General features: G+C 39.0%; 4 protein-coding genes and 1 pseudogene across 5 annotated transcripts; 4 read left to right on the top strand and 1 right to left on the bottom strand.

Annotated features, from left to right (window-relative positions):
* Positions 1 to 51,383: 51,383 nt before the first annotated feature.
* LOC136677041 (protocadherin-8-like) lies at positions 51,384 to 55,487 on the top strand. Its single transcript, XM_066654403.1, has 4 exons — positions 51,384 to 53,747; positions 54,069 to 54,148; positions 54,364 to 54,497; positions 55,135 to 55,487. Exons 1-4 carry the CDS (start codon positions 51,384 to 51,386, stop codon positions 55,485 to 55,487), a joined length of 2,931 nt encoding a protein of 976 aa, XP_066510500.1.
* Positions 55,488 to 56,564: 1,077 nt separating this feature from the next.
* Positions 56,565 to 61,636, top strand: LOC136687270 (uncharacterized protein CXorf38 homolog). The gene is made up of 6 exons (XM_066661609.1): positions 56,565 to 56,945; positions 58,281 to 58,415; positions 58,742 to 58,864; positions 59,845 to 59,994; positions 60,660 to 60,824; positions 61,240 to 61,636. The coding sequence occupies exons 1-6, from the start codon at positions 56,736 to 56,738 to the stop codon at positions 61,372 to 61,374; spliced, it is 918 nt and encodes a 305-aa protein (XP_066517706.1). The 5' UTR covers positions 56,565 to 56,735; the 3' UTR covers positions 61,375 to 61,636.
* Positions 61,637 to 62,400: 764 nt separating this feature from the next.
* On the bottom strand, positions 62,401 to 67,347 carry LOC136677035 (inactive all-trans-retinol 13,14-reductase-like; annotated as a pseudogene).
* Positions 67,348 to 69,415: 2,068 nt separating this feature from the next.
* si:ch211-91p5.3 (uncharacterized) lies at positions 69,416 to 91,688 on the top strand. 2 transcript variants are annotated; one of them, XR_010800501.1, is made up of 18 exons: positions 69,416 to 69,701; positions 70,869 to 71,000; positions 71,111 to 71,236; positions 71,410 to 71,565; positions 72,700 to 72,855; positions 73,267 to 73,432; positions 73,651 to 73,758; positions 74,180 to 74,368; positions 75,757 to 75,894; positions 75,986 to 76,123; positions 78,226 to 78,447; positions 79,088 to 79,264; positions 82,084 to 82,296; positions 82,383 to 82,523; positions 83,150 to 83,455; positions 83,720 to 83,857; positions 86,793 to 90,843; positions 90,984 to 91,688. XR_010800501.1 is itself a non-coding variant. In XM_066662197.1 (17 exons), the coding sequence occupies exons 1-17, from the start codon at positions 69,525 to 69,527 to the stop codon at positions 86,870 to 86,872; spliced, it is 2,763 nt and encodes a 920-aa protein (XP_066518294.1). In that variant the 5' UTR covers positions 69,416 to 69,524; the 3' UTR covers positions 86,873 to 91,688. The 2 variants fall into 2 exon arrangements, 1 of the variants encoding a protein (XP_066518294.1); XM_066662197.1 differs by having other exon boundaries at positions 86,793 to 91,688.
* A 3,710-nt stretch (positions 91,689 to 95,398) lies between these two features.
* Positions 95,399 to 103,716, top strand: LOC136687429 (SH2 domain-containing protein 1A-like). Its single transcript, XM_066661830.1, has 4 exons — positions 95,399 to 95,587; positions 95,810 to 95,870; positions 98,481 to 98,625; positions 102,803 to 103,716. Exons 1-4 carry the CDS (start codon positions 95,454 to 95,456, stop codon positions 102,826 to 102,828), a joined length of 366 nt encoding a protein of 121 aa, XP_066517927.1. The 5' UTR covers positions 95,399 to 95,453; the 3' UTR covers positions 102,829 to 103,716.
* The last annotated feature ends 11,748 nt before the right edge of the window (positions 103,717 to 115,464 follow it).

Raw genomic sequence — 115,464 nt, 5'->3', positions numbered from 1 at the left:
AGTGTTGTCAAGCATGGCACAGAGCAAACTTTAAAAGTCATAAATGTTCATCAAATCTCTACCCTGCTAAATTTGTCTCAATTAACTTAATTAAATAAGCACTATAACTATAAAATGGAAGAGTCTAGGAACAACAAAAGCACAGCCATGACACATTAGATCACACACGCAGAGCGTTGCATCCTACAAAACACATAAAACCTTAAAGTCTCCTCTCATTCTCAGTGCTGCAATGACACTGACGTTGTGGTGGAGTGTTAGTTTGTGTTCTGCTGGTACTAGGTGAGCAGACACAGCAGTGCTGCAAGTTTTTCAACACTGTGTCCACTCACTGTTCACTGTTGTAGATTGTAGATGTAGCTCATGTGTTGCTACACAACTCATAAGTGGTCATCATATTCAGCACTGCTGTGTCTGATTTTGTATTTGTACTAGCGCAACACACACTAACACACCATCAGCATGACAGTATCACTGCAGCATTGAGAGTGATCCACCACTCAAATCTTACCTGCTATGTTGTGGTCCTGTAGGGATTTGTAGAACTCCAAAGTGCACCTGTATGGTCATTGGAGGTGATGGACAATGCATGCAGAATATATGCAGAGTGTGACTAGTGAGTGTATATCACCACAGACAGTAACAGAATTTTGTATTAATGCAGCAAGTTGTTAAGATGGTGGTGCTGTTAATTTAACTTGGCAAACATAGTCTAATGTTGAAGTGCTACACTGCCGGCTGGAAAGTAATTTGTGTGATTATAAAAATAAAATAGTTGTTCTTAATCATATTTCGCCACTGTTTCCATAAAAAGCAATAAAAACACACCATTACAGTAAAATCACCTTAACGCACAACCCTTTGTTTTGCTTAATCCTTAAGCATGAAGTACTGAAATACTGAAATTAAAGCTGGTAGAGGTCAACTGAAATCAAACACAATGTATTATACACTTAGAAAAACTGTTATAGTGGTGGTACTCTCAAGGGAACATATTGAGTCCCTTTCGTTAGGGAACATAATTGTATCATATTCTATATTAATTGTAGATTTTCAAACTGTGTTGATTTCCAGGAGTTATGTTCTTTTATTTCACACAGTTCTATAATGAAAGATTAAAAGAATTCACCTCTCCTTCTGGAGAAGAGAATGCATTGTACCTTTAGTGACTGCAACTGGGCTTTAAAAGCACTATTGTACTTTTAAAGGCACATTTACACTGTTTGTAACTTAATGAAACTCTTTTTCTGAGAGTGTATGGTGTGACAACTGGGCAGAAAGAAGACTGCTTTTTTTGCATCTCATTATTTCTACAGCTAGCTATGTCTAGACCCAGAACAATGCAATCAACTGATCATTATAAACTGCAGTTGTAGCACATCTGCTTAAAAGCAATAACCTTTAGGCATTACCATTTATTATACAGCTTGTGTGGGATGTTGCCAGTGTTCTGTGTATAGTAACATAATATAGGCTTTACACTAGATATCACATTATATTGTATTATAAAACATTGCTGTGAACATTTGATGACATTCAGCCACAAACCTGTCATCTCTGCCCAAAGAAAAACATGCATCTCCAAGTAGGTAATAGTAACTTTACAGGAGAAAATCTTCTTTACTTCCAGTGAAAGTCAATATAAAATATTTTGGAGCATTTCTGTTGGTGTATTCATCATGAAATTCTCGTAATGTGAAGGACAGCTGCTGTGTTCAAATGATGGAGTAAACTAAAAACCCACAAAAACGGAGATGCTTATTTTTCTTTGGACAGCGACGATGCACAAGTTCATGCAGTTAGTTTGATGTTTGATTAGTTTTTCATTACAAACCTAATAACTCCTCCCTAATGCAACGGAACTCCTCTCTAAAGTACTAGAGGGGGGTTCCACCAATCCAGAGAACAGTTCCAACACTCTATACACAACCCAATGCTAAAGGGTTTCACAGTCCTCTAGCCCACATTTGGTATTGGGAATAGTGACTGAAATGGTCAACGCCAACTTTGTGGCTTAGCTTGCATAGAGTTTTTCCAACGTCCATCAAAATTTGCCTCATTTCACCACTGTTGCTACTTAAGAACATATTGGTGGGTGGACCATGGACAGGTCAGTTACATGCGAACATCCTAGCAAAGCTTCAGGGAGCATTTGCTCACGCTCTAGCAAACCTTTAGGAATCTTTTTACCTCTCAATGAACAAATATTACCCTTTTCATCAATTTAATTAGGAGAAATCACCCATTTCCTCGGATTATAGTCATTACAGCATGAGCAATGGCATTAATTTTTACTGGAACACAAAGCGTGCCCTACTTTATGTTCAGAAGAAGAATATAAATTAGCTTAAAATGATTTTCCGAACGCCTGTCAAGATTTTAATTAGGAAAAGCTGCTGTGCGATAAAGTGGAGGGAGAGAGAGAAAAAGAGAGAGAGAGAGAGAAAGAAAGAAAGAAAGCAAGAAAGAAAGAGAGTCTGTATCTTAAAAGAGGTTATTCGTATTACCCTCGTTTTAAGTTGAGAGAGATTACTCTTTAAGTTAAAAAATACATGAAATACATAATTTAAACTAATGCCCACAAGCTTTTCTGAGGCTCTCCAAGACAAGAACCCACGTTCGATACCAAGTTTCTTCACTCTCGTGTTTTCGCAGGCAATTACCAGCCTGTGGCTTGGAGTATATTTTCTCTCTCTCTCTTTTTTTCTTCTTTTTGTGGTTGACATATTTCATTCAATATTTAATCATGTTTCTGTATGCTGGTCTGTCCTCTTGTCCTGAGCAGCTTTTGCATGGGTTTGATTTAGAGGTTGTGAAATTGCTTACAGCAAACAAGAATGCTAATTGTAGCTGCTGCATCCTCATATATACAGAGAGAGAGAGAGAGAGAGAGAGAGTGAGAGAAAGAGAGAGATGACTTCAGGCAAGCAGCACTAACAAGCACTTTTCTGCTCCCAGCAATAACTGTGATTTTCTGGTATTTTCATCAAAATTGACCGCCCAGGGATTTGCACTTTTCGCTGCACGGCTAATCTCCACATGTCTGTGTGGCACCTTATTTCATTTGATTTCTTAAAGGAACTTCCCACCGGGCGCCATGTCTCACTCCTGCCCTTTTCAACTGGAGGCTGGAACATGCAGCACCTGGCTGGAGCAAGGCAGTGGCCACTGGAAAAATAAAAAATAAAAATAGACCAGAGCTTTAGCATGTTACTATGTACATATCCTTTCAGATGACTGTGTTATCATGTGTATGAAATGTCTCTGGTCAAGGGTTGTGAATATTTAATGGGAGTTTCCCTTACTGTTCTACTAAATACAGCTGTTTGGTCAGGACCTAGAACATCACTAGAACTTATATAGGCTGAGTTCAGAACAGATTCTATAAGATATATATTATCCAGGTACACTTTAGAACCAAAAGATATAACTGGATCACCAAAGGTATCAATATATATATAAAGTCCTGCTCCGGGTGACTGTCTTTGAGGAGTTTGGTGTGTTCTCCCTGTGTCTGTGTGGGTTTCCTCCAGGTGCTCCATGTTGGTAGGTGGATTGGCGACTGAAAAGTGCCTGTAGGTGTGAGTGTGTATCACCCTGTGAAGGACTGGCGCCCCTTCAGGGTGTATACCTGCCTTGCGCCCAGTGATTCCAGGTAGGCTCCGGACCCACCGCGACCCTGAAAAGTGGTTACAGACAATGAATTAATGAGGAAAAAAAAAGAATATATATATATATATATATATATTCAAATATAATCAGAGAACATCTCCACTTGCTAGCTCTCCAGTTGTGTTATGTGCTGGAAAAAGCTCCAGTGTTTGTATTCAGCAGTGGCTCAGTTAATGGGGAAAAAAAAAGTTTTTTTTTTTTTTTTCAGAATTTCTCTCTGTGCGTCACTGGCTGAGCCACAGCAGACAAACAGCATCTGTAGGCATTTAGAAGGTGGAAAGACAAGGATGTTGCTCTATTTCTGCTCATTACGTGAGTAATATTGCCTTATTTTTGCTGTTACATTTACATTACTTAAGGTGGAACTGACTCCAAATTCAGAAGGTTGATAACTGCAGGAATTTAAACACAGACTGAAAGTGCTAAATAATAAAAAAAAACAGTTTTAGTTACAAATGGGTTTCTGCTACTAACAAGCTACAATCAGCTTCTTAAACATACAATTCTATCTTAAAAGATGCTGAGCTTCTGAATGAACACAAATGGGAGGGAGGTGTTTGTTTTGCTGTGGTGACAGTAGTTCCCCAGAATCGTCTTCAAATTGCCTTGAAAAGACGATTGTGAGCATTTGATGGCAATCACAAAAATGAGTAAGGTGAGCTAGTGATGTTGGAGGATTAGTTCTGGATCACATGATTCCAAGCAACCCAAACAACATTTGGCTTAAGGGGAAAACTGTGTCAATTTTATGATGAACTAGCGCTTTGAACCGCTCCAAATCATACGCCTCTTTGGCTATACACCTCAACGCCTTGCTGCAGTTCTCTGAGGTGGGCTTTCCCACCCACACAGAGGTCGCTTGACTGTAGTGTCAACCTGGTCGACACAGAAAAGCTCTCTGAGACCCCCACCTGTCAGTCCCCTGTCCCCCTTGACTCAACAGACCTGACAGGAAGCACATATCCACATCGTGTCCCGCTGACACAAATCCCTCCACACCGCCTCCCATTAGCATCAATATTTGAGAACGGCAAGGAGGCCACTGTCAGTCTTTGAGGGGACACCGAGCCCACCTCCATTCAGGGACTTCACGTCAGCCATGAATACTTAATGCCAGCCCCAGTGCTTATGTTTAATACGGATCCCCTGATGAGCTACGTCAGCGAGAAGGTTCTCCAGTGAGGATGGAGGCAGAGGACAAGGCTGAGGATGGTGGGATTGTTGCTAGGAATGTCTGGAAGTCTGAGCGTGGTGGCTAGCTGGAGCTACATCTTCAGGTTCCTCACTTGTTTGTCTAATGTGTGAAAGAAATCATGTCAGCAGCAGAGCAACGTGTTATAGTTAAAGGATTAAACAAATTTATGCAAACATAATCCACTTGATAATCCAGTGAAAAAACAGGATTTTCCAGAACTAGAGTTCCAAACGTGATATAGAGAAAATGGACGTCTTAAGACCTTTTAGGCCACAAAACTGCCACCATCAGATAAAAGCCTCTTAAAACTTGTGTCTTGAGAAGGAGTGGCACCAAGCCTCCAAAAGTGGTGGGGCAAAATGTATGCTACTGAAATTTAAGGTACTTAAAAGTGAATTCAATTTCTCCATATCTAAAACACAGGAAAAACTCAAAAGACACTGGTGGTTTTGGACAGTATATAAAATGGCTGTATTTATGTTGAATATATGGCGACTCCTGGTTCCTATCATCACAACTGTAGGGAAATTTGTGTCTGTTCACTCAGTGACAACATTCTGCAGATATTTGGAAAAATCAGTGGCTTTTACCTCTATAAAATATAGAACATGGACAGTCCGCCCCAGAGCTCAGACTTCAATATCAATGTGCCCCAAGCCCCTGAAGGTGGGACAGAATACACTTGCTAAAGCTTTGCCACTGCCCGTGCACCATCTCTCCAGTGAGGTAACAAACCAGGAGAGAAGCTAACACTTTGATCCGGGAGGTGGAGGACAGAGCCAAGCCACAAGCCACAGGAACCTAAGCTGGGATGCAGCCACATGATTCTCCTCTCCCATCACGGAGTCCCTATGGTCAAAAACCTGGCAAAGACCTGCCAATAGGTATAAAGGGCCGTGGTGAGTTGAGGAGAGGAAGAGGAATAAAAAGAAAGAGACTTGTTTTGTTTTTGTTCACATGACGCCAAAAGCCTGTGTTGTCTTTGTGTCTAAATAAATGGCCAGAAGGCAGAACCGCTTCTGCCTCCCACGTCCTCCTCCTCCTGGGAGTGGCAAACGGCTCACCAAAATCAATCAATGCGTTTGTGAGAACTTGGATCATGAAAACAAGTAGATTCAACCAAGTTCTAAGACTGAACTTTGGAAGGAATAAACAGGTGTCCTGAAAAGAAAGATCAAATGCTCATAAATATTAACCCTTGTGAAAAACAAAGCATGCTTAAATTGTGCTCATGTATTTAGTTTGGAATCATTCATTGTCTGTAACTGCTTATCCAGTTCAGGGTCGCGGTGGGTCCGGAGACTACCTGGAATCATTGGACACACCCTGGAGGGGGCACCAGGTCTCACACAAACACTCAAACCTATGGACACTTTTGAGTCACCAATCCACCTACCAACGTGTGTTTTTATTGGACTGTGGGAGGAAACCAGAGCATCCGGAGGAAACCCATGCGGACACAGGGAGAACACACCAAACTCCTCACAGTCACCCGGAGCGGGGCTTGAACCCACAACCTCCAGGTCCCTGGAGCTGTGTGACTACAACACTACCTGCTGTGCCACCGTAGAATCACTTTATTGGCCACTGTGTACAGTTCTCCGCATTTAACCCAATCCGTGCCGTGAAACACACATTTACACACACATTAGTGAACACTAAGGGGCAGTGAGCATACTCTATATTAAGTAAATTTTGAATGAGTCCAGCATCTCAGAGACATATACTTCAACTGTATTAGAAGAGTGGTGAAAATAACATGACTAGTATATAGTCGCTGTCCAATTAAAAACATATATCTACCCAAAATAGTAGCTTTACAAGAGAAGGAATGATTGGAATATTATTTCAGACAGCATAATAAATAATATGATATTGGTGATGCTTGGACCTGCCTAAATACCTTTGAGAAAGGGATTGGCTGCTATCTGAATATCAAACAAACATGATATGCTTTGTAATATTCGTATTGACTATGTCTGTTCTAATTCAGTACACAGTCCTCCTTTGCCTTTTTGATTCTCCTTCACTGTGACCTCTCAGTGGTTATGTATAAGCTGTGGTCATAGCTCTGTGCAAAGTACTACAACATAAATATCCATTTGGCCTCCTTTTGCTGTGTGGTGGTCAAAGCACATGATGTAGGGTGTAAGGGTGGACTTTAAAGGAGAAGAAAGATTTATGAAGGCCAGCCAAATAGGAGGGGTGGGGTGGGGTGGGGGACTACACTGACATTTCAGAACAGACAGAAAGGAACCTCTAGCTGCAGTTTCTCCCCCTCACACTGCTGGACTCTGAAAGGACTTTTTTTTCAGCCAAAGAAAGGACCACGTTGGCTTCACAATGGATCTCTGTGGAGGATAAAGGAGGCCCTGGATGCAGAGGAGGGAAAATCCATCACTTCTTCTCGGAAGGCTGGGGAGAAGAGTGTGGTGGTCACAGGTTTTGATTAGAGATTTTTTTTCTTTTGGTTTGCTCTACTCAAACTAGCTTCCCCCCTTCCCTCAGCCCCTTCGTCTTATTTTCCCTCTCAGTCTCTCTTTCTTTCTTCAAGTCCCTGAAGCCCTTTGAACTTCTGGAGGCAATTCTTACCAAACCAAAAACGAGCTCCGTTTTTTAGAAATTCTCTTAGAAAAGCTCTTCGACATCTATAACACTGAATATTTCAGCAGAACATGCTCCTTTGTTCAAAGTCATGTTCTTCTCGCCTTATCATTTGGACAGAGGAAAGAAGTTCTGAACCATAAATCATGAATTTACTTGTAATATGACAAACTAGCTTTCAGTATGCCAGGAAATGTAGATGATACTGCTTCCATTACCATATGCTCAGAGACATTTGTATTCTTTCAATTCCTGCCGTCTAGGTGAGCAGAGCGGCAGGCGAAAACAGAGAGAGGGAGTCTTAACGGACAGTGTGTCTTTATGAAGATAATGAGACAGAGGGGGGGAGAGAACAGAGGGAGAGAAAACAAAAACAACTCGAGCATATGATGGAGACACTCGCTAACATACCTCAGACCTCCTCCTGCCGTCTGCTGCTTTCCCAGCACTGGGAGGAACAGGCCCAATTAGGCATGCAAAGGGGCAACTAAACGGAAGGCTTTTGTAATGCGGTAGCATACGTGAGGCTTCGTAAATCTTTCATTGTGCCGCATGCTTACACCCCAGCTCGCAACGTCGAGCCCCTGCGAATACACTGGGCCAAAAACCCCCGCCCCCCCTTCACAACACACAAACTACAACCTCCATAAACCTCGCCGCCTGACAGCAAATGCACCTGACAGCTCTCCTAAATGCAAGGTCATGAAAGTATAATGGGATGAGGCGTTAGCATTATTGAGAACCCTGTCATGTGGCTAACTTTAGCTCACGACTCAAAGCAACAGCAACACCGCAGTCCTCCCCCCTCGTCCCAAATGTAGTTTATCTGCTAGATTCATATTTATGTGTTTACATGTTTGGTGTCTGAAGTTAGCTTCAAGTTTTGAGCTATAACTAATGTAGCAAATGTCCCAAGAAAGGAAAACAGAAGCCCACTGAATCCTGAGGCTAAGGTGTTCCTGCTTTATCAGTCCAGTAAGTGCTGAGCCTACACCTAGTGTACATACACAGGACCAAGCAAGCCTCCAAGCAACCAGGCCTCAATATGAATTCATAATAAATAATCAAATAAAATAATAAACAACGTGCCAAAAAGTTGGAATTGAATGGAATTTTATGTGTGCTAATGTAATAAAGATATATTTAAGTGATGACAATATTAGAACAAAAGGATAAGTTGGCTGCTGGACCAGCTCTAGCCTGGATAAAAGATGAGATACAGCTGGGCATGGAGGCATACAGGTTCCATACGGCAACCTGCAGCACATTTGCTCAAAGATGTTGCAGCTGGGCCTGTAGATCCTTCACACTCGCAGGTTGCCGAAGCTGGTGTCCCAGGTGGATTGGTAATAAATCTGGCAATTGGCGGGGCAATGAATTGTTGCTGTCTGGTGGAGACATTCCTGGGATATCTTTGCTGTGTGTGGGCAAATACATCCCTGCTGAAAAAAGCCAGATATGATCTAAGTCTCATGTGGTGCTTCTCCAGAGAGCACCCAATTCAATTCCTGGCTTTTTAATATGAGAATTAACACAGAATATGTGTTTCCAGACTAGGCCAGCACGGTGGTGCAGCAGGTAGTGTCGCAGTCACACAGCTCCAGGAAGCTGGAGGTTGCAGGTTCAAGTCCTGCTCCGGGTGACTGTCTGTGAGGAGTTTGGTGTGCTCTCCTTGTGTCCATGTGGGTTTCCTCCGGCTGCTCCGGTTTCTTCACACGGTCCAAAAACACATGTGGGTAAGTGGATTGGTGAAAAGTGTCCATAGCTGTGAGTGAATCTCTGTGAAGGACTGGCGCCCCCTCAGGGTGTGTTCCTGCCTTGTGCCCAGTGATTCCAGGTAGGCTCTGGACCCTCCGCGACCCTGAACTGAATAATCGGTTACAGATAATGAAAGAATGTTTTCAGACTTATGAAGCGTGTAAGTCTGTATTCCTACCTAAATCAACAGCCTAATTTTTATCCATATTTTGACCATTTCTAACCATAAAAATATCAGAGGCCGTAGAGTTTCAGAAACTACCGAAGCAAGTGCTCAGAGAACATTCAGGGCCAAGAAAAAAAAAACATTCACGGTAGCAATTCAACCTCTATAAACCCCAGTCTCGCAGCTAATGCACCTGACAATTTGCCTAAATGTAAGGTCATGAAAGTGTAATAGGAGCCATGATTGAGAGGGCTGTTTTTGCCCTGCATCATCATCATCACCTTCATCTTCCAGATCTTATGGTTAAGGCGATGGCATGGCATCTCAAATCACTCGGTTTCACGACAAGCTAGTGGGGAATTATGGCTGACTGGTGTGAAATGGTTCTGACACGTTAAAATGGGTGTCTTTAATAAGCGCATGTTTCATCGCAGGCCAATTTTTGAGGCACCGTCGCTAGAAGCATGTGACAATGCGAGTTTAACATTGCTGCTGGGGTAATTTTTTTTCTTTTGGAGATTTGTGATACCAATGCTGACAGTGTGAAAATGAGGCAGAAATGTGCAAGGAAATATGTGATGGCTTTATGGAAAAACTGAGATAGAGGAAGTGTTGGGTGAGAACACATCAACAGAGCGCTGGCATAACCGCTGTACACTGCGTCCTAAACGAAAGCTGCTTCTGCCTTGTAATAGCTTGATATTAAAACGATACAGATGGTGTTTGACTCATAACCACTGAAAACCCTGCAGAAATACTCCTCAAAATAAAGATGCCAAAAGGAATTATTTACTCTCTTGGTTCCTTAAACGACCTGTTAGTGGAGTGCAGAGTTGTAACTAGAATCCTTCTGGCCCCAGGTGAAGAAAAAGGACCTATAAATTAATGACTTTCAATGAATAAAATTGACAATGTAATTTGCCAATTTTATCGCTTTTATTATGACTTAAATAAATTGCCTTAAAGCCTGCCTCTCTGCCCACTAGCATCCAACCATCCCACCATCCCACCCCACCAAATTCAAACTCCCTGTCTAAGTAACCACCCAATACACCACCAATAAGAGTCCTTAGACAAAACTCCTAAAAAGACATTAGCCAACTACATTACAACTGAGACACTTGGCATAAGAGCATTGGCCAGAACTCTCTAAAGGTTTATATTAACTGTTTCATAAAAGGAAAGAGAACTAACAGGGAGGACTTTGAAGTTAGCAAATAATATTTAAAGGGGCCAAATTATGGGGAAAAAAGAATCACATTATCAGTGCATGTGCATATTAATTTGGGAATATGGTGCCTACCAGTCTACACATTGCAAAATAAGACTGGCCAGTCTAATTTTTATGGACTGCCAGAGTCCTTCTGATGCTGTATCGAGTGCAGACACTTTAGCATTTTCCTCACCCTGTCAAGTCTTAACAAATCCTCTTTTAAATGAGAGTGCAAAAAAAGAGCCAAGAGAAATTAGAGTACTGATTAAATGCGGTGAAAACAAGAACATGCAAGAGAGCGAATTAAGTGAAAATGCTTACCATCCAGAACTTCTGCTCCTCGCTCCTCACTCCTGGGCTCTCGTGCTGACCTGAGCTGTGGCTCATTCTCATTTAAAGGAACACATGCTGAAACCTGCCATTTATACAGTAAGGAGAGCAGTGCTGTGTTTTCTGGTCCATGTGATAGTTCGAATAAAGCATGTCCTAGATGTCTCATTAAGACCCCAGTGAAGTTAAATTCATGAGAAAGAGATATATCATGTCACTTGTAATAAAATGCACATGCAGTGTAAACAAGTGTAGTGTTAGGAATCTTACCCAAGAACTCATTGATGTAGACAGGGAACTGAACCCTGGTCTGCCATGTTGAAATCAGCAGTGCTTTTTTTTATGGTTTCATCTTCTTTTTTACCATTTGGGAGTGGACCTTTATGAGAATGCTTTATAATATACTGACTAAAGTGCCTGAATGTGGTTTTAGATGTAATTAACTGTCACATTTAGCAGTTTAAAGAGTCTCCACAAGGGGGAGTAATTAGTATGCAAGTCACTTCTGCATGTATTGTTTAATGCGACAAAACTGTTAGCAGGATCTCTGTAAAAATGTACACTAAATGTACGCTTTTACATCGGACCTACACTGTAAGCAATGTGTAAATCGTGTGTAGACTCCCTATGCCGTACCTTATGCCGTACCATGATGCACACCTCCCCAGAGTTGTGGCGACACAGACCACCATGACTGTGATTGCTTTGCCATCAGATAAACATGGATCAAGCTGAATTGAGGAAGTCCGGAAACTCCTCTTCTCCACACAACAGAGACTACAGACAGCAGCAAATTCATGGTGAAAGCTTTCCTCAGACATTGGTTTGGACATTTTAGGGAACACGTGCATTTATTTGTTGCTTTCCCTGGCACAGCATATAAACTAAGCTGTGATTTAATTATAAAATATATATAAAGATTATTAAACCAATGCTATTACACCTCTACATTTTGTACTACATAGGGTTGAGAATATATTTATGATTCAGCCCTAGTGGTTTGGTGGTGTCATTGCAAAGCAACACAGACACACTAAAATTGATTCAGTTGGCCTTAATGCTTTTGCAGGGGCAACATCAAAACAAGGACATTGACTTAGGTTATATAACTGTAATTACACGTAGGATAAGATGTAAAATATCCTTTGCCATGCCATTAGAGCTTCACATAGGGCCCAACTCACTACCTGCAACCATCTAATTTCTGCCATTATCTGTTATAGTCGTCATAGTGAGGGTTAATATTCAGATGTGTTTTTCAGAACAATAAGCTCATGGTTATTTTTACGATTTTTCACCCAGGCTGTGGCCACACTTCCTCAACAAGACTCGTGTTCTATTTCTGATTCCAGCTCTTCTAATTCATTTAAGCTGTGTAATATATGAAATGCTGGCTTGACAAAAAAAGAAGCTTGAGCAATACGTGTGAGGGGCTGCTGAGAAATAAACTCACTTTCTGTGGCTACGTCAGAGTGAGTATTTGTGAGATAAGCAATCTCACACTCGCACTCTCCCATGCTCATGCAGACATACTATGAATATAAAGTGAATGCCTATCTGTAACACAATCGCATATGAACATACACATGCACACACATACAACCGGGGAACCGCAACAAAAAAGGAAAGGGTCTGGAATAGGTAAAAAGGACCACATTTCTCAGGAAGGCGCCTCAGAATAGCCGTGAAATAAATGCAGGGGCACACACACACACCACCCAAACGGCCCCTCAATAATCATTGGAAAATCATTAGAAATCTGGCAGAATTGGGAGGCACAGATTGTGGGGTAGACCCAAGACAAACCCTGCATTCTGCTCGACACAAAGACAGCAATGAGCTGGAAGGGAAAGGGGAGTGTCTGTCCATTTCAAAAGCCTCTGACACACACACACACACACACACACACACACTTTACACACCCATCCTCGCATCCCTGCACACACTCTCACACACAGAAGAGAGGCTGGACCCGCCTTCCTGACATCTATCTGCGACTCTGTTTGGATGTGTTAGAATTTCATTGCACTGTGGTTAACTATTGTCCCAGCCTGGCAACATTTTATCTGTCTGACCCTCACCCTGGCCATATGTCGCCTTAAAGTCCCCAGCGCTCCACTCCCACCACTGTTCCTTCATTCCCAAATGAGGCAAACAGTCTGGAGCCCACAACTGTTCCTCCTTGCTCAATTGCTATTCATGAATAAGCTTGTACAGTGTAGTAAATTGTCGCCGACATTAATTGACGAAACGTGGCAAAACTTGGGCCTTGCGGCTTTTGTGCTGCCCACATGGTCCATTTAGGACACATCTCTTACAAAGAATCTATTTCTTTTTTTTTTCTTGCTTTGGTGGAACAGACCTTGGTCTGGCCATTGTGGGAATACACAAAGGAGAAAAGAAAATGCTGTGTTTGGATCTTTGGATACTGGGCATCATTAATTATGGTGTGGAAGCATATATTAGCTCTGTACCCCTGTGTTGTGCTTTGGATAGAAACAAGCATTGCTGGATTGGGTAGACGGTGCTATGCTTCTACCCAAATCCCAGTCTTAAATGTATAAGGACAATGCAAAGACTTGACATAGCTCAGCACAGTATAATTACTTTTACCAGACAAGTAGATGCTAAAAAAGAGTAAAGGAGAAAAGAAGAGAAAGAGGGATAAAAGAGAAGAAAGAGAGATAAAAGAGAAGAAAATGAGAAGAGGGAGAAGCAAGAAAGAAGAGGCAGCATAAAAGAGGAGAAAGTGAGAGAAAAGGAAGAAAAGAAGAATAGAGAATGAAAAGAGGGAGAATGAAAAGAGGGAGAAAGAAAGAAAGAAAGAAAGAAAGAAAGAAAGAAAGAAATGGAGATGATAGAGAGAAGAGGGAGAAAAGAAGAGAAAGGGAGAAGAGGGAAAAAAGTGAGAACGAAAGAGGAGATAGTAAGAGAGAAAGGGAGAAATAAAGAGAAACAGTGAGAAAAGAGGAGAATGGGAGAAAAGAGAAATAGAGCGAGAAAAGGGAGAAAATAGAATAAAGATTGGAAAAGCGAGAGAGGATATAGTGAGAGAGAAAGGGGTAAATGAAGAGAAAGAGTGAGAAAAGGGTGAAAAGAAAGAAAGAGGGGAAAAGTGAGAGAGGAGATAGAGAAAGAGAGAAAAGAAGAGAAATAGGGAGAAAAGAGAAAGAAAGAAAAATGTGAAAAGAGATGATAGTGAGAAAGAAGAGGGAGAAAAGAAGAAAAAGGGAGAAAAGAGAAAGAAAGAGGGGAAAAGTGAGAAGATGGAAGAAAAGAAGAGAAAGGGGGAAAAGAGAAGGGAGAAAAGAGAAAAAAGATAAAGGGGAAAGAGATGATAGTGAGAGAGAACAAGGTGAAAAGAAGAGGAAGAAAGAAGAGGGAGAAAAGAGAAATAGAGCGAGAAGAGGGAGAAAAGAGAAAGAAATGGGATAGTGAAAGAAGAGGGAGAAATAAAAACAAAGAGTGAGAAAAGAGAAGAGAATACAGTTAGAAGCGGGAGAAAATTTGAGAATGTGAGAAGAGGGGTATTCTTTCACTTTTCAAACCATAAGATGAATATAAGACTTGTGCCTAGTGATTCCGGTTAGTCCAGAGCCTACCAGTAACCACTGGGCACAAGTCTTATATTCATTTTGAATGGGATAGTGTCCCTTCCTGCCCAGAGGTTTAATGTGTTGTACATTGAAATCTTATTTAAAGTACATAAATGGATTTTAAGACCATTATTACATCATTAGGGGTACAATTACATTGTATGTACCATGATAAACATAAATTACTCAGCAGTATATTGTAGTATTCACTATCTGAAAATACAGGTTGACTCAAGCATATCCCATTGATGTATTTGAATATTACAAATGACAATGTTTTACAGAGTGTGACGCATATCCATTTGTGTTCATCGATCAATCTTATTAAGCCAATATCGCTGTCCATTAGTTGTCACATGTGTCCTAATCAGTGGAATCTACTGTGTGTTAATTCACAACAATTCTTCACCAATAAACCATTAATTAGCTTTAAATAAAACCGAACTGACCCTTAAGTGATGATTCCTATTGGGCTTTTTTGAACATGGGATCTGTATCTACTGTGCTTCTTGTGGAGGCCTTACAATTTGACCTCAAATTGGCGTAGTGAATCTCTACTGGATGACTTCATATTGTCTGTTAACCTTAAAAAAGTGCTCTAGAATTCTCCAGCCTGCACAAAGCAGTAATAAGTAGTCATTAACAGCAAATAAACAGCTACTGGTTGGTTAATGCTTAATAAAGGTTTTCTGGGGCCACGATTATGCCCTGCCCTATAAAGAAGTGTGAGCAGTTTTTCTTAGAACTCTATGACAGTAACCCTTTTTTTTTGAGACCGTAAGAGTGAGAGTGTAAGGATCATCTCCAGACAAGATTGAATGGTTTGATTGTTCTTTAAGACAACAACTCACACCACTAAACTAAGAGGTTCTATAGGGAACCAAAAGTAGTTCTTGTATGGCTTCACTACAAAGATCCACTTGCGCACCTTTATGTAGGCCTGTAGAGAAGCTTTTCGTTCCTTCCAATATTTGGGGTCGCGAGCTTCATCACAGAGAAGGTCGTCAGATTGAAAAGGGCTTTGGGATTCTTTTTGGAATACGCACAGTTGGGGATAATCTCGAGGACACCCTTGGTGTGCTTAAGTCTCCAGCCTCTGTCTCTGGGAGGAAGGGCAAGCTTTAGATCTTATTCCCTTTCATTTTTTTTTCTCTCGCCTATACAAAAGGACCAACTGAGTTATTTCGAGGAGAATATAGTGCACCACATTCTTAATCTGTTTGGTATGCTAGCAGTAAGCACAGGAAGGGGAGGGGACAAGAAGCCACATGCTTCTTCGTGGAATTTAGCCTTTCTCCACGGATGATTAGTTACTTGTGATATTTGCATCTTAATACTTTTTTGAAGCAATGACATCAAAATGTTTTGAATATGTATGGTATACTGTAGTCATCTGAGGTGGGTTGCAACTAGTAATATAAAAGTAAAAAAATATTCCATAATCATTTTCCATAGTTCTCCAGTCTTCCATATTCACAAAATACTTTTACAAAACAGGATTTGGGATTTCATATAGAATTATTAGTGCATTACATATTTCATCATAGATTTCTCATATAAAATTTCCATGGCCCTACTATCAATTGTTGGCATTGGGAATGGTGACCTTATGTTCAGGGGCTTTGGTATAAAACATGGTTTTATAATGGTGCTTTTCCATTTCATGGTACCTACTTAACCTACATTACCATTAGGCAGATTTGGTACCTCTTTCCTGGAACTGGTTACATTTTTTAGTACCTTCTCGTGATGCCAGGCAAGCCAAGTATGGACTAAACTAGATGTGTAAACCTCGCAGAGTGCTGATTCACCAGAGGGACCTGTCAACCATGACAAAATGCAGACATCAAAGCACAAACTAGCCTTCTGTAAAATCTCCAAGCAACAGTAGAGATCCAAGTAGAGCCAAGCAGTGGAAAAGCAGAGTGAAAGAGTTGTGATTCGGCAGCGTGAAATAATAGTAGCACTTGTAGTGATCTTTTACTGAAGAAGTCACTGTAAAACTGCAACTTGTAAATGTAAGTTATTATGACATCATGTTGATTAAAATGTCTCCACTTAAACCCAGAGTGTCATTTATGAGCTTACAATGTAACCATAAAAAGATTTAATGTGTGCATATACAATATATGTATTTAATATAAATGCGTAATAACAGTTTTTACCCAAAAACATGTTTATGTCTATGTCCACTGTAAGCACTATCATTCTACTAGACTCTCATGGCAGAAGAATTTGTGCACTATTATTTGTTTTAATCTTTATGGACTGAACTGAAGATCTAGCACTCTCCAGGTTCACTGCTGTTGATCAGTAATTACCTAATGAGGCTGTTTATTTGATCCTTGCTAGCTTTAATGCCCTGTGAGCCACATTAGAATTCTGAGTTAAAGTACTCCTTAATAGCTGCAGTCATCTTCCTCTGCTGCCTCTCCATTTGGTTCACAATGTGTTGTTAAAGAATGGCGCGACATATGGCCTGCTGACCTGATGATGAAGCAGTAGTTTTAGTATTGAAGTGAAGCATCTGTTTCCCCATGCTGTCGTACAGAGGAGAGATGATCTGGACCAATCTCCAGGGCCTAGAGACCTCAGTAATGGAGTGCACTAGTATTCAGAGCTGGATGTTCCTGCCAGAGAGCGGCGCTTGCTGTTGCTCTCATTATGACCTTTTACAAACCAATTATGCCTTTTTATCCACAGTGTAGAAATAGTTCCAGCAAGGCAGCACACTGTGCAGTAAGATTATTAACAGAGGAAGCTTAGAGGCGTCTTAAAGCTCCACAGTTCTACTTCTTGTGCTCATATGCTTCCTTTAAGCTGTGTACATCTTAAATTAAACTGCTTTTCTGGTGAGGGTGTCAAATGGTTCATCGTGATTAATCATGATTATTCAATTATGTCTGTGTAGTTAGTTGCAGTTAATCACATTGGCCTATGTTTGTACCTGAAGCAAAATCCTTTAAAGCCATATGAGCTGACTGACTGGGGCTCAGATTGTGTTTTGTTTGGCAGGAGGGATCCTCTGCTTTTAAATGATTCCATCCAAATGATTAATAAATGAGTCAAGAGAAATGATTCAAAGTTTCTCCTTTATCTCTCATTTAAATGTAAGAAAGTGTTTTGCCATCTCCTATAAAGTTATCAATTCAGAGGTCGGGTCAATGCTCTATCGTGATGTCAAATATTCTTCCGTTCCACAGGGGTGGCCCAAAGCATTCTCATTCTCTTCTCCAGATGTCATTTCCATTACTGGCCATATTTATTTCATCATATCCACTCTGGACCCTTAAAGGGGACATATTATACCTCTTTTCCCACATGTTAACAAAGTTCCCTGGGGTCTTACTGGAACATCTGTGACCTGCTTTGGTCAAAAATATTTATATACTATAAAATCGCAGCACTTTTCTTACCTTTTCTAAACAGCACTGTTTTCAAATCGGCCACTTTCAGAGCCTGTTAAAAATGAGCCTCTGCTTGTTCCAAATGTGAGGCACCAAGAAGTGAGCTGTTAGGGATAGAAAGTGTTAGGGACACTTTTTTTTTATCATTTTGACTCAGTTCTCCTTATCCGCTATCTTCAGATTCACCATAGGTAATCAGTACTCTAATTTCTTCATGCTCAATGTATATGTTTTACTCAGTTTAACCTCATCTTTGCACTCTCACACAAACGTGGGTCCAGCAATGTGATCGAGAGACACGATCGAGTGTGTTGCTGCTCTCCAGATCCCAAAATGAATGTGGTAACACACTTCAAATGTGATTAAATACACACAGAATCCAATCAACAAATGGATTTTATGGACAACTGTGAGGACAAATTACACATTTTGAAAGGGTAAGGGGTGGTGGGGGGTGCTATAGATATATTTCCAAAAACAGAAAGGACAAACCGGACTGTGCAATGTATAAAACTGTCATTCATTTTTGTTTTCTCCAATTTACAACTCAAATTTGGCTTCAAAGCTACAACAATCCACAGATGTTTCTGAAAACACTATGGGCCTGAAAGGATGTGCAAAACCAGGACACTGGCATTCTCAAACAATGGACTGGCCATTCCAGGGCCCAGACCTCAACCATCACTGAATGCCTTTATTACTTACTTGGAGTATAAGAAAGAGAGAATCCAACACATTTCTAAGATAGAACTTAAGCTGAAGTTTCTTTACAGAGTAGAGGATTTAATAAAAAATAAAGGTGGTCTGTATGTAGTCGCTGAGGATTCTGTTTGGTCCTCGTAATGCAAAAATGAATAACTTTGACTCCGTGCTTGTTTCAGCTCATAAATGAAAAGTAGTCTCTGATTTGTGCCTGTCCCTGTTATGCTTTATATATGTGAAAGTAAAATCAGCTTTTTTTATCTCGTCTCACAGGGAGATCCATTTTTGTTAAAAGTGTAAATGGAATCCAGCCAAAATGTATGATAAGATCCAGACTTTCAACATGTTACACAAGGTGTAAACAAGCTCTTACTATAGCTGAACCATGTGAGCCAAAGGGAGCGCACACAATCCTGTCTTCATTAGAGCCAATAAATACGACTCGATGTTCCTATTCATTGCTGAGTAGAGAGAGCCATCTCTACAGTGTAATACCCCCCCCCCACCCTTCACCTATATTGCTTTTTTTCTGACTGAAGCTTTTCTTAGAAGTATTGACCTCTGCCGGCCGCATCTTGTGAAGCTCTTTCGCCTTCCCACTCTCCAAACGTCAAAGAAATTCTGCCTCTTTCCATCAGTGCTGTGCTTCTGGGCCTTTATTCCTTACACTATGAGATGACCTCCAGTGTCACATCTGTCCTCGTTCATATTTTTGTGTCCGATGCAGACTTATCCAGGCCAAATGCTTTCCCAGTTTTGAAACACCGCAAACTCAAGTGTCATTTTGAAAGGCCTCATCTGTCAATAACAATTACGCCCAGGCGAAAGCAGCAGCAGCGCGCATATAATGTTTTGACAGAGACGGGGAGAGAGAAGACGGCCTGCGTTTGGAATCCAAATCAATGGCACGAATAGTTCAAGGATTACTGATTTCATGTTAATGGGTAAATGTTCAAATGTGAAGTAGCCAAATGGAGCTCAGCCCTGATGTTTTTTATTCAAGATTTTCTCTTTGTATTTTGCTCTTTCTCTCTTGCTTCAGTTAAATTCAAGATGGGGAGAGTAGCTAGAATACTCAGGTAAATGTATTACTAGGTACTAAAATTACAGGGCGGCACGGTGGCGCAGCAGTCACACAGCTCCAGGGACCTGGAGGTTGTGGGTTCGATTCCCGCTCGGGGTGACTGTCTGTGAGGGGTTTGGTGTGTTCTTCCTGTGTCCACGTGGGTTTCCTCCAGGTGCTCCGGTTTCCTCCCACAGTCAAAAAAAACACGTTGGTAGGTGGATTGGAGAGTCACGGATCTATGAACATACAATTAGTCCCTGCCTCTAATCTTCACTTCCCAATCCACCACTCATCAGTAGTTTGAAAGCCCAACCTGGTTATCTGAATCCACCCATTTAAACTGTTTTTGGAAAACTACAGTTTCAAATTGGACACGCTTAGCTGTGTTGTTGACTCCACATTTCTCGCATGATACGTCTTATAAAAAAAATCATGAACAAGGTAAACACTTTCTACTGGCAGGGGTTCTTAAAGTACTTTCAGTCACAGAACTGCAGCAGAGCTTCTGAATACATTCAGCATCAATCAGCATAGAAGCTGAACTCTGAATGACACTTCTTCTCATTTTGATGCACAATTTAGTCTAAAATCAGTCTAATAAACACCAGAATTCAGATTTGATCAATCACAAAGCAGCACACCAACAAAATAGAATGAAATTAATCTCATTAAAAGATATTAATAAGTAGAAGCAAAAGGTTTATGCAAATTATTAAGACATTACTCAGAGACACGTAACAGAGCATATACACACAAACTGACTTCAGATATGTGCAAGGACTCATACGGCCACAAATACATGTACTGTAAACACTTTCATTGCATGACTGACAGAACTGGGAGGCAGTTTAATCCTTACATCAGACACTAATTTAGATCTGTAGATTAGATTGATTAGATCTTTTTTTTTTGGTCCCTCTTTAGAAGCTGCTACCCCTAGAGCTAAAGCTAACCCTAGGTTTAAAGCACCGTATGTGGAATAAACAAGCTGGTTGTGCCCCTGTCCCTTGATGCTACCAAGATGGTGAGATGAGGCTGATGTGAGACTCATTCTTTTAATCAGCCCTCTACTGGCCCTTGTGTTGCTAGGCATCTCAACACACTCGGAGGAGAACATTCACTGTTCCACTCTCTATTCAGTGGTGACATATGTTTTATTTTAGAGAACCATTAAAGCTTTCAAATCTAGGTTTTAAGACTAACCCTTATAGACTGTACTGTGGTGCTGGGCGATATGAGCGCAAAGCAATATCATGATTATTAATTGTATATTTTACCATGATTATGATTAATGAATGATTATTTTGTTTTGTATTTATGACTCTCATAGTTCAGTGACGAGGCTTGTACTGTAAATATGCTCTAGTATTAAAGCTGGGATATTTTTTCTAAAGTCACTGGGAGCTTGTTCCTCTCTTGTTCTCTGAGCACTGTTTATATTTGGTGTGTGATTGTGCTTTGGCTGAAACAGTTTTTTCTCAGTGTTTACATCTGACTTTTGTTCAGTGTCATATTAATTATAGTCAAAACACAGCACGTCTACACCACAGATGCTGTGTTTTTCACACAAGCTGCTTGAGTCGCTCGGTGTGCTTTGGAGTTTAGGTTGCTTCCATGCGGCAGACGGGCAGAGTCACGTGACTACAGCTTGGTAGCGTGGTTTTAAAGTACATGACAGTACATGAACACACAGTGGGGACACAACAGAAAAAAATTATCGATATAATCAATATACACAAGATTATGTCGATTAGAAGTTCTGAATGTCAATTTCGATTAATTTTTCAATAATTAATTGCCCAGCCCTACTGTATCATTATGTAAAGAGTAACGTTTGGTTCCTTACTCTCACAAACACAAAGGCATTTAGTATAAGTATGTTTTTTAGAGAACCAAAAGTGGGTTTTCTGTGGCATTGCTCAAAGAACCTTTTGTGGCACCTCTATTTTTAAGAGAGAGAGTACTTGTTTATGTGTGTGTGTGTGTGTGTGTGTGCGAGTCAAATACTGACACAGACAAACACACAGTGAGACACGCACGCACATCGAATCCAACATCAGCTCGGACACGTATACACCCTCACACACATTTACTGACACCCCCCATACACATTCACACGCACTGTTAGAGACTCAGACACACATTCTCCCTCACTCACTCTCGCTTTCCCACTCTGTCTCTGTCTCACACGCACCCTACACTCTCACATACACACACACACACACACGGCATGTCCTTGACACAGGCACTGCAATTCCTGACAGCCTGCTATGGTGTGCGTGCATGTGTGTGTGTGTGTGTGGTCTTGACAGGAGCCTGCCTTTAGGTACCTAGAGCAGCAGAAGGCAGGTTTAAATATTAAAACCTAAACTTCAGCCTTGCACAAGACTTTAAGCAGCAGCTGCTGAAGCGTATACACACACACACACACACACACACACAAAGTATACCTGAAAAAAATGATGTATCCTCATCTAAAGTAGTATAAACTCTAACTAGCTCAGAGTTTGCATTAGACTAGCAATGTAACTAAAACAGTTTAAATATGCATACAGTTCTATAGTTCATTATTAGTTTGGAGTCCAAGTGAGTCGAATTGTCCTCACCTCTCTAACACATGACATGACTGAACAGTTAGTGTTCTCCTCCAAGCGTGTGGAGGTATCTAATGGCACTTTTCCACTGCATGGTTCCTACTCTACTCACTTTCTGATCCCTGGTACCGGTGATGTCACAAACACATCTCCAATGGCAGCCTGGGGCTTTAAGCTGTGTTTATTCTCCAGTTATTCGCATGTTGTTTTTGTTTTTTGGGACTGATTACGGCTCCATGTCTCAGTTGAGACAGATCAGCAGATTTTTTTCATTCCTCGTTTCTCTGTCCAGCTCTCACCAGAGTCCAAGGAGCGTAAGAACACGGTGTTATTTCACGAGCTATTATCTTTATTTCGTTATTTTACGAGCTGTTATCATTATCTTTATTGTAGCTTCGAGATTTTACAAGGCCTAGTTTGTGCTGGATGTCTGCATATCAAGCCTCACTGGCCAATCAGAGCCCTGCAAGGTTTACAGCTCATGTTTAGCTCCTACCTCAGCTCATTTGGGACAACAAGCAAGCCTTTGGGAAAAAAATTATCGGGTTCCAGGTACTAGATACCAGATTTGCCTAATGGAAAACAAAATAAATAAAGCAGAGTAGAGTCAAATCAGGCAGTGTAGGTACCAGAGCCGGAATAAAGTGGATGGTCGTGCCCTGGTAGATACACCTTAAAGCAGTCTCCCATTTTGTTCAATGATAGTGGGCTGACCTGGCAACAACTGCGGCCAACACTGAGCAAACTAAGTGTGACAGACATTTTAAAACATCTTTTTGTTTTGTTTTCAATTTGTAAAACGTCCTAACAAACAGTGAGGAAGAGTTTTATTGCCGTGTCTGTTTGGAATGGAGTTTTATATCAAGTTTAACATCTGTGATGAGAGCCAAACGTGTATCACTGCATTTTTAAATAAGCCTAGCTCTGAATATCCTAGTGCTTTCCTAGCGGGTAAACAGTGTAGATTTATTTCTGTATCATGTACACCTCTGGATCCAGGCAGTCTTTGCCTCTCCTTGCTGAAGAGTGGAGGGGTGGTGTTCCAGCCCACATGGCGTGGTGCACTCAGCAGTCTCTTCTTATAAATGATAGATACGAGAGGTAGCAGCCAGCCGGCTTTGCCCCGATGCTGGAGCTAGTCGAGAGACTGAAAGACGTGCTCGAGATGATCGCCTCCCTTTATTCTGAGTCTATTATTAGAGGTCTTGCTCGAGATATATATATACGAGCTGAAATGTGAGACTGAAGACTGTATGTAGCGATAGATTTTTAATGACCTTGGATCACAGTTGGAGGCATGTATCTTGCCTCTTGAGCGCTGTACTGAACGTGAACTCAGCGCTGCAGAGCCGGCAATTCTGTGGGCAGTTACTAAACCTATTGAGGTTATTACTTTTTAATTAATGCTGTCATTACTCATTAAATCAGCACTTCCCAATGCCTGTCCTTGGAACTCAATGCCTTTCACTCCTCCCTAATCGGACTTTCCTGATTCAAGTAATCAGATAATTATAAAGCCCTTTGTGTGCCAGGTCACCTATCTCAGCACAGGAGAGGCATAAAAATGGCTGGAAGGCAGCGTGGTGAGGTCTGGGAGTGGGAATTTCTTCTAAATGGAGCTCGTGCAAGTGCACTGAAAACCTTCTACTGCATTATTTTATTAAACGTATAAATCCCGTTGCCAGCCGTTCCCAGATGCTACATTGTATATGAGGATATTATCAATTTACTAAGAGACACAGGGCTGTTATAGTCTCGCTAGGCAGACAAAGCAACGCTGCAAAAGCGTATTCTTTAAACATTAATCAACCCAAATAAAAAAGTGTGTTTTTAATACATCTGCAATACCTCAAGCAGGGTTGCCAGATTAGGTGTTTTTATACCCTCCATCTAACAAGGCTTTTCTGGCTTTTGTTTTCGGTTGTGCTTGTTAGTTATGTGGCTAATAAAACATAAAAAAATGATACTCAGCACTAACTCTGGGGGATAAGTAATTTTATGATAAGTGTGTTGTAGCTGCAGATGTACTCATTTAAACTGTTTATTTTGTCCTAAAAGGCACATGATTGGTTGATATTCTGACTATAATACGGTATTACAGTACAACTGGTGGATTGTATTATGATTGTAAGCAGTGACACTACCTGCTGGGTCACTGTTATTAATATATATTTATTTCATTTAATTTTTATTAATATGGTTGCACATTGCACTCATTTATAATGTATTATTTTGGGCATGTGTTCTCCCTGTATCTGTGTGGGTTTCCTCCAGGTACTCCAGTTTCTGTCTAAAAACACACACTGGTAGGTGGACTGGCTACTCAAAAGTGTCCATAGGTGTGAGTGTGTGTTGCCCTGCAAAGGACTGGCGCCCCCTTCAGGGTGTGTTCCTGCCTTGTGGCCAGTGATTCTTAGTAAGCTCCAAATCCCACCACGACCCTGAAGTGGATAAGCATTCACAGACGATGAATGAATGAATAAATGAATGGAGGTTTTGAACAATTGTTGTTTGAAACCTTTAAAAGGAAACTTTAATTTAGCACCAGTGTTTCACAGTAACCGCAACCCTGAAATGGGCAAGTGGAAAAGAGAATGAAATGAAAAATGAAAAAATGTTTCACATTAACATTTCTGTATCTATTATAGCCATGGCTACTCGCCTCGTATAGAGGTGCAGCAGTTGTCTCTAAAGTAATATGTTTTTAAAAACCAAGGAAACTCTTTTCTGGTGATGTATTTGGCACTGGCTGGCTAACAGGCTAATTTTATTTCATTCCTGAATAATTTGGAATTAAGTTACTAATGCTAGCACCATAGATCATTTGATTTCAGAGCAGTGGCTAACAGTCAGCGTTGGATGACAGCCCAGGGCTTCTTGAAGGATAGGGGTATAGCAAGAGAACAAAACAATACATATTTCTGAACCCTGTCAAATTGATGGGACTGAGTGTTACTGGGTGCACTACAAAAAGCTACATAAAACAAATGCCATTAAAAAACTAGTTTGAGGTGGTAATGATTTTGACGCAATCTGGCAACCCCACTCTTAAATCAGAACACTTCCTTCTACAACTGCCTTGGTCAGCAGTGTGATATGTGCCGTGTATAGGACTTGTTAATTCGTTTTTCAGCACAGTTCTGGTCTCCTGCTTTGTATTTTTCCAGTTCAGTATCAAAACACGTCTTTCGTTCCCTCAGTGCTGCTCCTGACTCTCGCTCTGTGTTTTTGCCAGGTCACTATCAGTAGCCCAACCTTTGCTCGGACCTTTTTAGCGCCATTGTTAATGAACGTGCGTGCCTTGAATAAAACAAGGCCGTGTCTGGCTCGGACAGAATGACATGGGTTTGTGTATTTATGAGTCATTAGCACCCGGGTCTGTGTCTGTTTTTCCACCTTATTTATTCTGCTGAAGTCACATGCACTAATTAGTCCCTAGGAGGACCTTGGGGCGATTTCAACCTCCCACTGATTAAGAAAAAAAAATACACAACAAGTCTGCCTCCACTTTTCACTTTCACCCAGCATGTGTGAGCAGGACACATACACACAAACACACACCTACGTCCACACACCATCACACACAGAGGCACAAACCCATGTGACACACCCACACACCCTTACACAAGCAAGATAACACAAACTAATTGCCTACACACTCAGCCTGTCAGTCTGTCCTCTTTCTCTTTTTCACAAACACACACAGGCCCCCTCCCTACCCTTTCTCTCTTTTCTCTCTCTCTCATACACAAACAAAACACAGACTCCCAATCTTTCTTTCTCCTCTCTCTGTTTCTGCCTTTCCTCTTCTTTTCTTTTTCTGTACCTCTCTTTTTCCTCTCTCCTGACATTTCTTTTTCCCCTCTGCTTCTTTCTTTCTATCACACTTTTTCCTAAAAATGCAGTAATGGAGGCTCTTTTCTCATCTTTACTGCCTTCTATTGCCTTCTTCATCTCTCTCTCTCTCTCTCTCTCATTACCTTCTCTTCTTTCCACTCACCCTCCATCTATCTATCTCTCTCTCTCTTTCTCCTTTATCTCAAATATACATGCACACAGAAGTCAACCCCCCCAAACACACAAGCACACACACTTCAGTCTTCTGCTGCATAATGTTGACAGCCTGTGCCCCTGAGAGAGCAGAAGGCAAGAGCTCCTCCGGCTTTTCCAGCACACAGTACCTCCACCTTCACCCTCCACCCTCTGTTCTCTCCTCCTCTGTCCAGCCCTCTCTGTTTATCCTCCCCCTTTGTTAATCTCTCTCTCTCCTGTCCCCTTGGTTCATCTCTCATTTCTATCCCCTGTGTTCATCCCTCTATTTCTCCCCTCCGTGCAGCCCTCTCTCCATTCGGTGTATTCATCCCTCTCCTCCTTCCTCTCTGTTCATACTCTCACTTTTGTATAACTCTACCTCCTATCCCTATTTTTTCATCCCTCTCTCTTCCTCCTCTCTCTATTGCTCTCTCCTTTCCCCTTGGTTCATCTCTTATTCCTATTTCCTTTCACCATTCCTCTCCCCTCTCCATCTTTGTTTCTCTTTACCCAGGGGCATGCATAAAGTTTATCTACAAACCTAGTCACAGTGGTTAGGGAGAAGGCACACAGTCGAGCTCTTCCCTGTCAGAACTATGTCCAAATCAGTGTGCTATAAACCCATAACTGCTATGATTAAAAATAATTAAGAAATGATACCTTGCCAGTTTATTTGTACTTCACCTGATATTCAAATAAGTCCATATTAATTTAATAAAGTCCTTCTTTTCCTAATCACATTGACTATCAAGGTTCTAGCTAAGCAATAATCGGCAGTAATAGTCCCAGTGAATACCTTGTCTAAAAACATATCCAGGAACTTGATTTTTATTCTCCTATAATAAAATAAGGCTATCTGTCTGAATACAGTCAATACTGAAACAGTAGGATTGTTAAAATTATTAAATAGCGAGCAAATCATAACCAAGATTAGTTACCGAATTTACCAGTATACTCTGCTAGCACCTGACACCATAAGAACATAAGTGAGAATATGACATGTACATCCAGTAATAAAACTGAGCAATGTGTAGGACACCTAACACCCAGATGATGGGAGTTGTGCTGTGTCGGATTGTTAGCAAATACCCCTTGTCCTGCTTGCACCCAACAGTTGATGAAGTGGTGTTTACAAGTGGAAAACTCAGGACTCTTGAAGGTTACCAGATGTGAAATATACCACAGTATATTTCTTAATTCATTTTTTTAATCATTTATTTTTGTTGTTACACCCTTGTGCTTAAATGACTGTTAATGTACCTCCATGGTTTTTGTGCATAGTGAGGACTTGGCCTAGCCTAGATTTACCTTTCAGAAAATGCATTTTTGTGTGCTATTATTGTCTTTGTATTTTTTAACCTAAAGGTTTTAAAGTGTTATGAAATGAACAGGAACCTGTTTTGTAGATTACTGTAATAAAAACTGTTGGATTAGGGGCATCTTAATGTTTGATTAGGCTACTTTATGACATTTTTCCACAGTGTAAATCTTGCTGAGCACTGATTGGCCTGAAAAAACTGTCACTTACTATAAAATGGAGACGTCCAACACAAACTAGCCGTTTGTACTATTTCCACACTACAGTAGCTATATAGTGACTCAATAGCAGCTCATAAAAGTATGCTGTGGTATTCTAAAAAGTTTCAAACGCCAAACAAGTGAATACGATATGAATCACTGTCTACATTTGGGAGTAGGGTCATTTATTGAAACCAGTTAATGAACTGGGGAGCGAGTTGAGCCAAGCATAGTAGTTAGAGTTGAGCCAAGTAGATAACATGAGAGAGAGAGAGAGAGAGAGAGAGAGAGAGAGAGAGAGAGAGAGAGAGAGAGAGAGAGAGAGAGAGATTGGATTAACACAAAAGGTGTTAAGTGTGAATTCTCTTCGTTAAAGCAGTTAGTGAGTTTTCTTTTCTCTCTCCAAAAACGCCCTCGGAGCCGAATACTTCAAAAGCGAGCGCGCGAGGGAAATCTCCTCAGCACAAAGTGGCGGGTTTTTTTTTTTATTATTAAGCTCGAGTGAAAGCGGTTCATTTTGGGAGAGAGTTAAAGTCGTTTTCCGCCCCACCTCGAGTGCCCTTTCTTTCAGAGAATGGACGCCCTTCTCAACGTGACCAAGACCTAATTACATTACCAGCATAATCGCTGGTGTAGATTGAGTGGCTCCGGCGTTTACCATCAAGAGCTTTCTTTTCTGTCACCCTCGCCTTCTGAAAATCGCCCCAGTGGCGGGAGAGGCTCTCTCTCTCTCTCTCTCTCTCTCTCTCTCTCTCTCTCTCACACACACACACACAAAGGGAAAGAGGGCAAGACGGGGTTGGGTGAGGGGGGGTGGGTTGGGTGGACGAAAGCCACAAAGCTTTTCCAAGCCAGTGCTCCTCAACACTAATCTCTCGTCCTCTCTCTTGCCCATCTCTCTCTCTCTCTCTCTCTCTCTCTCTCTCTCTCACACACACGCAGTCTAAGCACGACATCATGTCTAGCCTCGTGAGAACACCTCTCAGCCTTACACACACACACACACACACATCTTAAAGGCTGCATAATGACAAGTCTGTCATATTTGCCACCCCCACAACTGGACTCTAGTCCAATTTCGGCACATTGTTCACTACACTGAGACCCTCAGTGATGGTTCCAAGCAGGGTTGATGTATTCTCTAAACTATTTGCATAAAGGACTATTCAGCATGTCAGTCTGGGAGGTCCTTCATTGCCATATTTGTATTCAGGACACCAAACAGCCATGTTCTGAATAGTCTGAGGCAGTTTCAAATACGGCGAATCACTCCTCGGCCAAGAAATGAGAGAAAGCAATAAATAAATAAATAAATAAATAAATAATCTCCCAAGCAAACGGTTATCTCTGGCCTTAGAATGAAAGAGGATCCAAGGACAGAGCCTCTGATCTTCAGCCTAACACAGCCCGAGGGCTTCAGGCCCGATCCAAAGCCTTAGTCCCCGATCAGAATCTCGGAGGAGATGCAAAACCTCGGCCGCTTTATTAGCCCTGGCTTAAAAAAAAAATGCCTCAAGATCACAGAGGAGTTGAATAGACATGTGTTCAGAGTGATAGTAGGTTAAAGATAATTCATGAAGGTGAATGCATGAAAGAGATTACAGGCCCTGTGATGTGAGCTGGAGTCGCACTCATTTAACTGGAGAAGTCTTTACATACACTAGAACCTACAGGCAAAAAGGTACCTTCATTGAAGTGCATGGCTTCGCCATCCATCCATTTGTAGAATTAAAGCTAAAAAAGTGAGGTAAACAAGAGTCAGGGGAGTGGGGGAAAGGGAGGGGAGTCTAAAGCTCATTTAGCGAACCATAATCCAGTTGTTTCAACCACAGTAAGCAATCTTTTACTTTCCCTAATTATGGATTGGAACATGTGGATGTAAGCTTTGCGCTAAGCTTTTGATGGTTCTGTCTGACCCCATTTAGTGCAGGACAAACCACGACCCTCTCCTGAGCCTTTTAGCGGGGTGACAATAGGATTTTTTCAATTAAATTATTTCCCTTGCTAATCCTTAATAATTCCTATTTGTTTTTTGGTTTGTTTTGTGTTTTTCATCCCCAAGGTTGATTTATTTAATTTGTAGATTAGCCATTACAGCACTTCATTATTTCAGATCAGGTTTTAAAAGCTGATTTAATTAAGGATTTTACTGTAACAAAATAAAAGCAAAGCAGCAGAATTTTCTCTGGATGAGATGTTTGTTCTGAAAAGTTAATTATCCAGCTGATGGATATGAAGGACAGTTGATGCTTTATTAAAGCTAAAGCTTACAAACCCATTACTTTGAATTAGGGAGCTTAGGCAGTGCACTACATTAGAGAAGCCTGTCTATTGTCGCTGTATATCATCTGTAATTCCAGGATTTCTGCATTACTGCTGTTGAAGGAATAACCGGAATACACTCAGCCATAGGAATGGACAGTAATACTGTAGTGTATCAATATTATTACTGTGGTAAATTACACATAGAGTCTATAGATAAAAGAACTGACCAACTGCATTTCATTAAAACAGAGCAGAGTTAGTCATGTTTAACTAGATTTAGGTCCAATGTGTAAAACACAGCACAAATCATGCATTTTCTATCAAAAATACGGTCTGATTGTTTTGTATTGTGAATATGTCTGTATTTTATTTTATACAACAATCTGTTCAGACTATGTGATCTGATTGGAGAAGTGACAGTCCATGAATGTCATCTAGATTAGAACTGTACAGAAACTTTTAACTCTCAATGTACCATTCCAATTTACAGTTGTGAAAGGGTGTGTTAAAGGGGAGCTCTACACTATCAGCAGCACTCTTGGGCTTTAGGCAGGTTTAAATTGTTAGACTGCTTTCAAATGTCAAAGAGGATCCTGCTCAAAATGCCATTATATTCTACATTCTACACGGATCCCACTGTCTCCACTCGTTCCGCCATGGAGCTAATATTTTTTGCACTGCAGAAAATCCCATAAACACCACCCATAATATCTGCTCAGCTCAGCTCCTTTTCCATGTGCAAAATTGGTCACAGGTGAATTGCTCATGGTTTTCACACCAATTTTTTGTGGAATCCTCTCTGTCATCGGAACCCACCCTTGTACAATTCAATATACACCAGATGAAATATCTAGTCTGCGGTAATAGAGATCTACATAAAGTGGCAAGCTGGTGTATAGGGGAAATATTTGTGTTGCTTGGCTACCATCCAGACCAGTCCAGTTGGTGTAGGTAGAGCCAAAAATAATTTTAAATTAAAACAACAACAAATTCATATCCTGCTTTATACTTAATGTTAACTTGGTGATCTGTTGTATAAAAACATAAAAACCTATGTGGTCATGCTGCTATACTGAATATTATTGTCATTTTCAGTAATCTGCCTTCATGAACTTCATAGGAGCGTTAGGAGCTGAGCTAGTGACCATGGTGAGCTGTTAGTGAGCAATGACATGTAAAAAATAAAACAATAAGACCCCCACCTTACACATATGTAGGCCTGTCACAATAGTCATTTTTAGTCATGGTCCATATATTGTACCAGAAATAACTGATCAATCATATTACTGCCATTTTAAGACCATTTTTTGCTACTAATATAAAAAATAATATTATAGCATAACAATGCAACACCCCTTTAAAGAGTAGGTCCTACAGAGTGAACATTGCCACAAATTAAAAATGTGACTGAGAGATGACTCTCTATGATGAAGGAAGATACTTTCTGATTTTAGATTTATAGACATGCGTTATAGTCATTTCAGAAAGCCAGTGTACATTCAGGCCATGCAGTGCCATCTCAAATGCTACTAATCCTGTTCTCCTGGTGTGCAGCGATGTGGTTTTAAGGTGAAAACACATGGTGTGAGGAAAATGTCAGCCCCACACCTTCCCCGGCACATGCTCAATGACATTCATGATGCAGCCTGCCAGCCCGGCTGTATCACTACTTCCACTGCTTCAAGAAGTCAGTTCTAGGCGTTAGAAACCACCCGCAGGCAATCTCTCTCTCTCTCTCTCTCTCCCTCTCTCTCTGGTATGTCTGAACCGTCTGTATCACCTCCAGCTGTCCAGGCCAGTTTTGCTATAGCTTTGTGATGGATTGATTTTTTTCTTGGTGTCTTGACACAGGTGTGAAAGTTGTAGTTCTCCCCACCAACAGAATGTGATTGTCTTGCAATACCACAGGCACAGGCGCTGGGGCAATGATTTGCTAAATCGCTGTTTTTATGGCATATGGAGGGAGTGCAATGCTATGTCATTTGCCACATTCTGCCTTCAATAGACTGCCCCGCTTTGTAACATCCACATCACTTTGTAAGTACCACACCTGCTGTGAAGACACTCCCTAGCACAGCATTCGCTCTCAGAACAGAAGGGTACTGAAGTGTCACTGGGATGGTTCCCTTAAGGTTCTTAGTGAGCTTACACTATGAGTTGGAATATAAGAATCTTCTGAAATGCAAGTTAGTTTTTTGCAGCGGTACACTTTCAGAAAAAACTGTCACCCTGAAGGGTACATCTTTAGTACTTTTATAGTGCTTTTCCACTTCATGTTACCTACCTGACTCCACTCTGCTGTTTTGCTTTTCCGTTAGGCATATCCGGGGCCTGTTACCTGGAACCGGCTACTTTCCTACTACCTGCTCGCTCATGGACCCAAGCGAGCCAAATAGGGATTAAACGGTAAGTGGAAAACTTGTTGACTTGAGTGTTTGTTGGCCAGGGACATTTATTTACTTGACAAAATGCAGACATCCAGCACAAACTAACCATTTGTTAAACCCCTTTTTTGTTTTTATCTGACTCAAATTACACCATGATCTTTTGAAGAGTTTCAAATGCTCCTTGGACTTTTGGCAAATGAAAGACTCCAGTGTGATCTTAAAGGTGCAACAAAGAACTAAAACTACATTGATCTGTCTGAACTCATATGTGGAGCAAAGGTCAGTCCAAAAAACACCATAAAACAACAACAACAACAACATGTGAATACACAATGAGTACAGATTGCGCAATGTTACCGGCAACATTTTTTTGTTTTACAAAAGCTAATGTTACTGTTAGAGACATTTTTTGCAACATCACTAGCTACAGTTCAGGAGAAGCCATTATAAAGGAAACCAGAGCAGGTACCAGGGAACAAAAAGCATGTAAAGTCAAGTAGAGAAGGTACAATGCAGTGCAAAACGCCATTAGTTAGGAAACCTAAGTGTGGTGAAATGAAATGGGATAAAACTAGGTAGACACACTAATAAACTATGTCATATTATGGCTTTTACAAACTTCATGTGTGGGCAGCCATCTTGTTTTCTGAACTCAGGGTTGCTTAGGCTCTCCCCAATTTCTGAGTAGGACTTATGGGGGGCGTTCCAGTTGATATTTCCTACATGGAACTCTCAAAGTCCAACATCTGAGTTCAAATGGAATGCAAGGTGAACCCCTTTAGCCCATGCTTGGCATTGGGCATGATTCAGCTGCTTTAGAGCATATATTATGATACAACATGTTTGAGCACCAGTGAACACTCTGGCAACAATGGGAGTGCTATAATGTTGCTGAATTCCCTAATTAACTAATGTACAAACCATACTGAAGTACACTGACTCTATTCACTTTAGGATTTCTATTTTAAAATTTAGGTTTCAGATATAAATGTGCTTGAAATGGTACAAATCTGATCCTCCCATTTGGGAAAAATTATATACACAACAAGCCCTCAAGACCAGGGTATGTTCATAGGGTTTAGTGAACAAAACCGTACCTGTGTGCTTCCCTTCTGACCATGTATCTTATCGGTAACACAATGCCAGCTCAAACCTCAGCTTCTCAACCAGCATCCAGCCCCAACCAGGGACCCTAGGAGAGCAGGTGAACAATGAAAGAACATTTCTGCTTCTCACGCACCACAACTCCAAGGCTGCCTGGAAACCCATGCACCGCTCTCCTTGGCCGTGCTACAAAGAGCCGGCAACAGCATCATCCATTGTTACAGCAGGAAGGGGGAGCCTCCAGGGACACTCGCAAGACTGAGTAGGTACCACAGGCCCACGGAGGGGATTTATACCACATTCCTCTGAGCACTATGTGCACAAGCAAGCAGCAAGCCGGGCAAGACAAACACAGCCCTCGGCCAAAGCTGGTGGCCAGTGTAGCCCTTGGGGGCAAGAGGGTATTAGGGCTGTGGACCACAAAGAGGAAAAAATAGGAACAGGAGAAAAGAGTAGAGTGTTCTTTTGTGTTAGGGGCTTATATTGACCAATAGAAATAAATGGTAAAAGGTTCATAAAAGTACACGACACTTCATAAAGAATAATAAACATTGTAAAGGTGCTTATATCATTATAATAGAAAACATAGCTAACAATTTACTGCAAGCACCATAAACATTTACAAACACATTCTAATAGACACTGGTAGTAGGTTCTTCCTTTGATTGAGGCGTCTAACATCGACTAGATGCCTCAAAGTGGGACAAACCCCCTACTGATGACTTTAATTTCAGAAGAAATATTGATTTTGACAGAACACACTTATAGAAAATGCATTTCTGTCTCTCCAACAAGTAGAATATGTGGAAAAAACCAAACATGATTCAGTAGGTTAGTCTTCCAACCCAAGGGACTAGAACCTGATGGAGATGGAGAGTTTGTTCTGAGAATGGGCATCAGCCATGTTGACCTAATACTGCAGTGCTATGGTTCCAACTGTCCATTTAAAGCAAAGGCATTTGACCCCAGGTTACACCAAGGGGAGTAAGACAACACAGCTCTCCTGAAAATAGATCAGGAACCCTACTGTGCATCACTGAAGTGGTAGAAACAGAGCTGGCTTATTTCCCGACTCGCCTTGAAAACTGTGTGGATGGTTTGGTGATTTTTATTGTATATGGTTTTAAAGCTAAAAAACTTCTAGAATCTTGTTACTGTCCAAAAATGTGTGTCTCCTTTTTATTGTTGTTTGCATTAGGTGAAAAGCTCATGTAAAAAAGTAGCACTTCACATTAAATTACAATAAACAATAAGCCACGAGAGGCCAGGCGTTACTGCCGGTTTGTCATAGAGAAGGGTGTTTTTGGAATGATGCCAAGCAGAGTGCATAAAATACACATTCTCGAGTGCTTTGTTGCTTTTATAAAATGGTGGTCAATGTAAAATATTGTAAAATAGATGTTTTTACATAGATGTTTTATTTCTATTGTAATAAAAATATCACAGTATGGGCCCCAGGAACAAAACACCAGTGATGTCAGGAGTCTTGCCCTAGGACTCCTGAGTAGTATAATGTGGTGTTCTTACCCAAGTGGGGAATCAAACCCTGGTCTACTGCCTTTTAGTTAGTGGTGTTATCCAATACACACCACAGATACAGGAGATAACACATCACAAATTGAACCCAGCCCTTGTTAGTGAAGCCCCCTGCTCTGCACATTTTTTTCAGCTCATTAACAACCCCTCACTGTAACATAGATGCAAACACTTGATTGCACGTAGCCAAAGGAGCACTAGTGAGGTCAGATACTGATGATGGATGATTAGTTCTGGATCACAGATTCCACTCTCGTCCCAGTGGGTATGGCTCCATCAATACAGAGTACGCAGTTCTGCTCAAAAAAATAAAAAATAAATTCTATGCACCCTTCCAGCTGAAATTGGGCACAGTGACCATTATGTTGGTCAGAACCTTTCTATAAAACTGAGCAGCATACCTGTGTCCAATACACTTTTGATAAGAATCAACATAGCATATATAGCAAATATTACTACTGGCCAGCATCCAGTCCATAACATAAGCTGGTTTTCCATTGAGAAGTCCTACATAAACTATTGGTCTCTACTAAGTAATTGCCATTACTGATTAGGACTTCAGGAGCTGAACCGAAAGTATTAAACACGCCCTCAGATGAAAGAAAAAGCTAACAACTAAAAAGTACTGTAATCAGCTAGTGCATTTCACTTAAGATAAGATAAATTAAATAAATAAATGAATATGAACAAGCATGATTGCATTGTTCTGCTGGTTTACGGTGGTTTGTTGCTCACCTAGCGGGGTCATGTTGGTTGCACATCATGCCTATGTTCAAATCAAATAATACTGCTTTTATTGGTGATCAGCATAAATTATTCTCTCAAAAACACTGTCACTGTGACTAAATGGGAGCTTTAAAGCAAACAGTATGATTAAATAGTGGTACATGATATATACACACACACACAAATTTTACCTTATAACACAATTTAAATGTTTGTTGTTATTGGAATGAATGAATGAATGAATGAATGAATGAATGAATGAACTGAGCAACTTGGAGATGCAAGGTTTAGTTTCAGACAGCGATGATAACCTGAATAGTGAACTGATGTCTCTGATTTTTTATTTATTTATTTTCTGCAGGGACCAAGTATTAATGCTAATGGTTATAATGTCTTTGTTGACTTCAGTGTGTGCTTCTCTGCCTTCGATGTGTATCACTCAATATATTCCAGCTATAAACAGGATTTGAAAATAAGCCTGCAGTGGCTGGACCTTCGTCTTTCACTACTCATTGCTTGCTACTGCCATCTAGGGGTCGCCTGCGGCTACACACTACATTTCCACAGGCTCGACCATGCTCATTAAACCGTCAGCGGACTAAAGCCTGACGACAAAAGCAGGAGTGTGTCCCGGTCGCCCTCCGTCCACACAGCGGTCGAAGGGTCGCTTGTTAATGAAATGTGTGTGCGAGTGCTACATCAGCGTTTAACGTCTTCGTGTCTGTTTTACGTTGAGAAAGTGTGACTCTGGTGGTCTGCAGTGGAGGTCGCCCCCCCTACTGGCCTGCTGATACTTTTCACCTTGAGAAATAAAGTGGACGGGATTGCATCCCGGAATGCAATCAACCCTCGCTCAAACAGGTTGAGATAAGAGGGAAAATACTGTAGAATTGAGCGGGACACAAGCGAATATAATTTGTTCTTTTGCTAAATAACTTTCTAAGTGTTTAAGAATGATCAATACTTTAATATATCAAAGCCACATCCTAATCTGTAAAAAAATAAATGTCCTGTGGTGGAGAACCCTCAGAACAAAAAAGACCAAAGAAAGCCTATAATTTCTGAGAAATAAATAATTAAAAACATTCCGCCATTTTAATTTAATATAATCATGTCTCAACAACACTGTTAAATTTAGGTGGGAAATAAATCATAAGAGTAAAAGTCTTGAAAAAAAAAGTCCTTAAAAAATAAAAATAAAATATAAAGTTTAGGAGCTGAACTGAAAGCCTTAAGCATGTAAGTAAAAAAAAAAAAAAAAAAATATATATATATATATATATATATATATATATATATATATATATATATATATATATATATATATATATATATATATATATATATATATATATATATATATATATATATATATATATATATATATATATATATATATATATATATATATATATATATATATATATATATATATATATATATATATATATATATATATATATATATATATATATATATATATATATATATATATATATAGGGCGGCACGGTGGCGCAGCAGGTAGTGTCGCAGTCACACAGCTCCAGGGGCCTGGAGGTTGGGGGTTCGATTCCCGCTCCGGGTGACTGTCTGTGAGGAGTTGGTGTGTTCTCCCCGTGTCAGCGTGGGTTTCCTCCGGGTGCTCCGGTTTCCTCCCACAGTCCAAAAACACACGTTGCAGGTGGATTGGCGACTCGAAAGTGTCCGTAGGTATGAGTGTGTGAGTGAATGTGTGTGTGTCTGTGTTGCCCTGTGAAGGACTGGCGCCCCCTCCAGGGTGTATTCCCGCCTTGCGCCCAATGATTCCAGGTAGGCTCTGGACCCCCCGCGACCCTAAAATTGGATAAGCGGTACAGATAATGGATGGATGGATATATATATATATTTCTGTTGTTACAAACAGAAAAAGCAGCTCCTCTGTCCCACGTCTCTTTACTGAAGGAGTGACTGTAAACCTGCATACACGGTAAATATTCTGTTAAATTACATTCTTAAAAAGTCAGCATTCCATCTATAACTGACAAAGCATTCATCTGGATGGTGAGTAGTTTTGTGCTAACAAGCTTCACACTCCACTCACTGATGCTTGTGATCAAGTGATTTTAGGATCATGTGGAGCTGCTCCAGCATGCCTCATTGTCTTGAATAATTCCTCTGAATATTACATATCCGAATCCCTGTGTCTGCACCTTAAACAGCTAACTTTAGGCTGTCCCGGTATGTTCTAGTTATGTAAAGGTAAAGTAGAGAGAGTGGGAGGGATGTGTGTATATGTGTGTGTGTTGGGAGGGGGGCACTGAAAAGATGCACACACGGTGGCTTGTCGCTCTAGGTTTCCATCACCTCCACCTTCAGGTGATGAAATGCAATATGTGCTGTGAAATTGGGTCAACACAACAGTGGAAGAGCTGCTGCATACGCTGTAGGAAGAGGACATTTGCATATTCATATGACCAGAGCAGGCCTTCAAAAGGACAGTTTTCAGAGCTCGGGTTTTTTTCACACCACGCCAGCTCCTCATAAAGGACAGGACCATCAAAAGCTGTTATCATGTCCAAGATTAAAATCGACACATGCAGTTTTGTCACTGTTTGGACAAAGTCTTATCCCAGAGTTTATTTGCTTTCCTTAATACATTCCAGAACAGAAAGCCACTCACTCTTCCCCTCGTAACTTGGCCTTGGGGGAATCCCTGTCTTCACGTTTAAAAGTGTTCTGATTCCCTAAAGGGGAGATTGCTCAGATTCGCTCTAGGTAAGGAGTCAGTAGAATGGCACACTTCACCCAGAGTCATATCCTACAATGCATTTTGACATTTTGTTATGTTTGACAGTGGTTGGGGGTGGTGTGGTCTTTCTTGTTGTGGTTGATGCCCTCCAAATGGCAAAGTAGTATTCACTAGTATCCGCTTCAGTATTCCTGTAACCCCAGTCCTTGAACAAGACTCCTAATGCTTCATTAGCCTTCCACTGTAAAATGGTTCAAATTCAGGACATTTTCGAAAATGGAACTTCTACATTTACAGCTTTTGGAAGCCACCGCAGATAAGTCTTTTTGCCAAAAACCGTCTATGTGAGATGTCCCCAGGGAAAAGGTGATTCTGGTTCTAATTGTGCCCTGCAGGGGTCACTGTTTTTTGCCTTTAGTGACTTTGTGACCTTTCTCCCAAGGGTCTCCACACAAAGCCAGCATAGCTGTGGAGGAACTGCAGTAGTGAAGTCTTTTAGTACTTTTGTGTTGTTGTGCTTGTGATATACAAAGTATCTTTAAATATATGAATTACTTGGATTAATATGGATTAATGTCTCCAATTATAATTAAACAATGTCTCAAGCATTAGACAGAGTGTAGCGGCACTCCGTATCTTGCCTTTTGTACCACTTTTGGCAGTGAGTCTAACAACAAGTATTTGAAAAACGCGAGTGAGACCGAATCTTCTTTTAAAGGTTTACTTATAAAACACAAACGTAGGTAATACACTGGACTCAATATGGCTCTGTCAAAAAACTTTGTTGCTTCCTTTATCTCTAACTGCCATCTGACCTTTTTTCACAAAAAAAAAAAAATATATATATATACACACACACTTTCTTTTAAAGTTTATACAGCATTAAATTTTGCATTTTTGAAAGCACAATCATTATGAATTCTTATTAAATTTAAACATTTGAACCTTTTTAACTAAATTATTACAACAAATGAATTAACCCTTACACAGAGTATTTGTTATCATATGAAACTCTTTAGAATTCTGGTTCTTTTAACCAACACTGAACGATTTCGACTGGAAATTTCTCAGGAATATATCAATCCTCAATAGTCACAGACCAAGGGCGTTTCTAGACTATTTGTTGTACTGGAACACAAAGTGCAAAAAATGCACAGCTGTACCCCTCTGTCTCCCTATCCATCACAGGGGCACCACCAGTAAAAGCCTGTTAAATAGATTCATTTATTTAAAACTAAAGTGGATGTTACTCAAATTGAATAACAAATTAACTTTAAAGAAATGTATTATTGCATTCATTATTGTTTGTGACCTATTTTGAAGAAGTAAAACAGTTTAAATCAAAGTTTGAGACTGTTATTAATGCTCCTTGTATGAGCTAGCATATATAAAGCCTATGATTATGTTACAGACGCATTTTTAAATGACTCCATGTTTTAAAAAACAAATAAATAAATAAACGGACTCTGACTGAAAGCAGGGGCGGCACGGTGGTGCAGCAGGTAGTGTCGCAGTCACACAGCTCCAGGGGCCTGGAGGTTGTGGGTTCGATTCCAGCTCCGGGTGACTGTCTGTGAGGAGTTGGTGTGTTCTCCCCGTGTCCGCGTGGGTTTCCTCCGGGTGCTCCGGTTTCCTCCCACAGTCGACTCGAAAGTGTCCGTAGGTGTGAGTGAATGTGTGTGTGTCTGTGAAGGACTGGCGTCCCCTCCAGGGTGTATTCCCGCCTTGCGCCCGATGATTCCAGGTAGGCTCTGGACCCCCCGCGACCCTAAATTGGATAAGCGGTTACAGATAATGGATGGATGGATGGATGGATGATTGAAAGCATTGTGATTTTACTGGGGGCACATGCCTCAGTGTATTGGGTCCCTGTCCTGTCTCACTGACTTTATTCACATATTAAACTTCACTTCACATGGAACTATTCAACACTGCATTGAACAAGAGTCTGATATCCATATTTTCACACATTTTGCCTAGCTATATTACTGCCTCTGTGTATCATTACTTTATTCTATGTTTATATTCAGTGCTCTATTAGATCTCTAATGCTATTAGATCTTCATTTTCTACCCTTATGTTGCACATTCACCATAATTAGAATATTGTCTCCTGTCTCTTATTGTATGATGAGTCATTTTCCTGCATCCAGTATTTTATTTTTTATTTTAATTTTTGTCTTTTGAGGAGTGTCTGTTCCAGAGTGAAATTCTAATGGTGTTTTGACCTGAGATCCTGCCCTCTGTACAATCACAGTGAAGTCTGAACAACCCAGGTTGCCAGGTATGACACACAATAGACATGGAGCCATGGAAACGAGCAAGCGGAGATTCTACCATACCTAAAAAGCCTCACTATCCTTCTGAAAATCACCAGAGACTGAGTAAAATGAGAGTAAATACTAGTGATTGGAAATGGAGATGGCTATAGCCCAGCAAGACCTACGATGGCTAATTTTCTCCTGAACAGGCAACGGCAAGTCATTTCTGAAGAACGATAAGTACAGATGCATGTGTGTGGATTAAAGGAGTAAACGCTGTGGTTTGTGTGATTTAAACAAAGAAATTGAGGAATAAGCGTTGTGTTTCAAATGACAATATTAACCTCGTAAAGTGACCCATATAAGGTGCAACTAAACGTTTGAATATGAAAAAGTGAATAAGAAGCAAATATTTTTCTACTGCATTGACAAATATGGTGTAAGGAAAAATTAATAAGGAATATCACAACAGATGTGTCTAGTGGCAACATTTAATGTGGAAAGGTTAAATATGAAGCTGGTGAATACAGGAATAACTCTGGCCGTTCACCATTTTGCCTTTTGCTAACGTACGTGTCTGGGGAAGAAACAGAGAGGGCATCTATATTATATTTCACATTTTAAATGCATGTTGTCATTATTACAGATTGCTCCTTTAATTCTTATTTTGAATCTCTATATTGGTTTTGTACCATAACACATCTTTTTTTTAATCTTTATATTATACACTATGTTATGTTGATTCTTTTTCATGGAAAGAGTAGTCACTAAAGACATTTCACTGCTAGTACTATGCATTACTGTGTATGTGATAAATAACCTTTGCTTTCATTTGAAATGTTGAAAAATCTGTGGAGAAAACTATGGATTTTCCCTTTAATGTAGCCTGGTGTTATCTCCTATTGGCTGAGAAGTTTTTCACTCCTCAGTTTTTTTTTCTAGCATTACATTTGCATTCTTTTAAAAATTACAGTTGGAATAAAAGAATAAGCAAGGTCATCATGCTCAGTGTTCGTTTATTCAGCCTCAGGGGGGAAAGGATTTGGGGATTTTGGTTTAAGCAACGGGTGTGTGTATATGTGTGTGTGTGTGTATTGGGGGGGGGGTGAGGGGAGGGGGCTGTGGAATTGTATGTGCTTCATTTCAGCATGCTAATGTTTCTTTTGATCTCCCCTCGCTTTCAAAAACAGTCTCGCTGTGATCACACGCTGAATTTATTGTGGTGTCCCTCTGAATTCCTTGTTAAGTTTTAGGGTCTTCAGAAGCACCGCACACACATTCGTGCGGACGCCTGTTTTAGCTTACATCAAATCCACAGGGAGCCAATTACAGAGATATTTATTTTGCTATGTGCATCCTAAAAGACTAATTAAAATTTCATGTAAAAAGTAAGAAATATTTGATATTTACAAACTGTCTCTTGCATTCATTTTAGTAATTGCTCTTTGTTGTACAAAACTCTCTCATTTTCTAACCTACAGTTCTATCTAATCACGTACACAGACCCTGCATTAATACAAATTCACTTTATACTTGGTGGAAACACTAGGACAGGACCTTTGCTCTGGAAAATCAGTGTACATTATCTACATTTTCCTTGTATGTGATTTGTAACAAGAACAGCCATACTTTTCACCCTCCTACTGTGATCATTTTAAAACCTCTCATTTTATTCCTTAGAATCAAAGAGGAGGTTCTATAAACAATCCAGGTGGAAACACCACGTATAACATTATGCATGGAGCTAAAATGTTGAAGGCTGAATCAGTGAATATAAAAAGCACTGTTTTCTACAAAATCCCAAACACAGTCAACTCAGTGGACTGGTGTTGCAGTTTAGTTTCCATTTTTGGACTGGCTGGACACTGACTGGAGAGTTAATGTTACATTCTGGAACTCTAATAGTGTTTGCCTAAAACAAACACACACAAAAAAATGGATCATGGAAAATTTACTGTGATTTCAGGCCCTTAGATTTAGCCCCAAACACATTTATTTATTTTTTACTCCTAACCACTGATTTTTAGTTATTGAGTTACAAGATGTAGTGGTTTAAATCTTCCCCCTGAAATGGGGCAACTTTTAAAATCAGAACACAAATAGAGAAGAGTGCATTACGAAACTACTAGCCATGCCCTGCAGGCATCTCTGCCAGTCTGCAGTGATATCATAGTAGCATTCAACAACTGTCTGTTATATGAAGCTGAATACAGCTTACCTGTGATTCTCAAAGCATTGGTAACACTCTGTTTGAAGTGACCCTCTGAAAAATACCCATTTCACTTCATCCTACCCCTCTGTTCCAACAAGAATTGAGACACCCTACTTCTAAGCAAAACACAGGGGTAGGACTAAGTGGTAGGGACAAAGGTTAAAATCTGAATTTGCCTTAGCCTTACTTAAGTTTATATAGGGTATTAAAAATAGCTTACAGACAAATTGACACACAACAGGCAACTTCCTTTTGCATTTCCTTATCCCAGTGGTTCCCAAACATTTACTGTGGTGCCCCCTTTTGTAGATAAGAATATTTTAGAGCACCCACCCCAACAGAGTGCTATCAGTACTCATACATTCCTTGTTCATTTGCCTTAGTTAGGCAATGTAAGCTGTCTCTGAAAGACATGAGATTTTGATGCTGAAAGAAGAGAAATCCACACCAAATTTCAACACAAATCCATTCATTCATTAACTGTAACCCTTATCCAATTCAGGGTAATGGTGGGTCCAAAGATTACCCAGAATCACGGGGTGCAAGGTGGGAACACACCCTGGAGGGGGCACCAATCCTTCACAGGGCGACATACATGCACAAATTCACTCACACGCTCACTTTTTTATACCAATGTGTGTTTTTGGACTGTGAGAGGAAACCGGATCACAAGGAGGAAACCAACATGGACACAGGGAGAACACACCAAACTCCTCACAGGCAGTCACTTGGAGCGGGACTAGAACTCACAACCTCCAGGTCCCTGGAGCTGTGTGACTGCGAAATCCAGGAATTACAAAATAAGAATAATGTAAAGTGACGAGACAAATAATGGTCTATGTTTTAGAATAATATGAACAACAGAATTTGCAAGAAAACAATTTACACATGGCAAATGGGTAATATAGGGCACGTTATATTTTCCCCCAATATTAAACACATCAAGAAACAGAAAGTGTCCTTCTTGCATTTTATTTATTTTAAGAGAAAGGATGAGTTGAGGCTTTGCAGGTTTACCAAAAATTGATTTAAAAAATTTTTTTTTGAATAATAATTCTTAAAGAGAAATAGCAAGAAACTTCGGAATTCACATTCTTCCTTTAAAACGTCAGGGATGTTTGTGTTCAAGCTCATTTAAAATGCACAGACACGTACAGAGTGGAAATGTGTATTGTGTTCTGACAACTCAACCTTTCAGACTGTTTCTGAAACCAACTCCCGTCCTGGTCCCTGGGCCAAAGAAGAAAAGGGTCGTACAGATCATTACTACTGTTCCATTCAAAAGCCAATGTCTGTTATGGTGTGGGTGTGTTTTACTTTGCATATCTATAAAGGCACCATTAGCAGAGAAACACAAAAACACATCACAGAGCAACATATCGTCCCAGTCCAATGAAAAACGTATATATCTCCATGTTTAGTACGTCATTTGAACACAGCTACGGTCCCTCATTATTTGTGGAAATTTCATGATGAATGGACGAATAGAAATGCTCTAAACTTACTTTTTACACTGACTTCAATTGAAAGTAAACGTAAGGTTTTATCTTCTTCTTTAAAGTTGCTACTTTGGAGATGTATGTTTTTAGATGTATTTAGATGACATCTTTGTCGTGGACATCAATGTTGATTTTAACATGACATCAACACGCCAAATTGTACACGATATACACTGGCATGTGTGTTTAATGAAAGAATGTGTGCTAGACTAGCCTTCCTACCATCTAGATCTGTTTCCTCATGAAAATATGCTGCCTTATAAAGCACAAAATATGACAACAATATTCTTGTGTCTCAGCTGAAGACATTTATAACGGAAAGAGCCCTTTCACCAATTTATCAATCGTCTTTCACTCCCAAAATGCTATGATCTGCCACTGTTACTCTTTCCCAAACCCCCAACACACACAGTGAAGGCTGAAGGTGTTAAGTCTGGGACTCCTGTCCTGGAGTAGCTGTGACATGCCATCCTTCCATCTGCTCCCCACACCAACACTCACACCCTCCCATTTGTCACTTTAGCCCTCTGCTAAAACTAATCCGGCTTTTCAGTTCAGTCCAAATGGCTCAAATTATGTGTCACCTAGTCCAAATTGCAACTGTCCCCATTCTACCCTTTAGGTGACATATATACCTCTGCTTAAAAAGCCACTTGAGGTTGGTAAGTGAAAAGTTTAAGGGTGCCTCTATGAATGAAGTTTACAGGAGCCATGGGGATATACTAAGTGACATTAAGGCAGGGACTATGTCTTCCCAAGCAGCCATTCTCTTTAAACAGGTCTAGAAAAAGAGCATCAGATACGGCAGCTTCTGTAACAACTGTGTATTTCACTAATTTTCCCAGTGTTTGCGTTATTCCAAGGTTAAAAGTTAAATGTGGAATAATGATGTTGGGGTTGGTCTACAATAACAAGTGAATCTACATAAATCTAACTCCAATAATTTGAAAACTGTTTCAGAAATACATTCGAGTAGATGATAAGTGTTTTTCTTTATCCTGTTAATTTGACTACTTTGGAGGCAAGTTTAAGTAACATCGAAAGTTGTCTACAGTTTCTGTCTCCATTTTGTGATCTACATTTACCTTTCTGTAGCAAATATATGTAAACACATTGTAGTTGTGAAGTTTCTCAGAGCTCAGAGCAAAGCAATGTCTCAGATCAGCCAGAATATTCACAGCTGTATTGTGAGGTTCTCTTAGACTATACCATAATAACTTTTCAGACATCTGGTTCTTATCATTGCTCTACAACACTAGTTTCACATCAGAACACTGAATTATTTTGAGACCTTAACCATAGAGTTAAGTACATTTTACATTGTTGATGGGTTTCTGTTTTAAGAATATTTGGCATTATTTACCTGATGCGAAGTTTTCTGATTAATATGCTTCTTAATAGTTGATACTGTCTGTAAGTAATTTGTTCTTGTAGATTTTCCAATGACCCATTTTCATCGTATCAATCTCACTGGCACACTTTCCTCCTGTAAGTCCTCAAATTCCCTCCAACATATCAAATATTTTTGATTTCTCGGATCATGTGGTTAAAGTTATCAAGACACTTTCTGTTTATTGCATTCCATTATTTAGTGCACAGACATTTTTGACACTGAATTTTAAGCCTAAATAAATAAAGCATAGCTAACAACTGAACACTGGATGACCAGCACATGAGGCAAAACGTTACCATGGCTAAAGTCAAATGCTGGCTAGAAAAATAAAACATTTTTTAAGTTTAATATGCATCATTAATAATGGTAAACTACGAATGAGGACTATTTTGCACATTTTATGTATGTGTGCCATCACCAGTGTTGAAAACAACATCAAATCTTATTTAAAATCATTGTAGAGTTATGTCACTGGCACTAGGCCAAGTATTCTTAACCATTTTTTTGTAAAAAATTCTTAAACTCCATGTTCATCTGGTTCTTACCACTTACAGACCCCTCGGAATTACTTTCCTCACATCTTTCTTTCCATCTTAAATATTTATTGCTGAAGACATTTTGAAGTATCAGTGCTCCTGAAGAGAGAATCTCTGTCTTTTGGAGTCTACAAACCTCTGGACATAGACTGCTATTAGTGAATTTCATGCAGAAGCTGTTTCATGTTTTTTTTTTCTCTCTTCTCATGTTTCACAAGCAATGGCAAGTTTCCACTTTCTAGACTTCTTTTTTCACAGCTTGGGAAAGCGCCTCTGTGAATAGCACATCTGATGGCACTCACACCTCGACACATGGCTCATCCTGAGTGACTGGCGCTAATGCTCTTACAGACACCAGGCCAAGTCTAATCACGCCTCTGATCTGCATTTAGCGCCCGGCACCATTGTCCAGCCCAAACCACAGACTGAGGTCACGTGACCTGGCAGCATCCTGTCTGTTTCTCAGTGTAAGAATGAATTAAAATCTTGTTTATTACCAACATCAGTCAACATTAGCCTATATCTGTTATGCAGCCATAGCTAGAAAATATTGGACACAATGGAAAAAAAATAAATTGGCAGCTAAAGCCTTTGGCGTGCTTAACAACAGGATTATCCTCAAACCTGGATGAGTGGCTTAGTGGCACTTCCATTGCCTTAATTATTTGGCATTAAGGGTCAACACAAGGCTGTATTAAGTTTAAGAGCTTTGATTGAATTTCTGTGTTTATGCAGTCTTGTTTTCGAATATTTTAGTGAAACAGGCATTATTTCTAAGGCACCAGAGGCTGGATTTAGTGTTTCTTTAACCAAACAAAGGAAGTGGAGACTGCAGCAAGGATTTTAGGCTTTTATACGAGGCCTGTACTAGATGTCTACCACTATGCATCAAATCTGTATTGACTTCTGGGTGATTCCATGCTGTGCTTTTAAATCCTTAGTATTTTTCGACAACGAATCTTAGAAAATTTATATTTAACATTCAGAAATCACAGGAACATCTGTTTTTATGGGGTTTCATCAAGATTTATAATAAAGAATTGGAATACAAAGCAAAATGCAGCTAAATTGCATAAATATAATGCCCATTGGGAACTATAAAGGACACACACACACACACACACATATATATATATATATAAATAAGATTCTAGGGGCAGTTGAATCGTAAAGATCATGCTTTTAATTATGGTGCTTTCCAAAATCACACCAATTAATGGATTATGCTGCAGAGCCATGTTTTACTAAGCTTGGAAAATCTGGTATTAATCACCCTGCATTATGACCTCAGAACAACCTAAAGTTCACCTCTTATTTTTCTTATTTAATATTATATTATATACACATGAATACTTATTTTAGTTTATTGGTTTGATTATTAGATTTTCGGTTTGTGTACTGTGTATGACTGTATGTGACACACTTTGATTTCAATTTTAATCTGTTTTGCTGTATGTCCTGCATGTGCCTCTTTGTCTTGAATTGATTAAAAAAGGTTTTAGGACAAAAGCCTAAATCACAACTATTGTAAAACAATGTGTCAGGCCTCAGGCATTGTATCATGGGTAATTATATAATGATTAAATCACTTTCTGTAAGAGGTGTTAAAGTCTGTTGATATCTAGTTCCTACACTGTCATTGTAAACAAGTCATTTAACATTAATCACATTATGCAGGAATTTGGATAACATGGGTGGGTTTCTGTTGATATGTATAAATAACAGTCACTGATGTAAAGAATAATATAATCATAGTAGCCATTCATCATTGCATTCTATAGGATTATGCCTAAGGGCTACTGCAAAAAATATCAGTGGGTTAATCATAGCAACGAGGCATTTTCTTAAAATTCTGACTTCATATGTAATACCTCATAATATTGATTTAGTATTGGACTTGACTTGCTTCCTCGATGTTAACTTAGTATTTTATAACTTAAGACATCTAATCTATGTCACACATCTCATAATATTAACATTTTATGACTTAATACTTAACAATAATGTAATAATGGCTAAATACATTGTGTTAGCTAATCAGAGAACACATTCTGGGTATTTTGAGATGTTGAAAAATTATAGTTCTGAGGCAGTATGTCATAATTATAAGAAGTTCTTTATTATAATATAAATATACTCTCTCTCTCTCTCTCTCTCTGTAAAAATACAATCCTACTATGTTCCACTTGAGGGACTGGAGAAGAAAGGTAGATGAATTAGTATAGCTGTGCAGCTGTAGTCGTGTTTCCCATCTGCTGAGGGAGTAACAGGTTGGCGGTGGCCTCGTTGAAGCGGTAAGAGTCAATGAACTATGAGACTGAGGCTGGTCTGAGGGGAACGAAGACAATAGGGACTCGACAAGTGAAGGAATGTCCACTTCATTGAGGGCTTTTAGAACACAAAGAACGAGTGTGTATTTAATTTAAGGGCCGTTTACACTGAATAACCGCATTAACGCCAGACGCCTTTTGATCAGCGAACTCAGTGAACAAAGGCGGCCATTACAGACACAATCAGCGTGTTTATTCCAACACGGTATCGAAACCACTGGAAAAGGGACTCTGCGGAAACTCGGACACTGTATTAATGACGTACAACTAATAAATTAAGAAGTGGTCGAAAAGAAATGTGACGTTAAATTACACGAAGCTGTAAATATTCGAGACATGAGATTTTCTCAATATCTACTGATGTGTTCTTAGGAAAGTTATTCCCCAAATAACTGTTCCCCAAATCACTATAAAATATTGCCTTTCTGGTGGTCTGACTGCGGGGCCTAACCCTGGGTCACTGGTGTGAACTGTGAGGAGCAGAAGGGTGTGATATGTTCACACTCCGAGCTCCACGCGCGGACAGATGGCGACCTGACACCTGCCTCGCGCCACCGATCACAAAACCTACGCACAGCCCCTCGTTTGTCACTGAGCCGTTTGCGGACCACGGTTTGTTGGGTCAGCATGATGCAGGAGTGTTATAACACTGATGGTATTATTACTGACTTGTGCTACCGTTCAAATATTTAAATTCGGGATTCAATTGTATAAAAAAGAAAACGATTATTTGACGGTATTTTGTCTGTCCGCCAGCCCCAAACACAAAGACGCTATACGTCTGTTCGATAAATGACAAAATGAAAGAAATTGTGAAACGACCCAGAAATAAAGTTTTCTAATGTAATGAAGCAAGGTAACCGCGGCCTCAGTACTTACTTTAGTGTTAAAATATGATAATAAAGACCAAATATGAGAACACAAGAGACTCATTAGTTAGTAGTTTCTGTAAATTATTCAATGAATACTATAAAACATGTAAATGATGTAGTTTGAGAGAGAGAAGCTAGTCTGTACATATACTGGGGTCCTGGGGGGTTTATTTCATGAATGTCCCATTTTGAAAACGTTATGATCATAGATGATATATATTATGATAAAAGGAAACCTGTGAAAATTTGAATATACAGGATTACATTGTATTGCTTATTGTGGGAACAAATATACTCAAGATACCCAAACATCTAAAACATGTTTTGTGGCAAGTTTATAATAAATCTCAATTAAATCCAGCTTTATGTATCAAATAAATTACTATTTACACTTCCAATAAAAGCTTTCAACAGTATGAAGGCATAAGATTTACTATTCAAGCTGTGGTTTCTTAGACATTACGCCGTTGTATAGACCTTTATCAGCTTTTTGACTCAGAGATGTTGATAATGCATTTTAAATGGCCTTTATCTCTCCAGTCCTCCAATTGAAATTCTCTATAAAAGTGGTAAATAGGAGGGTGGGAGGTATTCTTTAAGCAGATGCAGCATGCAGTGCAAAAAAAACAAATATCAGCATATTTCAGCATAGAACTGTTGATAAGCCCAATTCAAATGAAGCTCATCACTAGTGAGTGGCTCTGTTGGACTGCCCTGATGTGTCCCACTTTGCCTGAATTCTCCATACAGTTCCAAATGCTATACTGGATGTGTGTGTGTCTGTATATATATATATATATATGTATATATATATATATATATATATATATATATATATATATAATATTTGTTATTAAAAATTTCTCTGTATTTAAAATCTAGAGAATTGTTCCATGCCTTACATAGTCATATCATCACTGGTCATCTTCTATCTGAAAATAAACAAAATAGTTTTTTTGCACTGTTCAGAGCACTGTTTGTATTATACATTGAACATACTATACTGGGAAAAGAAAGAAAAAAAAAAGGGTTTTTACACAACCTACATAGTTTTTCCACATTAGGACATGTCAGATTAAGAAAATCAAAACAACAATACATTAAAAAATTTAGTTTATTTTCTTAAGCATACATAATTCAACAATTGGTGCCCAAATATTTTGATACAACTCTTATTTATACTCAAATATTTATAATATTTTCATTCCTTATATTCTGGAAAATAGGGATGATTAGTCTTTATTTAAGATAGAATCATTATTACCTAACACTAGCTTACCACATCTCTATTGTTTTTAAAGTTAATCCCAACAGTTGTGGGCCAAAAGCACATGTAGACAGCAGTTGAGTTAAAATAACCTACATATTGTATTTATTTGTGTTAAACATAATGAGAACCATTATAAACAAACCTAACTGACATTTTGCTTCACCATAAGGAGACAATTTGGAAGGAATAAATGTCACACTTTTGTCTAGGCTAAAAAAAGGGGAGGAAGCCTTTTGGTGGAGGAGAGCAAGGCCATTGGTCAAGAGAGAGGCTGATTTGCATAAGAAGAGTGGCTTAAAGCCAGCTCCAGCTCACAGCTCCTTATACTTCAGCTGAGCTTTGGAGAAGGAGCACCTCATCCACTTTAGATGGCCTGTCTCTAGTATCTCTTCAGAAGTTCAGTAGATAGAGATGGAGGTCAGAAAAATGTTAGCTGCTTTGAGTTTAGTTGTGATCTTTGGCACATGGGCAACAAGAGGAACCACCACAAAGTATTACACCTATGAAGAGGATACCCCAGGAACATTCATTGGGAATCTATCAATGGATCTGAACATAGACTCTTCTGAAGATCCCAACACAAGCTTCCGTTTCATGCAGGAGTGCAACTCTTCATTCATTCATATGCGCCAGAGTGACGGAGTCCTGTCAGTGGCAGAACGTATAGACCGAGAGAGCCTGTGCCAACGTTCTCCACAGTGCCTAATCACTTCAGATGTGGTGGTGTTCTCCAAGGAAAAGTTCAACCTGATCCACGTTGAGATCCATGTGAGAGATGTCAACGACCATGCTCCTGTCTTCCCAAGTGACACAATGGAGCTCCGGATCCCTGAAGATGTGGCTGTGGGCACACGCTTTCCATTAGAGCCTGCAAGTGACTTGGACGTAGGCAGCAATTACATCCAGAGTTATCAATTCCTTCCCAACTCCCATTTCAGCATTGAGGTGAGGGGCAGAGAAGATGGCGAAAAGTTTGCTCAGCTCGTGCTCATCAAGGAGCTGGACAGAGAGCTTGAGGACACTTACAGACTTCAGGTCACTGCAAATGATGGTGGAAGCCCTCCAAAGACTGGATCAGTGACGGTTCATATTAAGGTTCTGGACTCTAACGACAACAGCCCTCAGTTTGAGCACAGCACTCTTAAAGTTGAGCTCCCTGAAGATGCACCCATAGGTTTTCTTTTGGTCAAAGTGCAGGCATCTGACCGAGATGAGGGCGTGAATGGGGAGGTGCGTTACGACTTTGAAGGGAGTGTCTCTGAGGAGATCAAGAATACTTTTGCAATTGATCCCATCAGCGGGGCAGTGACCGTGAAATCCATGGTGGACTTTGAGGAGAGAGCTTCATATGAGTTAAAAATACAGGCATATGATTTGGGAACAAACTCAGTTCCAACAACTTGTACTGTCATTGTGGACATTGTGGATGTGAATGACAATGCTCCACAAATCAAGATCAAGCCCATGACTTCAACAAGTGAGGAGATGGCGTACATCACTGAAGCAGCAGCCGTGGAGAGCTTTGTGGCTCTCATCAGCACTACAGACCGAGACTCAGGTGCCAACGGGTATGTACGCGTAAGTCTGCATGGACATGAGCATTTCAGGCTGCAACAAGCATACGGCGACACTTTTATGATCATCACTACCTCAGCTTTGGACAGAGAGAAGATTCCTGAATATAATCTCACCATAGCTGCTGAGGATCTAGGTTCACCACCTTTTAAGACTTTTAAACAGTACACCATAAGAGTCACAGACGAGAATGACAACCCCCCACTTTTCAGTAAGTCAGTTTATGAAATTTCAGTAATGGAAAACAAAGCACCAGGATCCTACATTGCTACTTTAGTAGCTCGAGATACAGACGAGGGCACCAACAGCAAAGTCACATATAAAATCATTGAAAATGAAGTTGAAGGCGTCCTCCTGAGTTCCCTTCTCTCAGTGGACTCTGCTTCTGGAACTCTCTATGCAGTGAGATCTCTTGACTATGAGTATGTAAAGCAGATTGACGTTCCCATTCAAGCAACAGATGGGGGATCTCCTCCATTGTCAAGCACAGCTCTGGTGAAGGTCAGGGTAGTGGACGAGAATGACAATGCACCTTTCATCACACATCCCATTCTCATAAATGGCTCAGCAGATGTGCCTTTACCTTACTATGCACCGGCTGGTTACATTGCCCTGAGGGTCAAAGCAAGAGACATGGATGACGGGGTGAATGCTGAGCTATCCTACACCATCCTAGAAGATGAACATGCTCTGTTTTCTGTCAACAAAATTTCTGGCGAAGTTGCCTTGAAACAAAGCCCCATGTTTGAATACGGAGATGTGTTAGAAATCAAAGTGGCAGTGAACGACCATGGCCGGACCCCTCTGTCATGCACAGCCACTGTCCGGTTCATCATTTCAGATGTGGAGCCACTGGAGGAGCAGGTAGTGGTGGTTCTTGAAGCAAGTGAAGAAAAGGAAGAGCTTGATTTTGAAACTTCACTCTTCATCATTGTGCTTCTGGGGGTCGGGTGTGTCACGCTGTTGGCTGCCATTGTGGCAGTGGCCTTGTCGCGCAGGAATGCCCCAAGAGGTGGCACCATCAGTAAAATGGAAGGTGGTTCTTACTTCAAAAAGACCCCTCTACCATCACATAGCATTGACTCTTCTGACTCAAACAGTTTCTCTGGAGGCAGTACCACCATCACCGAGCACATCTCCACCACGAGGGACGACACTTATTCTTATGAAGAGGAGCACAGCAGAGACTCTGACAATAAGGTAAATAATACTCTTTTTTAAATGGCTGTCCAATGTTGGGATGATTTCATTTGATTTGGTGCAGAAAAAAAGTTAGACACACATTCCATAAACTTAATGGAATGGGAGAATTATTTTATTTTCAAGATTGATATTTAAAATGTAATATATTTTAAGGGAAAGTAATTTAATCATTTTTTAAATTATTTAAATTTAATTTATTTTCTTTTATCTGTTTAGTCCTCTGTTATTTTAGCCCTGAAGGGAAAGTTTTACTGACCCTGGCCTTCAGTGTGTAGTTAAATAGAATGCGAGTCCTTACTGTGCTTTTCTTCTATTCAGGTGTTTCGACCACTCTTCAACAAGGCCAAATTTGAGCCTGTTGCCATTTGGCAAGGAGACAGATACACTCTTCAAATGAGGTACGTCATGCCCAGTCCTTTTCATTGGGTTTGATGCTTAATTTTAAATGACAAGTGCAGGGCTTTGTACTAATCTAAATATACTGTGTCCCTGACCTCAAAGTGCATTTGTTCTGGATGCAAATTGTGCCTCATATCTGATGGTGTTTGTCCTCTGGCATGGCTATTATTGGATGTCTCTGCTCTCTTCTGATTTTTTGTTATTCCATTCACAGTGGGATTGGGCCCACTGACCAAACAAGCGTGAAGGACAGCGGGAAAGGAGACAGTGACTTCAACGACAGCGACTCTGATGCTAGTGGAGAAGCCAGTCGGAAAATGACCTCTATTAGCCACCAGCGAGCTAGCAGTGAGTATTTAAGGTCTTTTATTTTTATGTCCTTGCATAGCCAGGAAAAACTAACTTTAAAATAAATAAATAAATATCCACAAATGTGGAAATGAATTTAAAATATTTACTCATATACAAACATATATAAGTTTTGATTTCATAAAATAAATTAATAAATAAATATTTATCATTAACGCCATACAATTAACAATAATATTAAGGTTGTTGTAACATATTATAATATTAACAACAACTAGTGAAATTTATGAAATGTTTATTCATCTGATCTATTCTATTAATAGCCACATTAGATTCTCATTTTCCAAATATATTTATATGGTCTTGTTAAAAATTCAGTTTACGATGAAATATACCATAAAACATTTAACAGCAATAATAAACACCACATGTTCAAACAACAAATCAAAGAGTAAACAAGGTATTAAAAATATAATGGTATTAAAAGTCATGGATTTTGTATAATATTAATCCAATATGTTACTGAGGATCTAATGAAATTTACACATGCATTAATAAAAAAAACAATAAAAAGGTCCCATTGACAAAATTGAATATTTGTCTGGATTTTACAGAAAAAAAAATGTTTCAAATATATTTCTCTAAAATATTTGACATTTAAAACTTTCATTCTCAGGTTCATTCCACCCTGGACCAACAGATGGACCATACAGAAACCGAGAGCTCCCAACGCATGCTAGCAGCACTCATTTGGGCAATGGCAGATACACTATAGCATATCGGACAACAGCCTACGGCCACCATCCAGTTGCCCCACACCAAGGGCCTTCATGGAGGGACTACAGTTATAATTCCATGCTCCCACGTGCCTCCGAACAAATTCCAGGATCAATGTGTCAAAAAATGGGGACACTTCCTCCCCAGTTCTACTATTACCAGCATAAAGTGCAAGCTCACGTGGACAGACAAGCCACATCTGCTACAGAACACATGACAGATGTGAATGCCACACCGGTAACTTCCTTTTGAACCCTGACTGCACCGCAAAGGTCACCTAAGCTGCAAAATTCACATTAAGGCTATGAGGCCAACTTGTATTTCGGGCTAAACTTCATGCTAAAATGTTATATTTGGTGCGTTTGGTGGTTATATTTGGTGGTTTTCCACCTTTAGACATTTTTTTAAAAGACTCTCCTAGACTGTGTTTTATATTTGTATTGGGGGGGGGGCAGTATATGTAAATGTAGACCCAGTCATTTGATTTGTTTTTGCCTTCCAAATGAGGTGGTTTACTTTCTTGATTCATTGTAAATAACTGCTCTGTAAATAAGTGTAAATATTGATTGATATTTATTGACATCATCTGTTCTTCAATGAAAATAAATGGGTGAAACCAAAGAGTTCTGCTGTTTTGAAAGAATTTGTATACAAAGGTCATGCAAAATAATGGAAACGTGTGCCCTGTGAAGGACTGGCGCCCCCTCCAGGGTGTGTTCCTGCCTTGTGCCAAGTGATTCTGGGAAGGCTCCGGACCCACAGTGACCCGAACTGGACAAGTAGCTACAAACAATGAATGAATTCATTATTGGGTAAACAGCTGTGCTGCTTCAGTTTTTACATGCCTTGGAGTCACTGCTTTGAAAGTAACCCACCAAATAATAAGAAGCCAACAGTGGTCCTGCAGTCAGAATATGAAGGACTAGTGGACGATTAAACATAACTGAAAGATTAAGATGGAAAAAAGTAATTAAGATTGTTTAATATGAAATGGTACAGAGAAGCTTGCTGTAAAGTTCTAAAATTGAACTCGAGGACTAAAATATAGAGCGTGAATCCAGAAGATAAAATTATTGGGGACGATTTTGCCACAACAACTTGAATCCACTTCATGTAACAGCTGTAAGAAACATTGAGAAACTTGATTCGTCGGACATCTTGTTTCTATCAGCACTACTATGAACAGCTCTAGTTGATGAAAGTCTCTAGTACACGCTTTTCAAACGCTTCTTTATGAGATTTATGAGCGAAGGCGCCCCTCGACAGACAGCGGAGCGAATGCTGTCGTTCGTGCCTACAGCTCCCATGATGCACTGCTAACACTTCAACTTGACCTTAAGGAAGTTCCTGTGTAAACAAAAGAGTAGCTAGCCGTGTTAGAGGAGACGCTGCGATGCGGTCTGTGGAGAAACGAAAGAGTAGAGAGCAGTTTTCCTTGGTTTTGAGGTCCGAGAAAACCGACCTGTCTTTGTCTACAGAGTGTTTGTTTTATCTCGGAAAATGGTTCACGAAGAGTTATTAGCTCGTCTTAATGAAGCCGGGTATAAGAACTGGCTGAAGGCTGGCTACTGTCTGCTGAGGGTGAAGGAAGGTTTATGTGAATTTATGGATCAAGAGATGCGCACTTTTCACAAAACTGTGATCAAAAACAACACCGCTTTACAAAGAGGACAGACATGCAGATACAACTGCAGACCAAAGGCTAACCAGGTACATTTAAATATACATATACTAAGACTAAAAACTACATTAAATAATGAAAAGGCTGTAATACAAATCATCACAGTTAAATATGTTTAATTGGTCACATTCGTAAAGACACCCAGTAAAAAACTACTGGTCTGCGTTAATATTGAATTCTGCGTGTCATGGTTTTGGTAATTTTTTTTTTCACTTTGACAACGACTTTGTTTGCCACTTTTGGTTTCTGACGCTAAATATCTTTTTGTAAATACGTAGGATACATTGTGTGGCCTTTATATTTCACCAGAGGAAGGTTGGCAGCCGTTTGTTTTGGGAGTGGCGTGTTTGTGATTTTGTGTGGATACTTAGGGAGTGAGGTATCTGTGATGTTGCCTTTTGTTTCCTTATTTGTTTCTATTAGGTGAGTTAGAGCTGTCTGTGGGTCAGTGAGGTGGGGTGTTTGTTTGTTTGTCGGCACAGGCCATCCTGAAGTTCACTGCTGTTCGTAAATATCACACACACAATATTCTGTGCATTATCTTAATTGTGTTTCTGGTTGTGACCTTTTCTTTTGCATATTTTGTCCACATTCTCATCCCTGCACAGGCTGAATTAAGGGGAAGATCTAGAATTGATCCCCTCATGTCTTTTAAAAGTGGTTTAGATCAATTTTCTTTCCCTCTTCTTGAGAATAACTTCCAAACACTAACTGTTGAACAGATTATTTTTGTGTGTTTTATAGATGAACAGAGGGGAAAGGTACTTGGTTTTCCCCACTTCAGTCAATAACACTTATTTATCTTTTTTTTTTTGTATGATTTGCCACAAGTTTAACACCTGAGATTTATCATTTTTAGACCAAACGCTTCTACCAAATTTATTTTAATCTAATTTTGGTTCTAGAAGGTGACTCTGCTACAAAGTGAACAATTCCAATGATTTTACTTCTCTGGACAAACATTGTGAAATACAGTAAACTAAGTGGTGTCCTATAAAATGATTCACTGCTGAGAAATGTACTGACTCATCATCTGAACATACAAAAAGCAATCCATGAGCGCTGATACAGATAACAGCACTGGGATATTTAACTCTATGTGTATAACTTCACCTTACACGAGTGTTTTATCAATCAGGGGAGCTCTACAGTATTTTTGAATGTGTACATTGAATAAATTTAACACAAATACTCTGAATCACATTGTTTATATTACAGAGCTGTACAGAAACTATGAATAAAATCTGTTTGTACTTTAGTCAAGTTGTTTTGAATGCATTATTGAAGTGGAACATTTAACTTGGGCATGGATTTATACCACACCCAACTCTTGGAATTTTTCACTCTTTCCATTTCTCTTTCAGTTTCAGTCAGCTTGCCCCGTCTGTGATGAATGGCGGAATGAAATATTGAGGCACCACACAAAGCCATATGGCATCATTAACTGGGGAAACTGCAAACCCTGGCTGTGGCCCACAGAACCCTGGGAACTGGCAAAGGTAGACCAATAAGACCGTTTAAGGTCTGTGTATGGAGCTGCTGTACTCAGACCTTCATTTCATAATGTTAAGTCTATAATTGGACAGCTATCCAGGAGAATGTGCAGTCTGCAGTTCTTTAACTTGCATACACCTTGTGGCCTGAATGAATCAGCGCTCCTGTACTGAACCCCTTATAAATATTGCTCTTGCAGCCACTACTTCAGACATTTAATGAGCGTTACGTTATATAGAACATGTGGAAATAATGACTGATTGCTGCTTTTACTTCTCTTTCATGATTAAGTCTGAGTTTGAATGACTATAAAGTTGCCATTACATTTTAGGCTTTTATGCCCAGAGGACACGCAGACAAATACCGAGCAGAGCAGTGTGATGCTGCAGCACTTCTCAATGTCCTCCACTTATGTGACCATTTCCACTTCATCAACCAGGCCCTTGTTACCCAGGTAAGAAACAAACATGTTTTCCACCCTTTAATACCAATAAACCAGCTAAGAAATTAATAAATACAAACAAATGGATCCATTTGTAAATGCTTTATCTGTCAGAGATAAATGTTAAAGGAAAGTTTTCAGCCAACACCCTTCACTTTTACATGTGGCAAGCAGTTGCACACCAAGTGCATTTAAGTTTATTAAAGAAAGGGGGGGGAATCCAAATTGTTCATGTTTTCTTTGAGTTTAAAAAATGGACTCTAGAAAGACAATGCAAAAGTAAGTGTACATTTAAATTACCAATATGTTTTCAGAATTTCAATTAGTTTTCTCATCTCTCCAACAGGGAGAGATAGGCGTCTTCTTGGAAGGCTAACCCTGTTGACACCAAAAATGCAGTGCACACAATGTCCAAACATTTATAGACCCCTTATTAATAAAGTCACTTTAAAAGGCAGACATTCAGGTGTGCATCCAGCTTGTAGACATTACCCAGGATACATGAAATTAAAATGGCATACGCTACAGCAGCATTAAACAAGCTTGAGGCCATTACGTTTAATGACAATTATGGGCTAGAGCCTCCACACACCGGGCTGTGGAGTAGTGAAATTGTTCTCTGGAGTGCTGGAGCTCCATTTAGTACTTTTGGGATAAGCTGAATTTGCATTTGTAATCTGAAACTAATCACTGAACAGCAGCATCTAACCTCAATGTTTCTGTGATTGAACGCAATCAAATAATCAAACAAACTGTTCCAACATCTTGTGTAAAGTCTTTAGAAAGAGTAGACGTTTTCACTGAAAGCTAACTGTTAATGTCCTTTTTGTCTTCAGAACTGCTGGATAAACACACACTCAATGTTTGGCCATATAGTCTATTATTCATCTACAAGGGTTTCTTTAGACTAGAGTCACCTAGTCCAGAAAGCATACCTCCAATTCCTAAAGACTTGCGAATGATCCAACTATACACCATCCCTCTGTCCCCAGGTGATTCACTGTAGGAATGAGCTGATGCACTCATGTGAAATGCAGGTCTCTGATCAGTGGATGGGCAGGTTTCAGAAGAGTCTACAGGAGCTTATACGACACCTACACCACATTCCTGCCATGAATGCAGCAAGTCAACAAATACATGAGGTACGTAACAAAAATGGCACTTAGAATATGAACCTCAAGTGTCCAAAGTTCAGCAGGCAGGGGCCTGATATGAACAGATTTGGCAATATTTCTAAAATGTATTTCAGTTACTGTTCTGGCAAAGATTGACTACTTTAATTTTAAACTGTTTCTTAGGTACCACCCATTTTCAGGAATTTTATTTTTTTAATCTTCTGTTATTGTTACTCTGGGCTCCCCTTTGATTTCATTACAGTGCTGTACAACTACACTACACTAGGGGGAGCCCTAGGAGCAAAATTCCCCAAATCTTACCTAATGTTCCTTAAAGGAAACACCAGCGTCACTGATTTACCAAGTGTTTTTAATAGTACAGTATTCACAACCTTTCATATTGTTATACTAAATCTCCAGTATCTTAAATGCTGATTAAATGTTAATTTATTTATAGTCGTATAGATAGGGGTAGTAAATAGTTGCATATTTGAGTATAACGACAAGTAAAATATTCAATTGATGTACATTTCTCAAGCAGCTGTATAATTTCCTGTATTAGCGATTTGAGCTGCTACTTTTGTACTTCAAGGTGCCTTATTCCACAAAAGTAACGACTTAATAGCACTTGAGCAGAAGTGCTATTTATACTGAACAGAGCATTTATACTGAATACACACTTATACCTCCAGATGTTGTCAGTAGATCTGTCACTGAATTTCCCTGGGGTGGACAGTGTGGATGGAGAGGATACAGAAGAAGTAGAGATCGAATCTCTCAGCCAGTGGGAGACTGAACTGCTCAGGGAAAGTATAAAAGAGCAGCTGGACAATGATGAACATGAAGGAAGACCTGTGGTAAGTTCAACATAACAGAATCAGCAAAGTTAAGCTGCTATTTTACAGCAGTAAAGACTCATTCCTTGAAATATGAGTTCTACATGTAACTGAGAATGAAGTTGCTCACCACTAAAAACGGCTCTGAAAACTTCCTCTTTTCTTGGAAGTGTTACAGACTCATTTACCGAAATTCACTTGTTCAGAGCTAATAGAAACATGTTTTGTAACATTTCAGTTATTCACTTAACTGCTTACAGCTGAATGTAGATTTTATATATAACTTAATAGAGAAACAGTAACAGGTTTCACTCTTTATGATTTAACTGATGCGTTTATAAGCAGCAAACTCCTCAATAATTTCTAATGTTCTCAAATATGTTTTAAGAGAATGTTACTTGTTCAAGTTGCAAATTCCTGCCTCTCACCCCCCTAGGATCTGAAGAAACTACAGACGCTCCACAGATTTTTGAGAGGCCATAAAGATCTGGAGAAGCAGTTCAGGACAGAACTTGACAGCATTGAGGTTTTGGAGGAACAAATGCAGAAAAGTTTCAATAAGGAAAGATGACCATTGCTTTCTTTGCAGATCATTTCTTCCACAGTTACACATTGTTGAAACTGGGTGATGAGGAACTTGGTAATTGATTTGTGGATGGATCTCTGAAAGCCTTTTTAATACTTTTGTTAAATACTCCAGCTTAAGGACCTAATTTTTTTTTACCACATCTGTAGCAATAAAATATTAATTTCAAACCCCTCTACTAGCCTCTTCATTAAGGCCTGTTCCTTCAGCATATCCATTTTTCAGCATTTGCTAGATCCATTTAAATATTAGCCAGTCCCCGCCAAACTTCATTGGCTAAATCCAATTGATTAAGCCTATCAAATTAAGTAGTTGCATTAAGCAACTGATTTCATTGATACTGGTTTTATTCAGGATTCACTGATTTATTTTTCAACATCTTTGTAGTAATGTTAATAAATAAATATATACACACTTACTTTATATTTATTGCTATATTTTATCTGCTGTTAGTGTTATGCTCAAATTATCTCTCATGAATCGGGTTGTAGGGATAAAGATGAAATGAAAGAATGTTTCAGATTTCACTGTAAGCAACCTGACATTCATTTTACATAGTTGTCCAAACAAAAACATGCATTGCTAAAATAATTTTAGAAAGAAAACGCCTCAATATTCAATGGAAGTCCATGTAAAAAGTTAATTTTGGAACATGAATTTCACACAAAGTGAATGACTGCTGCTGTGTTGTAAAAATTTACGTTTTTCTTTGGACAGCAACGATATCTAGAGTACAGTATTTATTGCCAACAACTTCCAAGTTTAAGTCGTTTTGGCAGCTCTGGATGGAGAGACATGTTCAGGTTGACTGCAGCCTTACATTTAGTTCTTGGCAGGGTTGTATGTTTGTTTGTTTTTTAATTAAACTAGGAGATTGTTATTTTTTTTTGGAAGGGGGTGTTTTCAATCTAATTCAAAAGAAAGTGTGATCATTTCAAAGTCAATTCAGTTTGCAAAAAAACATTTTATTGACCCGACTAACACATTTAGCACGTATCTTATTTCAGAACTTTAGTCCAGTTTCTTGGCCGCATTCTGTTTCAGTTTATTCTGAAGAAGAACGAGGTCAATGTAGACTGCATGTTCCAAAACAGTGGAGGCACAGAGGAGCTCACCGTGCAGTGCCCCACAATAATCAGTGCTGAACACATCCTGACCTGAAACAATACAACTTGCATTAAGCAAAAAAAAGGGCACAAGGTGGTAGCCACTTTACTGTATGCTTTATATACTGTCCTTTACCCTAAAGGTAGAGGTTCTTTATGGGTGTAGAGCACCTGGCTTTGGTTATGTTCAAAGGTTTGTACTGCTCCAGATTGTGCTCAGCAGACATCCAGGAACCTTCTGGAGCTCCCAGCCCATGCATATCGATTGGACTGACTGCACGAAGCACTGCCAACTAATCAAAACAGACAGTTCTATTGAAGCTGAACTCCACTCCGTTACAAAAGTGAGACATTAGTAACAGACCAGGGGCTGACCAGTTTTAAAACAGCAGTGTCAATCTACACATATTGCCCAAAACTCTGAACTGACCAAGTTTTCTAGGATTTAAACATCAATTCATTTTTACATTGAAAATATAAATTTGATGTTTTTATTAATAGGATTGTGACAAAAATGTTTTTGCTAAAATAATACCTTGGTTATAACATTTTGCAATTTACAACAGGTTCTTAGAGCTGTGCCCTAATGTCAACCCTAAAGAACCCTTCCTAATAACCAATAAATGAAGGAAAGGTCTATAAGGAACCATCCTATAAACTGTAAGGAATCTTCATGTCTCTAACCTGAGAGTTTCTTACATGATGCCATAGAGAAAAAGGTCTTGGCTCCTTTTAAGAGGCTTTTTTTGAGACTTTGTATTCAGTTGACATGCATCACAATAGCCATTATGGTGGTGGATGAACGGGTGGATAGTTAGATTTAAAAAAAATAATTAAAGGGGTGGAGGGGGGGTAAATTTACCCAATTTGCTCTTTTCATATAACAAGTCAACTGACACGTGCCGTTGCTTGACTGAAAAAAAACTGCAGCCATATTTGCTTTAGTGTGCAGACCAAGACTGACATGCCTGGTCAAAGAGATGGTTGGTGAACCTCTTCTTGTAATTCTCATAATCATCCTTACTCTCCGGGGGCAGGTCTTTCCATTCTTCAAACCACTTGTAGTTCACAAATGGTATGGATGACCATACATGGCTTGCCTGAAAAGTTGATATAAGTTGGACTCACCCACATGTACTCGCATCTCAAGTCACAGCAAGTGTGTTCGTCCTACCTGGAAAGCAGTCTTTTGAGCTGGGGTCTTTGGCAGAAGGGTAGGAGATGAATATCATAGGGACATTTTCAGGGACATTTCACACCAGTGGGGTGGGGGGGGGGGGGATTTGGGGGAGAAAAATGTAGTTTGGGCTGTAATCTTTTCAGGACGAGGGATGATCTGGACTGAGAACAGGAGAGCCTGTAAAAGGTAAGCTACACCATGATTCTAAGCAAATTGAATTCTGAAAATTGAATAGGAAAACTTGCTGTTTAGATCACTTAACACACCATACACCATCTGAACTTTCAAATTACAAAATGAAAGGACAAACCAAACTTGGCTTGATCTGTATCTCAGAAGATAGAAGCTTCTGAAAGGTGGTAAATACACTGACACTTGAAATGACGACAGGAGCTTGAACATTAGTCTGCTCACCATTCCTCATCACAGTCACACCTGAAAGGCAAGCCATGATCTCAAAAGGTTCAATCCAGAGTAAAGACATACTGACGTAAATCTTAATATGTGCTTTCACATTACCTACCATATGCAGAACCATTTTCATTAACCAGAATTTGAGAGACAGGGGACTTTGACCTGCACTTTTCCTCCATGCTTCTCAATGACCCAAATTATGTGGTAAGGGATTTCACCAGCGCCCCCTTTTGGGTAGTACGCACCACACTTGAAGTGATGGAAGAGCAGTGCATTCAGCATGCAGCTAGAATTCTTGGGCTCAACACCTAAATTGTTAGTTGCAAATTGACATTTAAAATTGACATTTATTGTATCTCTTAAACACAGAAACCGAAAATGGATAATTTTTTGTTTTCAATTATTCCATTATTAACTAAAATTAAATCATTCTAGAACGTCTAGTTGAAGCATCAAAATAGTAGTCAAAAGAAAATAAATTAAAGACAATTACTCAGCCCTCCACAAGTACATGGATATGACATAAAATTAGTTTTCCTGTGTTTTGGATTTTCCTCCACACAAATCTTGTGTTTGGACATTAAAAATAGAGCTTTTCAACCCCATTTAAAACATGTCTTTTGTTTTGTCTACAATTAACACTCAATCCATACACACAGCGTACTCTCAACCAGGAACAGTCCACCTGGAGGACTGCATCGGGCACTAGGATAGAGTGTCAATCCGTATCTGAACACACATTCACTCACACATACTTACACCAGGACAGTTATTAGTGAAGCCAAGTGCCCTAACCTCCATTATTTTTTTATTTTTTAAATTATTATTTATTTATAATAAAGGATCCTGATTGGCCAACATGGCTTTATGGTTAAAATAATATTGCCACATGCTCTTGAACTTCACAGCTATAGTTTAAAAACAGTATGTGTGTGAACAGGATTATTTTAAAAACAAATGAGAATAAACATCCATGGATGTGAGTTTGAGTATTAAAAAAAATAATAATTAACAACTTGATGCCAAACCACAGGGTGCCTCTCCGTAAAAGTAGTGTGTCAGAACAGTAAAGAAATCCTTGTTTTTGGTGAGGGAACCTATCACTTCTGTGGTGCTGATACGTGAGTACTTGAAGATTGGAGAAATCCAGTCAACAATTCCACTCCACAAAATGAAGTGAGCAAACCAGAGTGGAACCAGCTTCAGGTCACACAGTAAATGGATCTTCTTGGAACAAATCTTGGAAAGGTGGATTAGATAAAAGGGGGAAATAGTTTTTTCCCCAGTTTTATGCTTAAAGAAATTTGGAAAAGACAAAGCAGAAAATTCAGTTATTTTCATTTCTATGGAATTCAATGGTGTTTCAATATAAGAGGTTTCAAATATTCACTCCATCAAACATATCCACCCCATTTTCTGTGCTCTTAGGCAGAGCAAAAACTGTGGAAGGCTTCCTTGCACCATTTCCAGTTATTTATCCTGCTAATACTCAGCAGCAGCATGTGTTTCACGTTTCACAATTTGCAGATGAGATTAACTATGCTGGAGCTTCTCTGCTTTACTTCTGTACAGATCACAAATGTCAGTGTCTCTCACTCCTCCTCTGAGGAAAGTCATAAGGTGAATTATCTACAGCCATTTACTCAAAAATATTTCACTTTAACAGCTGCGACAAAGCAGCAGTCAACACATGTAAATCTTTAATACCACAGACTTTCATAATTTTGAAGAACTCCTCAATTGCCCTAGTCTCAGCCGGGAACTGCTTCTTAAGATGAGCCTCCATCTGTCGCTTCCCTGTGTAGATTGTGTATTCCTTGCATTCTTTCCCCTCTCCAATAATTACAATGTCCAAGGTAGGGTCTAGTTCAGCAAACTGCAGCTGACCGTCATGATCTGATCAAAGGTGATTCTCAGGAGACTGTTCACATGGAGCTGCCCCATGCAGTGGGAGGCTTCAGGACAAGTACATAAAGGATTCACACTTAGCAAGTATGCCAATTATCCCAAACACTACATTTTTTAAAGCTGTATCCTTTTGGAGCAGAAAGCCATGTCACTTACCCATGTCAAACTGGAAGCCCTTTTCAGTGAAGGACTGGCAAAAGCCTCCAGCTTTTTGATGCTGTTCAAGAACGAGAACCTTCTTGCCACGTTTGGCCAGCACCGCAGCCACAATCAGGCCTCTCCCGATCACTACCACATCCAGGTTAGACACCACTTTGGCCGAACTGAACTCTGAACATGCAGACATTAAAACTTGACCATGTTAAATGTACTTTAAATGTAACGTCATATTTCCTTCACTGTTACACTACATTACCCAGCATGCATTATGTACATACAATTATACAGCAACTGGTAATCTCATCCCTTCACAGCAAGGTCGAAATGCACTTGTTTACTATTGCTTCAGAAGCCAATCAATATTTTGCAGTATGGTTTCTTAGAAAAGCAATTGGAATTTATAACTCGGCCAACTAGCAGAATACAGGGGAAGGAAATGGAGCATTTTCTAATCCTAAAAGCAGACAATCACACCCTATAGACTAGAATGGCACCTCTGTAGAAAGTGCATCAAGTCTACAAAGTAAATTCTCATGTGTTTCTAATCATGTGCAGAAAATCAATTTTAACATGGTATTATTAGTTACTGAATCTGAGTATTAAGTATTCGTTCGACCATAAAAGTCCAACCAATTCATATTTAAAAAGAAAAACAAAAAACTAAAAAATAAAATGCTCAGTTCAGCATCTTATGTAACTCTAGCTTTGGGGTTTATTTGAGCAAATCTGTTCTGGCCTATTACATCAACACTGTAATTTCTTTATATGGTAAACAGTGAGCATGGAAAAGTCACACTATCCTGTGTAGAAGCCACAGCTCTAAGCCTGATACAAGGAGCAGGGGAGTGTTTTGAGACTTTAAAACTGGAGGTTAGAACTGCAGCAGTTCAGGGACTTAATGAAGACTAGTGCCCTCTGTTTTAAAAACAGGCTCTGTAGAGTTTTCCCCTGAGCTTAGGTTCCGTCATCAGGGAAGAACAGGTTCAAGCCAAATTTTAAACAGAATGTACCTTGTGCTAATACTTCATCCCTTGCAGCCTGGTTGAACTCCTGCTGGTCTGGAGGACTGAAAGACTCTTTACACAAAGAACTTCTTTTACCAACCAGAAACCAATAGGTTCCCCGAGCCCAGTCCAGCAACCACTCCACATTGCTGCCAGCTATATGCGTGAAGGTCAGCGCATGTGCCATTAAGATCGAGTAGGTCACGCGAATAGCTACAACCTGCTCTCGCTAAATTAAAACGCAGTGGATCTGAGACTCAATCTAAATCCATATTCCCTATGTAGTGCACTACTTACGCCACGAACTTTAAAGAGGCATCTACACACATGAAAAGACAAGCTTCATTCAATATATGAATAGAAAATGAGTCATGAAGTTTTACTTTTTTAAATAAAAAGTTTAAAATTCAAGAAATCATCTCTTAATTCACCGGGTGACTGTCTGTGAGGAGTTGGTGTGTTCTCCCCGTGTCCGCGTGGGTTTCCTCCGGGTGCTCCGGTTTCCTCCCACAGTCCAAAAACACACGTTGGTAGGTGGATTGGCGACTCGAAAGTGTCCGTAGGTGTGAGTGTGTGAGTGAATGTGTGTGTGTCTGTGTTGCCCTGTGAAGGACTGGCGCCCCCTCCAGGGTGTATTCCCGCCTTGCGCCCGATGATTCCAGGTAGGCTCTGGACCCCCCGCGACCCTAAATTGGATAAGCGGTTACAGATAATGGATGGATGGATCTCTTAATTCAATCACAGCTTTATATACAACCTGAAGGAACTACGCTATGTCAGTTCTGGCCTACACAATTATTACATTTGTTTTCTTTACAGAAAAGAAACAAAGAGTAGTGGTATAAATGTGTTTAATATTAATGTATCAGTACTTATCTGTTGTTGTTGTTGGGGAATAAAGAAATGTCATTTCAGATCAGGTTTAAACAATGTATTTTCAAAGGTACACCAATGATTTTAGGGTCCAAGTGGCTACTTCAAAAATTACAGCTTCATGATCATTGTAATGATTATGTAATGAGCCTCTGTCATTGCTACTCTACTTTCTGCACTGCAGAAACAGCACTATGTATCTTTTGGAGGAGGGTAGGAACTCCACAACTACACTTGCTGCCACAATACATACACTGATAGATTGCTGGATTAGTAACAACTACCTTGTATCTACAATGACTTACCATTTTATCAGTTCCATTGACCATACAGGAGCACTTTGTAGTTCTACAATTAATGAATTAATGACATGCTTTATGATCATTGTAGAACCGAACAATGAAATGTGACCTCTGCATTTAACTCTCTGTGGCAGTGCCCAGGGTGCATTTGGTGAGATAGGTGTCTTGCTCAAAAGCACTTTAGCCATAGTTTTCAGGACCAAGGCCATAGTTGACTGGTGCTAAGGCCAGTCCTCTAACAATTATGGCTGTCCTACAATTTGTAATTTAACCCCCCATTTCAGTGGTCAGGTCCCCAACAGGTCCCCCACTGAGTAAGTATCATTTGAATGGTGGATCATTCTCAGCACTGTGGTGACACTTACGTAGTGGAGTGTTAGTGTGGGTTGTGCTGCTACAAGTGGATCAGACACAGCAGGGGGACAAAATAGTTTTTAATTCTGGTCTGGTCAGTGTGGCTGAGTGAATAGACTGTGAATGTAGAAAAAAGGAGGTGGCTCCTCCCAAAAGGCAACACTTAACTTCAGCATAGATAGGGGTATATGTAAATGCATTCATGTTTGTTGTGTGTACAACAATTTCAAAACATACCTTTTTGGTCTGCTTGAATTTTGAAATTTTAACAATATTTATGTACTACATGAAATGTTAGTATTATTATTATTATTATTATTATTATTATTATTATTATTATTATTATTATTATTATTTAATTGCCATCAGCTTGTTTCCAACTCCTGCTTAACATCTAGATAGAGTTTCTCCAGAACATTCTTTTGTTTGAATATTCAGGCTTCTCAATGGCACATTAATTATTATTATTATTATTTTATTTTTTGTTGCTAGCCGTTTTCATTTTATTTACCTTCAATTCTTCCAAGCATAAGAGTCTTTTCAATAAGTTCTTCTTATTAAATATGTAATATATATTTTAAAATGTATACATTTTCTAATTTAGACAAAATAATATCTACATGCGAGGATATTTTGTCGTTAACATGGCAACCCTGGACGTCAGCTGATTCGTGGGTTGCCAGGGCTTGTGTCATCGCTCAAATGTGCGGCGTTGGAAAACAGTTTCGCAGTGAACGGACGCACCTCTTGTGGTTGAATCGAGCAGCGGATTAACGCTAACAGATTTTGTTTTAGAAACTTTATATGGGACTGTTCATTCGACAATATTGACAATATGGCGGAATACACACGCTTCAGAGACCAAAAATACAAAAACTGGCTGAAAACAGCGGAGAGTCTGTATATACTGAGGAACAACCTCCGGGATTTCATGGAAAAAGAAACCGAAACCTATCACAGTTCCCTTAAAGAACATCTAAAAGCGGTAGTATGTGAAAAACACTGCAAAAAGGTAAACCATAGGGAGGGGGAATAGCTGTTCCATTTTCATTTTCTGTTTCAGTTTTTGAACAACTTTCATTAGTGTACGTGCGCTAATGTAGCTGTATGTAAATATGTAAACACAGTATTGGTAGCTATAGATACTGGAAACTCTCTCTCTCTGTCTGTCTATCTATCTATCTCACGTAAAAAACACGTATTACATTATCTTTATTGATCTGCCAAACTCAAATCTACATTTAGAGGCCGTCGTTTGACGTACAGTTTGAGAGGCGAAACAATGCCTGAATTATTTGCCCTCCCTTGTGGAAACGTCTTAGAATCCCCTTAATGCTGCCACATTGGACTGGCTGCCCAGATGCCAGGTACCATCGATGTCTGCAGTTGTCGTTCCAGCATGAACAACAGCTGTGATGAAGCCTATTGTCTCCTCCACTGTCTCACAGCACAAGGATCATGCTCTTGTTCCTATGATGTTGGTGGTAGTTAGTGCTGATGGCTAGAGGTAAGATGGTCGCCCAGCTGCTAAGACGTCTGCCATCACCTGGGTCTCAGATAAAGAACACTTATGGGAATACTGAGGACAACTTGTATTGCTGTTAGGAAATAGAGCCCCATGATGTAGCCATCTTGGATAAGCACTAGCCAAAACCTGTTCTTGTAGAACTGGTTCCCAACACTCCAGATTAGTCACTGCTCCTTTCTGTGACTGATATTCTTGTTGGTAGGTTTTCACAACTCCTGCATACATCCTGCCATGCCAGGCAGTGTTCTTGTCTGCACCAGTGACAGAGTAGAGCTGGAATTCAATAGTGTTGAGTGGCTGGAGGCCCATGATTTTATAGGCCATCCATAACACACAGTGATGGCCCAGTCTTCCCACCAGAAGCGGTGATGTTAGTGGTCACCCCCTCCTCAACATTGTAATTTGCCATATCCCACTATTCAGTGCCCTCATCTCACTGTCCGGTGCTGTTGTCAGCTCAGAAAAAAATACCAATTTGCCAAAGCATTCTTAACTATTATTTCAAATGAATGAAAAAAAAAGTTTCCAAGTTATTGCTATTTATCGATTTAATGTGAAAGGGCAGTGTTCAAATAATGTAAAAACCAAATCAAATGAGAGTGACCTGCTCCATAAATTGAATAATGCTTACACTTTTGGTTTCAACCACAGCTCCCAATATGTGATAAATGTGAACTGTGGAAAAAGGAGATTTTAAAGAGTTACATTGGAAGTGTTGCAAAAATAAACTGGAAAAACTGCGAGCCACACCTCTGGCCTACAGAAAAATGGGAAGTGGCCAAGGTAAGTTATGAGTTTCTCCACAAATTGACATTATGTAAATACTGCATCCAGAAGGGCATCGCTGTGGCATCTGTTGAACTTACTTTGAACTGATTTCATTGTTACTTTAGGTTTTTATGCCAAAGGGACACGATAAACATCGCCATTTTGACGAGTTTGACGTTCCTGCAGTTTTGAACTTCATTTCTCACTGCAGATATTTTAAAAATATTATTAAAGGATCAGTCCTGGACATGGTAAGATTCTGAATATTCTCATGAAACCTGTAAGTAATTGCTATTTCTGTAGATTTCCTTTTGTTGCTGTAAATTTGCACATATAAACATAGGTTGGTAGTTAACCTATGTTATGTAATAGGGGCTCTTGATAATGTGCCTCTAAGTTGCTGCTTTTTTTCTGTGTAATGAAGGTCATCAGCTTGAGGAATTCTGTGATGCATTCTCCTGACTTCACACTCACTGAGGAGAAGATGGTAGATGGTAAAACCAAAATTTTGAATCTGGCCAAGGCTCTGGAGGGTAAAATACCAGATATGCATAAGAATATATCAGAGGCGATAACGCAGGTATATCACACTTAAGAGACATGTTTTGCCTACCAGGATCATGAAATCTTAGTATACAACGTTATGAACAATAACAGTGATTTATAAACTAAATCAATGTTATTATGAGTAAGAACATTCTTTGAGTATATATTTTTTGTTCATTTTATGCACATTTTAAAGTGCAAACATATATTGACCAAAATTAACTTCGTAATTGTATTAAAATGAATGCACTGCACTTAATTTTGGAATTTTGGTTTGGAATTTACCTGATTTAACTGGCTAACCATGAACAAACTACATTACTTATATTCAGTAATTTTAATATTTAAAACACATGAAGTATTGTAAACTTTTAAATCAAGTAAATTAAAAATAATATTCATGTTTTTTCAGTGCATATTAATGTTCTTACTTATGTTCTATTTCTTCTTATTGTCCTTTCCTTTCCCAGTGTAGGCTGACATTAGGGGTGTAGAGATAGTAAGGCAGTGATTCGGTTTTTCTCACAATATTTTAAACTAAATTTGAATAAAGCTTTTTTTTATACTTGAAGTGAAAAGTGCAGCAAGCTTAGAGGAGTGCAACAATAACCTGGACAATAACCTGGATTATATCAGAATTCTGAGTTTATTTCAGGGATGTCTGAGTAATTGCTGTCTCTGTGATACTGTAGATACTGAGACATTGATGAATGAAAACCTCATAAACACTGAAATAAGCCAGAGGGTCTATGTCTATGCAGAGCAGACATACTGGTGAATTGGCTGATGTCTTATTGGATTTGCCACAGGATAATGTGCAATAGCATTAAATATCATTTATAAACAGAAGGCATGTTTTATGATGGTGTTGTCTGCAGTGCCATTTTTTGCATCACTTACACCCCTGTGGTTAGAGCCACATGCAGTGTGAACTCATCTGTAGCCTGCTGATCCACAGATTTTCATTTTGCTTTAGAATCGTTCATTACTTGACACTCTTACCTGTTTTCATTCTTTCTTTTTTTTTTCTTTTCTTCCAATATTTATGCTTTTTATTCCTTCATTAAACTTTGTATTTTTTTCTTCTTTTCTCTTGCTCTGTTTAAAGCTATTATACCTAGAAAGTGTTGCTGAAAAATGTTAACTGTTTACATTTTCTATCATGCAGTTTATTTCAGATTTGGAGAATTATACTGCTCAGAATCCTCAAGCTGATACCAAGTCAGAAAATATAAAACTGCTGGATAGAGAACAGCAGGCTCTGAAGGAGAAGATTGAATTACTGACCCAGCTCTATGATACAGACCAAAAGACAGAACTTAAGGTATGACTAAAACCTGTTTTATTGGTAATATCAATATTAAGAGATATTAAACCCCATTTCAGCAGTCTCTGATCTGTATAAACAAGCTTAATATCGATGTAGAACTGTACTAACACTAAAGTCATTAGCACCAACATCAGTTTATAAGTTTTTGATTGTCTTTACTGAGATATATGGTTCTGGAATCATATTAATTTTTCATATTGTTTTAGAAAGTTTTTTTACAGTTCAGTCCCAAAATCTGAATCTAACACTTTTTAAGAAAAGGTCTGAGCAGAACAACTTATTGGCCAAAGTTTTTTAGGAACGTTTAGTAACCTAAAGGTAACGTTCGTTTGTGAAGTAAGTACTGACTGCTGCTCTGATCTTGCTAGTGAAAACTGAAAATGAGATTACACATTATGTGTTCAGGAGGAACTGCAGGGTGTGAAGAATTTCTTTGACCAAAACAAAGATCTCCTGGAGAATCTGAGGCCTCAGGTGGATCAACTAAATGAAATACAGAAGAAGGTGGACAAGCATGAGTTGGAGATTGACAATCTGAGCAGCAGGATGGAGGACCTGGAGAAGATAAATGGTGGGTGAAAGAAAGAATAAAACATCAGTTTAGCTCCCACTTGAATCCAGCCCAGCTCAAAGCAAAATGTTAACAGTAGTATTACAACAAAATGCAAAAAGAGGAAGGTTCCTTGCTTTTATTGAGAAGATTACAACCTTGTACACACTTGATATTAGCAAGAAAAATGCTGTTTGCACTCTTTTAAGTTCTGATTGTGAACTGATTGTTGTCCACAGACCCAATGTTCAGTGCAGATACACTCAAGTTCAAGAATCATCTGATTGAACTGGCTCTAAAGCGGAAATGGGAAGTCCCAGAATTCACAGAAGAATCTGAAGCCTGTGGTAACAATTGTTACTTCCATTATTTTAAATTCATAGTTACTGTAATACAAGCTTTTCCAAACTAAAATACACAGATCTCCACTTTTGTATAATAATCCTGTATCCCAAGTTATTAGATTTTGGTTATTATTTGTTACAAATTTTAGACACAAGTTAATAACAAATAAATGACATATAACATATAACATATGTTAATAACATATAAATCTAAATGAAAAACAGTTCAAGACTTGCCATCCCAGAATCATTAATATAGCCATTTGGGTTCACTTGCCTTAAATATAGGGAATAATATGTCACTTTTGTAATAATGCATCTTTATTCCATTGCTGACTTTCACAGATTATTACATTACCAATATTTGCATAATATCTTCTCACAATTTCCAGTATATATATTTGAGTGATTATTTTACGTTAAGGTTATAGAGGTCGAGTGGAAGTGAATGGACACACATATAAAGGCTCCCAAGTGTGTAAACGCAAAAAGGATGCTCACCAGGAGGTTGCCAAGTTAGCACTAGATGCCCTCAAAGATGACTTTGAAATGAGAGAAGAACCATCAACATCTGAATCAATTTCAGCTGTGACACCCAGTGCATCATCTACAAGTAAATTCAAATTTTTTTTAGATTATTGCAGTCATATGTGACATGTGGTATCATCCATCATGAAGCCTTTGTTTGTTAATTCAATAAGTTGATATAAACACTATGTAAGCTTTGTTTACTCTGGGTGTTTGTTAAAAAGTCTACATCACACCAATTGCTTTTATGGCAACTGACATCAACTTTCTTTCAATGATTAGCTATAATATTACACTGGCCACCATGTTTCTGCACTGATTGTCCATTTTATCAATTCCTCTGAGCGTACAGGAGCACTTTGCAGTTGTACAATTACAGAGCGTATTCCACCTGTTGCTCTACAAACTTTGCCAGCCATCTTTCACTCTGTTTGTCAGTAGTCAGGACCAACACAGAGCAGGTGTTTTTTTTTTGGGTGGTGTATCGTTCTCTGCACAACAGTGACACTGATGTGGTAACTGACTAACCACCTAGTCAGTGAGAACCACTCTACCTCCCCAGTCTACACCTGCCTGGGTGAGAGGTCCTAGGTCCTACATGCACGCTTCATCAAGTGTCAAGCCTGTGCCCAAGTACACTGGAAACCGCCTGCCTGCCCCACAGAAATGAGTCACAGAAATGAGTCACAGGCACCCCTCCTCCCCTTAACGCCACACCGAGGAAATGGGGGCCATTTCCTTAAAACCTCTTAAAAACGTCCTTTTCAGTGGTAGAGTGAGTTCACATTGACTCTCCTAATTTAGGTGGCCAGTGCGGGGTGCCGGAATGAAATCAAAGAAGCCATGATTCTTCCCATATCCCACCTCACCTGTAAGACAACAAACCAGTGAGAAAATGGGGAATGAGGTGGACAAACAAAATATTCTGATCTCTTCTGTTTTTTGTATTCTGCACCCAGAGGTGATAAACCACTTGCCAAAATCTTTATGCATATTTAAGTATGTATTTATGTTTATGTAGCCTTATGGACATACACCTACAGTAAACTGTGGCAGTATTTGGTAACTCTGATTCTTTAGCTTATTGTACGTGTGACATAATTCTGATGATGAATCATAGTTAAAAAAAATTTAAATTGTTAAAAAATATATATATATTTACAAGCTGTATGATATTATCAGTACTGTGTCACTGTCACATACGATGAGCTAAGGAATGTCACCCCAGCAAGTGTTATGACAACCTAATGTCAGAAAAATAAGTCATCATCTTCTGACACGTTATATAAACTTGAGGTCATTTTTTATAAAAACGCGATGATGCCAGTTTTCCGATGATGCCTATTGGAATGTTTTTACAAATGTTTATATAGGTCTATGTCAGTTATCATGTGTCACAGTCTTATGTGGTAGTGATACTAAATATTTTCAGTGATTCTTTACTTACAGCTTTTGATGTTGTTCCTCTTTCAGACCTTCCTTTTTATTGCACTTTGACTGTGTCCCTTAACAAAGAGATTTGTTCAGATGGGTGTCAACATGAGAATGAAGCCATTGAATCAGCATACAAGAAACTAGCCCTTTTATTTCGCCTAAATGATACTAATAACAGTAAGTGTCAGTGAAATTGTTGCAGATGTAACTGGGTTCTATAATGCACTGACCATGATATTTATATCTGAATTTCTCCACTGTTCAACAGACAATACTTTCAGGGCAGCTGTTTTGGCACATTTTGGTCGGTGTAAAATCCAGCCACCATCAGAAGAATCATTTCAAAATGAAGATAAAAAATTCTGCAAACTTAAGCTCAGTGAACAGTTTACCTTTGATGACAAAGGTGAATAATATTTGATTTAATTTTGTTGGTAACAAACTACCCGTACATTTCATTTATTTAAAATACATGTTTTAAAATCAAAATTGTGTAACCAAGACTAACCTGTTAATAATATTCTCATATTAACTGAGGTGGTTAGATTAGGCCCGATACATACTCATGAAAACATACTTTCTTATTAACAACCTGATTAAATGTCTGTTCACAGATTTCTGTTTTTAATTAGTACATGATTTTTCAGTGTTTTGTCATATCGGCAAAAATATGGTTATCACAAATATAGCATGAAATATTGTGATATTATTTTTGGGTCACATTGTCCATCCCTAATGAAAAGACAACCCACAAACCAGCATGATGTTTTTGGATTGTGGGATGAATCCAGAACACCTGGAAGAAATTCACGGGAACACTAGGAAAACCAATCACACAGACAATGATGCAAGGCAGAGATTGAATCCACTACCCCAGAAACATGGAACTTTGTGGCAGCGATATATATATATATATATATATATATATAAACTAATGTGTGGTGCTTGCATAAAATTATAAATAATCACAGTAAATACAGAAAGAAAAATAATGTAAAACAAATAAATAAGATTCTTTTTTTCTGTAAAGTAGTAGGTGTGAGTGAGTTTGAAGAACAATGTTTTGTTCAGATTCTCCTTAATTGCATGAATTTGTTAAATCAACAACACACATTATTTATCAATCATTATTTATTAACTGGTATATCTAGGTCAGGGGTCCCCAATTAATTTTCCTCAAGGGCCACTTCCAACCAAAATCGCAAAAGGGCAAAAGGACCAGTGTGTCATTCTCAAACTTTTTCTTACAGTACGGGACAAGAGTTTATTGCTGTAATCATATTATTATTACAATAATTATGATTATTATTAAGTCTATATAAATAAGTAGGACTAACTTACTACAGTTATTTGATTTTACTCACAATTCAATGAGAGAAGTGATAGGGGGTTGAAACAAGAGACCTGAATTTGGGGCGGTGTTCATTCATTAGTTTGTTTTTTTCTTTTTGGCACCAGTAGCGTTAAGCCCCAGTCACACAGGGTTTTTGCATTTCAATTAGGCTGTTTCTCAATACTTTTATTTCGAACTTCTTTACTTGGTTGTACAAACTTGGCGAGATCGACTCACGAGTACAAAGTTCTGAGGACATGAGGTCGGCTGTGGTCATTCTGTAATTGGAACACAAGCGTACTTGAGTCACTGTCTCCGTCGCAGTGAAAAGCCATCATGCTGAGTTTGGTACGAAATGCATTCTGAAATATGTGACTCTCTCAAGTCTAAATAAGTCTTGTCCGAGTGCATCCTCGATAATACGGGCCGAGCAAGAACACATCCGGTTATTGTAATTGTACTTGGGTAGATGTGCACTTTTAAATGGAACAGGACTTGGGCTGCAATTGCTGACATTTCCCAAGAATGTAAGAACACACAAGAAAGCATATTGAGAAACAGCTTTATCCTGGTGAAATGGGTTTGGTTGAGGGTAAGACCTCCTGCAGTTGGTCTCTGAAGTTTCACATCTGAAGAATGCTGGTATTCTAGCAGTAGTGGCGAAAAATTAGGAATTTCTCGTACAAAAATTTGAGAACACAAACTCAATGTGACTGTGGCTGTGTTGGTGGCTGGCCAAAGGTTTAGCTCTTGCGGGCCACATTTTGGGGAACCCTGATCTAGGTATTGAACGATAACCTCAAATAATACGGACCACCACAAGGAGAGATTTGGAAAAAGTTAAACCAACACATTCATACACAGAATATCAGACTTACTGGAATAACGTTATTTGGTTTTATTTTAATGTTGGTTGCTATTTGTTTTTTCGGTTTTTTTAAGCAAATAAACACATGCTGCTCAGATAAGTAGCTTTTTAAATCTCAATCTCTGGTGCCTACAACTTTTGCACAGTACTGTACATGAGTAAATATGACTAGATAATTCCCAACTCTGCCAACTGAGATAAATGAGACATTCATTCATTACGTATAATATATTTGAATAAACAGATTTTTATGTACTTACATATTGCTGAGGCGCATTTCATGTTTTGTTTTCTGGAAATCCTTCAGATGGCTCCACAACAAAGAAAAAGGCAGAACAACAAGTGGCTAAGATTGCTATTGAAAAAATGTCTGAAGTCCTGAATTACACTTCTGATGTTGTTAATGAAAACTACAAAGGATTTCTGAAGGAACGCCTAGAAGCACTTGGTATGGAAAGACCTGTCTACAACACCAAAGAATCTTCAGAAGGAGCAAGGTCTTCTAGAATGAGCAAAGATGATTCACACAGTGAGTTTGACTTACTGCATATTTTATATTTAAATTACTGCCTTAAAGAATGTTGACTGTTCTCTACATATACATTTCTAATCAATTTAATGAAAACCTATAAACATCTGAGGCACTGGAGTTATTAAATACTGCTTTATGTCAACAGCCCATGTTCACAACCATGCATACAGTAATATATCAAAGTCTGAGCTTAGGCAAATTAATTTCTTTAGCAATAAATGAAAGTAATTTTTGAGATAATATATATATATATTACACAAAGTATGCCCTTTAAAGATAGATAACCCTACTTCATACTAACTACATAATAAATGTATTGGACTTTTTACTGTTGGTTACCATTGGTTGTTGCAATGTAGAATGTAATCAATGCATTTTAAACTAAGCGTTTCTGTACTTTTCCTGTTTTTCTTCCTATCATTTAGCACATAGTTTCATTTAGGAGAAATTAACTACATGTCTACTTCCATTTGCAAGGTGCATTTGCAAAAAAAGGCCATGGAAATGAGCTTCAAATGCATGTTCATTTATTTCCTTTGTATTTTTCACTGTATTGCACTGAAGAGTTTTTCACCCACTTTAATAAGTTTTATTTGTGTTTTAATTGTGTAACTCTTTTATTTGTGTAACTCTTCAGTATCCAGCACACAGACAGAACAACATGGACAACAGAGTGCTAGCCCGCAGGACAGTGCCACTGTTGTCAAAACTCCACACAAAACACTCTCAGACTGTGCTGTGGCCAGTTTGCTTACAGAGATTCAGGACTCCAACCCTTCAGCACCAGGAGACATAGACATGGAGAAATATTCAGGTAAACCGAGGCTTGCTTTGCCTGAGAATGTGCGTCTACAAAAATATCCAGTAGATGAGCCATAATCAAAAAGGAAATTGTGTAAAATATTAAGTACATTACAGAATTTTGGTAGCTGCTGGTAGGAAGAGGGTGTGGTGGGCCCTATGTGAAGCTCTAATGGGTTGGCTTAGGGTATTTTACATCTTATCTTGTATATGATTATAATTACTTATCTGGGATACCTAGTGGCCGCTGTGACAGAGCAGCTGACAACAGGGAAAAGACTTTGTGGCAGCTTGGAGAGACAGCTGACATAGGGGAATAGACCCTTGTGGGGCTGCCACGGGCTAACAACCCATGGCAGTAGCAGCCATAGTTTGATCAACCATGTGGATGCAACCAATAAATGCTACGATGAGACATATAGATTCAATTCCCCTTGAGTCTGCAAGAGCAGGGGTGCAAGATGATAATCCTCACAGGAGGATTACATGGCTATGGACAATGGAACGGCTTTGACTACGAGAAAGGAGATATACATAGTGGCAACTGGGGTGGTAGGAAAAGGAAAGAGGTTGCAGGTTTATGTGTGCGGATGGGAAAAGGTGACATCAGTAAGAGGACTGGAGATTTATCAAGGAAAGAGAAGGTGCTTGGATAAGGGAGTACAGGGGCCCCGCATTGAACAATACTTGTTACGGGGTTGTTCAAATCAGTCGGCTGAAGTCCAGCGACAGGTTACTCACCACAGTTCACAGGATATCAACGCCTCTGCTACTACTTAGGAGAACACCAGCACAAATGTACAGGAAGCTGAATCTAATGTAAGAGCAGAGAACTTGAGGAAAATGAGGAAAAAGAAGGAACATGCAGCAACGTTCTTTGGGAATCCATTTTATTTTGTGAAGACTTTATTTGGTAAAGAGAAATCTGGGAATTTAAAAGTTGGAAAGAGGGAATTAAAGGAGCATTTCAATTGTGTGTATACAGATAAAGATGAGGCAAAGGAGCTAAAGTGGACACGGGATATTCCAGCATTAGGAGAAACTGAGCGGCAAATGGAGGTTAGCCCACCAAAATGGAGTGAGGTTCAAGATGTGATGCGTCATACAAAGACAGGTTCTGCTCCAGGGCCTAATGGTGTGCCATATTGGATGTAGAAGTATGCACCTGAGATCTTGAAGTTTTTGTGGATGTTGATGTTTGTTGTTTGGAAGAAAGAGATCATTTCAAAAGCGTGGAGAAGAGCAGGCGGTATTCTAATCCCTAAAGAGAAAGGTGCTGTGAGTGTAGAACAGTTTTGGCTCATAAGTCTTCTTAATGTGGAGGGTAAGATTTCTTTAGTGTAATAGCATGGAGACTAGCAAACAATTAAATGATACATCAGTACAAAAAGCAGGGGGCAGCATGATCTGGCATCAGATTCAGACAGCAAAAAAGAGGGTAGGGATTTACATGTTCTTTTCCTAGATTTACCTAATGCATATGGCTAAGTGCCACATAAACTTGTGGAAATCTTTTGAATTCTTCCAGGTGCCAGATAACATTACTAGGCTGGTTATAGCATACTTTGAGGATATTCAGCTTTGCTTTAGTACAGGGGAATTTGTTACATCATGGCAGTGATTAGAAATAGGTATAATGGCTGGAAGTACGATAACACCATTAGCATGTACAATGGCAATGGAGGTAGTAATTAGAGCTTGGGTTGTAGGCAGGGAAAGTTTGCATGACAGTAAAATTAGTGACAACTAGTGGCGGATGCTGGTCTTTCAAGGAGGGGAAGCTCAATTTCGGCGTACATCATAAAATGTGTCGGTTTATTTAGATGTAAATTATACCCTCCGTTCCTTTTTAAGAAAATGATCTGTGACCCTGTCGTACCAACAAGGCGTCTTTTCCAGGGACTTGACTAGTGTCCTCTCAATGGCCAGCAGAGCTAGGCTGCTTAAACGGCCTTGGCCCATGTGAAGTGTGTCCGCCTGTGCTCCCACGGATCTTTACACCAAAGAATCGCTGATTCGCTCATTTCGCTGTCAATCAAAAAGGGATTCAGCCTCAGACAGATCATCCAATCATCATGCAGAAGCTGAGCGAGTGGGCCAGCCGAGGCCAGCCCACTGCCCCATAGACCCCCAGAGACGCTGAGCGTCCGATGGGCGGGACAAAGCTCAGCATTTATCCAATGACTCGTCTCATTTCGCTGCACTTAGCTGCTTCGATATTGAACTCTGTGGACGCTCAGCGTCCACACTGTTTAAAACACTGTGAAACTGCGGGATTGATTAAGAGGAAAGCTGCGTCTTTACCCGTGATCATCCATCCATCCATCCATCCATCCATCCATTATCTGTAACCGCTTATCCAATTTAGGTTCGCGGGGGGTCCAGAGCCTACCTGGAATCATCGGGCGCAAGGCGGGAATACACCCTGGAGGGGGCGCCAGTCCTTCACAGGGCTACCCGTGATCATTTTAATTTAATTTGTATTTAATTTGTAAAGGTGTGAAAATGGCAAACTTCATTCACTTTGTGGAAGTCATGTGAATGTTATGATTAGGGTTATGTGAAACCTCTGTTTATATAATGATTAAGACAAATGCAGTTAATTGTTCTTTTCCATGTTTAACTGATTATATTTTTTAGTTTGACAACACTAGTTGTGATTCCTACCCCAATTTAACAAGTCAGACATTTTCAAGCATGCAGTTCTGTGCTTTCCCATATTTTGTGCCTCTAATAGACCTAGCAGGTTCCTTATTTTGAGTATGAGGTAGCAATTTTTAGGATCCTTGTTTCAAGATTTTTTTTACAGGTGTCTGTATGTATGTTTCACAGAGATCAACTCACTTCTGGAAGTTTATAATCTCAAGCCTCCACCTGTAAAAGTGGAGGATGTTAACACTCATATAAAAATCAACCAAATTATTAACATCAATTTGGAGAACTTCACCTTTAAGAACAGTAATGCCTGTTCCTCTAAGAAAGAAGCTACTCGTAAAACCTATTGTTTACTTGGACGTGCATTGGGGATTTGCCAACCAAACACAGGTATTTTATTTTAAATATTTAAATATTTGTGTATTTTTAAAAAGTACAGGCACTGCATCTATGTAATTTGTCTTATTCTTTTTAAGATGAAATTAAATCAACAATGTTTGTGAAGGAAGATTTTTCCAAGAAGTCTCTCCCACTTCCTAAGGAAAATGTTGAGGGTGATAAAGCTTTCATCTGCTCACTCACAGAGATCACATACAGTTTAATTTATAATGGACAAGGTTAGTCATTTGGCCGTATAGCCCCACCTTCATCTACCATATGGTGCAAAAGTCAAAGACCACTCTTTGTTATTTAATTTCTTTTTCTGAGTTGCGTTCAATGAACAGTCATTTTAATTTAAAACAAACCAGCAAACAACAAACATAATTAATATTAAATATTAACTGTATCTGCCATTCAGTCAATGATTCCAGTTAGGCCCTGGACCAACAGCAACCCTGGTTTGCTGTATTTATCCATTATTATAGCTTTCAGTTTGTTTGTGATTCTTGTTATTAGTTAACTGAAGGTGAGAAATTTGGTGGTTTACCATACCTTTTAACAACACATTTTAATTTTGTCGTAATATTTTACTCAGCTACATTTTTAAAAGCCATGTTTTGAATGGAAATTATATAAATGAAGGATAAGCTTTGACTTTTGCACAGTACTGAATGTATTTATTTATATTTACTTACTGCTATAAGTAGATATGTCAAGGCATCAAAGTGACTGTTGATCCAATGCATCCTTTCAAAATTTTGTCAAAAACAGAAAATTTGTGGGCTTAAGTAAAAAAGCTTATTATTATATTATACTTACCATGTGTTTTACCTTGAATCTCCAAATTCTGTCATATCCACAGGCTCCACAGAGGCAGACGCAAAGCAGGATGCACTGCGGAAAGCTCTGAGTACTCTGCCATTGCTCTTTGGTCATGAGGCTTTGCCCATATCCAGCAGTACTGAGGCAAATGAACAGACGTTAAATACCTTACTAAGAGCAGCTGGACAGAGAGACATCACTTTCTCTTTGAAACCCAACCAGTATAATATCTCCATCAACCTCCGATTCAAAGACTACACCATGACGAGCAAAAGTCAAAAGAGCAAAAAGGAAAATCGCAATCTACTCAGCAAACGCATTCTGGGCTTGCTGGGAGTGGAGACAGGTCAGAATTAGAGAGATGACACAGTTACAGATACATTGCTTGTGGATGATAAAATGAGTGAAAGTATATAATACAGCTACTGCACTAACACTGGATCAATCAGAGATTCTGTTTTAAACCTATTTTAAACATGAACACACTCAGGTGGGTGGGCATACTCTAGGGAGCGTAAAAAATAGTAAAATTTATAATCACTCTAAGAAGTTTTTTTTGGACTGACAATTTGTAGTTTCAATGCAGTAACACATACTTATTGCTTTGCAGAGGCAAACCCTCCATCTTTCAGAAATTGCCTAGATGAGTGGTTTATACAAAATGCTTTGCAGCAGCCTGTGTTTGAAGATACAGAGGTTCTGGGTACTAAAGCTACATTTTCTGTTGATATAACCTGCACTAATCCAGGTAAGAACAACACATTTATTCTCTCTCTCTCTCTCTCTCTCTCTCTCTCTCTCTCTTTAACCATTTACAAACTCACAATCAAACTCTTCAATCTCTCACTTGCTAGCATAGCCTTCAAACACTACTCACCCCCTATTATTAATAGAACCTTAAAACAAGTCTTCATACAATCAATTACTAGCATAAACATAAAAAAAATGTCTTCATATTCTAAATTACTAACACAGCCTTCAAAAAAAAAATCAATTACTACTTTTGGAACATGCTGCAGGCCTCAAATTCAAAATGAGTGAATATTTGCAAAAAAAATCTATAAAGTTTCAGTTTGAACATTAAATATCTTGTCTTTGTAGTGTATTCAGTTGAATATTGTCAGGATCGCAGGGCAGAGGCAGACGCACTCACTAAAACACAGCGAAATTTATTTTTAACAAAAGATAAATAACAAAACAGATACAGACAGAGACTTTAACAGAAGGATACAGGGAGCTGACTGAGACTTAGACAAAGGGAGCTAAACAGACTAAACTAGAATACGAAGAGCTAAACAGGGCAAACGTGACAGACAGACTAGAGAGATAAACATACTAACACTGGACAGAGAGCTAAACAGAGTATAAAACAGAGAAATCTAAACAGAGAACAAACCTAAATGAGGAGACAGACAAACTAGGCGACACAATGACAGGATGAAATGAGAATAGAGCAAACCAAAATGAGGGACAGATGAGACAAACAGACTAGGGAGCGAAACAACAACGGAAAACTGTGGAGACAGACAGACTAGACTGAGTAACATGACATGGAAAACAAATCGAGGGCCAAGGAAATGACACGACAACAGTATGAAACGAATGATCGACAAGAGGAAGTGAGACAAGGGAAATTAAATACATTACATAGACAAGAGACACCTGAGACAGATAACAAGGGGGCAGGATTACAAATGACACTGACGAGGAGGCAGAACAAAGGCGGGACAAGGGCGGAGACACGAACAATAGCAAACAGAGCCATGTGCTAAGAGAAGCACATGGTGGGGAAAACAGACACGACAGGACAAGGGCGTGACAAATATTAGTTGAAAAGGGTTTGCAAATCATCGTATTCTGTTTTAATGTTTTACACAACATCCTAACTTCATTGGAAATGGGTTTGTAATACAAGCTTTAAACACTATAATCTGAACAACCCCTGACAAAAACAGCCTATTAAATAGGTAACACAGAATTAACCAGAACAACTATCAGAACAGCCATTTATTCTTTGATAAGTCACAATCTACTAGTTGGTTCACACTTTTCATGATTAAGAAATATTTGGGTTAGAAAGGAATGTGAAACTATACATGACAGAGGAAACATGCCACTAACACTCTCCTGAACTACCACACACACTGCATGCTACCTTAAACAGTGCAGCCATTAAAGTGTCATTATACCTCCTACTTTTAGCTACCTCTACTTCTAATAGACCTTAGAAAAATGTGTGAGGGGGTTGTAGATAGAGGCTGGCCTCTGCTGCTGGTGAGTAAAACTCTGGCTCACCAGTCTGTATACTGTGGTGAGCTACATCACTAACACCTTTAGCAGATTTGAACCTAAATGAACTGAAGCTGTTCTTAAATCTTTGTGTGGAAAGATTTGGGGGGCACTGCCCTTATCCCTCAGTCCACAGTTGATGTGCCCTTGAAAAAGGCACCTAAACCCCAACTGCTCCCCAGTGTGTGTTCACTACTCCTAGTGCACTAGTGTGTGCTTTTTGGTGTGTTCACTGCCATGGATGGTTTAAATGTGGATAACATATTTTTTTATCTAGTTCAATGACCAGTAATAGCATTTCATTGTATTAATGTATTGATATAATAAGGTTAAATGAAGGGGCAAAGACTCTGCGGCCTGGTATTGTGGTTGGACCCGGAAGAATTTAGGCTTATAGGGCTGGTTTCCCAGAGGGATTATGCCTAGCCCTACACTACACAGGGTCTTGAATTGTGATTTCTCATTAAAAGGTCCAGGATAGGGCTGGGCAATTAATTGAAATAAATATTCAGAACTTCTGAACGACAATCTTGTCTATTTCGATTATATCAATTATTTTTATTCTGTTGTGTCCCCACTGTGTGTTCATGTACTGTCTGTTTAAAACCATGCTACCAAGCTGTACTCACATGACTCTTGCCCCTATCTGCCACATGGAAGCAACCTAGCGACTCCAGCTCGTACCAAAGAAAAACACAGCATCTGTGGTGTAGACGTGCTGTGTTTTGACTATAATTAATATGACACTGGACAAAAAGAAGTCAAATGTAAACACTGAGAATAAATGGTTTCAGCCAAAGCCCAATCACACACCAAATATAAACAGTGCTCAGAAAACAAGAGAGGAACAAGCTCCCGGCGACGTTAGAAAAAATATCCCAGCTTTAATACTGGAGTATATTTACAGTACAAGCCTCGTCACTGAACTATGAGAGTCATAAATACAAAACAAAATAATCGTTCATTAATCATAATCATGGTAAAATGTACAATTAATAATCATGATATTGATTCGTGTTCATATTGCCCAGCACTAGTCTTAATCCCCGTCTGGCAAACCAGCCCATAGTATTAGGAATATGACAGTTTAATATATCTAATACCACAATGGAATATGTCATAATTTTTGTTTGGCTGTGTGTTCAGAAGACAAAAAAAAAATACATCTAAGCTATTTGACAGGACTCTTTAACAAAAAGTTGTTCTGAAATATTGTTCCAATATGATCAAATCAGCAAAAAAGTAACTGCATTAAATTTTGCAGAGGTTTATTCTCTGTGGAAGATGTGTACTTATCTTCACTGTGCCCAAACTTTTGCATAAGGCACTGCATCTCAATAACTGTCCTGTTTTTTGGGTTTTATGTATTTATTTATTATTATTTTTATCTTTAGACTGGGAAGACAGCCTGGAGGCAGCAAAGAAAAAATTGGTCCAGGAGCTTGAGAAAAGGTTTAGGTATCTGATTGACTGAAGTGAAGAGGATTAACATCAACGACTAATAATGATTTACCAAGTCCATTAAACTACAGTGCACTGTTTAGTGAAAGACACCTTTCTGGAAATTCAAGTTTAATTTAAATTACTGTAAACATACTTGAATGGCGTAAACATACTTGAACAGATGAATGGCGAAACGGTGGCGCAGCAGGTAGTGTTGCAGTCACACAGCTCTAGGGACCTGGAGGTTGTGGGTTCGATTCCTGCTCCAGGTGACTGTCTGTGAGGAGTTGGTGTGTTCTCCCCGTGTCCGTGTGGGTTTCCTCCCACAGTCCAAAAACACACGTTGGTAGGTGGATTGGTGACTCAAAAGTGTCCGTAGGTGTGAATGTGTGTGTGTGTGTGTGTGTTGCCCTGTGAAGGACTGGCGTCCCCTCCAGGGTGTGTTCCTGCCTTGCACCCAATGATTCCAGGTAGACTCTGGACCCACCGCGACCCTGAACTGGATAATCGCTTACAGATAATAAATGAATGATTGAATGAATGAACTGCCAGATGAAATCTACAGGGGTTGGAAACTGAAACACCTGGTTTTAGACCACAATCATTTATTAGTACGGTGTAGGGCCTCCTTTTGCGGCCAATACAGCGTCAATTCGTCTTGGGACTGACATATACAAGTCCTGCACAGTGGTCAGAGGGATTTTAAGCCATTCTTCTTGCAGGATAGTGGCCAGGTCACTACATGATGCTGGTGGAGGAAAAGGTTTCCTGACTCTCTCCTCCAAAACACCCCAAAGTGGCTCAATAATATTTAGATCTGGTGACTGTGCAGGCCATGGGAGATGTTCAACTTCACTTTCATGTTCATCAAACCAATATTTCACCAGTCTTGCTGTGTGTATTGGTGCACTGTCATCCTGATACACGGCACCGCCTTCAGGATACAATGTTTGAACCATTGGATGCACATGGTCCTCCAGAATGGTTCGGTAGTCCTTGGCAGTCCTTAGCCCATCTAGCACAAGTATTGATATGGCAGCCCAAACCATCACTGATCCACTCCCATGCTTCACTCTGGGCATGCAACAGTCTGTGTGGTACGCTTCTCTGGGGCTTCTCCACACTGTAACTCTCCCGGATGTGGGGAAAACAGTGTTATTTAAAGTTTAAACAGTGTTTATTTAAAGGTGGACTCATCAGAGAACAATACATGTTTCACATTGTCCACAGCCCAAGATTTGCGCTCCTTGCACCATTGAAACCGACGTTTGGCATTGGCATGAGTGATCAAAGGTTTGGCTATAGCAGACCGGCCGTGTGTATTGAACCTGTGGATCTCCCGACGGACAGTTCTGGTGGAAACAGTAGAGTTGAGGTGCACATTTAATTCTGCCGTGATTTGGGCAGCCGTGGTTTTATGTTTTTTGGATACAATCCAAGTTAGTACCCCAACATCCCTTTCAGACAGCTTCCTCTTGCGACAGTTAATCCTGTTGGATGTGTTTCGTCCTTCTTGGTGGTATGCTGACATTACCCTGGATACCGTGGCTTGATACATCACGAAGACTTGCTGTCTTGGTCACAGATGCACCAGCAAGACATGCACCAACAGTTTGTCCTCTTTTGAACTCTGGTATGTCACCCATAATGTTGTGTGCATTGCAATATTTTGAGCAAAACTGTGCTCTTACCCTCTGCTAATTGAACCTTCACACTCTGCTCTTACTGGTGCCATGTGCAATTAATGAAGATTGCCCACAAGGCTGGTCCAATTTAGCCATGAATCCTCCCACACTAAAATGACAGGTGTTTCAGTTTAATTGTCCAACCCCTGTAGTTTCATTGCTAAGATGACTCATTATCATACAGCAACAGGAGTTACATTGCAACATGCCTTCCAGTGAAGTTGTGGCTTAAAAAAAGCAATATTTGATTTGTTAATTTTCTCCAACATTTATTTAACTGAGAAAAGTACAAAGAAAAAAATGCCCCGTTTTCACTGACCAACCCGATTGTATTTGTACATTTTAAAAAAATGTATTATAATCCTTCACCTTCTCAAAATCAGGGACAGATGCGTATTTACCACTCTCTTACATCACCTTTTTCTTCTATTTAATTTTTTTTTTATCATTTGGGAATTGGGGACTACAAGTAGTCTTGCAAGTGGAATGTTTGCCCATTCTTACTTGATACAAGACTTCAGCTGCTCAACAGTTTATGGCTGCCATTGTCTGATTCTTCTTTTCACAATGTGCCATGAGACAGATCTCGAATGCAGACAAGGTAGTCAAGCATATGTAATCTTTGTCTTCAAAGCCACACTATTGAAGCACAAGCAAGTCCTGACAATGACTTGTTGAAATAACCATGAACTTGCCAGAAATTGGTGTCAACTTAATGGCAGCATATGTCTCTCTAAATTCAAAATATAAACTTCCACATCAACTCTCATATAGCATCTCACCAATGCAGTGGGCAATGATGCACCGCTTTGCCATGAGAGATATTGGTTTTTGCACCTTCTGCTGATGAGAGTGCGGGTGGAAAGTGGGCTCACCTAACCACATGCACATTCAACGGTAGTGTAAGTCTTTGCCCTACACAAACGTTGATATTTCTCAATATTTTGTGAAAGACTTTTCTGCAGTCTTGTATTGAAACATATCCTTTTTGTGCTCTTTGACACTCCTCTCATAAAATGGCACAAAGTAGTGAGCCATGACCCATCTTTGCTTGCAATGTCCAAGCCCTTGGTGGGTGCTTATTTATTAGTTTTTATTATCACCTGTTTATGGTTGAAGGTTTCAAAACACAACTGTAACTTGAATATTCTATAAAAGTTTCAGTCTTACTTTACCCCTGTAACTTTTCAGGAAAATAAATATTCAAGGGAATTAACAAATCATTGATTCTTGTTTACACTGCATTCACAAAATTTGTTAGTTTCTTGACATATTTGTGTTTGTTTTAAGAAAAATATTCTCTTTTGTTGGCATCAAAATGATGCTTGAAATGAGTACAATTCCCTGCAAGTAAAATAAATTTACAGTATTCATTAGAGCTAAGGCTGGACAATAATTTTTAAAAAATTTATCGTGATATAAATTTTGGCCATATGGTCCAGCTGAGTTTTTATTTTTGTGAATTAACTACTTTGAACACATCTTAAAATTTGTAATATAACTCATGATCATATTTGATGTTGTGAATTCCCTGTGGTCCGTATGTTCCCTGAGCTGTGTACAAAATCTGAAGAAATAAGAAATTTGGTTTATCCAGTTTAAGATTGCAAAAATATTTAAGCATTTTAATGTTTCATGTTTTTTTTAAAAATCATACTTACATTTGTTCTTTGACATGTAAGCTATATTACCTACCTACCTGTTTGCTGAAATTTCCATTAATGTTTTTACTTTAATACCAACCTGAAAATCTCATGCCTTTTTTTACATAATATTTTAAACTTTAGCAGTCTGTATTTTATTCTTCCATTTTTAAGTATAGACTTTTATTAATCTATATGTGGGGTACTAAACCTGGGGTCTGCACTTCGCTAAATTGCTTCATTTATGAACTGAGGAGAAGAGGGTTTGTAATGAATTTCAACTGGGTTGGAACACTGAGGCATCTTTGTGGTTTATTACAAACCTTTTGCTATGAAACATGGGCCCTGCAGTTCAATTAAGTAAGTAGATTGCAGACTGTATTTTTATATTTGGGTGTGAGGAATAGTAGTATGGGTGTGTGTGTGTGTGTTATCGGAGGGGTGATTTTTTAAAACCCCACGAGTATTGCACTGTACAAGATATTAAGAGCCCCTTCTCAGTGTCAATTCCAGCACTTAACAAGTATTCTTTTTATGACAGAAAGTAATTTGTAAATTGTATTTATCTATTTTTTTTTATATTGACCCCTCTCTCAGCTTTATGATATATTTGAAGTGGATATCTTTGACCTAGGGAGGTTCTGCAATTCAAAAGTGTGCAGAAAAGTATCAAGGTGTGTACCTTTAACAACCTAAGAGTAATTATTCTATACGGTACTGTAACAAACCTGCTAATAGTTTTTCTTGTTTTTTTTATTTTTTTTGGACTGTCATGTCTGTCGCATGAACACCTGGGCTATATGTGGTTATGTAGAGGGTGCCTCCCTGCCCAAAACCACATACTTGCCTACTGAATGGTATGTCAACATGTTAGTCCCGTATAATAAAATGTATTATTTAAATTAGGTGTTATTCATTTATTTCCAATACTTTGCTACAGGAGTCATTGATGTTCTTTATTTGATCATTACTACCATTGTTATCTGTTTACAATGATTTTTCTGATGCTATATTCTTAGATTTATAAAACATTTTTCAATTGAGACATTCTGAATTGAATGAAAGTAGTGTGAAAGCAGTGAATTTGCACATGATTCATATATAACTGTAATAATTGACTCCAAACTTCTATGTACATGTATTTTTGGACACAGCTGGATACTTTATATAAATGAATCAGTAAAAAATCTCACAAATTAAATTCCAGAACCTCCTGTCAATGAACAGAGCTTACTACTTACAGAGGTTACTAATACTACTTTAGATGATGAAGTTAAATATCCTTCTGGTTACTACTGGAAATTATGTTATGAAGCACCAAACATCTGAATGTCACAATAAGACGAGCCATTATCACAAATTGTCTTTAGAATGAGATTAAACTGTGTATTTGCAACATTATTCGCTCCCTTGCACAGTACTGATGCATGTTATTTTTCATTTCTAATTGTTTAAATATTAATGGGTAATTAAAACCATATCATGTGACATGAATTGATCATAAAACTGAAATAAACAACTGTGGAAAATGCTGCAGAGTGTTATTGCTGTTTTCTTTACAAAACTGTAAATGTCTTAATACGATATGTAATATGAGCTATTGAGAACATAATTAAACAAAGATTATTTTAATTATTGAAGAAAAAATAAAATAAATTAAATCACACCTACATTGTCATTGTTAAAATCAGCTGACCCCTAAATTCAGTAGCTGTTGGTGCCACCTTTTGTGACAGCGTCTCATCAGAGTCACAACGTCAACTAGACCACTCTAATAACTTTTTCTTTTGAGTCTTTAAAGACAGACCTGAACTTGTGTTTTGGCAGTCTGGAAACTTCTGGGAAGATTTACTACTCCAGGTTTTTTTCCTTTTAGGAGGTAATGGCTCTCAGTTTGGTTCATGGCACCAAAGAGCCTCAGAAAGGACTTTGTAAGCTTATTTTCAGACTGATATGTTTCTTTTATGTTTCAGGATGATGTTTTCACAGCATTGTACAACACTGCTATAGATCCAACATTCATATGATGAGTTCAATTAAAGCACTCATCATTTCATTATATAAATTAAGATACAGCTGTGTTTGTCTTCTGAGTGTATGCAGATGGAGTGAAAGTTCAGTTCTGTGAGTGTTTTTACCACATCCTGAAAATTAGACCCCCCCCCCAAAAAAAACAAAAAAACAAACAAACTGAGAAACATCTCACAGGAAACAGTATCTATGTTTGCCCCTTAACACGTGAAACTGTCTGGGCAACTGACTACAGATCATTTTAATGGCCTGTATGGATGTTCTATATGGAGTCATATCTTGTTTAAAACTGTTGTTACTTCATATGTATTACGAAAAGCCCCACCTCATATGTACATTGGGAAACTAGTGGAAGAAAATGTTAAAAATATTGGGAATGCCATTTGTCCCCTCAGAAAATGTAACACACCTACATAAATTTACTGTTTGACCTTAGGATTTCTTCTGATAGCAATGTTGTAGTAAGTTTTCTTGAAGATCTGAAAGAATTGAGCATGACAATAGGCACTAATTCCATAAATCAAGGGCAGATAATATAGATGTATACACAGTATAGTATTTCAGCACACTTTTCATTCATATGGGGTGGTCTCAGTAAAGCTAATCAAGTTCCTGCATAGAATCATTTACTTTTATTTAGCTTTGTCTGTCATCATGACCTTAATCATCATCATCATCATTGCCATTCTACTGCAGCCTGATCATGTATCTGTTAGTGTGAAAATGAAAGCGCCAGTACAGTCAGGATCCCATGGACTTTGTCTTCTCAGTGCCTGTAGTTGGAATACAACTGTGGGTGTTTTTTTTTAACCACATCCTGAAAATAAGACAAAAACATCAGTGAGCCATTACAGAGGAAGCAGCATGTGTTCACACCATAAAACATAAGGTGCACCTTGTGTACCACTACAAATGCAGACTATAGTGCACCTATTATGCTGCATACTTTGCTTTCACCTTTCAAACTGTTCTTCAGTGGTCAGGACCCAACTGGACCACAACAGTGCAGGTATTGTTTGGGTGATGGATCAGTCTGAGTGCTGTAGTGACACTGACATGGTTGTGGTGTTTTAGTGTGCTTTGCGCTTGCTTGAGTGGATCAGACACAACAGTGCTGTTTGAGTTTTTAAACACTGTATCCACTTACCTACTGGTAAAGTCAGAGACAGAAGCTCATCTGTTGCTGCACAGTTTGTGTTGGTTTCCCTCTAGTCCTTCATCAGTGGTCAGAAGATGCCGCCCACATGGCTAGATATTTGTGGTTGGAGGACTGATATCAGTCTAGCAGTGATGGCAAAAGTTTTAAAAAGCCGAGGAACACTGTTGTGCCTGATCCACTTGTACCAGCGCAACACACACTATCGCACCACCACCACCACAACGTCAACCTCACCTCAGCGCTGAGAATGACTCACCATCCAAATGCTACCTGCTTTCTGGTTGTCCTGTGGAGGTCCTGACCAATAAGAACAGAGTGAAAGGTAGATAACAATTTTGTAAGTATACAAAGTGCAGATATATGGCAAGTGGAGTTAATAAAATGGACAATGTGTGTACAAAAATGCATATCCTTTGGTTGGTTATAAATAAATAGTTACATACTGGGCTAGTGTACATATCAGTTTTTAAAAAGTACAGTTCTGTGGACTGTGGATTAATACAGTGAAATATAAGAAACGTAGCAACATTTTGAAGAACCTTTCACTGTTTAGAGTGTATGAAGGTAAGAATGCAGTGTGTAAGACTGCTTATATGAACTTTGGTCAACAAACTGGTGTTTCCTGTGGGGACTCGTGCACTTTTCCCATCCATTCTGAGTGTGAGACTTTGTGTTTCTACCGAGAGAGGTTTCTTTTTTGATTTGTTTGCCTTTGTGGCTTGCAGAAGTGCAAAGTCTCTTGTGGCAATGTGTCTCGTGCAGCTGAGCCCACTCAGTATTTTTGATTATCTTTTTTTGTCTTGATATATATCAATTAATCAGTAGCACCCATGTTTTGAATAAAGACCATTTTGACACAGCGTATTCAGTAGCTCAGTCAGATCAGTCTCTCATATAGAGCTTACACTTTTAATATTTCATTCAAAATCTTAACAAAATGTTGAGACTAGCTAATGTTTGGCAAGGGATCCTAGATCCTTCAGACACTTACAGACTCCCCTTCAGCTCATTCTTCAGGTTTTCTATGGGGTTTACGTCAGGGGACTGGGAAGGCCATGGCAAAAGCTTTTGAGGCCAATGAATAATTTGTGTGTTGATTTTGGTGTGCACTGTAACACCTTAAGGGACAAGACCCAGCAGGTCACCTGCCACATTTAACCCTGATATCGATAAAATAATTAATCTGGAAAATATTATCCATTTCTTACCTTATTTGCATCTCCAATTTCTCCAGTCCCTTAACCATAAAACACTTGTTACCTTTTACAGGTTTTAGGGGACCGCAGGCTAAAGTTTACATGTAAGCATGCTATACATTTGTAGTACAGTTCCATTTTTGATTGGTTGACAGGCTTACAATTAAATATGAAAAAAAAAGAGATTTTACAAGTGCCATAATTTTTGCAATCACGAGTCACTATCACTAATCAAATGTCTGTTTATTATCTGAATCATACAGCATTATTTTGTTATTTATCCATATTTTAATGACTACTATACAATTCCTCATTATACAACGTTTGAAAAAATGAAAACTAATTTTGGCCAGAGACTGTTAGATTTTTGTTAACAATATTACCTTAAGCAGATTTTGCACATGTGATTACTCTGTGTACCTTTGATAATGGTATGCATGCATTTACATCATGTATAATTGTATACACATGTATAAGAGTGTATAAAAAACAGGCACAACTAATTAAGTCTAAAATGGAATTAATAAGTGATTGTTTTATCCATTTGTGTTATTAGAAGTCACATAATCTAAAACACGTGTTGGTGTCTGCTGAATGGTGAAATGAGGCCTTGCTCTTCACCTTGGTTGACCCAGTTCTTTAGCTAATGAAGACTACAGCCACAGTTCAGGTTTATTTTCTCAGTTCCATGTTGTAACTGCAATGTGTGGCGTGACGTTTTCTTGTAAATCATGCCAACCGGCAAACTGTGTGAAAGTGAAGACTTATCTGCCACGCCTCTCTCTCTCTCTCTCTCTCTCTCTCTCTTTCTATTTCTGCCTCTCTTTCATTGCTGAACTCATATTCCACAGGTAACGACACCTCTCCAAACAGCAAGTGAATGTCCACTGTGTGAGAAATGCTGGACGGTGTGTATTATGGTAACATGAACAGAGAGGAAACGGAGCGGCTGCTGGAGAAATACGGCCGAGACGGGAGCTTTCTCCTGCGGGACAGCCAGAGTGTGAGGGGGGCTCTGTGTCTGTGTGTGAGGTACAGTCTAATGCTTGTTTTCACTGATTTTCATGGAGCTGGTCTCTTTTTAGGTGGAAAATAAGACAAGGCCAAAGATAATTTCAAATACATGAGTTACTCATATTTTACCGCTGGAAATTATCACAATATAAAATAGAAATCTAACATTCATTTCAGTTTACACTCTGTGCCTTGGTGTGAAAGGCCCATTTTTTAATTACATTTTTTATTTTTACCAAGGAAAACTCCATTTGTCCACACTTACAGGATTGAGCACTCCTCTCAAGGCTGGGCTGTTGAGGTAAGACTGGAAAATAACTAAGGAAATTTATAATTATATTATAAATTATTCACATTTTGTGACTTTGAACATTGGTAATGACTAAACCGAATGGGTGTGCCAGCTGCAAACTGAACAATGTGTTCAAAATTAAGATAAGATTTAAGTAAATCAAGGTAAATGCATGGCCATCAATGCTATTTTAAAGAATGTCTGGGCGCCAATATTATCTTAAGCTGACTAGGTATAATTTAGATTTTTAGTCATTGAGTTTTGTGTTACAGTTCACCCCCTAGACTCTTAAAGATCTCATGTGTACACTGCAAACTGCAGGAAAATTGCATATTTTAATTTGTTCCCAGTAGATGATGTGTTTACTTATTTTCAATTTAGGAGTGTCTAAAGATTTCATTGGTCTGTATCTCAATGGACCATATTATGATCTCTTCATTTTATTATATATATGAAAACACTACATGATATATTTTCTGAGCATATATTTGTTAGTTGAATTGATTAACATGGATTAACTTCATTAAAAAGATTAATTGATTTGATGGCTTTGCTTGGTTTTAAATGCAGCACTTATGTACATCATGTCAGACTTTTGAATCTCCTCTTGAGATTCAAAAGTCATGGTTCTAAACAATTCCAGTCCTGGATTCTGAAGCAGACATAACTGCTAACTGGGAACATAAGATTTAAAGCAGGTTTGAAACAGACTGAATCAAGTTCTTGCAAACAATATCTTTAAGAAAAACCACCGCACACAAAACTAACCTCTTAAAAAAGCTTTATGGAATAAAAGAAGGTTTAGCGTCCATGTCAGAATAAACCCCGTTATATCCAAAAGCATCTTTACAGGAGAAATGAAAAGAAAAGTGATAGTTAAGGAAGCAGAATTTTCTCCAGTTCTTTTGAAATGAAGGAATTGTGTTTGGTTTCCTGTAGAAATATTAAATACAGAAGCAATTTCATACTTTGAACCCCTGCCTTAAAAAAAAAAAAGCCACAAAAATGTTTAACCAACACCACAAAGAACCACTTCAGTTCCTTAAAGAACAACTTTAATAAATAAGATTTGCATGAGTGAATAACCTTTCTTTGGTATGAAGAACCTTCTGCAATTGTTTTGGAAACAATAAATGGTCATCTATCTTTATGTGAAGTTTCTTACTGGAACCTTTAAATTATGTAGAGGTATTTCAGATTTAAATGTGGTCCATCAGACTAACACACTTTATATTTGTTTGTAAGGATTATTTGAGTAATGCTCTGAGAACACTTTCGGGGAGCTTTTATGTATTAATTTTTTTAACATAGTAGGATGAAACAATCTTATTAAAACATGACAAATTTTGCAGAGGCCAAATTTCATCTTCTATTTCTTCCCTAAACATGATTAATTTTGCAAAGAACATTAAATAAGCTTGATTTATTGGCTGAGGTTAACATATTGAAAAAGATATAAAATGGTTGTGCGTTAAAAATTTCAGTTCAATTTTCTGTTCTTTGTTCTCTGTGAGACATAAGCATTTTCTATGCTTTCTTTACTAAGAAATTTACAAGATCTTCTGGCAGCTTATCAAAGAGGACAAGCAGAGAGCAGCAATTTGTGATACCTTAGCTGACATTTTCAGACAGAGATATAAAAAGCAGAGGAGTTATTTAGACTTTGATGGTTCTTTGTGAAAGCGTGGTCTGTCAGTTTGTCATATTCACTGACCATACTAACATTAATAGTGCATGAAACACAGAGAGAGCTAGTGCATACAGCTGAGGAGGATGTGTCCAAGTTAAAGAGGAACTGAACACTGAGATATTGCTCACTTTTTATTAGAATGGAAAAATCCCCAGATCCAGATCCAGAAAGTTACAGGCATAAGATCACAACACACAGGAAGCCAAAAGTATTTCAAATAGTCATAAATTAATGATGGCAAACTATTGTATCTACTACATTTACTTGTATTGTTCTGTTCAGTTTTGTCTTTTTAAACAGTGTTGGTGAGGAATCAAGCTTTATTTATATAAAGTTATCTGCTAAGAACACGTTAGGCTTGAGTTAAATATATAGTTCCAAATACACCATCAGCTTCTTTCAGTTCTACATCCTTTCAGACATTTAGTTTCAAGTGATCCACTCACAGATAAAGGACGGTCAGAAAAAGCTGAGGATTTAATATATAAAGCAATATAAAGCTTGATTTTCTCTCAAATATGAAAACTGGCTTGTTTTTCTGATAGAGACCTGATCAGTCTTTTTTTTTTTTTTAGCCTGCTCAAACTGAATCACTGTAGATTTTGAGACTTTTTGGGAATCAAGCTTTTTCTTGTATTCTTCATTTAACCTTGTTTTTTAAAGGGAATAATCTTATATAATCTCCTCAAGAAATGTCCTTTAAAGTGAATAACTTGTACCAAGTGATTTTTTGACTGACACATCTACAATAGACTACTGTATATATCAGCTCAGGACCCTCACCAGATTTTCTGTTTTGAATGTTTTAAAGATGTGCAAGCAGGTCTTTGATCTTAAGTTTTTTTTTTGTCTATCAGAATGTTATGAAGAATGCTGTGTGTTTTGTGTATGAAGTCTAAGCCCTCCTGCATTTTTTTAAACCCATGAAGACCATCAACAGAGAGAAGCCACAGTGGTTCCAGTCTCTGGAAATGCTCATTGAATGCTACAGGAATCTGACTCCATTAAACATGGTTCCTCTTCAGTATCCTCTGGAGAAAACTTGCCTGAATAAGGAGGATTACACGCACACAAGTAAGTTGGTCTTTATGAGTTAATATGTCATCATGGTTTACAGATTATTAATTGGAAAATTAACTTGTTCCTATCATTTAAAGAACCAATATCTTTATTAGGTGTTCAAGCACGCAGTGCTTTTTCCCCCCAGATTGCTCGGGTCAGACCCTTCAAAAAGCCTCAAGAACTCATAAACTCCACCCTAGATTTTGAGCCAATTTGCATAATATGCAAAATTACATTTTGTTTTATCTGAGGACAGCATATTTAATTATTTAATTTTCTATGCATTCAACAAAACAGTTAAATTAACTTTTGGCTTGTTCAGAGTTATTACTTAACACAACAAGATTATAATTGCCATGGTCATCTTTATAAAATCAGAAGATATACATTTTTAATGAAATTCCAGTTTATAATCACACACTCCACACAGCTCAGTAGTAGAAATAAAAGGCATCAGCTTTTGCCAGATCGCGCATAAACAAAGCAGAAAAAAGGCCAGTGCTACCAATTCCGTGGGACATGAGAACATTGTTTCCATTGTTTATCAATGAGCAGATATCACTGATATCTGCTGATCTTTATAATTTGCATACTTTGTATTGCCAACATTTGCACTGCAACTTGCCACATAGAGTCTTCCGGACTACTTTGTTGCATTGTGCCTCGCTGTGTTCTCTTCTGTGTCTTTTGTCCCCTACACACACTTTGTGTGCAAACTAGTCCCTGGATTTTTGCTCAATATGGACATATGTAGTATCAGAACCTGAACTTTAATAATCGTCAAAAAAAAAGAAAAAAGATGGAAATTCATCACTGCAGCTTCCAGACTCGGGTTCCAAAAATATGACAAATACAATTGTAACTCTCAAACCCTTTCCCCAAAAGTTACAAAACTTCACATGCTTAATCCCTATAGGGGCTGGAAGATATAATTACGTTATGGTGCAACTGCAAGCCTAGGGGGCGCTATAACTAAGAAAATTGTTACACAGGATTGTTTGATTGACATGACAATTGGCTGTGTGATGATGATTTCATATTCGAAGAAACATGTCCGCCATCAGACAAATTTTCAGCAGCTGTTTGTCAACCTTAACAAGGTCCAATCATCATGAAACATGAAATGGTATTTCAATGGGGGAACTTCCTAAGTACATTACAATTATTGCACAAACCACTAGAAGGCACAATTCACATTTTTAAATAGTGTATTGTGTATTGACAAGCAATTTGATTCCCTATCTCCTCTGCAAGTGTCTCACAACTCTGCAATAGCATATACTGTCAAAAATGTATTGTAATTTTTAATCGTCAGTTGTGTGATAACTGACTAGTCCCTGGTATTTGAACCAGTCCACAAACAATTGATGTTCTTGCAATCTGCAGAGTCTGTAGGTAAATAAATATAAAGCCCAATCAAGACCAAGCTTACAAACATGTAGGGCCTTACTGTGAAAAAGCAAATCCAATATGACCAAAATCCACTCAAAGGGGGTGCTACAATAGGACAATGACTGCAAGCATGAGTTTTTCATGTTCTAGTACCATCTAGAAATGCAGTGGCACCACAATCTTATCATGTCATAATAAAAAAAATCCTCATATTGGTCAAGCATAAGAAGCTATATAATTTTTGGGGAAAGAGTTTCTAACTCTTTATTGGGAAGGGTGTGGAAGCCACACAGTAATGAAAGTCCAATATTATGTATTTCTAAGCTGAATGCCTATAACTTTTCAGTAGACTGCGCAATAATTATTACATCTCTTGTGGTCAAATTAAATCTTAAGGTTAATGTGACAGCAGTTATAAAATAATTAATATTGTAGCAACATCTAATTATGTTGGATCTCTTACTTGTTCATTGGGCATCATTTTGGTATACTTATTAAAAAGATACAATTTGAAAAATTAAATATTACAGTTAATTTTACTAATCTTTTTCTGCCATAACATAAATTACACAGACAAAACAAATAAGGTCTCAAGAAATTAAGCTTAGTCAACAATTGGAACTTTCTATTGTTGGTACTTTCTACTGTTACTAAGCCCAATGGGCTCAAACAGTCAGGTGGATCTGTACAAACTATTTGTACTAAAACTTAAGCAAATTAAGGGGCATTGAGATAAAATATATATTACTACTTTGAAGGAGACTGTCTGATTTTAAGAGCACTGGTCACACATTACACAGAAACTGACACACTTCAGACTGTCAAACACATCATAAACACAATCACCTAAGCCTCACACAGACTGACTCAGACACATCACACGCTATACACATCACACAAAATCTGATACTACACAAACCCACTCTGTCCAGTGTCTAACAGTTTTGCCAAAGCAACTACTGTCAGTACATCCTTTCCCAACCAACATATACTACAGGAGCTGTCAGATTTTACTTTGTTGCCATAGTAAGCCAGTTTGTGCTTGAACCCTCAAATAGCCGCTAGCAGCTATGTTTGAATTTATTTTTAATATTATTGATAATTAAGTAATTAATTCATTCGTAATGCATTATTTCATTAAAATCTCTTTATCACTTAGAATTAAACAGACTGTGTGCAATAATGTGTTTGAAGTTGATATATTGCCACTGCTGAAACAAAATATTTTATTTAATAAATGGTAACTTTAGAAGAAAGTGCAAAAATCCTTTCTCTCCAAATTATTGCAACAATTGATATTTTATTTGTAAATCATTTGCATTCGTTTATTTGGCATCAAATTTGGATGCACTGTAAATTGCACTCATCACCCCCTACAAAATAAATAAATAGTAACATAAAAAACTTTTAGTCACAATAGTGACATTTTCCAATAAACTGCCTTGTGATGTACCACCTACAGCAGCGTGGGATGGAAAACATACAGAATTTCAGTATGAATGCTGCAGGTTACAATAGGTGGCTATATATAAAAGTGTTTTACAAAAAAGGGTGTTTGTTACCTCATAGAAACAGGGAATTCTAAACAAGCCGTTTTTGCATCTTTGATTCCATATAAAATCTATGGAGTTATTGCAGCATGTTAAAACTCTTATCTGTTAAAACCAGTAATAGACCACCAAATTACCACTACTGACTCATAGCTCAGCACAGCATTGACAACAACAGGGCAGGGACATGGTTGTGGGTGTTCTACTTGTACGAGACTATGAGTCATATCAGTATTGTCATGGTTTTCACACTTCTCTGTGTTGGTGCTGAAGAGTTGAGTACAACCTAAAATTACCCAGTGTATACAGTACATTAACTAAACATATGCACTATTGAGATCCTCTCAAAATTTTTGGTTTATCTGGTTTATGATGATTTAAATCTGATTAATGATGGTTTATTTCCACAGATTAATAAGGTAAAGGAGACCTTATAATATGTTCAGCAACTGATGGTCTATGGGTAATTGATGGTAATTGATGACTTACTTTTTTGGTGTTACCATTAAAATGGTCACCGAGGCCACTAAAATAAGTGTACTTTATATGCCAGACTTCATTCTGTATGCTCTACAGCAACTTGGCTGTGTAGACACAGAGTGTGTGTGCTTGACTGGCCTGCCTGCAGCCCAGATCTGTCTCCTATGGTGCGTCATGAAGGTGGGAATCAGACTGTAGACCAGCTGAAGTCTTGTATTAAGCCAGAATTGTCAAAACGTCCAATAGCAAAACTTTAAAAATTAGCATTGTCAGTTGCCAAATGACTATATATTGTAATTAATAGGAAAGGTGATGTAACACATGCCACTGTCCCAACGTTTTTGGATGCTTTATAGATGTCAAAGTGTGATTATATTTGGTTAGTGATTGCACTGTCAGTATACAAGCCACAGTATGTTGGTCATGAGTGAAATGTGTTTGTTTGCATATGTATATGTGGGTAATCCCCTGCCTTACTTTAAGTCATTTTGAAAGCATCTGCTTAATTATACAGGTCCCAGCAAAGTCTTTAGCTGAGTGGTAAATGTGAGACATTATTTACCAAGTGACACATCCTTCTGCTTTTATATTTTCAGAAAAGGCAGACAATTTACTCTTATTTTTTATTGTCTGTTTGCTGTGATTACCGTACTCCTTTGGCTCAGGATTGCTGCATGTGGTTTTAACCACAGTACTCAGTAGCAAAACTAAACCAGTCCCACCCAAGTGCACCTCTAACTGTCTTTCACTGTCTGTTCTTTCATCAGAACGACTAACCTACATGGAGATGTAAAAAACTGGCGCGACCATCAGAGGGCATCCGTAAAATACAAACTGTAAATTTGTTTTTCAATTTATGTTTGTCTATATTTTCTCATGTTTTTTTTTTTAATAAAGAGAGGGATTGTGGTATATTCTATTTATACTACAAATTATAAAGCTTACCATAGATGTATTTTTGTTAGGTTCCCACATTCACTTCTCTGGAGTGAGCACACTATTTTTCCATTAGTGGCCTACATCCACATGGTGGCAGCAGAGATTTATTATTATTATTATCTTTTTTTTAAGGAACGTTCTTTTTATTTTTCCGTGGTTTTATTTTTATTAGATTCAACAACATACCCAACTGTTCAAAAGTTTAGAATCAGTATTTGGATTAATACATTTAGCAGTATTTCCCACAATTAAAACTTGAGGGAATCATGTTTTGTGGTGTTCAGGGCTTCAAGTGTTACTCTGATATATGCAGATATACAAAGTCTTTTGAACATTCTTGTCACCATATAGCTAGGTAATTTAAATAAGGTTTGGAATTGACACACTCTGTGGATATTTTGGCTTGTGTTGCAAGTAGTGTTTCTTCATTTACATGTTATGAAATTCCTTCATTTGTCTTTTTCACTTGATCCATTTCAGGGTCTGGGTTTTTATGAAATAATTTGAAATGTATCCAAATTGGAAAATGTTGAAGTGAGACACAATATCCATGGGTTGCTTTCAGCATACTCTAGTTTAACCTGTGTGGTGAGATATCTGTACCGTTTTCTTCAGAACACATTAAAGTGTGCTGAAAAATAACTAATTCATACTGCTCTGTAAATATCTAATTGCCGTATTTTTGCTGTCATTTCCTCATTTTAAAATGTACAAAATATTTTATTAAAATATATAAACTCCAGTCTAAGTGTAATAAAGCTTTCACTGTCATTTTAGGATAATTTACTTTTTAGTTCAGTAGTTTAACAAGAAAGAATTGGTTTATATTTTTTATCATTTTCTTCTCAAAAATATGTATATAATATATATAATTATTTTGCACATTCATTCATTGTCTGTAACTGGTTCCATATAAAAACACATTAGGTTTTTAGGTTCATTATTTTCCTGTCGCTGTGCTAAATTATAAGGACCGTTACAGTACCAAGTCATAACAACAGGACACCCCTCACCAGCCTGGTTACTGGTAACCTAGGGTGACCAGACATCCTCTTTTACGCGGACATGTCCTCTTTTTTAGACTTAAAAAAATGTCCGGGCGGAATTTCACAAACATCCGGGATTTTGTTTTTCTAGCGCTTACATAGAATTTGGAGAAGCGCTTCGTTCACAAACTAGTCCCGCCCTCCCCTACTCCGATTGGTTCGCTTGAGTGAGAAGGGGGAGTGGGGAAGTAGCCTAAAATCTTCAGATTGGACGGTCTGAGTGTAGAGCTTCCGTTATTGGTCGATAACCTTCTCTGTAAACATTTAATCGGTCCCCGGGAGACGTGTGTCCTCTTTTTCAACATCTCAGATCTGGTCACCCTAGGTAACCTCTAGTTTGAAGTATGTGATTAAGAACTCAGAGTTGTAACATTATTTAATAATATTATTGAAGTTATGTCATAACATGTCTGGAGTAGGACGTCGTCGCTCCTCTCCTCAGCACTATATAACTCACTCATTTGCCCATCGTACCAACTCGCTTCACTGTTTTTCTACTTCCGCGCTAGACCACGATTTGTTTACTTAGATCATGATCTCACTCTTCCGCTTCTGGTCTCGTTTCTGCCGATCCTCTGCCTCACGCTTCGGCCGACTTCTTGCCTGCTTCCCCTGCCGCTCCAAGCTCTTTAGCTCGTTCCACTTCACTTCTCCCGCCGACAAGAAAAACTTTCTCCTCGTTTCACCCCTCCACTGCTGGTGTACGGAGTGATGACGTTATGACCTCCTTTATTTCTCTCGATTCAGCGCCCCCTGCTGGAGCCACGGATTTGGATTTATGGTGCGTTCGGGTGCTAGTCGGATTATATATATATCGGTTGCATACAGTATACATTCGCATGCTAGGCTTAAGATCGGCCCACCGTATACAACATGTCCCAAAAATTACTTTTCATTAATTCATCAATAACAGCCAATAATAATGGAATAATAACAAATCTGATCAAAACATTTAACTTTTATTTGCAGAAAACATACATAATGGGACGATTCAAATGCATATTTCCAAATTTTCTCCAGGGGAAGAGGAAAAGGGTTGCAATATGCCTCACATCTCGTAAACATGTGTATTATCTAGAATCCTGAGTTTACCAGTGGTAAATAAGGGTGGAATTTACAAGTGAGAAAATTGGTATTTCCCAGTTTCTGACATCAATGCATCACATGCAGCATTAAATTTCCCTGCTGCTGTGCATGCCTTGTCCAGCCTTCCGTGTTTCTTGATTTTCCATGTCTCTCTTCCTACTGATCTTGCTCCCTCCTCTCTCCTTTCTTCCTCATCTGTTTCCTTCTCCATCTTTAATCATCATCCCACCTGCCTCCTGACCATCCCAACCCCTCCCCTTTGTCACTCCCTGCCTTTAACTTTCCAGCTCATGTTATCTCCGCAGGTGCTGCTGTTGACAAGCCTGGCACTCCGGGTGCCTGACCCTTCCTCGTTGCATGGCTTCCTTGTCGTAAAATACCAAGACTTGGCATGTCTGTAATGTATGGGGGCTTGGCTCCATACTTGCAAAGTGTAGTTTGTTGGAGTTGGATTTATGTAACAGCAAAATTGTGGGAGTAGGACCACACCCGAAGTCCTCCTCTCAGCCCTATATATACCCTTGAAACATCATACACAAACTCGCTCCCACCTCTGCCTTTACTTTCACTTTGTAGTTCTAAAACTACAGTTTGTACTCTGTATACTATATTACCCCACTTTTATGCTGTTCTTCAATGGTCAGGACCACCACAGAGCAGATATGATTTGCACAATCATCAGCACTGCAGTGACACTGGCATGGTGGATTTGTGTTAGTGTGTGTTGCACTGGTACAAGTGGATCAGACCCAGCAGTGCTGCTAGAGTTTTTAAGCCCTTCAGTGTCACTGCTGGATTGCAAACAGTTTACCAACCAAAAATCTCCAGCCAGTGTGTCCACTGATGAAGGACTAGAGGACAACTAACACAAACTGTGCTTCAACAGACAATCTACTCTCTCTGACTTTACATCTACATGGTGGACCAATGAGGTACATGTGTTTAAAATAGTAGTCACTGAGTGGACACAATGTTTAAAAGTTCCAAATGAACTGAATGTATGCTGCTGTCTTTGATATTTAGTGTATGAATGACATTTTTCATATCAATACTCTGACTTTGATTTAATTTAGTTTTTTTTTTTTAAGTGAAAACCACCGTGTCCACTTTTTGTGGCTTGAGGCTGAACATGTGCCAGTTAGTGGACTGGACAATAACAGTTAGTGGTAGTTGTAATGTTATATGACTGTTTGGTTGATTCTGATCCAGCTTATCTACACACAGTTTGATTGCATATTCTCTACTTAATATATATATATATATATATATATATATATATATATATATATATTTTTTTTTTTTTTTTAATTATTTTTTTTTAAATTAGAAGACATTACATCACCGTTTGCTGCTCTCCTGTCTGGAAACCGGTCTAATGTGTTTACTTCATCATTCCCTAATCATAACAGAATAACAGCAAAGAGCCCTCCATACATTGAATCATGAAAAGAGATGAGGGAATTATTATATCCCTGCTCCAAAGGTGGGTAATACTGAATTATTTTTGCTGTTTCAGATTATTTAGGTAGGACCCAAATCATCCCAAATCAAATTCAGGAGAGAACTTCATGAAAGTAAACACACTCCGAATGTGCTAAAAACCTAAACAATTTGAGGTACAAATGAGGTTTCTCTGGTAACTCAATCTGTGTATAAAAACATACAATTTAAATGTCAGCAAAGAACAAACAGCTGTTTTTCTCCTCAAACATAACAATCCACTTTAAAAGGTGAGGAGACAAATCAGGGAGAACTGCAGTTTGCTATAATTGCAAATGTTCCATTTTAAGACTAAGATGTTTTTGGTTGCCTTGTGTTTCAAGTTACCATTTACTCTAATGAGAACAACTAACCATCAGTGGCACTTCAGACATGCACAGTAATGTCTGAACCAGTGGCATGTGGCGGTTTGATGAGAATGAGTCAACATTTGTTAGAAAATGTTAGTGAAACCTTGTTTAGGTTTCTTCATTCATGGCTTTTGTATTTCACAAAACAGACATTGTTAGGATCACTTCTGGTTTCTTTAACTCTTCAATAAATATTTCTTCAAAAATTCCCTTTATAAATGAGACGTGCATATATGAAGATACTACCACACTATGGAAATATACCATTTCATCCTTTGTGACCATCTCCAACTTACAATATAATCTCATCACAAAGTGTACATATACCATATATACTTTTAACAGTTCTGGGTTATTTATGTTATAAAATCACCAGTGCGCAAACATTTATTTCTTGAATCATCAAAGTACTAAATTGTCAGCCCTAAATATTGGCCATTCATAAACAGACAAACTCAAAATGGCTTAATAATAATAATAATAATAAATGGAATTTTTAAAGTGCTTTTCAGTAAAGACACTGTTTACAATAAGATGAACACAAAGACAATCACATCCACAATCAAACAAAACAAGAGGAACAAATAACGCTACATAACAATGCTACAAAACAGGAACAAGGGTAAAAACAACAAGGGCTAGTCAAGAAACAGAGAGATTAAATGCAGCAGCAAACATGTGTTTTAAGATTGGATTTGAATAGCGATAGAGATGTTGACTGTTGAATTTCTCGAGGGAGGAAGTTCCAGAAGCGTAGGGCATGTCTGGAGAAGGCTCGGTCTCCAAGACTATGCAGCTTGGAAGGGGGAATGGTGAGTAAACCAGCTGAGGAACATTTGAGAATTCGATTAGGTGTGCATGGTTGAAGAAGGTCCGATAAGTAAGAGGGAGCTTGGTTATTGAGAGCTTTGTAGGTGAGAAGGAGGATTTTGAACTGAATACGATATTTAACAGGAAGCCAGTGGAGGTTGTGGAGAACTGGGGTCATGTGGTGGTGGGACCGGGTGTGGGTGAGGAGACGGGCAGCAGAATTCTGGACCATTTGGGTTTTATGTAGTAGTGAGGAGCTAATGCCAGAAAGAAGAGAGTTACAATAGTCAAGACGGCTGGAGATGAATGCATGGATGAGGCGTTCAGAAGCAGACTGGGAAAGAGAAGGATGGATTTTAGCAATGTTGCGAAGGTGGAAGAATGAGGTTTTTATGACGGAACTAACATGGGAATGAAACGTGAGTGAAGAGTCAAGGGTGACACCAAGATTTCGGACCACAGTGGAGGGGGACAGGGTGACATCATCAATTGAGAGCATGAGGGAGCCAGTTTTATTGAGGGTAGATTTGGAGCCAATGAGGATTAGGTCAGTTTTATTACTATTAAGCATCAGTGAATTTTGTGTCATCCAGTGCCTGATTTTTGAGAGACATAGTTCAAATTTGGAGAGTGGTGGGTCGTTAATGTCACGGGGGTGTGAGGAGTAGATTTACGGGAGGCGGACACACTCGATATAACACAGACAGTTTTAATAAAGAGATAACAAAACAAACGAACTTGAAGTTAAACACGAAATAACAACTAATAAACATAGAAAAGAGCAGGAAACAGGGCAAGCTAGAGACCGAAGGCGAAACGAGAAAACAAGCTAGAGAAACAAACACTACAAAACACAAACAAACTAGAGGGTACACACAAATGAGGCATGAAAGGAGTAAGAGAGACGGGAAAGAGCGAGGACGAAACAACAACACAAACACAACAAACGACAAAGAAACAACGAAAACAAACGACCACGAAAACAAAATGACCGATACCAGGAAGTGAGGGAAGAGGGCTTAAATAACAGCACAAACTAGACACACCTGACACGGATAACGAGGAAAAAGAAGGCGGGACAAAGGCGGAGAGTGAACATAAACAAAACCATGTGCGGAGATAGGAAAACAAACAAGAAAGTGCCAGGATGTGACAGTTAAAAGAATTGGTGCGGAGGTAAATCTGTGTGTCATCAGCATAACAGTGAAAATCAAGATTGAAATGACGGATAATATGGCCGAGGGGAAGTATATAGACAATAAATAGTAATGGACAAAGCCTTGTGGGACCCCTTGTGAGACGGATGATATGGTTGAACTATGTCCAGAAAGTGTGACAAATTGTTTTCGATCTGTTAGGTAAGATCTAAACCAGTCAAGGGCAGAACCAGTGACACCCAGCTCACGCACTCTTGAAAGGAGGATGGCATGATTTACTGTGTCGAAGGCAGAATGAAGTCAAGGAGGACCAGAATACTTAGGGCTCCCGTATCTGCAGCCACCAGCAGATCATTGATAACTTTGACCAAGGCAGTTTCAGTACTATGGTGAGGGCTAAAACCAGATTGAAATGAGTCGAGTAGGTTATTGGATTCTAGATATGTTGTCAGCTGGGTGGCTACAACACGCTCAAGGATTTTAGAAAAAAATGGAAGATTTGAAATCGGACGGAAATTATTTAGATTTGCTGGGCAAAGACCAGGATTTTTAAGGATTGGTGTAACTGCAGCTAATTTGTAAACTGTGGGGACATGGCCAGAAAACAGTGACTGGTTAATAATAGATGTTAGATGAGGGACCAAAGCAGTCATGCAGGGGATCAAGAGAGCAGGTGGTACTTTTAGAATGGGTAATGATATCACTGATGAGAGAAGGAGTAACAGGGTTGAAATCAGAAAAACAGGGCATGGATATAGAACAGACTGAGGGCTGTGGAGACAGTGAGGAAGGAAAGGTGGATTTACATGAGATGATTGTAAGAGAGTTATTAATATTGGGAATTTTATCTTCAAAAAGTGTAAGAAGAATTGGTGACTCGAAAGTGTCCGTAGGTATGAGTGTGTGAGTGAATGTGTGTATGTCTGTGTTGCCCTGTGACGGACTGGCGTCCCCTCCAGGGTGTATTCCCGCCTTGCGCCCAATGATTCCAGGTAGGCTCTGGACCCCCCGCAACCCTAAATTGGATAAGCGGTTACAGATAATGGATGGATGGATGGAAAAGTGTAAGAAGGAGTTAAAGAGTTCAGAGGAGGGTGTCATGTTGCTGCCAGGGGCTTTGAAAAGTTTAGAGATTGTTGTAAAGAGATTATGGGGATTAGCATTAGGCCTATTAATAAGACCTGAGAGATAGCTAGACTTGGCGGTGTGTAAGGAATCTCTGTATTTGCACATGTGTTGCATATAAGCATCAGCATGCACCGTTAATTTGGTTTTTGTACAGCCGTTCAAGCCGACATCCGGCTAGCAGTGAGAACAGGAAAGCTCATATTGATGGACTGAGCGAAGGAACAGGGATCAACAGATTTAATATTATGGAAAGAGATAAGTCTTTTAACAGACTGGTGAGCTACATTCATAGGGACAGAGAACAGAAGAAGCTTATGGTCAGATGAAGGTTGTGTACCAGGACAGAAGAAGAACAGACTAGGTCAAGTGTGTGACCTTTGACATGAGTAGGAAAATCTACATGTTGAGTGAAGGAAAAGCAGGGCTAGAGGAGAGCTAAAAAACTCAGTCACAAACTTGATCTCAGGAGTTTTAACATGTATATTGAAGTCACCTGGTAGCAACAGTTGAGAAGAAGAAGAGTTAGCAAGAGTGAGTAGCTCACAGTTCAGGGGAAAAAGGATGAATTAGAGTTTGGGGGGTGGGGCATAGATGAGGAGTGCAGTAATAGAGCCAGGTGTTTTGACTGCAAGATACTCAAAAGATGATGGTGATGAAAAAACAAGTTCAGTAATTCTGAGATTGTTGTTAAAGATTACTGCCAGACCCGCACGGCCTGAGGAATGTGGTTTTTGCACGTAATTAAAGTTGGGTGGGGTTGCTTGGTTGAGAGTAATCATCTGGTTGTTGCCATGTTTCTTTTAGAAAAATGAGATCAAGTGCATTGTCCAATATTAGTTCTTACAACAGATAAAATTTGTTAGTGAGTGAGTGGACATTAAGGAGGGCAAATGAGGAACTAGGGGGAACAGGGGTAAGAGGGTGTAAATTAGACAGATTAGAAAAGTGTCCAGAAAGAGCAAATGTTACTACAATTGAAATAGTGTACAGATTTGTTGTGATTTAGCCTTGAGCCACGGTGAAGATAGCGTCGCCGGTTGAGTAAACCGGCTCTGCAGGCAGCAACAGCAGAATGTTTCAAAAGACAGTGAGAATACCTATATTTATGTAGTTCATCAGCCGTATAACTAACAAACAGTGAGTTAAACAGGGGGTCGGGGTTCATGTGGGGGCAATCAAGGACGGGAAAAAGTGAAATAGCCAGCAATAAAGTCATAGCAGATAACAGGTGCATTGTCAGTGGGTTGGAACAAAGTAATTGCATAGCCGCAATGCTAGCAGACACTGTAGGCGGGAATCAAAGATTTGGAGCAGGGCAGCAACGAAGCTAACCGGGACAGCAGCCGGGATCCGAAAAGTTGGAACAGGACAGCAGCGAGGCCAACTGGAACAGCAGCCGGGATCCGCGAAGTTGGAGGAAGACAGCAGCGAAGCTAACTGGCCGGAATCCACAGAGCTAGGGCATGACAGCCTTGGTGCAAACTGGCCTGAATCCGCAGGGTTGGGGTAAGACCGTGAAAATTACAACCGGGAATCCACAAAGTCAACACGAACAGGGATCAAACAAAACAAAGCATACGGGGAGAAGTGCCAGTCAACAGAGCAACGCCAGCGTGCTCTAACCCAAGAAGCAGACATGAGACATGAACAGGGTACGTCACACGTTGATTTATATGTATTTAAAATACAAACTGGATTCCAAAAAAGTTGGGACACCTAACAAATTGTGAATAAAAACTGAATGCAATAATGTGGAGATGGCAAATGTCAATATTTTATTTGTAATAGAACATTAACATAACATTTAAAAGGAAAAATAAGTTGATTCAAAATTTCACAGTGTCAACAAATCCCAAAAAAGTTGGGACAAGTAGCAATAAGTGGCTGGAAAAAGGAAATTAACAGTAATTAGGTCAATTGACAACATGATTGGGTATAAAAAGAGCTTCTCAGTGTGTCAGTGTCTCTCTGAAGCCAAGATAGTAAGAGGATCACCAATTCCACCATTGTTGAGCAGAAAGATAGTGCAGCAATACCAGAATGGTGTTACCCAGCGTAAAATAGCAAAAACTTTTAAGTTATCATCATCAACCAGCCACCTAGTGCATAACATCATCAAAAGATTCAGAGAATCTGGAACAATTGCTGTGTGTAAGGGTCAAGGCCGTAAAACTCTACTGGATGCTCGTGATCTCCGGGCCCTTAAACGTCACTGCACCTCAAACAGGAATGCCACTGTCAAGGAAATAACAGAATGGGCTCAGGAATACTTCCAAAAAGCATTATCAGTGAACACAATCCACCGTGCCATCCGCCGTTGCCAGCTGAATTTCTACAGTGCAAAGAGGAAGCCATTTCTAAGCAAGCTCCACAAGCTCAGATGTTTGAACTGGGCCAGGGGTCTTTTAAAACGGAGTGTGGCAAAATGGAAGACTGTTCTGTGGTCAGATGAGTCACGATTTGAAGTTCTTTATGGAACACTGGGACGCCATGTCATCCGGACCAGAGAGGACAAGGATAACCCAAGTTGTTATCAATGCTCCGTTCAGAAGACTGCATCACTGATGGTATGGGGTTGCATGAGTGCTTTTGTCATGGGCAGCTTGCATGTCTGGAAAGGCACCATTAATGCAGAGAACTATGTTCAGATTCTAGAACAACATATGCTCCCATCTAGACGTCATCTCATTCAGGGAAGACCCTGCATTTTTCAACAAGATAATGCCAGACCACATTCTGCAGCAATCACTACATCATGGCTACGTAGGAGAAGGATCCGGGTACTGAAATGGCCTGCCTGCAGTCCCGATCTTTCACCTATAGAGAACATTTGGCGCATCATAAAGAGGAACATGTGACAAAGAAGGCCCAAGATGATTGAACAGTTAGAGGCCTGTATTAGAGATGAATGGGAGAGCATTCCTATTTCTAAACTTGAGAAACTGGTCTCCTCTGTCCCCAGACGTCTGAGTGTTGTAAGAAGAAGGGGGGATGCCACACAGTGGTAGAAAATGGCCTTGTCCCAACTTTTTTGAGATTTGTTGATGCCTTGAAATTTTGAAACAACATATTTTTCCCTTAAAATAATACATTCTCTCAGTTTTGTGTTCTATTCTGAATAAAATATTAGATGTTGGCACCTCCACATCATTGCATTCAGTTTTTATTCACAATTTGTTTAGTGTCCCAAATTTTTTGGAATCCGGTTTGTACCTTTCAGCATTTATTGTTATGCATAATCACTTATATGCCAATTGTTGGCCAGGAGTACTTTGGTGAGGTACTGTAATATAGTACCTTTCCATGAGCAGCAAAATATTCATCTCATAAAATTAATGGTAAAAATAGTAGCAAAATGGAAGAAAACAGTTCCATTTTACCACTGGTCTGTTTATAAATGCAGGATAGATCAGACACATTCAAGGCAATTAAACAAACGAAAAGAAACAAAACAAAACAACAACAAAATCACCCAAAATGTCTTCGCTTCCAGTTAGAATGCTTGATTTCATGTAGTAGCTTTCTGTGTTGCAGCAAATAGAGACATTACATACCTCGGAAGTCTGGTTCCTATGACCACCACTGTGAACAATACAGACTCTGTGGTTTTCTACAAGAGTGCATTTCACATCAAACCCCTCGGAAACACTTTATTAAGTGATTAAATTATGCATAGATTGTTTAAACTTAGTGATTAACTTCATTAATATTTGGTTGATCTCTACACTTTTCTCTATTTTTGTATGTGGACCAAGACGTAGAAATGTTGTGGCTTTGTGTGATTTTCAAGTGTTCGCTTAAATTTCTGTTCTGCATTTCATGATCTATTCTGAGGAACTGTGGTTAGTGTCGGGTTAGTTTACAATAACTGTACAGTGCATACGTAAGCATATGTCTTGTTAGCCGTACAGCTCTGGATTAATCATATTGTGTGTAGTGTCTTTTCATGTAAGCATTATGCCCTGGAGGTTGTAAAGAGGAGGAAAAGTGCAAAATATTAAATAATTCATTCACAATTACTTTGTCACTTTTGGCATTTTTCATTAAGTGGAAACTGGGGTGGCACTGTGGCGCAGAATGTAGTGTTGCAGAGGTCCCTGGAACTGTGATGAGTTTGGTGTGTTCTCCGTGTCCACGTGGGTTTCCTCCATTTTCCTCCATTGGTAGGTTGACTCAAAAGTGTCCCTAAGTGTGAGTGTGTGTCGCCCCTTCCAGGGTGTGTTCCTGCCTTGAGCCCAGTGATTCCGGGTAGGCTCTGGACGCACCACGACCCTGAACTGGATAAGCACTTACAGACAATGAATGAATGAATTTATTGGAAACTCCTATACAAAATAATTGAGATAATATACAGAAAATGGAAGTCCTTGTAGATGCTAGAAGAATCTATGACATATGAGAGGATAGTCATATTACAGTGTGATCTAGTGAACTAAAGGATCTGCCCAAAGAAATGAGGAGTCTGAATTTTGAGACAGTAAGAAGAGCAGCATCAGAGGACCTAAATATTTGCGGGGTGTAGTAGTTCAGCTAAATATGGGAATGAAAAATCATGCAAGGATTTGTATATTGGCAGGAGCAGAAACCAGTGTAACTAAAACAGTGTTGGTGTAATGTGAGTGGATTTTCTTTTTCATTAATTCATTCATTCATTCATCCATTCATTCAGTCTTCCTTTCCACTTAATCCATTTAACTGTCTAGTTGGCAACAGGGCAAGCAAGACTTCCACTTGCTTTTCCTGGAGGATCCCCAGGTGTTCCCAGGCTAGGAGATATAATCCCTCCAGCATATCCTGGGTCTGCCCCAGGGCCTCCTTCCATTTGGCCGTGTCTGGTATACCTCCAGTAGGAAGTATTCTTATCAGATGCCTGAACCTTTTCATGTGGCTTCTTCCAAGAAGAAGGAGCAGCGATGTATAGATCCTCCCTAATCACTGAGCTCCTCACCTGATCACAGTGAATATGCCCAGCAACCCATTTGAAAAAACTCATTTCTTGCTGCTTGTATCCGTGATCTTATTCCTTCGGTCATTACTCAGAGCTGATGATCATAGGTGAGAGTTGGTACGTAGATTAACCTTAATGGCTAAGCTCTCTTTTCACCATGATGATAGGGTACAGTGACCGCATTACTGCAGATGCTGGAGCCAACCTCTTCATCACTTTTCTTATCATTCAGGAACAAGACCCCAAGATACTTGAACCCCTTCATTTTGGGTAGGTTCTCCTGCAGGGAGCATGCCATCTGCTTCTGGGAGATAATCATGTCCTCAGACTTGAAGGTGGTGCTCTGCATACAGAGCACACAAATGTATGCTGGAGGGCCCATGCAAGAGAGCAAGGACAACACTGCCTGCAAATAAAAGATTTGGCACCTCCCAAGGCCACTGACAAAAGCCATCCTGTTACTGA

The sequence above is a fragment of the Hoplias malabaricus genome, chromosome 2 (assembly GCF_029633855.1).
Source record: "Hoplias malabaricus isolate fHopMal1 chromosome 2, fHopMal1.hap1, whole genome shotgun sequence".
Taxonomy (NCBI): domain Eukaryota; kingdom Metazoa; phylum Chordata; class Actinopteri; order Characiformes; family Erythrinidae; genus Hoplias; species Hoplias malabaricus.
The sequence above is the reverse complement of the archived record's forward strand: the minus strand, read 5'-3'. Positions and strand labels throughout refer to the sequence as shown.

Excerpts from the sequence above, each read along its gene's own strand:
- LOC136687270 (XM_066661609.1), top strand. The coding sequence starts at position 56,736 with ATGGTTCACGAAGAGTTATTAGCTCGTCTTAATGAAGCCGGGTATAAG. Across the intron at positions 58,416-58,741 it reads AACCCTGGGAACTGGCAAAG|GCTTTTATGCCCAGAGGACA; the intron begins GTAGACCAATAA and ends ATTACATTTTAG. Across the intron at positions 59,995-60,659 it reads CAAGTCAACAAATACATGAG|ATGTTGTCAGTAGATCTGTC; the intron begins GTACGTAACAAA and ends TTATACCTCCAG.
- si:ch211-91p5.3 (XM_066662197.1), top strand. The coding sequence starts at position 69,525 with ATGGCGGAATACACACGCTTCAGAGACCAAAAATACAAAAACTGGCTG. Across the intron at positions 71,566-72,699 it reads TATCAGAGGCGATAACGCAG|TTTATTTCAGATTTGGAGAA; the intron begins GTATATCACACT and ends TCTATCATGCAG. Across the intron at positions 79,265-82,083 it reads AGACATGGAGAAATATTCAG|AGATCAACTCACTTCTGGAA; the intron begins GTAAACCGAGGC and ends TATGTTTCACAG.
- LOC136687429 (XM_066661830.1), top strand. The coding sequence starts at position 95,454 with ATGCTGGACGGTGTGTATTATGGTAACATGAACAGAGAGGAAACGGAG. Across the intron at positions 95,588-95,809 it reads GCTCTGTGTCTGTGTGTGAG|GAAAACTCCATTTGTCCACA; the intron begins GTACAGTCTAAT and ends ATTTTTACCAAG. Across the intron at positions 95,871-98,480 it reads CTCAAGGCTGGGCTGTTGAG|ACCATCAACAGAGAGAAGCC; the intron begins GTAAGACTGGAA and ends AAACCCATGAAG.
- LOC136677041 (XM_066654403.1), top strand. The coding sequence starts at position 51,384 with ATGGAGGTCAGAAAAATGTTAGCTGCTTTGAGTTTAGTTGTGATCTTT. Across the intron at positions 54,149-54,363 it reads AGATACACTCTTCAAATGAG|TGGGATTGGGCCCACTGACC; the intron begins GTACGTCATGCC and ends TTCCATTCACAG. Across the intron at positions 54,498-55,134 it reads TAGCCACCAGCGAGCTAGCA|GTTCATTCCACCCTGGACCA; the intron begins GTGAGTATTTAA and ends TTTCATTCTCAG.